General features: G+C 41.5%; 7 protein-coding genes and 1 pseudogene across 13 annotated transcripts; 5 read left to right on the top strand and 3 right to left on the bottom strand.

Moving 5' to 3' along the window:
* The first annotated feature begins 8,936 nt into the window (after positions 1–8,936).
* On the top strand, positions 8,937–20,561 carry LOC131188121 (zinc finger protein 24-like). 3 transcript variants are annotated; one of them, XM_058163137.1, is made up of 4 exons: positions 8,937–13,034; positions 13,907–14,813; positions 16,524–16,644; positions 18,183–20,561. In XM_058163137.1, the coding sequence occupies exons 2-4, from the start codon at positions 14,016–14,018 to the stop codon at positions 18,899–18,901; spliced, it is 1,638 nt and encodes a 545-aa protein (XP_058019120.1). In that variant the 5' UTR covers positions 8,937–13,034; positions 13,907–14,015; the 3' UTR covers positions 18,902–20,561. The 3 variants fall into 3 exon arrangements, with proteins under 3 accessions (XP_058019120.1, XP_058019122.1, XP_058019119.1); XM_058163139.1 differs by lacking the exon at positions 8,937–13,034 and having other exon boundaries at positions 13,093–14,813; positions 18,186–20,561; XM_058163136.1 differs by lacking the exon at positions 8,937–13,034 and having other exon boundaries at positions 13,093–14,813.
* Positions 20,562–21,023: 462 nt separating this feature from the next.
* On the bottom strand, positions 21,024–22,589 carry LOC131188122 (small ribosomal subunit protein uS14). Its single transcript, XM_058163140.1, has 3 exons — positions 22,430–22,589; positions 22,048–22,147; positions 21,024–21,301 (listed from the first exon to the last, which is right to left on the bottom strand). The coding sequence occupies exons 1-3, from the start codon at positions 22,489–22,491 to the stop codon at positions 21,293–21,295; spliced, it is 171 nt and encodes a 56-aa protein (XP_058019123.1). The 5' UTR covers positions 22,492–22,589; the 3' UTR covers positions 21,024–21,292.
* A 15,666-nt stretch (positions 22,590–38,255) lies between these two features.
* LOC131187958 (leucine-rich repeat protein 1-like) lies at positions 38,256–42,944 on the top strand (annotated as a pseudogene).
* Positions 42,945–43,434: 490 nt separating this feature from the next.
* On the top strand, positions 43,435–52,790 carry LRR1 (leucine rich repeat protein 1). Its single transcript, XM_058162807.1, is given in 5 exon segments — positions 43,435–43,446; positions 43,559–43,657; positions 44,467–44,590; positions 44,593–45,193; positions 48,907–52,790. Coding segments are annotated over 5 exon segments (1,089 nt in total). The 3' UTR covers positions 49,160–52,790.
* Positions 52,791–52,983: 193 nt separating this feature from the next.
* Positions 52,984–54,770, top strand: MGAT2 (alpha-1,6-mannosyl-glycoprotein 2-beta-N-acetylglucosaminyltransferase). Its single transcript, XM_058163135.1, has one exon. The coding sequence runs from the start codon at positions 53,176–53,178 to the stop codon at positions 54,574–54,576; it is 1,401 nt and encodes a 466-aa protein (XP_058019118.1). The 5' UTR covers positions 52,984–53,175; the 3' UTR covers positions 54,577–54,770.
* A 240-nt stretch (positions 54,771–55,010) lies between these two features.
* DNAAF2 (dynein axonemal assembly factor 2) lies at positions 55,011–83,635 on the bottom strand. Of its 2 annotated transcripts, none has more exons than XM_058163129.1 (3): positions 80,792–83,635; positions 62,604–62,747; positions 55,011–57,727 (listed from the first exon to the last, which is right to left on the bottom strand). In XM_058163129.1, exons 1-3 carry the CDS (start codon positions 83,042–83,044, stop codon positions 57,239–57,241), a joined length of 2,886 nt encoding a protein of 961 aa, XP_058019112.1. In that variant the 5' UTR covers positions 83,045–83,635; the 3' UTR covers positions 55,011–57,238. The 2 variants fall into 2 exon arrangements, with proteins under 2 accessions (XP_058019112.1, XP_058019113.1); XM_058163130.1 differs by having other exon boundaries at positions 55,011–57,724.
* A 137-nt stretch (positions 83,636–83,772) lies between these two features.
* Positions 83,773–113,304, bottom strand: POLE2 (DNA polymerase epsilon 2, accessory subunit). Of its 4 annotated transcripts, XM_058163134.1 has the most exons (19): positions 113,175–113,304; positions 110,500–110,600; positions 103,632–103,707; positions 102,958–103,035; positions 102,705–102,798; positions 102,060–102,134; positions 101,481–101,564; positions 101,110–101,166; positions 100,745–100,793; positions 92,822–92,894; positions 90,648–90,820; positions 89,408–89,497; positions 89,113–89,167; positions 88,464–88,523; positions 88,268–88,345; positions 87,461–87,569; positions 86,655–86,831; positions 86,119–86,186; positions 83,773–83,945 (listed from the first exon to the last, which is right to left on the bottom strand). In XM_058163134.1, exons 1-19 carry the CDS (start codon positions 113,240–113,242, stop codon positions 83,927–83,929), a joined length of 1,584 nt encoding a protein of 527 aa, XP_058019117.1. In that variant the 5' UTR covers positions 113,243–113,304; the 3' UTR covers positions 83,773–83,926. The 4 variants fall into 4 exon arrangements, with proteins under 4 accessions (XP_058019117.1, XP_058019115.1, XP_058019114.1 ...); XM_058163132.1 differs by lacking the exon at positions 110,500–110,600 and having other exon boundaries at positions 113,175–113,250; XM_058163131.1 differs by lacking the exons at positions 110,500–110,600; positions 113,175–113,304 and adding an exon at positions 109,299–109,395.
* A 1,551-nt stretch (positions 113,305–114,855) lies between these two features.
* KLHDC1 (kelch domain containing 1) lies at positions 114,856–138,571 on the top strand. Its single transcript, XM_058163113.1, has 13 exons — positions 114,856–115,213; positions 117,272–117,342; positions 118,078–118,195; positions 119,833–119,951; positions 120,369–120,447; positions 120,566–120,649; positions 120,735–120,818; positions 121,954–122,012; positions 123,133–123,245; positions 124,337–124,409; positions 128,525–128,609; positions 129,643–129,695; positions 137,945–138,571. The coding sequence occupies exons 1-13, from the start codon at positions 115,109–115,111 to the stop codon at positions 138,102–138,104; spliced, it is 1,203 nt and encodes a 400-aa protein (XP_058019096.1). The 5' UTR covers positions 114,856–115,108; the 3' UTR covers positions 138,105–138,571.
* Positions 138,572–143,504: the final 4,933 nt, after the last annotated feature.

The following is a 143,504-nucleotide window of genomic DNA, read 5'->3' as shown; positions in this document are numbered from 1 at the left end:
GTAACTGTTTTTCCTCTCCCAACCCTTCTCAAGATTAGAGCTAAATTCCTCTGCAGAAACGGAGGCAATGAAAAGGTAGACAACTCTGGGGTATGGATGTTCTACCAAAGACAAAATTCAATGGAGCAGATATGACCAATTTGTGCACATCACTGAGCACATTCTTTTCTTTCCTGACTCCCTTTTGGCTGCAGAATTTACTGCATCAATTTGATTTCCAGTTTGTTTAAAGACAATTTCAATCCCTGACAAATAAACATTTACATAAAGGGAGTGAAGCTTTTCTTTTTCAGTTTAATCAAGGAGCAGCATCCATTCAAAACTGCCATAAATATTCAGTTATGGTAATGATGAGATTTTAAGTAGAGTTTCGTACATGCCATAAATAAATGTTGGAGATGAACACATTCTTTCAAGCTACCAGCAAGCACTAAAGACCCAATAATGTCTGCTGATAATACGAAAAGCAAAATGCATTCTACATTGCCCACACAGAGAGACAAAAGACAGCTTGGCGTTTTCGAATCTTGCTCTCAGCTTCTTATCCAGGTTCTTCAAGGCAAGGTTTCTTTCCTGGGAAAAGACTGAAAGGGGCAGATTTGATTATAATTATGATCATTTTATTAGATTTGGAGGCTGTCCAACTCCCATTTGACTCCAGCAGGTTTACATCCAAGGACAAGAAACAATAACAAAACATAATGCATATCTGGAAAAAACACAACACATACATACACACAAAAACGCTCCAACACATGCATACACATAGAAACACCCCAAAAAGAATTGTCAGGGGTTCAGCAACTAGGCCTGGAAGAGATCTACAAAATCTCTTCCGAAGGGCAGAAGCCCTACGGCTCTCTCTTCAGGGGAACATTGTTCCAGTGCTCACCGCTCACGGAAATGGAGCGAGTGGTGCTGCTCACTCAAGTGGGGATGCATGTTCTCACACACACACACACACACACCACTTCCATGGCCTGGTTCCAAAAAGCTCAAGGCCTAGTAGTGGGCCATAGCCTGGAGGTTGGGGACTCCTGTTCCAGAGGACAGATGCCATGAGAAGCATGCTTCCTGGGTCCCAATAAATGACACTGTTTCATCAAAGGGGCATGGAGTAAACCCATTCCTGTCAATCTTAATGGACAGTGTGGTGGTACTTCGCACACAGGTGAGCTGCATCCTCTACCAACCCTAGGAATCGTATCCAAAAGCTACTACAACTGGCATGCTGACTTAGTAGGAAGGGAGAATAGAAGGTCACATCTGTCTCAAACATCCCAATGATGTTTAATTAACACTGTTTCTTTACTTTTCCTTCCCTTGTCTTTGTAATGTAATGGGCCAAAGGTATAACTTATGATTCTGCTTTTGTTCAGGACTGCTCAGCAAACAGTCCATGCTTTGCTGTGAACTGTGCACTTTTGTTATTTGCATGTTTAATACATTTCCTGTATGTTGTACCTTTAAATTATTTGCTGCTTCTGGTAAATCAGGTTTTGGCCACAATAGTAGACAGAACATAGGGAGTCCCTCAAATAACCAGGCTATGTCACAGCGAATAGAATAGAACAGAACAGAACAGAACAGAACAGAACAGAACAGAACAGAACAGAACAGAACAGAACAGAATAGAATTATTTATTAGCCAAGTGTGATTTGGAATTTGTCTTTGGTGCATATGCTCTCAGTGTACATAAAAAGACAAGATACATTTGTCATGAATCATAATGCATCTTGTCTTTTTATGTACACTGAGAGCCTATATTACCTTTGTAAGTAATAACTCTCACCTGGAATTGCACCCAGAGCCCATGTGGCAATCAGTTTATAAGAGAGGGATAAAGCTGATCTCCAAACATGTTTGCAGTATCAGAAAGCCAAGTCTTTATTTCATGGTGATCGAGGAATTTCAGGAGTTGAAGTCTACACATCTTAAAGTTGCTGAGGTTATTATTATTTTATTATTATTATTTATTTACATTTATATCCCGCCCTTCTCCGAAAACTCAGGGCGGCTTACAATGTATAAGGCAATAGTCTCATTCTATTTGTATATTTACAAAGTCAACTTATTGCCCCCCCAACAATCTGGGTCCTCATTTTACCTACCTTATAAAGGATGGAAGGCTGAGTCAACCTCGGGCCGGGCTTGAACCTGCAGTAATTGCAGGCTACTGTGTTCTAATAACAGGCTTCTTACCAGCCTGAGCTATTACGGCCCAGGTTGACAAACACTGCCCTGGAATATAGTATCAGCACCACTGTCCTGCTAAGCATATAAAGTATTTTGTTCAGTGGCATCTTTGGTGTGTAAAAAAACATTGATGGGAATAAGAAGTTGGGAGAGCACAGCAACAGATGACTGGGCTGTGGCTAAGAGTGGAAAGGTGAGAAGGACATGAAAAGGATAGAGGCCTTTCAGAGGCTGCTCAATTAACCAGAATCGCTGTCTGGTATGATAGCCAATGGCAAGGGAGACACTAGATCGGCCCTATAGAGGAAAGCATCCCTTTTTCATAGAAAAAGAGGAGCAAATCCAGAGATGAGAAGACCTACTTGCTACTCCTACAACATGACAGCAAGGAGTACACAGGTGTACCCAATGGCAAGCATGAATTTCCTTCAAGCAAAATTCAATTGCTGATAGCATCACATATATCACCATGTTGACAATATATATATATATATATATGTAGGTCTTTGGTATATATAAATAGAAATGGGTGGGTTAGGTTCTTCCAACATATATTTCTCAACTGCCCAGGCTAACTTCATATAGGTTATAATTTCCTTCCCAAAAGGATTATCATGCATTGTGCATTCAGTCGTCTTTGGCTCTAGTCTGGAAACTTCAGTTAATATCTAATTCAGCAGCCAGGTCGGTTCTGAAGATGATCAAGTTCTCTTCCTGTGGGACACCCCATCTCTCAAACCCCTAGCAAGATCAACAACTGGCATTTACCTGCAGGCACTCCAGATCTTTATAACGTAGTTTTATAACAACTTCTTAACCACACATTTACCATTGATGCAGTGGCGAAATCCAATTTTTTTAAACTACCGGTTCTGTGGGCATGGCTTGGTGGGAGTGGCAGGGAAAGGATACTGCAAAATCTCCATTCCCTCCCCAATCCTGGGGGAAGGATATTGCAAAATCTCCATTCCCACCCCGCTCTGGGGCCAGCCAGAGATGGTATTTGCTGGTTCTCCAAACTGCTCAAAATTTCCACTACCAGTTCTCCAGAACTTGTCAAAACCTGCTGGATTTCATGCCTGCATTGATAGTTTAATTCTGAATTGTTTGTCTTACTACTGGTTTTAGCTTCCCTTTTATTTCTTTATTGCAAACTACCAGAGGACAAGTGTACATGACAACATTATGTATGTAATAAATAAATGCATCCAGGGAACCTTTTAAGGGGGCCCGTCAGGTGGTAATTTCATGACTGCCTTTAGCAGTCATGGAAATGCCACAAAACATCAATCATGAACCTGGAGCATCCCCACCTAACATTCCCAGCCACCATCCAAATTCTCAGGCTGCAAATCCTCTTATCCCTAGGCTCCTTCTGCCACCTAGCTTCCAAAGAGAAATATCAAAGATTTAAGAAAATTCCGAATCTCATTTAATTTCAGCGCACACCATGGTTGCAGAATATTTATTGCCACGGATAAGAGACTTTTTTCCTCTGTTTTAAATTTAAAATAGCGATTTGAGCATCATCTCTGAATCTATTTGCACTGAATATCAGTTCCGCAGTTGAAAATAATTCACAAAGCACAGGAAGAGGTGAGGTTGCTAAGCCAAATGGTCCTTAAAATTGGGGGTGGGGGAAGGGTCTCTTATGTTCTGCATCTCCCGAAGTGTCCCTTGGCTCCAATGCTTGAGTGGCAAAAGGAAAAAGAACAATGGCGGAAAAATGGACAGAATGGAATCTTGCAGCTCTTTTACAATACTGCAAACAATTCCCGCTTCCAGTTTTCTTCTGCCTCTCCCCTTCACTCACTGGTCCCTTGCATTTGGCTGACCACAGCTGATGTTGAAAAATCAAGCAGAGATTGGCTGGGTTCCTTGGATGGGAGACTATTAGAAAATCCCAGAGTTGTGATCCTGAAGTTGAAAGAAAGCAGCAATAGAGACCCACACTTGTATTGTTGTGAAGAAAAACGACAGAGAGCTAGCTGCTTGGGAAGTCACCAGGAGGTCAGCTTGATTCCAAGGAGCTTGAACTTTCCTCCGCAGATCGTCTCCTGCTTTCTCAAAAGACACTCTTCTCCATCCCTCGCTTTTGGCCTCACAAGACCTCCCTTGCAGGAAGTCATCTCAATACCAATCCTTCCCAACTCACTTTTTCCCACAAGAAAACCACATATATCTTATCACGGTTGGAACTGAATAAATGAATTAATGGCCCCAAAACCTGGTGGGAATCATTCTCATTCAAGTGGGCCCTATCTCTTTAGGACAGGTCCAAAAAGGGTACCAAGCCTCTTATGGTCTAAACCCGTGATGGCAAACCTATGGCATGCGTGCCACAGGTGGCACACAGAGCCATATCTGTGGGCATGCTAGAGTTGCCCTAGCTTAGCTCCAGCGTGCATGCACATGCCGGCCAACTGATTTTTGGGCCTTCCCGGCCCACCAGAATTTGGCCTCCGGAGGGCCTCTGGGGGTGGTGGGGGAGGCTGTTTTTGCCCTCCCCAGGCTCCAAGAAAGCCTCTGGAGCCTGGGGAGGATAAAAAACGGGCCTACTGGGCCCACCCGTAACCTTTTTGCCATTGCATGCCAAAAGGGGGGGGGAGTGCAGGGGAATTGCGCGCGCATGTGCAGGAGGGAGGGGGTGGGGGCATTGAATTATGGGTGTGAGCATGCGCATGTGCGACTCCCCCACACTCCCACTTTTGGCACGCGACGGCAAAAAGGTTAGCCATCACTGGTCTAAACGCTCAGGCTTCCTGCACCACTATTTAGATTTTCTAACCACTACCCCCAATGACTGCACCAGAGTTCTGCCAGCAAGTGGGAAAAATGCTATTTTACCTGAACTTCTTTAGCTTCCGAGACACCAAAATTTGCCTTCCCAGCTAGGCTTGTGCTATTCATCCATCTCTTGGCTATCAGTGTGCCCCACAAGCTCCGTCTGGCTGACAACTTTCAGACCAGGAAGGCATGCCATCCCTATCTCTTTGCTTTCTAATGATAGAATAACTCTCCCTTCCCCCACCCAATCCCTCCTGGTAGGAGCAGCCTCTGCATTGCTGTGCCAGCCAGAATTGGGACAGAATCAGCAACAGGGATGTCACCCGAGTGCTACCTTTGCAGGGTACCACTGGCATCAAAAAGTAGAGATGGAAGCTGGATCTCCAATTAAATAGAAGACACCATCTCCACTCCATTGTATACCCCCTCCCCCGTTTAGCTAAGGTTATATTTATTGCCCTGCGGTTTAATAGTTTATAAATATGGGTTTATCAGATTGTAAGCAAGACAGTGAAATGGACTGTATATAAATTTAATAAATCAGTAAAATTAATAAATAAATTAAAGAAGCACCTCTTTTGAAGGATATTGTGTTTTGTGCTACTGGGAAAAAGAGTCCGCACATGGATTGGGGGGTCACCCCTGTCAATCTTTTTGATTCTGCTGCCTTCGAAGGAGATGCTCCCTCCATCCCACACAGAAGGTCACCTGGTTCCCACAAAGCACAAACCCGCAACTTGACACGCAAGGGGCATTTGGCCAATACCCAGAGCAGCGTTTTCTTGCCGCTGACCGTCCAACTGGTGTTTTTCTTTCAATGGGCACTGAAATGTGCGATTCCTTTCCTGATTCGAATTAAAAGGCTCGCTTTTTTCTCGCGCCTGGCGATTCAGTCCCAGGACGGAGAAAGAGCAGAGACGGTAAAAGCTTTCTGGGATTCTTCCGCTCGGGTTCATCGCTCTCGGCTACCGCAACAGCCTCGTGAGTCTGAACTGGGCGCAGAGACCAGCCCGGCTTGGTGCTGGGCGATCCTAAACCAAGGATTTGAAGGTGAAGGTAGGCAGAGGATGGCGAAAGCGCTGAGCGATGGTGAGTAGAGCGACTCCTGCTGGAGAAAGTGGGGAATCGGCGGCGGCGACAGTAGCTATTGGCATTCACTTTCGCTAGGAGGTGCTGCGGGCATCGCGAAGTGCAATGCGGGAAACAGAGCGAACTGAACGGGCAACCTGACTGGTGGGAGGGGGGGCAACCTTCGCGACCCCCATCGCCCCCCACCCCTAAAAAAAAAAAGGTCCTAAAAGGGACTTTTGTCGGCGGGGGGTGCAAAAGAGTCTGGGTCTCGCTGTCTTGCTCAGGCTACGCTGCAGCGGCTATTCACAGGCGCTATCCCACTACTGATCGGCACGGGAGTTTTGACCTGCTCCGTCTCCGACCTGGGCCGATTCACCCCTCCTTAGGCAACCTGGTGGCCCTCGGCTCCCCGGGGATCACCATATTGATGCCGAACTTAGTGCGGACACCCGATCGGCATAGCCCACTGCAGCCCAGAACTCCTGAGCTCAAGCGATCCGCCAGCCTCAGCCTCCGGAGTAGCTGGATTACAGGCTCGCGCCACCGCGCCCGGCTGCTGCTGCCGCCCGCCCGAGTTTACTTAGAGAGGAGTCGCTCCGTGACGTCACCCGAGAGGGGGCGGGCAGCGGCCGCCTCGCTTGTTCCCGCCCTCCAGCCCTTTCTCTGCGCCTGCGCCGTTCGCCCTTTCCTTTTTCTCTCTCTCGCTCGGCGTCCCAGACACGCGAGTGCCGCCATGGGACACCAGCAGCTCTACTGGAGCCACCCGAGGAAGTTCGGACAGGGATCGCGATCCTGGTAGGGACCCGGACCTCCCCGGTCGACACTTTCCCGCCTCTGACGGGCCCGGCGCCAATCCCGACTGACCCACACCGGCCTCTCTGCCCCAGCTGCAGCCGGCCTGGAAGTGGGCAAGGCCGGCAGCGGGGAGGGAGCGGAAGAGGGAGAAGGGAGAAGGGGGCGCCCGGTAGCAGAGAGGGGAGAGTGCGGGCGGGGGCGGGGAGGTTGGTGCTTCTGGCACGAGGGGAGCCGGGAAGCGTCTGGGCCCGCCTCACGCGGCCTCTCTCCTTCCTCCCGCAGCCGCGTGTGCTCCAACCGGCACGGACTGATCCGCAAGTACGGCCTCAACATGTGTCGCCAGTGCTTCCGCCAGTACGCCAAGGACATCGGCTTCATTAAGGTGAGTCAGCGGAGCAGCTTTGCTCCCTGAGTCGTCGCTACTCCCATCGCTGAAAGTTTTCAGAAACAGACTGCACGACCGCTTGACCGGCATGGTACCAGGTCTCTTGCTTTGAACGGGGCTGGACTAGATGACTTCCGAGGTCCCTTCAAGCGCTGTCATTTTATGTTCATGCACTTCTGGAAGGGTTGCCCCGCAATGCCCGACTCCCAAGTGCTTTTAAAAACATGGAAACAGTAATGTATGGGTCGTCCTCGCCTTAAAACAGGTCGTTTACTGACCGTTCAGTTACAAAGGCATAGAAAAATTCGACTTGTGATCATTTTTCAGTTAATGACCCAGTACCCCAAGGCCATACACTTCATTAAGGTGAGGGGGAGGGCGGCTGTGTAGCTCCCAGCCATGCCATGCGGTTTTGGTTGCCCAAGGCTGGCTGATGCCCCCTTCGTTGCCCAGGGTTCCCTGGCAATGCCCACAACATCTCCTGGCTCTAACGGTAATGTGCAGGCTAGAGAAGTAAATCTGATGGCATGTGCTGTTCTAATATACAGAAGTTATAGTTAAATGTGTGGCAGAAAGTGGACTCTGGGTGTTTTTTCCCAAGTAAGAGAGGTTGAATGTGTATAGTTTTAGAAGAGGTGTGAGTGTGTGTGTTTGTACACACATGTACGGTATATATAGTACATAATGTAACTTTGTGTGTGCCTACACACACACTATACTATGTAATATGTATGTACGCATATGGCATATATATTTATAGGATTAAATAGTGTATTTTGGATGCTTGGTAGTAACAAATAAATAGGGAAATAATCTGTGAGGGAGGAAAGGAAAAGACCACTTCATGTGTCTAAAATAGTAAAGAATGGAAATTACCACTTTTTTTAGTGTTTGTTCATATTATTTGGAGCCATGCTTCCTGTGTTTGCTAAACCACTGGTCTTAATAAATTAACTTAAAAGGACTTCCCCCACCCATCATGAATATTGATAATAGTCTGCCTAATGGTGAATTAAATTACTTTTGCTGCTGTGGCTTGCATTTTAAAAGTGACTGAGAAAGTTTGGAGTATATAAGCTGGGACTGCTGCATAGATCAGGACTTCAACTCCCAATACTCTGAGCAATGCCAGTGGTGCCTGTGGAATTCTAGGAAATGATGCCTGCATATGTGTGCTGAGGTGGGGAAAGAATAGCATACTGACAGGCTTTCACAGATGAGACTGCAGTGACAGCCATTGTAGCTTAAAAGGGGATGGAGCTGTTAAGAAAGTGGAATGAACAACTGAAAATGCTTATTTATGCAAAATAGCTGTGATATTAAAGTGGAGAAGATGTAAGTTCTGAGTGAGTAATGTTGGTAAACCTATCACATGTCATATTGACAGCTTTTTTCTCATTTCAGTTGGATTAAATACCTGTCTAAAGAAGTGGTTTGAGGCAACCTGCAAGTTGGAATATGTGGCTGGATGAACTGTTCTTCCTATCCTTACCATTGTGGAGAGTTGTGGAAAGTTTCCTTTGATTCTTTAATAAAAAGCAGTCGGCCTCAAATGTATTTGAGAAGAAACCAGTCTAGTCTTTGTATAGTATCATTTAATTAAAGCACATAAACAGAAGAGTAAAATATTTTCAGAGACCTATATTTTTACTGAACTATCATTAAATGTTCCTCTACATTTACATTGACACTCATTGTAAATATCTAGTGACCGTGGAGGAGTTAGTTCAAGTACGTTCTTATTTTTGAACAGCAAATACTGTACCCCAAGGCATGGCTGGGGGCTACACAGCCGCCCTCCCCCTCACCTTAATGAAGTGTATGGCCTTGGGGTACTGGGTCATTAACTGAAAAATGATCACAAGTCGAATTTTTCTATGCCTTTGTAACTGAACGGTCAGTAAACAGTAAATTCTATTTAAAAAGTATATTTGCTGTAAAACAGGCTAGTATTTTAAAAAGTTTTACAGAAATGATTGGAAATTTGGTTGCTTAGTGTTTTATGATCAGTGATTATGGGAACTTAGTCACATAAACACTTTTTAGCATCCATTTACAAATAATTTAACTATCAGATCTTAAAATAGATGGGACAGATTCTAGTTCCTTTCTTATAGTACATATTGGTTGTCTGCTTTGACAATTGGCTGCCTCTTTTGGAACTTAGTTCTGAGGGGTTAATAAAAGAAGCTGACACACTAGTATAAGCTATTAAGTTTATTTGGTAGCTATGGATGAAAATGCATACATGGATAGGTTACCTACAATAAATGTATTTTTTCAAGAAATATTAGGGCAATGTTTTCTATACCCATTTGCACCCCTTGGTTATATCTTTTGAATATAGCCATTTATAAACACATTAAATACTTGCAAAAGAGTTTTGAGAAATGTTTTATCCGAGACCTTTTTGAACCTTGGATCAACAAGGGTCTGGGATAAAACATTTCTCAAAACTCTTAGGCGATTAGTTGTGTTTAATCATAACTCTACCCACATTATAGCCTCGCATGCTGTGTGAACCTACCCTGGTGGATTAGTTTATAGCCAGATACATTGTGGAGACTCAGGAAACTAGGTGGACCAAGAACACAGTGATCCAGTTCCCTTTGCTCAATTGGATATTCTTGGTGTTAATGCTGTAGTGAATGAAACTTGCATTCAGCTTAGGACGATGGCGAACAAATAAGTTTTCACCCTTTCTATGGGGTTCTGAAATGTAGACAAAGCAGAACTAAAATAGCCTGAAGGAAGGAAGGGGCTAAATACAGAAACCAGATAGCTGCCCTTCCCCAGATATGAAAGGAGAGAATACATGGGTACAATAAAGAAAAGTCTTAGAAGTTGCTAATATCAGAAGTGAATGATTTGGAGCTCTTGCATTGATGTAGCATTTAAAGGTAATACTTCAGACCATAGTAAGGTCACCCTATGTTTTTATCAGATGCTGCATTCCCACTGTAAAGCTTACAATGTGATTTACAAAGCCTTTTTTTAATTTCTTATGTAACAACTCAGATATAGCCCATAATCTGTTTATATCAGGTATCTTGTATTTTTGTGGCCAGAAGCTCAATGTTCAAGTGCAGGCCAATTAAAAACATTGCATTTCATTTATCTCTAAACATTTCAGTTCCTTGTTTAAGTGAGCATTTTCTCCACAACATGGTGGTCAAAACCCTTTCCCCATAATCACTTTCTGTATCCCAGTTTAACAATTAAATTAGCTTCATAAAGAATTTTCCTTTTATTTAAAGTAAGGGATCTTTTTAAGTTTTTTCTCTTTGAAAAATTATTCCTCTTACGTTGACTTTCAGTCTTTTGTTCATATTATGTTACTGGAGCCACATGCCTTCTAAATGTTGATAAGTTTTCAAGAACAAAACAAGTTGCTATAGTCCACAATTTATGCCATTCTCGACTTTTAGACATAGAGTGAACAAGAGCTAGTTTTAAATTCAGACTTCAGTGAGTTTATAAAAACCTATCTCCCTTAATGTGATATCTTCCAGTAGTGTTGGTCTTAAGTTCTCATTATCACTCCCATCACCAAAAGATTTGAAGTTCAGCATTTCTGGGATGCACTATTTCAGAAAATTAGTCCAAACAGAAATTTTGAGTGTGTCCTGTTTAATATTATGAGTGATGTTCGTTTCAAAGTGTATGATTTATTTCAGTAGTGTTCAATATGTAAAGCAGGGTGAGGAACTTGCCCTCCAGATATGGCAGGGCTATAGATTCCCATAGACCCAGTTGGCATGACAAGTGTGCAAAAATTGGCAATTGAAATTACAGGTTCCGTATTTCTAAACTCACTAATCTGTATCATAGGCTTCTTAAGGTGAAATTGGAAATTGAATGTGGCTCTGTATCTAAACATCTGCGTTCAAAAAATATAAGGAAGTTAGATTATACATTAAAATTGTAATGTTAAAATTCTGTTTTTTATGAGACTGACAAACCTGATAATGCCAAAAGCTGTTTTCCAAAGCACTGAAGGCCAGACAAGGAATAATGGATAGAAACTGACCAAGGAGAGATTCAACCTAGAAATGAGGAACTTTCTGACAGAATAATCAACCAATGGAACAGCTTGCCTTCGGAAGTTGTGGGAGCTTCATCACTTGAGACTTTCAAGAAAAGATTGGACTACCATTTGTCAGAAATGGTGTAGGGTCTCCTGCATGAGGAGGGGGGAGGGTTGGACCAGATGACCTATAAGGTCCTTTCCAACTCTGTTTATCTGTTATCTCATCTTGCTCAATATTTGTTAAATAATAAATGACAAAATATTAGAAAGGCCAATAAAAGATGAAGGAACAGTTTATTGAACCCTTTGACTTATCCACAGAATAGTTTGAGTTTAATTTGAAAGCCTTTTCGTCCTTTCCTAATGAGAAGTGCATGCAAATTATGAATATTTAAATATGAAAATACTGCCACCATGCTTTTGCATGTATTCAGTTTGCTTTATTTAAATGAAAGAGGGCAAAATGAACATTATCATCTGTAATCTGTCTAGCTAATCTGGCTACCTGGTAGATAGCTAATTTAGAAAATGTCCAGGGGACAAAGGTCTGCTCCCCATAACTTGATAATTTTCTTAAGTAGTCTGCATTTAAAAGCTCAAAATGCACAAATGAGAGCTCACAAAGAATGATACTGGATTTGGGCTGAAGGGTGTGTCCAAAGTAGTCAGAAATTGAATGGGGAGCTATATCCAACTCAGCCACAGATTCATCTCTGATTCCTACATAAACAAAAGGCTACACTGTTAAATTATCTTCAGATTAGTATACACAATGCTTTACAAACTGCATTGTGTTAGTCTCAGGACCTGTACAGTGTATACATCTGGTTCAGCTAAGACCACTCTTATTTTTTTCTCCCAAAGTACATTAGCTGCTCAGTAGAATTCAGTGTGGCCATTCTAATAGTGTTAGTTTTACTTGATATTCTCTTCTCACTTCTTAATATGAAGCTTTTGATGAAAGCCTATTCTTTCTTGTGCCATGTTTTGATTCTTTGAGCTAAGCAAATAACATTAATATTAATCAATTATTAACCATTTGCTATCAATAAAATAGTTAATTATACTTTATAATAATGATCAACAGTTATTGATAAATTTCAGGTAAAGCTAATACGCAACGAGGCCTTGGTTACTAAAAGCATTAGCTGTTATTTTCCCCATACTTTTGACTTCCTGTATGAGGATGCTGTAGCCCAGCCAGTGATGCTGTACAATCCAAATCCCTGCAACATAAAAAATAAGTGTACTGTAATCATAGGTATTGATGCTGTTACCTAGTTGGGCAACGAAAACTCTGCAAGCAAACAACCAGTCTCAGAGAGCACCAAGGACTTCACCGGTTAAAAATGCCGATTATTACATTATTGGAAAATCAAACTCTAGAATATCAGGTGACAAAATCAAAGGCAACAATGAAGGTCGATTAACGCGATAACAATACAGGAGAACCTGTTTTAATTTTAACCCACCACCAACGGAAAAACACCGTTGAATCCATTCCCCCCCCCCCCGGAATTGAATATGCAATATCTACTTCCGTCCTTGATGAAGTTAAGGAAAAGACGTCTGTAGCAAACCGGAAATTTAATGGCAAGCTCTGCATTCGGTGACGCTATATTTTTCCTATCTCTATGTTCACCAATGAATGGACTTTCATTGAAAAAAAAAGCTTCAAAGAGCTGTCAGGGTCTTGTCTGAAAATGAGCAATAGACGAGGAAGATCTGAATGAGACGGTAGCGCGGAGAGATGAGCTGGAAGCCTTCCGGTGAGTCTTCCGAGAGAAGGTGAAAAAGAGAGCATGACGGAGGCGGTTTCCAGTGAGGGTTGGGGGGAGGAGGACCGATGATGTCTGTCTATCTAGCGCAGTATTTTTCAACAAGTTTAAGATGGATAGACTGACTGGGGAATCCTGGGAGTTGAAGTCCACCCACCTTAAACTTACTGAGATTGAGAAAAGCTGCTATATAGCGTGTAAATGTACAGTAATGCTTTTTTTGGGGGGGGGCGGTATTCTTTTCATGCATTCCTGGCTACTGAATTTATTCAGCTTTTAAAGTGGTTTCGTGGGTTTAAATGGTTTTACTGTGAGTTTCTGTTGATTTTAAGGTTTTTAATTATTTAAATTATAATGTAAACAACACTAGGGCTGCTAAGGACAGTCTGGAAGGTGATGGTAATATTTTATCAACTACTAATCTGTCATGTAGTAGCCTGGAACTGGATTGGTATACCGAAGATAACATTTCTTAAACTTTTTACCCATTCTTTTATTTTATTTAGCATATGGCATCTGTAGAGGTCATGCAATCACTGTTATACAAATTTAATTTAAATAAAGCATCAGCAGAGTATAGTATAGAGTAAGAGTAGAATCACACATACACACACACACAAACACACACATATAGAGATAGATAGATAGATAGATAGATAGATAGATAGATAGATAGATAGATAGATAGATAGATAGATACTGTCCATAATCCTTTAAAAATTCCTCACTTAAAGCATGAAATAAAGAACTTATGAGCTCTAAAAATAAAATTTTATATAATTTTAAAATGTATTTATTCTATGGTCAGCATAGTATCAACAATAGTAGCACCTGGGCCATTCATTTTTTCTTACTGTTTCCAGCTTTATTTCTGGGCAAAAGCTTAGCATAACTGCCTAGATTGTTTCCAAACAGAAGGCTTATTTCCCACCATCCCACAGCTCAGTGTTATTTTCGTAAGCGTGCTTAGGGATGAAAATGGAGCAGCAACCCAGAGGCAATCCACAAAGGCTGGAATCCACAGGAACAGAAAAAGCCTTTAATATCCTCCACGATGCTCTAGATTGCAAACCAAGCATGGAGAGAGGAAATCAGTGCCCAGAAGGCATTCAGTTTGTAAGTAATGGAGGATGTGCCACCAGGACAATTCCTCATCAAGTAAAAGAAGAACCAGAAGACTATTTGGCCTATCACTGGGAAGCCCAGTGGCAAGAGTTTCTGCAAACAGTGGAATTTCCTTCCTCTGGGTTGAAAATCCTTCAATTGTCCGAAGCATCCACACCTTGGAATGATACCAAAGCTTTTTTAGTCTCCTTTGAGCAAGTGGCCACAGCCTGTAAGTGGCCCAAAGAAGAATGGGTGACTCAACTCCTGCCAGCTCTCAGTGGAAAAGCTGAGATGGCCTTCAATATATTGGAAGGCAAAGACAGAGGAGATTATGGAAAGGTCAAGGCAGCCCTATTGAGAGGAGATGCTGTCAACAGAGAGAAAAGTCGCCAGCACTTCAGACGTTTCTGCTACTTGGGGGCCAAGGGGCCAAGGGCAGTTTATGGCCAACTCCAAGAACTTTGCCGTCAATGGCTGAAGGTTGAGAGGCACACAAAGGAGCAGATCTTAGAACTGCTGGTCCTGGAACAGTTCCTGATGATCTTGCCTCCAGAGATCCAGAGCTGGGTGAGGCAGCAGGGCCCTGAAACTTGTGCTCGGGCTGTAAGTCTTGCTGAAGATTTTCTGTGTAAACAGCAGGAGTCTGAAAGACAAGCAAACCAGGTGAGGCCTTTTCTTTATAAATCTCTTTATGTGGCACAAATCCTGTTTGAGATCTTGATTTTTTTTTTCCATCTCAGGGGTTCATCTCAGAGGAAAGGAAGCTCCAGGAAAAAGGCATTAATTGATGAATTTTACTACATTTATAGCAGTGGTGAAATCCAATTTTTTTTTACTACCGGTTCTACGGGCGTGGCATGGTGTGGCTTGGTGGTCATGGCTTGGTAGGCATGGCAGGGGAAGGATTCTGCAAAATCTCCATTCCGACCCCACTCCAGGGGAAGGATACTGCAAAATCTCCATTCCCACCCCACTCCAGGGGAAGGATACTATAAAATCTCCATTCCACCCCACTCCAGGGGAAGGATATTGCAAAATCTCCATTCCCACCGCACTCTGGGGCCAGCCAGAGGTGGTATTTTTCCGGTTCTCCAAACTGCTCAAAATTTCCGCTACCGGTTTTCCAGAACCTGTCAGAATCTGCTGGATTTCACCCCTGCTTTATAACTGTGTCAATTCTTCAAAGGAGGACAGGTCAGAAAACAGAGCAAGGATTTCAGGAATCCTACTTCACAGAATCTTATAAAGTCTTCCCCCTCATATAGCAGTCAAGATCAAGAGTTGAGGTTATGTTCAGTTTTTTCACTTTCTTCTCTAGAATTGAGTTGTATTTTTTTTCATGATTCTTACATAATTTTGTTAAAGTTGTCTCTATTCCTCTATAGCAGAGTGTCAAACTCAACGCTGGATCTGGCCCGGAGGGTGCTTAGATCTGGCCTGCGGAGCCGCTCTGGAAATAGCAATGGTCTGGCCTGCGGAGCTCCGTTTTCGCTGGCAGAGGATGCAGGAAGCCATTGTGGCTGAAAACAGAGACTGGGAGGGCTGCACATGGCCCATTCACCCCGCCCCCCAAGATCAAACCCTGATCCGGCCCTCAATGAAATAGAGTTTGACACCCTTGCTCTATAGGCTCCAGTGTGGATTTGTAATAGTCCCTGATGCTACACAAAATGTTTTGAACGCAAAACACTCTGTTTTAAGTTTAAAACTATTGTTCTGATTTTATTGGAAGTGTCCTGAACTTCCAATGAGCCTAGAGAATATAGATGAAAATGACTGTTGATATTGTGAACCTTGATTTTCAAAAACCCTTTGAAAAAGTTCTGTATCATGGCTTTTATGCATTAAGAGGACTATCTTTTTTTAAAAAAATCTGTTAAATAAAAATTATTTTTTAAAAAAAAAGAGGACTGTCCTTTTGTTGATTGTTGACAAGAAAACAAAGAGCAGGAATAAAATGGCAGTTTTCTCAGTGGGGACGAGTAAGAGTAGAATTTCTTTAAAACCTGTGTTGGAACTGGGGTTTTTTAACTTAGTTGTAGAAGCCATGCTTGACTTACAACCATTAAATAATTGTTCAGTTACAATCTCACTGAAAAAAGTGACTTATGTCTGGTTGCAGCATCCCCATAGTTATTGTGATCAAAATTTGGGTGCTTAGCAATCAGAATGTAGATAGGATGGTGGCAGTGTCCCAGAGTCATGTGATCGCCATTTGCAACTTTCTCAGCTGGCTTCCGATAAGCAAAACCAAAGGGGGAAGTTGGATTCACTTAACAACTGCATGATTCACTTAGAAACTGCAGTGGTTTGCTTAACAGTGGCAAAAACGGTTGAAAAATATTGGTCCCCCACAAATTATTTTTGTTGCAGGACGCTTTTGAGAAAGTGGCTGTGAATTTGTCTGAGGCAGAATGTGCTGCAGCTGATACTGAACAGAAGGAGCTCTACAAAGCATCCAGACAGGAAAATGAGTGTGATGCTGGCCCATTTGGTAAGGAAGAATGTCTTGAATCTGAATTCCTGCTGGACTACTTTCTGATAATGTTTCTTTTCGGCAGGCTTGATGCAAGAGGGGATTCCCACATTGATAATATAGCTAGGAACTAAGTAAATTGAACTAAAGTATAGCCTGGCCTATCTTCTCAGTAGAGAGTGGTGCCTTCCTTGTTACATTGGAAGAATCCAACATCTCTGAATTGCCTATATTTACCCTCCATATCTGACAGCAAGGTTACTTGCCAGAATTATTGTGCTCCTACTTCAACCTCTTCCTAATAAACCATATTAATTTGAGATTACAGAGATAGTTCCTTAGCTGTTCTTCTCCAGTCCTAATTGTTACTATAAAGATTTGACATTTAGTAACTTGTCTGTCACTTTCTAAGAAAAAGGATGATGTAGGAGAAAAACTTGAGGAATGGTCTTGAGGTTTGCCAGATGATCCTACAACTTTTTTTCTCTTGGAATTGTTTCCTTCTCCCCAATGAGGTTGGAAACACATTTCAAAGCATTCTGTATGGCCTTAAGAGCACCAGATTAATCTGAATACTTCCCACTCTGCATTAAATAGATACCTACCCAACTTGGCTGTTAGCCTTCAGTGGTACCATCTTCTTCCATCAGTACTGAACTGAGAGGCAATAGGCCGATATGGAATAGAGGGAGGTTTGACCACTGTGAAAAAGAATTGGGGAAATAGTCAGAGTTGTCTGTCAGAGGAAGTGGGTCTCAGCATTTGGAGGTAGAAACCTTGAAGTCCTGGAAAGCCTTGTTTCTTAATCCAGTTCTTTAGTTACAAAATGTCAAGAACTGAATTTTATTTTTCTGGCGGATATACTCTTGAGCAGGATAGTGATGTACCATGCACATAAACAGAGATTTTCTGTCTTGGATTTTTTTTTCTTATTGAAAGGATTCTTTGTTTTGTTTTTAAGTGTTCAGCTTTTTTCAGGTGATTGGCTACTGCACGAGTCCTTCATGCCTCAGAAAGTAGGAAGCCACAGTGATTTATTTATTCAATGGTGTGATCCAAGGAGCCTCTGGGGTCATTAAAAAAAGAATTCAGAGGCTGCATGTGACCCAACACTTAGGCTCAGTAAAGGTAAACATGTCAATTGTGAGATTCTTCCTCAGATGGGATGCCAGCAAGTTCCTCTCAATAGTCACCACCCAGATCATGGTTTGTCTTGGATTTGAACATGAGAAGTTGAAACACGACAAAGAATCAGGGAAACATGGTTCTATGGGAGAAGCACTGCGAGATATTAAATTTGGCTCATAAATATATACGTTAAATTAAATTAGGATCCTAGCACTGTCTGTTCAATTTTGCTCAATAGGTTGATAGAAATAAGCAAACGCCAGGTTTCTTCAGTGTCCTGTGATGTCTTTCCAGTTTTCCTTCTGAAAGAGATCTTAAGAGAGAAGCTAGTTTTTCTTAACTATAATTTTCCCCGTTTTTAAGTTATGTTTTTCTCAAGTTCAATGAGTGACTCACTGGAGTTTTCTTAATTTCTTTCTTAAATCCAGCAGGTAAGGACTGGATAACTATACACAAGACAGAGTCAGATGTGGCTGAAGATCCAACAAAAGCAAAGCCTTGTGAGGTGTCCCTCTGGAAAGCAGAAGAGATTGTTCCTCCAAACTGTTGTGTGCAGGAAAAGGCTTCAATTAAGCAGGAGAGACTGGAATGTCAACAGAGCACCTTGGCAGGAGGTGAAGTTGATGCATCTGCCCCGTATGTGGGAGACTATAAAGCTATCATTGTAGCCACAATCCAGACAGGAAATAACACTGGTAAGAAACAAAATACCTCCCGAGCTTATGGCAGAAATTTGAATTGGGGTTCCATAGTTGTGAAGAACCGTCATACAGGAGGAAAAGCACATAAGTGCCTGGTCTGTGGGAAATTCTTTCTTTCTAGCTCCAAGCTTATCATTCACCAGAGGACCCACACCGGGGAGAAGCCATATGAATGTGCTGCTTGTGGCAAAACCTTCCAGTCCAGTTCATTACTTTACCGTCATCAAAGAGTCCACACGGGAGAGAAACCGCACAAATGTCCTGTCTGCGGGAGAAGATTCAGTAGCAGTTCAAATCTTAACCGACATCAGAAGATCCACACTGGGGAGAAACCATTTGAATGTTCAGATTGTGGAAAAAGCTTTATTCAGAAGAGTGCCCTTAATAAGCATCGTAAAATTCATTCTGTAAAAGGGGCAAATGGGGAACATTTTAGTACGAGCTGAAGCCTCACTACAATGTCATGTGAGAAAACCAGGTAAAAAAACTGGATCATGAAAAAACACTTGGGGGAAATTGGAGTACTCGGTTGATGTGCCAGCCATAAGAATTTCTTTGAGCTTCTGATGGCTTTGATGAAGCGAAGGATTGCAGAAAGAGATGGAGGCTTCTAAAGCCACAACTCTGGTCTGGTACTGACATATTTTCAATGACAGTTTGGACTGGGAAGGTATAGAATTCTCGTTATCTTTGTCATGACTTTCTGTACAAAGACATTCGCAATTAGCTGCGTCACTCCCTTATGGAACAAGACCTTGTTCCAGATGCGAAATGACCTCTAGAACCGGGGTCTCCAAACTTGGCAACTTTAAGACTTGTGGACTTCAATAAAGCAAAGCTGGCTGAGAAACTCTGGGAGTTGAAGTCTACAAATCTTAAAAGTTGCCAAGTTTGGAGACCCCCCGCTCTAGGATGTTCATTATTTGAGGAACATGATTTTTAAATGGGTTGATGGTGCTATGAAGGCCCATAGGTATAAAAAATAAAATAATTCTAAATAGAAGTTATATTGAATTAGAGGCATCATTCCTGCTTACACAAATTTTAAGGTATTTACTGTATGCAGTTTCTTTTTCTCCACTCCAGAAATATGTTCAAGTTCATTTGCATTTTTTGAGATAAAAGGGATACAATATATACTAAAAGTCTGAACAGTGACAAGAGTGGCAAAAGTAGATGCAGTTGTGGTTTGATAAATAATGCCCAACAGGTTTCTTTATTATCATGAATGATTCATCAAGAGATAATATAAATAGGAAGTCAAGAATCTCCTGCACATTTTTCAGTTGTTTTATATTGTGTGGGCAGCTGGTATGACACAGGAACAAACGTTTTAAGGGAGCATGAAATTGAAAGAAAACGGTCATTTTGCCCAGCAAAATCATCTTCCTGTTCATTGTGGGGCTCCACCTTAAAGTATCACTACTTGAATGTATTATGTGAAAACATAAAAAATTATCAATTTTAAAAACCAAAAGCTAAGAGAAATACTTCACAATAACAGGTGCAATTTGATAATAACCATTAGATTGGTGGGGAGGGGGGTATACATAGCCCTAAAATCTTAAATTCATCAACTTTGCACTAAATCATACTGTGCTTTGCTTACTATAGTGTTTAAATCCAAATCATAAATCAGACTAAGCTGAAAACTTAAATCAATGGTTCACAAGACGTATCAACCCCCCAACAAGAAACCACATTTTAATCTGACATGTTCTGCAACCCTATGCAAGAGGGTTAGTTTATATTTAACTCAATTTGCAGGGTTTGTAAACACAGTTAAGTGATATTTAAGTTAATCCTGAGTTAGCATGTCATGCCACCATATAACCATGGTTTAATTTTTGTTAGTTGAACTACATTCCAATATCTCATTTGAAATCAGATTATTGCAAGCTAGTGAACCTTTATGATTTGTTCCTTTTTTTAAGCATTAGAGTATGGCTTTCTTTCTTTCATCCTGGCTGAACAATACTCTATTTCCAACACAGCATCCAATTACCTGAACTCAAGTAACATCCTCAGGAGAAATAAAGAGGTCTACCAGGTTGTATAAAAAACATGAAATAGGCTGACAATGAGTATGACAAACTTCTATTCACAGGTTAGCAATAGGATGCAGATGACACAAAAGTCCCCAAAGTTTATAAGTACTGGTGCAATACACTAAACCATACATGTTAGATACTCATACTACACTAAATCGAAACATGGTAGACAAGTATACAGTTCACCATTACTAAGACGGTTTAAATTGATAATGGCCATGCAATAAGGTTGAAGAAAAACAAAGCCACAGGAAAAAAATGGTGCATTATCTCTGGAAGAATTATTAGTTATGAGACAAGTAAAAGTTATAAATATTTGTACATAAGGAATTCAACCCAATGCAGTGGCACTTCATTCACACTGAAGCAAACTTTTAAGGATAAACAAATGGGGATAGTGGGTTTCCATTTGATTTTCAGATTTTGATTTAAAAAACTTCTAATACTACTACATCCAATTATAGTGTTACCTTTATTTTATGCCCTTTAGGTCATAGATTCATTCAGCAAACACAACTTTGGATTTTAACTCTTTATTTAAGAACCCCCAAAAATAGATTCGATACATATGCTACAGATGACATGTCAACATGGCTAGAATTATGGTGATTGTAACATATTTAAAGGAAACATTGCCATAATTGGTATAAAACAAAGCCCAGTACTTCTATTCTATACAGCTGCACAGTAGAAGTCTTGATGAGAGTCTCTTATCCAGCCCAGTCCTTCAGGTGTGCCAACCTCTTCCCTTGTCTTTTCAAGCCATCTTCAACTATTACTGTAGAATTAATCCAACTAAAAGGAGATAAAAGAAACAATCACATTTAATATTCCTTCTTTGGAGGTTACAATTCTACATCTTTCCTTCTTATCTGTGCTCACTTGAACTTTTACAATACAGGCAGTCCTCGACTGGCGACCACAATTGAGTCCAAAATTTCTGTTCACTGAGACATTTGTTAAGTGAGTTTTGTCCCATTTTATGACTCTTCTCGCCACAGTTGTTAACTGAATCACTGCAGTTGGTAAATTAGTAACCCATTGTTAAGGGAATCTGGCTTCCCCATTGACATTGCTTGTCAGAAGGTTGCAAAGGGGGATCACATGACCTTGGGACACAGCAATGGTAAATAGTATGCAGCTGCGAAGCATCTGACTTTCGATCACATGATCACGGGGATGCTGCAAAGGTCATTAACTGAAAAATGTTAAGTCACATTTTTCTATGCCTTTGCAATTGAACGGTCAGTAAACAAACTGTTGTAAGTCGAGGACGACCCGTACATTACTGTTTCCTTCATATTTTTAACAGCACTTGGGACTCAGGATAGTGATGAGGAGTCAGGGGTATTGCGGGGCAACCCTTCCAGAAGTGAATGAACATAAAATGACAGCGCTTGAAGGGACCTCGGAAGTCATCTAGTCCAGCCCCGTTCAAAGCAAGAGACCTGATACCATGCCGGTCGTGCAATCTGTTTCTGAAAACCTTCAGCGATGGGAGTAGCGACGACTCAGGGAGCAAAGCTGCTCCGCTGACTCACCTTAATGAAGCCGATGTCCTTGGCGTACTGGCGGAAGCACTGACGACACATGTTGAGGCCGTACTTGCGGATCAGTCCGTGCCGGTTGGAGCACACGCGGCTGCGGGAGGAAGGAGAGAGGCCGCGTGAGGCGGGCCCAGACGCTTCCCGGCTCCCCTCGTGCCAGAAGCACCAACCTCCCCGCCCCCGCCCGCACTCTCCCCTCTCTGCTACCGGGCGCCCCCTTCTCCCTTCTCCCTCTCCCGCTCCCTCCCCGCTGCCGGCCTTGCCCACTTCCAGGCCGGCTGCAGCTGGGGCAGAGAGGCCGGTGTGGGCGAGTCGGGATTGGCGCCGGGCCCGTCAGAGGCGGGAAAGTGTCGACCGGGGAGGTCCGGGTCCCTACCAGGATCGCGATCCCTGTCCGAACTTCCTCGGGTGGCTCCAGTAGAGCTGCTGGTGTCCCATGGCGGCACTCGCGTGTCTGGGACGCCGAGCGAGAGAGAAAAAAAGGAGAGAGCGAACGGCGCAGGCGCAGGCGCAGAGAGAGGGCTGGAGGGCGGGAACGAGCGAGGCGGCCGCTGCCCTCCCTCCCTCGGGTGACGTCACGGAGCGACTCCTCTCTAAGTAAACTCGGGCGGGCGGCAGCAGCAGCCGGGCGCGGTGGCGCGAGCCTGTAATCCAGCTACTCCGGAGGCTGAGGCTGGCGGATCGCTTGAGCTCAGGAGTTCTGGGCTGCAGTGGGCTATGCCGATCGGGTGTCCGCACTAAGTTCGGCATCAATATGGTGATCCCCGGGGAGCCGAGGGCCACCAGGTTGCCTAAGGAGGGGTGAATCGGCCCAGGTCGGAGACGGAGCAGGTCAAAACTCCCGTGCCGATCAGTAGTGGGATAGCGCCTGTGAATAGCCGCTGCAGCGTAGCCTGAGCAAGACAGCGAGACCCAGACTCTTTTGCACCCGCCGCCGACAAAAGTCCCTTTTAGGACCTTTTTTTTTTTAGGGGTGGGGGGCGATGGGGGTCAGGAAGGTTGCCCCCCCCCTCCCACCAGTCAGGTTGCCCGTTCAGTTCGGTCTGTTTCCCGCATTACACTTCGCGATGCCCGCAGCACCTCCTAGCGAAAGTGAATGCCAATAGCTACTGTCGCCGCCGCCGATTCCCCACTTTCTCCAGCAGGAATCGCTCTACTCACCATCGCTCAGCGCTTTCGCCATCCTCTGCCTACCTTCACCTTCAAATCCTTGGCTTAGGATCGCCCAGCACCAAGCCGGGCTCGTCTCTGCGCCCAGTTCAGACTCACGAGGCCGTTGCGGTAGCCGAGAGCGATGAATCCGAGCGGGAGAATCCCAGAAAGCTTTTACCGTCTCTGCTCTTTTTCCCTCCTGGGACTGAATTGCCAGGCGCGAGAAAAAAGCGAGCCTTTTAATTCGAATCAGGAAAGGAATCGCACATTTCAGTGCCCATTGAAAGAAAAACACCAGTTGGACGGTCAGCGGCAAGAAAACGCTGCTCTGGGTATTGGCCAAATGCCCCTTGCGTGTCAAGTTGCCGGTTTGTTCTTTGTGGGAACCAGGTGACCCTCCGCGGGGGATGGAGGGAGTGTCTCCCTCTCAGTGGAAGGGCAGCAGAATCGCCGGTAGGTGCATAGAAGATGGGGGGGGTGAGACCCCGCAATCCAGGTTTGGCCCCTCCCCCCCAGCACAGTACACAATGTCCTTCAAAAGTAGTTTTTATTGATTTCTTACATTTATATGCCACCCATTTTGCCATCATGTGTCCCTAGGCGGCTTAAAATCCGATCAAACAATATCATAAAAGATTAAAACACTAGGCTAGGGCAATAAATATCACATTAAGATTAGCAGAACAATACTAAAATGGGCAGAGGTATACAATGGAGTGGGGGTGTTATTTAACCAGAAGATCAGGGCCTCCATCCTGACTTTTTGACACCCATGTGAGTCCCTGCAAAGATAGCTGATCGACTAGGTCTTTTGCATTCAGATGACATCTGTGTGGCTGTTCCTGTCCAATTCTGGGTGACACAGCCATGCTGAAGTTGCTTCTCCTTGGAGGGGTCATGAGCATTACAAAGCCTGTACCTGGATGGTGTGAAGATTGGGTGCCAGGCAGAGGTTGTGGTGTACTGATAACCAAAAGATGGATGAATGTCACCAGCTTAGCCTGGGAGGCAAATTTTGTGTCTGGGAACCTAGAGAAGTTCAGCTAGGACAAATGCGGAAGTACTGGTGGCACATGGTGGCAGACTTGCTGGCAGAACTCAGGTGCAGTCATGGAGGGCTGGACAGTGGTCTAAATGGTGGTGCAGCTGGGGGAATTAGACCATGAGGGGCTTGGAACCCTTTATGGACAAGATGGACTTATCCTAAAGAGACAGGCACCACTTGGATGAGAACGATGCCCACCAGTTCTTTGGATTATTAATTCCCATCAAGTCCAACCAGGAGAAGATATGTGGTTTGAGATTACTTCCTGCAAGCGTTCCAGGTCTTCGGAGCCAAAAACAAGGGAAGGAGGAGAGTGTCTTTTGAGAAAGGAGGAAACAACCTGCAGAGGAAGGTTCAAGGTCAAGTCTCCTTGGAATCAAGCTGACCTCCTGGTGACTTCTCAAGAAACTCCCTGTAGGAGTTTTTTCCTCACACACACAGGGTGTGTGCTTGTGCTTTTATTGCTGCATTTTTTTCAACTTCGATCACAACCTGAAGATTTTCTAGAGGTCACCCATCCAAGGTGGAACCCATCTCTGCTTGCCTTTTCAACATCAACTGAAGTCAGCCAAACACAAGGGACCCGTGAATGAAGGGGAGAAGCCAAGACTTGCTGGAGGAGAAAAGGAGAAACGGCAATCGTTTGAAGGACTATAAAAGAGCTGCAAGGTTGCATTCTGTCCAATCTCTGCTATGGCTATTTTTTCTTTTGCCTCTGGAGCATCTGGGACTAGGGGCATTCTGGAAGATGAGAACGCCCCCATTTTAAGGACCACTTAGCCCAGCAACCTCACTTCCCGTAGTTTGATAATTATTTTCAGCAACATAATTGGTATTCAGTACAAATGCATTAAGATGCTCAAATCTCTGTTGTAATTTAAAACCAGGGAAAGGGAGACATCTCTTATCCATGGCAGTAAATATACTGCATCCAAGGGATGCTGCGTTCATAATCCTAGGAATGCCAGTGCTACACTGATATTAAATGCGATACGGAGATTTCTTAAACATTTAGTGTTTCCCTTTGGAAGCTAGGTGGCAGAAGGAACTCAAGAATAAAGGACTTTGCAGCCTGAGAATTTCTGTGGTGGCTAAGAGTGTGATATTAGGATGCTTATTAGTTGGTAATTCATTGCTATAGCTTTTTAAAAGGTTCTATTTTTTAAAAAATCTGAAGTTGGTATGTTGCAAAGTAAAATCCAAGCTTCTAGTACATTTATTTGCAGTGATGCTTATTTGTGTCCCATCTCCCTTAGTTGTATGCAAATACGTTTATCACATGACTGAGGGAATCACTGTTTTGTCATCACTCAGCCAGTATTGGTGAATATAAGAAATCTGGATTCAGTTTTTCTGTTCTTCACCCTTCAACTGGATTCATACGACAGACTACATCAGAACTGTGCTTGGTAAATTTAGTCTCTGGCAGCTCCCAAACAGAAAATATAAAAACCATCAAAACAACACAACATAACAACACAACTCCATGCTTGAAAGGAGTTCTGCCATCTTTTTGCTATAAAGAGAGAATAGAGGAGAGTATCTGGACCAAAGGAAAGAGGTGTGGACGTACACACTTGCGAGTACACGTATGTACACACACACCACAGACATACCAGAGCTGCCTAAGGAGCTGAGCTCCTCCTGCTTCCTGATTTGCGCCCCTATCACTATGAGTGTTGAAATTTAGCAAATCAAGGGTCCCTAGAGCTGGATATTGCTTTGTCCAATGTTTCTCAAACTTTTTGTTTCTCTTGCAACCTCTTCCCACTTGTAAAAATTATTGAAAATCCTCAAAGAGCTTTCGCTTGTATGGATTATATTTATCGATATTTACCATATTAAGAAGTAAAACAGAGGCACTGCTTCTCATGATTGTTTGATAGAATTTTAACATTGTGCTGTTTTTCAACGTAAACTGGCAAATCATTTTGATTACGGAGACCCCTGGGAGGGGCTTGGAGGATTCCAGCTCCCCTACCCCCACCCCCTTGGAGGCGTGGACCACATTTTAAGAAATATTCCTTTAGACTAACTCAGTAACACAGTAACTAGTTTGTGGCATAGGGGTGGCCACATTTGAATACAGCTCACTGGCATCAATACACAGGGAAATATATTTAAACTTGAACTTAACTCCTGGTGACTTTATGAATACATCTGTGAAAGCCAGTTCTTTTGTTGATAAAAAGGAACCATCCCAAAATAATCAATAGTTGCGGTTTGCCTGTCCTTCATGAAAAAGACAGAATTCCTTCCTTATATACCAAACAAAGCATGAAAAACAGAATGTTAGTACCTTAAAACAGCTGTAAATTTCTCATTTGAATAGAATAGAATAGAATTTTATTGGCCAAGTGTGATTGGACACACAAGGAATTTGTCTTGGTGCATATGCTCTCAGTGTACATAAAAGAAAAGATACATTCATCAAGGTACAACATTTACAACACAATTGATGATCAATATATCAATATAAATCATAAGGATTGCCAGCAACAAGTTATAGTCATACAGTCATAAGTGGAAAGAGATTGGCGATGGGAACTATGAAACGATTAATAGTAGTGCAGATTCAGTAAATAGTCTGACAGTGTTGAGGGAATTATTTGTTTAGCAGAGTGATGGCCTTTGGGGGGAAACTGTTCTTGTGTCTAGTTGTTCTGATGTGCAGTGCTCTATAGCGTCGTTTTGAGGGTAGGAGTTGAAACAGTTTATGTCCTGGATGTGAGGGATCTGTAAATATTTTCACGGCCCTCTTCTTGATTCGTGTAGTATACAGGTCCTCAATGGAAGGCAAGTTGGTAGCAATTATTTTTTCTGCAGTTCTAATTATCCTCTGAAGTCTGTGTTTTTCTTGTTGGGTTGCAGAACCGAACCAGACAGTTATAGAGGTGCAAATGACAGACTCAATAATTCCTCTGTAGAATTGGATCAGCAGCTCCTTGGGCAGTTTGAGCTTACTGAGTTGGCGCAGAAAGAACATTCTTTGTTGTCCTTTTTTGAATATGAAATACTTGCAGGAATTCCTGGGCTGCATGCTTAACCCTTAAGCATAATTAGTCAGAGGGCAGATAGACCTTTTTCTTATAACAGGAAACAAGAAAAGATGATTTTTCATGGCAACAGTAAGTTAATTTTGTGACATCACCTTTTCCAGAACTGCTCAGTCTTGTCCTTAAATCAGAAGTTTCCTAGTAACTTGAATACTAATTTGCTCAGCTTTTTCAAGATCAGCCAGCTCTTGGCAGAGGAAATACAGTAATTTCTAAAAGTGTCATTGTTGAAACCCTCTGAAAAACAAACTAAGCAGAAATAAAGATGGGTTTCCTTAATACTCTTAGATAGAAAACGTAGGATAGGGAAAGATTAAAAAATGGCCTGGTAGAAACATTCTTGCAAGAAAAAAATATCAATACTCTACTTTTTTAAAATAAATATATCGCAACTCTCCAGCTTTTATATTGGAAAACTGAGCTATTTTTCAGTTCAGGGTTTGTCATAATCTTTTAATGAACACTTATTATTTGTAATTATCAGCCAGTCTAGGTACTAGTAGTCTTTCCAACATTTTCTCAACCTGACAAGTTAAGTTTACTTTAAGATCATTGTACAATGAAATTAAATGCCATCTTCAATGTACATTATAACTATAAAATAAAAAAAACAAAGACACATCCTTCACATTCTATACAATTGACCTGAAAACCCAATATTGCATTAGTATTGCACTATACAGTAGAATTTAATATAGTTACTGCCCTGGGATAGAAGCTGTTTTTCAGCCTATTTGTTCTTGTTTTTATTATCCTGTACTGTCTGCCAGATGGTAATAGTTCAAAAAAAGAGTGCCCAGGATGAGATGGATCTTTAAGAATGTTTTGAACTTAATATTTAGTTACTAAGTATAATCAATAGATAAAATAAGAACACAAATATGTATAATTTAATGTTTGTCATTATTGCACAGATTATTGTTAGATGAAAAACACCACAAATAGCTGTTAAATGATAATAAAAAAAGAATGCTTTGAACTTAATTAAGGCAGTGGGAGCTACAGTATAAAGCTCTTCCAAAGAGGAGACAGGGCAAGCAATGATCATTTGGGCAATGATGTTAACCCTCTGGAGTGCTGTCCTATCTGCCACTGTGCAATTGGCAAACAATACACAGATGCAGTAAGTTAAAATATTCTCTATGGTGCAGCGGTAGAAAGTCACCATTTTCAGTTGTTGTTTCCAGGAAGTCTCAGGTAGTATATCATCTGCTGGGCCCTTTTGATCAGTGCTGCAATGTGAGTGCCTCAGGTCAGGTCCTCTTTTATGATAACGCCCAGAAACTTAAAACTGGCCACTTGCTCCACTCGGTCTCCATTGATAAGCAAGTGCTGGATGTCTGATCTATTCCTTCTATAGTCGACTATAAGTTCCTTGGTCTTATTGGTGTTAAGGACCAAGTTATTTTTATTTTATTTTATTTATTTTTATTTGTCACAACAATACATATAAGCATCACACAAAAAGATTACAAACATATATATGAGGAAATACAAGGAGGTATAAGCATATATATATATATATAAGAAGAAAAAAGAAAAACAATAGGACAGGAGCGGTAGGCACATTTGTGCTCTTATGCACGCCCCTTATGGTCCTCTTAGGAATGGGGTGAGGTCAGAAAGTTTTTGGTTAAAGCTTTTGGGATTATGAGAAGAGACCACAGAGTCAGGTAAAGTGTTCCAAGCACTGATGATTCTGTTACAGAAGTCATATTTTCTGCAATCTAGATTAAAGCGGTTAACATTAAGTTTAAATCTATTGGCTGCTCTTGTATTATTACAATTAAAGCTGAAGTAGTCTTTAACAGGAAGGACATTACAATAGATGATTCTATGAGTTAAACTTAGGTCTTGTCGAAGGGTTGTTGTCTCCACATCACAAAATTATTATTGTTATTGTCTCCACACCACAAAAGCAACCAGTCAACCTCATCTCGATAGGCAGACTCATCACCCCACACGCTGGAGATAAGTCCCGCTACTGTTGTATCATCTGCAAATTTAGTAATGGTATTACTAGTGTGAGTGAGAATGCAGTCATGCGCATAAAGAGTATAGAGTAAGGGATTCAACATGCAACCCTGTGGTGTATGTTGTTAAGTGTTGTTAAGTGTTGTTAAGTGTTAAGAATAAGGGCTGAAGAGATATGATTACCTAATCTGACCCTCTGAGGTTGGCCAGACAGGAAATCTATAATCCAAAGGCAGATTGAATAAGAAAGTCCAAGATCCATAAATTTAGACACTACCCTATGTGGAAATATTTGTGTTAAATGCAGAGCTAAAATCTACAAAAAACATCCTCACATAGCCCACCCACCCCCTGCTGTTCCAAATGAGTCAGAACAGTGTGAAGAGTGATGGCTATGGCATCCTCTGTAGATCTATTTCTTCTGTATACAAACTGGTGTTTATCAAATGTATGCGGAAGACCAGAAATGATGTGCTGGCAGACCAACAAGCATTTGTGGGAACCCTTGTTAAACGTTTTGCTAATAAATTGCGTTTATTGTGTTTTTATGTCTTTCTGATCTAGTAACCATTTGAAAATGGACGTAACTAATCGAGAACAGGGGGCCTTAAACTCAAATCAGCATAAGTGTTAGACAAGCACTTGGGCTTTGACACAGTAGCCTTGTTGACCATTATTTCCACAATCTCCAATGAATCAAAATCAAAGGAAATGAAGTGCATCAGAGTACTTTATTAAACATAAAATTTACTGTGAAATAAAATGACAGATAGTCCTCAACTTACAATCACAACTGAGCCCAAAATTTATATTGCTAAGTAAGAAATTTATTAAGTGAGATTTACCCCATTTTATGACTTTTCTTGCTATGCTTGTTAAGTGAATCACTTCAGTTGTTAAATTAATAATTTTTTTTAATTTGCATTTATATCCCGCCCTTCTCCGAAGACTCAGGGCGGCTTACACTGTGTTAAGCAATAGTCTACATCCATTTGTATATTATATACAAAATCAACTTATTGCCCCCAACAATCTGGGTCCTCATTTTACCTACCTTATAAAGGATGGAAGGCTGAGTCAACCTTGGGCCTGGTGGGACTAGAACCTGCAGTAATTGCAGGCAGCTGTGTTAATAACAGACTGTCTTACCAGTCTGAGCCACAGAGGCCCCAATACCATTAATACCATTGTTAATACTTACCGTTGTTAAGTGAACCTGGCTTCCCCATTGACTTATCTTGTCAGAAGGTCGCAAAAAGGGATCATATGATCCTAGGTTACTGCAACCATCATAAATATGAACCACTTGTCAAGCATCAGAATGCAAATCATGTGACCATGGAGATGCTGCAGTGGTCATAAGTGTGAAAAATGGTCATAAGTCTTAACTTGTTTCAGTGCTGTTGCAATTTCAAATGAAATGAACTGTTGTAAATCGAGGATTACCTGTACTTGCAAAACACAGCTGTGGAACAGAGCCATTTCATATTGACTGTTTAGTTGGCACTATTTTTCATTAACCAAAACACCCAATCTAGTATTTGGTTTTATTAATGGGTTGATAAGTAATCTTTTGCTCAAGTCAGATCTCAGATAATATAATCAAGAAGCCATTCCATTAAGAGCTGCCAAATCCTGCTTTTCTTTTTCTCCCTTTGCTAAGCTGAAATAGTTTTCCCATCTTCAGTCTTTTTCACTTTCTTTTCTCTTATTTCTCCTTGCCTGGAAGAGTCTTCCTTCCCTCCCATAGCAGAGAGGTCTTGCTTGTTTACTTGCCCTCTATTTTTCTCATTCCTTGCCCCACTGAAACCCTTGCAATAGGAGGGCTCAATCCAGACCTCCTCCTTTGCTCCTTTCTCTCTGCTTCCCTTCCTGCATACCTGCTGTCCTTTTCCAAAAAGGCCAGCCACCATGTCACTTCAGAAGCAACACCTATTACAGACCATCAGAGTGGGTGGAGAGTTCTTGATAAGCAGTGCTGTTCAGCACAGGTGATCTCAAGGCACCTTTTTGCAATCCATTTTATCAGAAGATACAGCAGATGAAAGATCTGATGAGCAGTATCCTGGACTGCTTGTTGCGGTCCAGTTTGTGCACCTTGATCTTATTTGGGGGTTCAACTTTCTGTCCTTTCTGATCAGCATCCTTGCCATTGATAAAGCCTTGCTGCAGGCCGCAGAAAATTACTTGGAAGATTTTATGCAACTTGTTATGTTTGGGTATTGACGAGGCAGGAGACCAGGTTAGTGACAACAGCTCTTTAATATAGTGTGACCCAGCAAAACTTTGGAGAAAAACCTCTCCTTATATACACTTCAGCCAGAGGCTGTATCCAATCAGAAGCGAGATACTTCCCGCCTAAAACTCCCGCCAAAACTTACAGTAATACATTACACTCCTCCCCTCCCAGAAAGCACTTTGCCAATATTTGCATATTACTTACGTAGTCCTGCAGGTCGTGGGCGTCTCCTGACTCCCCCGGACCTGCCCAGTTCACTTTCTGGAGTTGAGTCGAGCTTGCCGGAGGGACTTTTCGTTCCTCTGAGCTCCTCCTCCCGGCCATCCGGCCCTGGATTATTCGCCGGCTCGGACCTGCTGTCCTCTAGAGGGGCCGGAGGGTGTCGCCGGGCCTCGCCTGACTCAGATTAGTCTCTGTTTGGTTCTCGCTTTCTGTTTGTTCTCGGCTCCAGTCAGCTGTGGGGTTAATTAAATCATAGTCAGGGCTGGTCTCGCCTAATTCTGCCTTATCGCTCAATCTGTTTCTTAATTGATCTATGTGGCGCCTCAAACTCTGCCATCGTCTATTTCCACTAGGTAAGATTTGGGGCCCGTTTTGTCTATGACTATCCCCCTCTTCCAGCTTGGGCCGTCGCTGTAATTATGTGCCCACACTGAGTCTCCTATGTTTAATTCCCGGATTCTATCTGGTTTTGTTTTGAACCCGTCCTGCACGTAGTTCGGTGTAGCCGGTCTAGCGGGCACCGTAGCTTCCGCCCCATTAATAGCTCGGCTGGGCTGCGGCGGTGGCCACACAGGGGTCCTGTGTTGGACGGTTAGGAATGCGTCGATTTGTGCCTGCCAATCGCCGGGCCGCTTCGTGATAGCGCTTCTTCGCACTCCGAACAAAGCGTTCAGCAAGGCCGTTCGACGCAGGGTGGAGCGGCGCTGAGAGGGCATGTCGGATGCCCTCTTCAGCCAGGTACCCTTCAAATAATGCTGCGGTGAACTGTGGGCGTTATCGGACACGAGGGTGTCCGGTAGCCCGTGCGTGGCGAAAAGGTGTTTTAGTGCTGCAATGACAGCTCCAGCGGTTGTGGATTTCATTAGGATGATCTCCAGCCATTTGGAGAATGCATCCACCACAATTAGAAATGTTTGGCCGTGGAAGGGCCGGCAAAATCAATGTGTATGCGGGACCAAGGGCCTTGGGGTTTCTCCCACTCCAACACTGGGGCCGTGGTGGTAGTGGTCTGGATTCCTGACATACCTGGCATCGCCAACCCTGTCACCGATTTCCCTGTCCATTAGGGGCCACCAAACATAGCTCCTGGCTAGCCCTTCATCCTTACAATTCCTGGGTGACCCTCATGCAGTAGTTCCAGGACTTTTTCTCAGCTTCTCTGGAACTACCACCCTATCCCCCAGAGCAGGCACCCCTTGCACAGACAATTCCCTCTTTTCTTTACAAACTCTCTAAAACGGTCGCCCGCAGCGGCCATCCCTTTGAACCCAACTGATTACAGTTCTTAAAACAACGTCGGTAGGAGGCCCGAGCCACTTCCTGCGATGTGACTGGGCCAGAGTCCCAAGAGTCAATTAGTAGAACGGGGTGCCCGGAGTAGGGTCCTCGATTTCCCGGCAATGGGCATCTGCTCAATGCGTCCGCATGCCCCAGCTCTTTCCAGGTCGATGCTGCAGTTTGTAGAGTAGGCGGCCAGAAAAATAGTCCATCTGGTCAGCCGGTGAGAGTGCCACTGGCGTTGTCGCCAGCCAGTAATCCCAATAGCGGTCTGTGGTCAGTGATAATTTCAAAGTCTCTCCCAAAACGTATTCGTGAAATTTTTCACCCTGACACTATTAAGTAGAGCCTCCTATCTAGCTGGCTGTAATTCCTTTCAGCCGGGACATCGTTCGTGAATAGAACGCTATAGGGCTTCAGTGCCGCTTTGGGAGTCTGTGGCTAAGTACCGCTCCTACTCCATAGGGGACGATCACAAACCAATACTAACGGCAGTCTGTTGTTGTATTGTATTAACAGGCTATCGCTTGATAGCAAACTTTTACTGCCTCAAATGCCCTATTCTCTGACTTCCCCACGACCAAGCAGTGTTTTTCCAAGCAATTTATGCAGCGGTTCAGCAACGGTTGCCTTGTCTTTTAAAAACACGGCGTAAAGTTTACCAGACCCAGGAAAGCCTGGAGTTCTGTCTTGTTTTTGGGTGCTGGGGCTCTCTTTATCGCCTTGACTTTGCTCTCAGTGGGGTGAATCCTTTTTGTCTATTCTATAGCCCAAAATTCAACAGATTCGACCCTATCTGACACTTGCTTGCTTTGACTTTTAATCCTGCCGACCTAAAAATGGCCAAAACTTTCCTTAATCGCTTCCCCAGTTCTCTTAAATCTTCCCCTGATACCAACACATCATCGAAATAGGGTACGACTCCCGGTAACCCTTGTAGGAGCCGCTCCATCCAATTTTGGAATAGCCGGGCCACACTCACCCGAACTGTAACCGGGTGCACTTAAAGGCACCCTGCGTTACAATGGTCTGGGCCTCAGCTGTGCTAGCATCTACGGGTAGCTGTTGGTACGCTTGTGCCAAGTCTAATTTGGCGAAAACTTGTCCGTGCCCTAGTGAGTGCAATAAGTGTTGCACTACTGGAACTGGGTAGGCGCTCTTTTGCAATGCTTTGTTCAAGGTAGCCTTGTAATCAGCGCAAATCCTTATGGACCCGTCTGGTTTTATAGGGTGACGATTGGCGTCTCCCATTTGGCATGGTCAACTGGCACTAGTATCCCTGGCTGACTAATTTATCTAACTCTTTGTCGATTTTAGGTTTGAGTGCAAAGGAACCCTCCTTGCCTTTAACCTAATGGGAGCTATTTGGGGTCTAAATTGAAGGAGATAGGGGTCCCCTTGTACTTGCCTAAACGGTCCTCGAATCGTCTGCGAATTCCTCCAGTAGGGCGTTTTGCAGGTTGCATCCGCTCGTGGACGCCAGTCACCCCATTCCCAACGCCCGGAACCAGTCTAGCCCCAGCAAGCTTGGCAAGGTTCCTCGACTAACGTGATGGGCAGGGTCTTTCAGATGTCCCGACTTGACCTCGACGGTCGTTGTCCCTCGAACAGGGATGCGGTTGCCCTGGTAATCCTGCACCCGGAGCCGTTGTTTCTGTAGCTTGCGCTTTGCGATGTCGGCAAGGCTTTCACAAAAGTGTCCCAGGACATGATTGTGATAGCTGATCCTGTGTCTACTTCCAGTCGGCACGGTACGCCTTCAATTGTCGGGTTTGTGAAGATCTTTTCTTCGATGCGGTAGCTGCGTGGTCTATGGTAACAGTCATTCGGTTTGACTTCGCTCTTTCTTTCCTGGCCAATCGCGGGTCGCCTCGCGATCTCGCGCTCTGATTGGCTGGTTTGAAATTTCGGGAATGTGGGGTTTGCATCTCTGACTCAGAGCCGCTCTGATTGGCCGATTTGAATTTTCGGCGGAAGGTTGGGGTGCTCGGCAGACTTGAGCCAGGTGCCCTTCCTTTCACACCGCCGCAAATGGCGCCCCTGAACTTACATCTTTGGCGCTGATGTCGCCCGCAACTTCCGCATTCCTCCGGGTCTTCCTTGTCGATTTTCCGGTGTAGTGGACTTCTTCCTCCTCTTCGCTGGTTGACTCACGATAGGTTTCTTCGTGGTGGACTGTGCTCGGCTTTGCGCCCGCCATCGGCGTGAGTCGCTTTGTAAGGTGTCTGCTGCATGGTTGGACATCTCATGGGCTCTGGCTTCGTCCAGGCGTTTAATGTCAGGTTGCTCTTGGCTAGCAACCGTCTCCTCAAACGGATGTCTCTGACCCCCGTATAAGTTGTTCCAGCAGCTCTTCGTCCAGATCGCGGTACTGCAATGCTTGGAGGCTTGTCTCAGGGCTGCCATGTAGTCGCTGATAGACTCGCCTTCTTGTTGCCTGCGCTCCCCAAACTCGCATCACGAACGATTTGGACGGGGCTGGTGCGTAGTGATTCTTCAGGAGGGTCTGAAGGGTCTGCCACGACACGGAGTGTAGCGGTGTTGGCTCCGCTAGGGCTTCTGCGACGGCGATGACTGCGGACCCACAGTGGCTTATGAAGTAAGCCCGTTTGCGGTTGTCGGAGACTCCTGTAGCTCGTTGCCTCCAGGAAACTTTCGAAACGGGTCATATATATTCCCCATGTCTCCTGGGCAGGGTCAAACGGAGTGGGTGGCGTGTAGCCGGTCATCGCTGCATTCGCCGTCACCTTGCTGGGTTTGATTCTCGTAGTGAGTTCAGCTCTGTTCTGGTGCTCTGCCTCAAGATCCCACCTTCGTCGCCAATGTTATGTTTGGGTATTGACGAGGCAGGAGACCAGGTTAGTGACAACAGCTCTTTAATATAGTGTGACCCAGCAAAACTCTGGAGAAAAACCTCTCCTTATATACACTTCAGCCAGAGGCTGTATCCAATCAGAAGCGAGATACTTCCCGCCTAAAACTCCCGCCAAAACTTACAGTAATACATTACACAACTCACAGCTATGAATGAGACTCCTGATCTAAATGTCTGATTCATGATAACCTAGTAATGGTCCTTAACTAATTAATAACCTGTTTTGTATTTATGCTGGTCTAGATTTGTAGATAGCAAAGTTTCTAAAGGAATATGTTTTGTGTCTATTCATTCCATCAGTGTCCACTTTTGGTAAACGGCAAATTTTCAAAGCAGAAGCTTACCTTTATCTTCTCAAATATAAAATCTGTGGCTTTCCATTCTTCTTAAACTTCTTTGGGATCATTGTTGTTTTGTTCCTGATGTGAAAACCCAGGGATGGATCTTTGGAATATTGTTATTGTGATACAAATAGAATGGTAAGAAAGAAAAGGCAGTAGTGATGGGGAAACTGTATTACTGAAACTTAAAAAAAGATTAGTAAATTGAGCTCAGGTCAGTTTGCTAACTAGCTAGCCTATCTTCACTACTGATGTTTTTTATTTTCAAGACGAGCAGAAGTTATGATTTGTTCCTTTGTTCTCTGCATCTATGTATCAGTTTGAAAATATAGTACACTGAATGTATATGTTCTTTATTCATTTTTATTTCAACATATTCTCTTTTTGTTCCTGTATAAAATGGTTGAGAGAGAATATAGAAGTTTTTAGTGACGCAGAGGAAGGAAAAACCACCATAAGGTTGAAAAACCAGAAATGGATATTTGTCTCAGCAAGGTAATGGATCAATCTTAGGAAATGGCTGGTTTTATAAATGCCCATTATTTTAATTCTGTAAGGATCAGAGGGGGTGAGATGTTCAAACATTCCCAGATAAAACAATCAATCTGCTGTTAATTGATATTTGAAAGCAGTGAGGAATGAATCTCGACACTGTGTTTTCTAACATTTATGTGTGTACATACAGAGACACAGCTTATATGGAAGTGTATCAACTGAAGTCCATATTCAATCCATTTCTCACAAGTTTTCCACTCTTGAAAGTTAGTCACATTGAAATGCTCTAGTCTAATGGCTGAAAAATACTGAGAACCTAAACTGTATTCCTAATTCTATTAAGATGTTGCTAAGCTCTATTAGGGATCATGTGTGCCTTTACATGCCAAATGTCAGCCCCATGCAAAATGTGAAGCTCACTGCAAATGAGGCTTCCAGAAAGACTCCAAGCAGCTCCTCTACAAAAGCATTGTTGCAGGTTCTTTTTTGAATCCAAATAATCAGATTGATCCAGACTCAATAGACACAAAGCACCAGAAACCTGGACAGTTGGTTATTGTTGTTGTTTTCTATCTCCCTTAAATGGATGGGGGAACATTTGTATTTTACAGAACAAGGACAATTGTTTGCCCTTTAAAAAAAGAATTTGAAAATTATAAATGCCTTCAACTTTTTCAGAAATTAATACCCGTATCTTATTAAAGTAAGCACTAAAATTGCTGCCTGGGGAATTCTGGGAATTGGAGTCCACATCTTTTAGTTTTACAATTTTCACTTATAATGAACTGGATGACATAGTTCTCACTGTAAATCCATATGCAACTCTGCATGAATTAGGGAAATAACTCTCTCAGAACAATCCAATTCTGAATCCCAGTAACGATAATTAGTTTGTGCTATATACCTATTAAAATATTAGCTGCTTGGGCAGTTCTTTCTCTCCTGTCAGAATTAGAAACAATTAGGAGTAATCCAATAGGGCTTGATTTCACAATATTTTATTTTTTGGTAGAATATTGATTTTGAAATGCAATATACTGTAGGAAAATAATTCATTAACAGCTGTATGCTTAAGAAAACAAATTAAGGAAGAGTCTGAAAGGCGAGTCTTTACTCTTCCTTAGTTGGAACAATACAATTTGTAGACCCTTCAGAATATAATGCAATGCTAAATCAGAAATCAAAGATCATTTAAGTAAGGACACAATAAATCACAGCGTATCAAAAAGACCAACGTTTATTAGCAACATAATTCCACCAAATATTGTATTGAACCAAATACTGTATTGATAGACAGCATCATAGGCAAGAAAAGAAGGTCCTGGCTCTGCTATGGCGTTTATTTTTTCTTATTTAATTCTAGTGAGATCAATCCATGTTACACTTCCCGAATTTAACAGATGGGAATTACGCAATAAGTCCCTGAACGAAAGACCGAACTCAGTTCAGGACAATTCTTCGCAAGGCCGCCGTGAGTTGACCTCGACTTGACGGTAAAGAACCACAATAGTCCCAGGAAGGAAAAATGGGGAGGGGGAGAGAATTAGCATTCCGAATCCGTCAGCGCAAACTCTGAAAGAAATCGGGCACGCTATCAAGTAAGCGGATCTGCTCAAGTTCCGCGCAAGCGTGGAAGAGATGGAAGAAAGGCTCCGCTTCCGCCGCCTCCTCCTGTTTCTCATCCTCCGAGGGTTGCGCGCGCAGGTGGCGGGAAGCGCCTTCCTCTCAGCCGGTCTGTTTTGAAAGAGTTGGTGGGGCGCTTGTGGCGGAGCTCGTCGGAAATGCGACTCCCGTGCGACGTGGTGGTGGTGAGTCGCCTGCTGCCCTCAGCGGGGATGCGGGCCCCGGGACGCGCTGCCAGGGCTCTGCTTGCCCTGGGCAAGCCAACCGGAGGGGATGGAGGCATCTGCCTTCTGGTCAGCACTGCGCGCCACCGCCCTGGAGCCAAATACCAAGTGAGGAACCGCGGAGAGGGAAGGGGGTGGGGTGGGGTGAGGGGTCGGTGTCCCTTGCTCCTTTCCTCGGTCTTGGGTCCTCCATGCCTAATTGGAAGTGTGCACGGTCCCTTTAACGCCGGAAGGTGTTTTGTTTGAGTTTGATCCCTCTTAAGAAATGATAGCCATAAATCACAATCTTTTTTTGCTGATAGCTTATTCAGCTTCTACTTGCATCTATCTACCTACCTATCTACCTACCTACTTACCTGCCTATTTATCATTTTGACCCATTTATATATATGTGTGTGTGTGTGTACATAAATACATACATACATACATACACACACACACAAACATATATATATATATATGTTTTTTTAAAAAAATTTATTTATTTACATTTATATCCTGCCCTTCTCCGAAGACTCAGGGCGGCTTACAGTGTGTAAGGCAATATATATGTATATATATATATATATATGCATACATACACAGTTCAAGACAGCAAACTTACCAACACTCCCTCTTCCGTTTTCTACCATAACAGCAACCCTGCGAGATGATTTGGGCTGTGAGAGAGTGACTGGCCCAAAGTTACCCAGCCTATTTTTCATGCTTAAAGTGGGACCAGAACTCACGTTTACTGGTTTCTAAGCCAGTATCTTCATTCATTCATTTATTTGATTTTATATAGCCACCCGTCTCACAACATGACCCTGTTTTTATAATAAACAGTTGTAAAAACAAGGTAAAAGAAATATCTAGAATGGAACAGCGTTTTATTACAGTCACAGGCTGGAAATAAATATAAAATAAAAACACGTAGCAGCTAGGCATCAACCATCAGCAAAGCCAGAGGTCTTCAGTGGGCTTTATTAATCTTCCAGGGCCCCAGGCTCAGAAATAAAGCCAAGGTTTTAAAGGTCTTGCGAAAGGCAAAGATAAGTAACCTAATCTCAGTTGGAATAATGTTTGACAAAGCAGATACCACAGCAGAAAAAGCCCTCTTCCTGGGCTCCAGGAGCCAACACTCCTTAGCAAAAATACCTAGACTCTCCTATTGGAGAGTATACTTCCTACAAAAGCATATAGTCCTTAAAAGTTTATACACTAAGCAACAATGAAAGCAAGAGCTTGGACATGATCATGATCTAAACAGAACAAAAATGAACTGTTAGCAGCAGGTATTGTCAGGAGATCTGAGGTGAGATCGCAGATGGATGAGGATTTGAGAAGAGAGTTAAAACAGAAAAGTATCCTAATGAGATAAATGCATTCTGTGAATTAGATATAGGTTTATTATATGTAGAATTGATGCACTGTGTGTTTGTATGAAAGATGGTAAACTGTACTCAATCCAAAAAAGAGTAAAGTTGCAAAAACTATGAGAAATCAAGACCAGATTGCATTTATCAATTTATAAGATCATTGTCAAACAGGAATTCTTGTATAGACTTCAACCACAAAGTATCAATAATAAAACAAGTTTTGATTTAGTCACGTATAATAAATAAGGTAGAGTTTTGAAAGTGTAATAATATTGGGATTAAAAAGCTTGCATCAGTGGCATTCAGTATTTTTCAGATGAAACTGGTTGGATTAAAAAAAAAACCCTGAAAAAACCTATTCAAGGCTCTAGTCTAGTGATAGAAAATCAGCAACAAAATATACTTGTAATTTATTTAAAGTTCTTTAAATTTTACAAAATAGATACAAGTATTAAAACAATCACTTGGGATGTTAACAAGGTGGATTTGATTTAAATCAAGTCGATTGAAATCACTAGAAAACGGGCTTGATGTAAATTAACTATTTTAATCATAATTTTTAAAGAGCATCTGTCATCTCTATCCCGCAGTGGTTCCTCTTTTGACCTGCTGTTGACTCAGCAACACTCCCAATATTGCAGAATATAAAGCCTCATGCTATCTAAGCTCCATTTCATTCTGAATAAACTAAATTATTAATGTATTTTAAATAGAAAACTATTTTTAGGTAGATTTTTATTCCAAAAGCGTTTTATGGAAATAAATTTGATTTTAAAAAAATCTAATTTAAATTAACTTTTTTTTTAATTTTTTTAAAAATCATCCATTTTTATCCACTCTGGATGTTAATATTTTAAACAAATAAATTAATGATTGGCATGTGATTACTTCTCCATAGAAAAATTGCTATAGGCTTCTGTGGGTATTTAGGTGAACTTTTAAAAGATATTTTTGCCCTTAATCTCTCACAGAAACATTAAGCTTCTTCTCTGAAATCTAGGGTTCTGCCAAACACAGCTTGAAAACTCTAGGTTATTATACAAATAAGATGTAAGATTACTAACATCTTTAATATTTGATATTATAGAATTTAGCACATTTAAAAATATTTAAGATGGATTCTGCATTGTATTAGACTCCCACCGATATTCTTTTCTTTAGTCTTACTGAATCAGGCTGGTGATTTATTTGGCTATATGGCTATACATTTGAAAAATCATTTGAATAATGAAGAGGATTGTGAAACTGTTCTCTTTTCTTGGTCTCAACATCTGGTTCTATGAAGACAGAGTCTTAAAATTTATCATAGATTGCTTGTTCATGGTTCTACAATTTGTTTCTTTAAAAACAGTTGAAAGAAAACATAGACCAGCTTTTTACCAAGTTTGTGGATGAAGGAAAAGCCACTGTACGGCTAAAAGAACCAGCTGTGGATATTTGTCTTAGCAAGGTATGAGATCTACTAGAGGCAAGTAGACTAAGTCACATAATTTTTGCCTTTAAAATTAAAGAAAACTTAAAGGGAGGTAGGGGGATGTGGTGGCTCAGTGGCTAAGACGCTGAGCTTGTCAGTCGAAAGGTTGGCAGTTCAGTGGTTCGAATCCCTAGTGCCATGTAACGGGGTGAGTTCCCATTACTTGTCCCAGCTTCTGCCAACCTAGCAGTTCGAAAGCATGTAAAAAATGCAAGTAGAAAAATAGGGACCACCGTTGATGGGAAGCTAATAGCGTTCCATGCGCCATTGGCATTTAGTCATGCCAGCCACATGACCATGGAGACGTCTTAGGACAGCGCTGGCTCTTCAGCTTTGAAACAGAGATGAACAACGCCCCCTAGAGTCTGGAACGACTAACACATATGTGGGAGGGGAACCTTTACTTTTACCTTTAAAGGGAGATATCTTGGCAATTCCATTTTAATTGGAGGGGCGGGTGGAGAATGAGGAGGAGGGATGTTCAAACATTTTAAAGTAGAATAATCACAGTTTATATACAGTAGTTTGGAGGCAACAAGAAAAAAAACTTCACTAATGAATTTTCTGACATTACAAATTTAAGAAATTTACAGTTGGCAGTTTTTGAACTTCTAATCTGTAGTACATATCTATATATCTGTTTGAAAGTAATGACCAGGCTATAACTTTTTGCTGCCTCAGTGCATTTATTTCATAATTTAGAAAATTATGTACTTCTCCCAAAGAAACCCAAACCCAAATGAATTATACATGTTGTTTATCAAAGTGCATCATTTTGTTTGCAGGCAAATGTCAGTGAGCTGAGGACTTTCCTTTATGCAGTGAAATTGGCTCATCAAGGCACCAAAGAGGAAACTTTACCACTTTCTAAGCTGGTGTCACCAAAGGCCTCTGAAGTTGAAAAACCAAAAACCAAGATGACCATAACATCAAAGAAGGATTATCCTTTAACTCGGAATTTCCCATACTCTCTGGAGTATCTCCAAGCCTCCTATTGCAAATTAGCTCGTATAGATATGCGTATGCTTTGCCTGAGAAGCCTTCGGAAACTGGACTTGAGCCACAATAGTATTAAAAAGCTCCCAGCAACTATTGGGGACCTTGTTTGCCTTCAGGAGCTCAATCTACAGGACAATCACTTGGAGTCATTCAATGTGGCTCTGTGTAACTCCACTCTCAGAAAATCACTTCAGTCTCTGGATCTCAGCCAGAATAAAATCAAAGCGCTGCCTGCACAGTTTTGCTACTTGCAGAAACTCATACATTTGAAGTTAGATGATAATAATCTGATTAGATTGCCATTCAAGATTGGTCAACTGTCGCATCTCCGCTTCTTATCTGTGGCTCGTAATAAACTCCCATTTTTGCCCAGTGAATTTGCTAAACTCTCACTTGAGAGCCTGGATTTATTTGGCTATATGGCTATACATTTGAAAATCATTTGAGCAGCCGAAACCACTTGTTCCGGATATACACTAAAAATACCACTGACTTTACTAGAATATTCTGCAAGAGCAACCATCAATAACAGGTAAAGGGACAGACTCTAGTTTAAATTCTTTAAAATTCTTTTAAAAATCTAATTTAAATTAACTTTTTTTTTAATTTTTTTAAAAATCATCCATTTTTATCCACTCTGGATGTTAATATTTTAAACAAATAAATTAATGATTGGCATGTGATTACTTCTCCATAGAAAAATTGCTATAGGCTTCTGTGGGTATTTAGGTGAACTTTTAAAAGATATTTTTGCCCTTAATCTCTCACAGAAACATTAAGCTTCTTCTCTGAAATCTAGGGTTCTGCCAAACACAGCTTGAAAACTCTAGGTTATTATACAAATAAGATGTAAGATTACTAACATCTTTAATATTTGATATTATAGAATTTAGCACATTTAAAAATATTTAAGATGGATTCTGCATTGTATTAGACTCCCACCGATATTCTTTTCTTTAGTCTTACTGAATCAGGCTGGTGATTTATTTGGCTATATGGCTATACATTTGAAAAATCATTTGAATAATGAAGAGGATTGTGAAACTGTTCTCTTTTCTTGGTCTCAACATCTGGTTCTATGAAGACAGAGTCTTAAAATTTATCATAGATTGCTTGTTCATGGTTCTACAATTTGTTTCTTTAAAAACAGTTGAAAGAAAACATAGACCAGCTTTTTACCAAGTTTGTGGATGAAGGAAAAGCCACTGTACGGCTAAAAGAACCAGCTGTGGATATTTGTCTTAGCAAGGTATGAGATCTACTAGAGGCAAGTAGACTAAGTCACATAATTTTTGCCTTTAAAATTAAAGAAAACTTAAAGGGAGGTAGGGGGATGTGGTGGCTCAGTGGCTAAGACGCTGAGCTTGTCAGTCGAAAGGTTGGCAGTTCAGTGGTTCGAATCCCTAGTGCCATGTAACGGGGTGAGTTCCCATTACTTGTCCCAGCTTCTGCCAACCTAGCAGTTCGAAAGCATGTAAAAAATGCAAGTAGAAAAATAGGGACCACCGTTGATGGGAAGCTAATAGCGTTCCATGCGCCATTGGCATTTAGTCATGCCAGCCACATGACCATGGAGACGTCTTAGGACAGCGCTGGCTCTTCAGCTTTGAAACAGAGATGAACAACGCCCCCTAGAGTCTGGAACGACTAACACATATGTGGGAGGGGAACCTTTACTTTTACCTTTAAAGGGAGATATCTTGGCAATTCCATTTTAATTGGAGGGGCGGGTGGAGAATGAGGAGGAGGGATGTTCAAACATTTTAAAGTAGAATAATCACAGTTTATATACAGTAGTTTGGAGGCAACAAGAAAAAAAACTTCACTAATGAATTTTCTGACATTACAAATTTAAGAAATTTACAGTTGGCAGTTTTTGAACTTCTAATCTGTAGTACATATCTATATATCTGTTTGAAAGTAATGACCAGGCTATAACTTTTTGCTGCCTCAGTGCATTTATTTCATAATTTAGAAAATTATGTACTTCTCCCAAAGAAACCCAAACCCAAATGAATTATACATGTTGTTTATCAAAGTGCATCATTTTGTTTGCAGGCAAATGTCAGTGAGCTGAGGACTTTCCTTTATGCAGTGAAATTGGCTCATCAAGGCACCAAAGAGGAAACTTTACCACTTTCTAAGCTGGTGTCACCAAAGGCCTCTGAAGTTGAAAAACCAAAACCAAGATGACCATAACATCAAAGAAGGATTATCCTTTAACTCGGAATTTCCCATACTCTCTGGAGTATCTCCAAGCCTCCTATTGCAAATTAGCTCGTATAGATATGCGTATGCTTTGCCTGAGAAGCCTTCGGAAACTGGACTTGAGCCACAATAGTATTAAAAAGCTCCCAGCAACTATTGGGGACCTTGTTTGCCTTCAGGAGCTCAATCTACAGGACAATCACTTGGAGTCATTCAATGTGGCTCTGTGTAACTCCACTCTCAGAAAATCACTTCAGTCTCTGGATCTCAGCCAGAATAAAATCAAAGCGCTGCCTGCACAGTTTTGCTACTTGCAGAAACTCATACATTTGAAGTTAGATGATAATAATCTGATTAGATTGCCATTCAAGATTGGTCAACTGTCGCATCTCCGCTTCTTATCTGTGGCTCGTAATAAACTCCCATTTTTGCCCAGTGAATTTGCTAAACTCTCACTTGAGAGCCTGGATTTATTTGGAAATCATTTTGAGCAGCCGAAACCACTTGTTCCGGATATACACTTAAAAATACCACTGACTTTACTAGAATATTCTGCAAGAGCAACCATCAATAACAGGTAAAAGGGACAGACTCTAGTTTAAATTCTTTAAAATTCTTTTAAAAAATCGTTTTCTCAATTTCCTTATTTAACATTTTAATTGGCAAGAGGAATCTTGAGAAGGATGATGGGGAAGTTTTTTTTAAAATGGCAAAGCGTTCATTGGTTTGTATGTAAATCATCTGGTTTGCTTGCTATGGGCTACAAGGGCAAAAGAGTGGTTTCAGCTGCATACGAGGGAGGCAAATATATGCTTTACATATAGCGTTGTAGAGCAATATTTTGACTTATATCAGTGCTCTGGTACACACATTAGTCTAAGAATATTGGAAATAATATGTATTTATTTGATTGAAAAAGTAGATCATAACCTTCCCTGTTTATTAGTATATAGTATTGTTACACTAACCAGGAGACTACAATGCTAATTCAAATTAGTAGTAGGTTCAGAGCTGGCAGGAATCTGATCACCTGCACAAAGCACCAGCTTTTCTCCCCACTGATGTGGTCGTGTCACATAGAACATAATCATAATCACAGAGTAGGAAGAGACCTTGGAGGTCTTCTAGTTCAACCCCCTGCTTAGGCAGGAAACCCTAAACCATTTCAGATAAATGGTTATCCAATATCATCTTAAAAATTTCCGTGTTGCAGCATTCACAACTTCTGCAGGCAAGTTGTTCCACTTATTAATTGTACTGTCAGGAAATTTCTCCTTAGTTCTAAGTTGCATCTCTCCTTGATTAGTTTCCACCCATTGCTTCTTGTTCTACCCTCAGGTGCTTTGGAGAATAGTTTGACTCCCTCTTCTTTGTGGCAACCCCTGAGATATTGGAACACTGCTATCATGTCTCCCCTAGTCCTTCTTTTCATTAAGCTAGGCATACCGAGTTCCTGCAACTGTTCTTCATGTTTTAGCCTCCAGTCTCCTAATCATCTTTGTTGCTCTTCTCTGTACTCTTTCTAGAGTCTCAACATCTTTTTTACATCGTGGCGACCAAAATTGAATGTAATATTCCAAGTGTGGCCTTACCAAGGCATTATAAAGTGGTATTAACACTTCACATGATCTTGATTCTATCCCTCTGTTTATGTAGCCCAGAACTGTGTTGGCTTTTTTGGCAGATGCTGCACACTGCTGGCTCATATCTAAATGGTTGTCCACTAGGACTCCAAGATCCCTCTCACAGTTACTACTATTGAGCAAGGTACCACATATACGATACCTGTGCATTTTGGGGGTTTTGCCTAAATGTAGAACCTTACTTTTTTCACTGTTGAATTTCATTTTGTTAGATAGCGCCCAATGTTCAAGTCTGTCAAGATCCTTCTGTATCTTGAGCCTATCTTCTGGGAGTGTTGGCTATTCCTGCCAGCTTGGTGTCATCTGCAAATTTGATGAGTTCCCCATCTGTCCCCTTGTCCAAGTCATTGATGAAGATGTTGAAGAGTTCTGGGCCTAAAACAGAGCCTTGGGGTACTCCATTGCATACTTCCCTTCATGTAGATGTAGTTCCATTGAGGACTACACGTTGAGTGCAGTTGGTCAGCCAGTGACAAATCCATCTGGTGGTAGTGCTGTCTAACCCACATTTTTCTATTTTATCTAGTAGTAGGTTATAGCCTACTTTATCAAATGCTTTACTGAAGTCCAAGTAAATTATATTACAGTACAGACAGTATTTCTCTGGTCCACTAATTTTGTCACTTTGTCAAAGAATGCTGTAAGATTAGTCTGGCATGATCTGTTTTTGACAAACCCATGTTGGCTTTTGGTTATTACTTTGTTTGCTTCTAGGTGTTTGTGCTTTCTAACTGCTAGGTGTTCAGTGCTTTCTAACTGCTGCGGGGGAGCGGCAGAAGCTGAAATAAGTGACGGGAGCTCACCTGCCATGCAGTGCTATAGCTCGAACTGCTGATGAAAAGACCCCCTCTATTTCTCCAACATCATTAAGTCACTGAGCCACCACGCCTCCTATATTTAATAAAATGTATTCACAATAATCAAACAGTAAAAGTAATATTCCAAAATAATTTAGATGGAGCACAGTTGTTAGTCACGAAGTCATGTCTGACCCATCGCGATCTCATGGACAATGTTCCTCCAGGCCTTCCTGTCCTCTACCATCCCCCGGAGTCCATTTAAGCTCAATACCAACTGCTTCAGTGACTCCATCCAGCCACCTCATTCATCTTCTTTTGCCCTCAATCGTTTCCAGCATTAGACTCTTCTCCAGTGAATCCTTCCTTCTCATTAGGTGGCCAGAGTATTTGAGTGTCATCTTCATCATCATCTCATCTGGCCTTCTAAAGAACAATCAGTGTTGATCTCCTCTAGGACTGACCGGTTTGATCGCCTTGCAGTCCACAGGAGTCTTCTCCAACACCATAGCTTAAAGGCCTCAATTCTTTAGTGCTCAGCCTTCCTTATGGTCCAACTTTCACAGTCATACACTGCAACTGGGAAAACCATAGCCATGACTATACACATTTTTGTTGGCAGGGTGATGTCTCTGCTTTTTAGTATACTATCTCGATTTGCCATAGCTTTCCTCCCCAGGAGCAAGCATCTTTTAATTTCTTGGCTGCAGTCCCCATCTGCAGCGATCTTGGAGCCCAGGAAAATAAAATCTGTCACTACCTCCATTTCTTCCCCATCTATTTGCCAGGAATTGAGAGGGCTGGATCCCATCATCTTAGTTTTCTTAATGTTTCAACCCAACTTTTGCACTCTCCTCCTTCACCCTCATCAAGAAGCTCTTTAATTCCTCTTCACTTTCTGCCATTAGAGTAGTACCACCTGCATATCTGAGGTTGTTGATATTTCTCCTAGCAATCTTAATTCCAACTTGTGATTCATCTTGACCTGCCTTTCTCATGATGTGCTCTGCATATAAGTTAAATAGGCAGGGCAACAGTATACAGTACAAGTGCTCATATTGCAGTTCCTCACTGAAAATGCTCAAATTATGCTATCTGGTCTCTCATGCAGTGGCAAGATAGGCTTGTGTTCATTTCCATAAGTGAACCTGACTTCTCCATTGATGTTGTCAGAAGGTCACATGACTCTGGGGCACTGCAACCATCATAAATGTGAACCAGTTGCCAAGCGTCCAAATCTTGATTATATGATGTTGGGGATACTCCAATAGTCATAAGTGTGAAAAATGGCCATAAATCACTTTCTTATTTTGAATGGTCACTAAATGAATGGCTGTAAATCGAGGACTACCTGTGTTATCATAATTTCAATTGTTTGTTAGTCTTGGTCTGACCCTTCTTTCAGGACAACTTCATTATTTGCTTTCATTAGTCAACTCTAAGGAAAGTAACTACATGTATGTCTTTATTAGCAAATACTTCTAGAGCAATAAAATATGAAAGTGTTACATAGTATTAGATTTCCCAATTTTCAATTAAAATAGCATATATAGCCCTCCATTCTTGTATGTCTCCCATAATAATCACCCCATGAGGTAGACAGGATTGAGGAAGTTATTTGTTCAAGGTCATTAAGTAAATTGGCTAAAAGTGCCTCAATTTATAATCCTACATTAAATCATAGCTCAGTTCAAACTGTCAGAGAAATGGATTTTAGAAAAATTCTATCTAAAATATATTTCCAAGTTTTTTTAATTTAGTCTCTCATTCCAATAACTTCTTCACATCGCACCTTTTACCAATGTTTTAGGGAAGTAAATCTAATATGAATGCCATTTTCTTTTTTGTAGGGTCCCATATGATTGCCACATTCTTCCTTATCACCTTTGTGATGATCTTGAGATGACAAAAACTTGTCAATGTGGACGGGCTTGCGTGACCTGCTTCATTCAGACAACAGTGACTATGAATCTGCACAGTGTAGCACACACAGTTGTTCTTGTGGATAATATGGGAGGCACAGAGGCCCCCATTCTTTGCTATTTTTGCTCTCTCACCTGCTATTCTCAGTTTCTGGATAGACATCTGCAAAGTGTGAGGTGATCAGATTATAATCTGAGAAGTTTTATTCAGCAAATGCTAACTTCTGTTTTGTATTGGAAGAAAAGGAAACAATAATATGCTGAAACAAGGCTTCTCATCTGTAAACCATCTCCTTTTTTATTATCTGAAAATTGCATAAAACATTTAAAAACTTTAAAGTGTTAGATAACGGTATTATTCCTGATGCCAGGTGCCAGTTCCTTCCTAACTCCTGTATAATGCTGTGAATGGAATTGCTGGAGCTCACATCCTCTCAACTGGGAAAAAATTCCTTTTCTATTCTTTATTTTAGCACTATTTTTATAATAATGTTTAATGATTTTTTTGGGGTAAAAACATATTTTCAGATATGCTGTAAAACATGCAGTGTTTTGAATGCAGAATTTGCAATCATTTGAAAAATGCTTAAATTTATAAACCATTCTTTGAAAATGGAAGTGCTGAACTCATGACAGTATTTGATATTCATTTTTAAAAATAAATGTACATTTCGTGCAATCTGTACATGCCTATCAAAGGAAATTTGTTGCACCAATGTAACCAATCATATTTACAAACGTGAATCAGAATGGTAGTATTTTTAAAGTTGTTTACTGTAATTATACTGAATAATTATGTGGTTTTTATAACACTGTAAACAATAATTTCCAGACATCAGCTGAGATTTTAAAATCAGCATAACAAGATTTATTACCAGGTCAGATGGAAATTCTGCTTAGAATAAAACAGGGTGCTTTAACTACACCATGAATCTAGAAATTTTTTTCCAGTCTCAGAGAAAAATACAGAAATTCTCTTGTTACTACAGGAAATAAAACTTAATACTTTTGTGGGAAGCCCCTCCCCCAAGAATGAAATATTTTGGGAAATATTAAAAAGGCAGGATAAAATATTTCCCCTATAGAAGAAACAAAAAAATCTTAAGAGGGGCAGAAACCAGCCTCAAGTTTCCCTGCCCCAGGCAGAAATTGAGGCCAGCTTTTAGAAATACAGATTTGGTAATCCCTTCAAAAAAACTGGGTCAAGATGGAAACTCAAATAAGCAAAAACAAAAGGTTGACAAAATTAGCTCAAACAGGATTTGCATTTCCTCTTTTGCCTATAGAGCCAGCTATGATCCCCATAGAAATCCAGAAGGTATAAAAAAATCCACCCACTCTAAACTCCATTTTGTCAGCTGTATTAGAACCACAATCCTTGGTGGTTCTGTTCATCAATAAACGGAACCTTCCTTTCCAATCAGCCTCCAGGCTGCATTTTATTTCCAGCATCTTTCGCCCAGCTTGAAACTGAACCAGATGGATTTTCCTTCCAACAATTAAAAAATCTAGAAACCAGAAAACTGATTTCTAGTCCCCCCCTTAGGCAAAAAAAACCCCCTACTTTGAGCCAGGGTCTCAGCACATTTCACCTAACAAACATAATCTACACTAAAACCATGGATATAGCTTATGTAAAACATCATTGTTGGGGTACAGATGAGCTCACAAGGAAAGACATGAATTGGGAGAGAGTTGACTGCTTTTCAAGAAGGGAGCAGGTAGGAAATGAGAAAAAGTTCTCCAACTGAGATCTTTGGTGGCCCAGACCACATTTATGTACTGTACACACAATTAACTGATTATGGACTATCAAGTCACTGTCAACTTTTGGGGTGATCTGCTCCTAATTTGGGCTTTCAGGTCTTATACAAGTACTGTATGGCCAACAAGTTAGGATAGTTAGAAAACCTCACTGGAGAGAATAAGTTGCCCATTGTCTATCGAAACAACGAAAGTTTGGGGATCCCTGGTGTTCTTTGAGCTTGGAGTTTGGGAATCCTTGGGGGTCCCTGAGATTTGTTGTTTTGCAGCGGTTTCATTACCCAGCTAGGCCAGGGGTCTCCAACATTGGCAACTTTTTGGACTTCAATTCCCAGAATTCCACAAGTCTTAAAGTTGCCAAGTTTGGAGATCCCTGATCTAGGCAACAGTCCGCAAGAAAATAACCAAGCAGAGAGCAACGAAGGAACGCCACAGTTCAATCCAAATATTCTCTTCTATTGCTTCAACAGCTTTGGTCGCATTGGTGGATGACCTCTGGAGGGCCAAGGATAGGGGTTGCTCCTCTGCCCTGGTCCTGTTAGATCTCTCATCGGCTTTTGATACCATCGACCATAGTATCCTGCTGCACCGGTTGGAGAGTTTGGGAGTGGGAGGCACTGTTTATCGGTGGTTCTCCTCCTATCTCTCTGACCGGTCACAGACGGTGTTGACAGGAGGGCAGAGATCGACCGCGAAGCGCCTTACTTGTGGGGTGCCTCGGGTCGATTCTCTCGCCTCTCCTGTTCAACATCTATATAAAGCCGTTGGGCGAGGTCATCAGTGGCTTTGGGGTGAGTTACCAGCTTTACGCTGATGATACTCAGCTGTACTTTTCCACCCCGGGCCACCCCAACGAAGCTGTCGAAGTGCTGTCCCGGTGCCTGGAAGCCATACAGGTCTGGATGGGGAGAAACAGGCTCAAGCTCAATCCCTCCAAGACGGAGTGGCTGTGGATGCCGGCACCCCGGTACAGTCAGCTGCAACCGCGGCTGACTGTTGGGGGTGAGTCATTGGCCCCAACAGAAAGGGTGCGCAACTTGGGCGTTCTCCTGGATGGACGGCTGTCGTTTGAAGACCAGTTGGCGGCCGTCTCCAGGAGAGCCTTTTACCAGGTCCGCCTGGTTCACCAGTTGCGCCCCTTTCTTGACCGGGATGCCTTATGCACGGTCACTCATGCTCGTCACTTCTCGTCTGGATTATTGCAATGCTCTCTACATGGGGCTACCCCTGAAGTGCACTCGGAGGCTTCAGTTAGTCCAGAATGCAGCTGCGCGGGTGATTGAGGGAGCCACACGTTGCTCCGGGGTAACACCGCTCCTGCGCAGTCTGCACTGGCTACATGTGGTCTTTCGGGTGCGCTTCAAGGTGTTGGTTACTACCTTTAAAGCGCTCCATGGCTTAGGATCCGGGTACTTACGGGACTGCCGGCTGTTACCTCATGCCTCCCACCGACCCGTACGCTCACACAGAGAGGGTCTTCTCAGGGTGCCGTCCGCCAAGCAATGTCGGCTGGCGGCCCCCAGGGGAAGGGCCTTCTCTGTTGGAGGACCTACCCTCTGGAACGAATTTCCCCCCCGGTTTGCGCCAAATATCTGACCTTCGGACCTTTCGCCGTGAATTGAAAACGTATTTGTTTATCCAAGCGGTCCTGGCTTGATTTTTAAATGTTTAAATTTCTGAATTTTAATAATTTTAACTGGGGTATTTTATTATGGGTCTAATTCGACGGTTTTAATTTTCGGCCATTTATAGAATATGTATTTTAATTGTTGTTTTAATTTGTACATTGTATTGTTTTAATTTGGCTGTACACCGCCCTGAGTCCTTCGGGAGAAGGGCGGTATAAAAAATTAAATAATAAATAAATAAATAAAATAAGTTACTTAAAAGGCCGGAAAAATTTGGACGGCGGAATATTTGCTCTTTTTTGCCTCCTACCAATTAGTTTCATCTCGGGAACGTCGGTGCGAAGCGACTCCTTTTTCCAAGAGCGCCTCTAGCTAAACGAACAGCAATCGTTCAGCCCTGATTACGGCCCCTCCAGCGAACGAAGCGGGTAGTCCGGATCCGGAAGCCGCGCCTGGAGAGGGAGGTCCTGAGGTTGCTGCAGCCCCGACTGAGGCAGCGTGGCCGGCTGGTGCGTCCGGGGCGGAGTCGCTCGGGTCCCTCCTTCCTTCCTTCCTCCCTCCCTTCCTCCGCTCACTAGCTCTTCATCCGGCCGCGCCGCCTCTTTCGTCTTCGACCAAGGAAACGAGGGAGAGGATGCGCGCGCGGCGGCGGCGGCCCGAGCAGTCGGACACCCTAGAACCCTGGAGCGCTCGCTTGTTCCGCTGATGAGCGCCAAGGGCCAGGGGGCCGCGCGAGGCCCGGCTCGAAGCCACCGCAAGTGAGGACCGAGAGGAAGGCACAGGAGAAGCGGAAACCTCCCGGACCATGAGACTCCGCATCTACAAGCGGAAAGTGGTGGCGCTGCTGCTGGTCTTGGGCGCCGCCGCCTGTGCCTTAGTGCTTTGGGGAGGGACAAGCGAGGCCGGCGGCGGCGGCGGCGGCGTGACCGGCAGCAGCAGCAGCAGCAGCAAACGGGAAGAAGCTGCGTCTCCGCCGCCGCTGCTCCCGGGAGATCGACCGTTGCCACCGGCGGTTAGCAGCAGCAGCCTTCCGGTTAATAACGGCCGGGCCCCCAATTCTTCTTCCATATCGCGGGAAGAGGCGCCGACCGGATTGAATCGCACCCTCCATTACCGGTCTCTGGTCTACCGACTCAACTTCGACCAGCCGGTTCGCAACGAGGCGCGCTGGCGGCCTGGCGGAGGCAGCGCCGGCCCCGGAGAAGCGGCCGTGGCGCTGGTGGTGCAGGTGCATGAGCGCGCCGAGCACCTCCGGATCCTGTTGGACTCGCTGCGACGCGCGCCGGGCGTGGAGAAAGTGCTCCTCGTGCTTAGCCACGACGTGTGGTCCGCCGAGTTGAACGCGCTGGCCGCTTCCGTGGACTTTTGCGCGGTCCTGCAGATTTTCTTCCCCTTCAGCTTGCAGCTGTATCCGGGCGAGTTCCCAGGCACCGACCCACGCGATTGTCCCCGCGACGTGGGCCAAGCGGCAGCGCTGCGCACGGGCTGCCTCAACGCTCACTACCCCGATGCCTTTGGTCATTACCGTGAGTCTACTTTCACCCAAACCAAACACCACTGGTGGTGGAAGCTTCACTTTGTGTGGGAGAGGGTGCGTGTTCTGCGGGAACACCCAGGCTTGGTGGTTTTCTTGGAAGAGGACCACTACCTGGCACCTGACTTCTACCATGTCCTGCAACGCCTCTGGGCCCTGAAACAGCGGGAGTGCCCTGAGTGCCAGTTGCTGTCCTTGGGTACTTACGCCACTGTGCGTGGCAGCTTTGCTGGCCGGGCTGACAAGGTGGAATTGAAGACATGGAAATCCACAGAGCACAACATGGGCATGGTGTTTGCTAGGGACACATACCAACAACTGATTGCCTGCACTGATGCCTTCTGCACCTATGATGACTATAACTGGGACTGGACTCTGCAGCATTTGACTGTAGGATGCCTTCCTCATTTCTGGAAGGTGCTGGTTCCAGAGATCCCCCGAATCTTCCACACTGGTGACTGTGGCATGCACCACAAAAAATCTTGCCAACCCTCTGTTCAGAGTGCCAAAATTGACTCGCTGTTAAATATCAATCAACAATACTTATTTCCTGAAACCGTAACTATTAGCAAACGGTACTCAATGACCCCTTTGAGCCCCTATGTGAAAAACGGGGGTTGGGGTGATATTCGGGACCATGAACTCTGTAAAAGTTACCGAAGATTACAATGAAAGAAGGAACATTTGAGTCTTTGTCTCTTTTGGACTGACTAGTCTTTTAAATACGCAAACAAAATACTTGGAATTTTGCTTCTAGTTTAATATGGACAGCGATGGTTGCAGAAGTGTCATTCGGTAATTAATTTTGGACGCTGAATAATTATGTGGAGCAATGCTCAAAATAAAAACTATAAATGTCTACTTGTTTACTGGAAATAAGAGAGGTTTTTTTTACAACAGATCTAGTCCCTTTTATAAGATATTCCCAAAGTCTTCAAACTTGTTTTTAACAAAGATAAATATTGTAGATGCAATTGTATCTATGGGGGCCCTGTCAGTCCTTTGCTATTCAATGTCCATGAGTTTTCAAAAGTTAGCTTTTAAGTTTGTTTTGTAACTTACTCCCCCTCCCCTTTATCTTTACAATATACTGAGTATGATCCTCAGTATTCCATTTCTATAACCTTTTTACTTGGCTTGCTTGAAATTTGATACCTTAATACCTGCAAAAAGCATTATCTTTTTTTCTATGTGCTTATATGAGAAAAATGAAATTGGTTTCTTTTAATGTAGAATTATGCAGCTTTTTTAATTATGCCAAAATAAAAAAATCATGTTTTTGTAATACAAGTTTCAATGGTTTGATAGGATCCATTTTATTTGAATTTAAATATCACAAATTAAAATTTTCAATACAGAAATGTTAGCATAATGCAGTGCTAAAAATAAGACATGTAAACAGCTCTTTTTAAAAATATATTATTTACTTCCTATTGAAATAGTTTAACTTTTAGATTTGGCAGCCTAATATAATTATAGAACATTGAGTATAGAATTTGAATGTTAGAAAAATAACATTCTAAAATATCTCAATATGTGTTAGGCTTAATACCCTAAAAAACCTTGCTTGGAAACAGTCACAATTTAATTAAACTATATGCTCAGCTCTACGACAGAATTTGTCTTAAATTTCTTCTAGATAACCCACATAAAAGTTCATTATGCCAACAAATATCCTAAAATACATCCGTAGTTTTTAACAAAAGAAAATCCAAAATTTATTACAGGTCCAAATAGATAACAGAAATAATTGGAACAAACTAGCTTAGTCTTAAATATATATTTTTGATAAATTATATTTTAAAAATGATATCCAGATCATATTAAACTAGGAGGAATTAACAGAAAAACTACTACAGCTTTCCGCATCTTGTTTTTTTTGCCTTTCTGAAATAAAGATATTTTTTAGGATTACAAAAGGAAGGATTTATTAGATTTTATACAATCTCTTATTACAGTTTCATTTGAATATGCAGACAGAACTTTAAGATAAATAGATGAAAGACTGCAAACTCTTTTAAATCATTCTTATTTAGAAGTGAGTTTTGTTAAAATTTCTGGTTTGTAATATCTGCAAAATGAAACAATCCAGTTAAAACTAAGCATAGCTAGGAACCACATAAGTCACTGATGAAAGTTCATTTACTTCATGGAAACTTTAATCTTGACTTTGTAATGTTTGCTCTGTGCGATGTTGCTTGCTAATTTCCAGCAAATTGTCAACAGCACCAAAGGCCATTTTCCACCTAATGGATAATTCTAGGGCATAATTATAAGTTGGTTTAAGCAAGGAAATTTAATTAAGTTGACATTTAGAATAGTTCTGTTATTGTGTACTGTGTAGTTTTGGATATAATGATAGTTTAACTGGATAAGACAGTTTTAATGTGATCTGCATATTCAAAAGGGTAACAATTTCAAATATGGTATTATCTAATATATTTTTATGGAGGTACCTACCTTATCGTTTGCATAGGAAAGTCTTTCCATGATTATTTAATGACATTACTTACACTTATATGACTTACACTTAACAAAAACAGCCTCAACCTGCCACTGGTTGTTGTGACAAAATAGGACAATGCTTATAAAATGTCTTTAAATTAAGCTTTTAAATTCTTTGAAAATTTAAGTAAATGAAATTGACAATCCAGCAGCATTAGAATCCTAGCCATGTTACAAATAAATCCATTTGGTTTCAATGGTTTCATTTTACACTTACCACTTGAAGAATTTCCCCAATGTGGCTAAGACATTACAAGGGCTCCCAAAAGACTGAAAATTTTTGCAATTAATTAGCAATTAATTGTTAATAATCTTTATTCTTTTCCGTACCCATAGGATGCTAGATAGCATGAGAACACTCAAGCTGTGTAAATACACGGTTGAAAGCACTCTAACAGCAAAGGCTGTGTGTAAAATGTCATCTAGTTTTGGAGAATGTTTACTGGGTTATTATTTGCCATTTGGCTGAAAACTGGAGAAAACAGAATGGGATATTTAAAAAAACATATTTACAGTTCACTTATAAGTCAAGGTGTTTGCAGATTTTTTGCACATTCTACATGCTTTCCTAACTTGTGCCATCTAATTCGGATCAGGATTTCCCTGAGAAATCTGTATAGCTTTAATTGCCTATTTCTTTTTAAAGTTCAGTAACAAATTGGTCACCTCTGAAACTTTGAACTAAATGAAGGAACAAGCAGTTTCTGTTCCTTTTTTCTTCCATCAATTGAATGTCAATTTCTACGTAGCTTTGACTCTTTGTATACTTCACAGTAAGTGCAGAATTTGAGGTAGCTGAAGACTCAGGTAAGAGTCTTATGAAACTGATTTAATCCAGTTCATACAGCAAAGCATTTTCAAAGGTGGCTGCACACTGTGTTCTGTGACAGCTTGTATATTCCACATTACCATCTTGCATGTTAGTTTCCTTTAAAACAGTGGGAGCTAACCTATAAAACTCTTCGTTCTGTGAGGACTTCTTGTGTTCATTCATTTCCTCTCCTTCCTGAAGCTCAGCTTGGACCAAGGACGTGGCTCTTTTGCTTGTTGCCACAGCAAGTCCTGACTCATGTAATTTATTTATCTGCAACTTCCCTAGAATCCTCTCACTGGGATCACCAGGGTCAAACTCTATACAATAGCTTGATCCCTTGCCAACTTGCCCCACTGTCTGCATAGCTACAAATGAACCTGAAACACTCTTGGTTTGTTCAGAGCAATTTTCTTCGTCTGTTAAAAGTTCACCCGGTTCCTGTTGTTCTTCACTGCCGTCTCTTTTTTCTCTTCTGCCAAGTTCCAGGCTATCATTCTCTATCTGCTGAGAGGAAGAGACAAAACATTTCACTGTTTCAATCTAAGAAAAAAAGCTCCATTAACCAAACCAGAAGAACTTGCATTTCCTCCTTGCCTGGTCTTACCTAGTAACACACATCTGTGTTACTATCTTCTTGCTATACTTCCTGTAAACATCGTTGGAGTGTTTCCTAACACTGACAGCAGAATATAACTACCAAAGCAATGGGGCTTTGCTTGAAGGCAATGTTGCATTATATCAGACAGGTAGTTGGTATGTATTTAGCAAAAAAAGAATCATGATTAATGTATATACAAAATGTCTTCTGCCTATTCAATGCCTCAGTACCATATGGACTTTGTTCCTGGAGAAATGTTATGATCCTAGATGAAGTAGTAGTTGATCTGCTTGGGCTTTCAGTCTCTAATGTGCCATTTGGATCTACTTTGTTAATTATTTAAGTATTAAATGGCTATATTGATAGCCTAGCTCGATGAGAAATTTGATATGCTTCAGATGCTTGTGAAGATGCTTGGGAAGGGAAGAATCCCTCCTTGTGAAGTGGGGCCATAGGAATCAGATGGGTCTGTTGATCGCGTACCTGGCTCCTTGCTGCGTGACTACAGCCCTGCCTGAGCTGCTGGAGGTGCTTGCCGGGGTGGCAGTTGAGACTCCCAGACTTTTGGTCATGGGGGATTTCAACTTGCCATCGGCTGGCTTGTCATCAACGGTAGCTCAGGAGTTCCAGGCTTCCATGACGGCCATGGACCTGATTCAAGTAATTGATGGCCCTACACACATGGGGGGAGGCACACTAGATTTGATTTTTATCTCTGGACAGTGGATTAATGATCTGGTATTAGGAGATTTAGTGACGGAACCAGTGTCATGGTCGGATCATTTTCTCCTTCGCCTGGACTTTTGGACCGCCACTCACCACCGCAGGGAGACGGAGCCAATGCGTTGGTTCCGTCCCAGGCGCCTGAGAGGTTCCGGACGGAGCTTGGGCCGTTTCCTGAGGATCTGGCCCACGGCACGACTGAAGAACTAGTTGCGGCCTGGGAGCGGGCCGCGGCTGGGGCTTTGGACCGTGTCGTGCCTTTGCGGCCTCTGACCCGGCGTAGATCTCACTTGGCTCCCTGGTTCTCTGAGGAGCTGAGGGAGATGAAACGCCGGAGAAGACGCCTAGAGAGTACCTGGAGGTCTAGCCGTTCCGAGGCTGATCGGACACTAGTGAGTTCTTTTACTAAGACCTACCTAGTGGCAATGAGGGAGGCGAAACGTTCCTACGTTTCCACCCTCATTGCATCGGCAGATAACCGCCCGGCCGCCCTGTTTCGGGTGACTCGCTCCCTCCTTCAACAGGGGGGGCGGGATGACCCCCTACAGGGACGTGCCGAGGAGTTTAACGGTTATCTATACGATAAAATCGTTCAGCTTCGGGATAGTTTAGACCAAAATTGCGATGATCCAAGTGGGATGGCAGAGGCACGTCTTGTTGAGGTTATTTGGGATGAGTTTGAGACTGTGGCTCCCGAGGACGTGGACAGGTTACTGGGGAGGCTACATGCGACCACGTGTTTACTGGACCCGTGTCCTTCCTGGCTGGTGCTGGCTACTCAGGATGTGACACGAGGCTGGCTCCAGGGAATTATAAATGCTTCATTGTTGGAAGGGGTTTTCCCCGCTGCCTTGAAAGAGGCGGTGGTGAGACCCCTCCTCAAGAAGCCTTCCCTGGACCCAGCTGTTTTGGGTAATTATCGTCCAGTCTCCAACCTTCGCTTTGTGGCGAAGGTTGTAGAGAGTGTGGTTGCATGGCAGCTTCCCCGGTACCTGGATGAAGCTGTCTATCTAGACCCGTTCCAGTCCGGCTTCCGGACCGGTCACAGTACGGAGACAGCTTTGGTCGCGTTGGTGGATGACCTCTGGAGGGCCAGGGATAGGGGTTGTTCCTCTGCCCTGGTCCTATTAGATCTCTCAGCGGCTTTTGATACCATCGACCATGGTATCTTGCTGCACCGGTTGGAGGGGTTGGGAGTGGGAGGCACCGTTTATCGGTGGTTCTTCTATCTCTCCGACCGGTCGCAGACGGTGTTGACAGGGGGGCAGAGGTCGACCGCGAGGCACCTTACTTGTGGGGTGCCTCAGGGGTCGATTCTCTCGCCTACCCTGTTCAACATCTACATGAAGCCGCTGGGTGAGGTCATCAGTGGTTTCGGCGTGAGTTATCATCTGTACGCTGATGATACTCAGCTGTACTTTTCCACCCCGGACCACCCCAATGAAGCTGTCGAAGTGCTGTCCCGGTGTCTGGAAGCCGTACGGGTCTGGATGGGGAGAAACAGACTCAAGCTCAATCCCTCCAAGACGGAGTGGCTGTGGATGCTGGCACCCCGGTACAGTCAGCTGCAGCCGCAGCTGGCTGTGGGGGGCGAGTTATTGGCCCCAACGGAGAGGGTGCGCAACTTGGGTGTCCTCTTGGATGGGCGGCTGTCGTTTGACGATCATTTGGCGGCCGTCTCCAGGAGGGCCTTCCACCAAGTACGCTTGGTGCGCCAGTTGCGCCCCTTTCTTGACCGGGATGCCTTATGCACGGTCACTCATGCCCTTGTCACTTCCCGCTTGGACTATTGCAATGCTCTCTACATGGGGCTGCCCTTGAAGTGCACCCGGAGGCTGCAGCTAGTTCAGAATGCAGCTGCGTGGGTAATAGTAGGAGCGACTCGTTGCTCCCATGTAACACCAATCCTCGCAGCTTGCACTGGCTTCCTGTGGTCTTCGGTGCGCTTCAAGTTTTTGGTTACCACCTTTAAAGCGCTCCATGGCTTAGGACCCGGTACTTACGGGACCGCCTGCTGTTACCTTTGCCTCCCACCGACCCGTGCGCTCACACAGAGGGCCTTCTCAGGGTGCCGTCCGCCAAGCAATGCCGGCTGGCGGCCCCAGGGAAGGGCCTTCTGTTGGAGCTCCTACGCTCTGGAATGAACTTCCCCCTGGTTTACGTCAAGTGCCTGATCTTTGGACCTTTCGCCGTGAGCTGAAAACGCACCTATTTATTCAAGCGGGACTGGATTGATATTTTATTGGGGTATTTATGTCTTATGATTTTAAATGGTTTTAAAAATTTTGGCCACGTTATAATATTTCTTTTTAATTTCTTTTTAATGTTTATACATTGTATTTTTACTAGGCTGTACACCGCCCTGAGTCCTTCGGGAGAAGGGCGGTATAAAAATTGAAATAAATAAATAAATAAATAAATAAATAAAAATAGACAAATATGCTTCTAAATTCTCAAAATCCAATTTACCAAGAAGTAAACCAAATGTTTTCACCCAACAATGTTCATAAGCCTCCAATTATTATTTGCTAGCATCCTTCAAGGCTACATTCAAATTCATATCAGTCAAATCAAGTTGCTGTACTGCTTGAAATATTTCAGATTTAGATAAAGGTAAAGGTTTGCCCTGTCCAGTCATGTCCAACTCTAGGGGGTTAATGCTCAGGGTTGTCCAAAGACATTTTCCATATAGACAGCATGGCTATATGCCAAAGGTGCACAGAATGCTGTTATTTTCCCACCAAAGTGGTACCTATTTATCTACTGTAGAGCCGTGGGGGCACTTTGGATAGAATGCAGTACTGCAGAGCTAATTCCCTGCTCACTCCAGGAGTTCAATTCTGAGTGGCTCAAGGTTGACACAGCCTTCCATCTTTCCGAGATCGGTAAAATGAGGCCCAGATTGTTGGGGGCAATATGCTGACTATAAGCCGCTTAGAAAGGGCTGTAAAGCACTGTGAAGCGGTATATTAAGTACTATTGCTATTGCTACTCACATTTGCATGTTTTCGAACTGCTAGGTAGACAGGAGCTGGGGCAAGTAACAAGAACTCACCGCATTGACCTAGCCAGGGGTATCAAAGACAAGGCTTGTGGGCCGATCTGGCACGCAATGTGGTTGGATCCAGCCCATGGGGCCATCCTGGAAAATGTAAGGGGCTGGTCTGTATCACTTCGGCCCAGTGTACCCAATGCGAAGAGGGAAACATCGGGCCGGCCTGGTCTACCCAATGTGAAGAGGGAAATATTGAGCCAGCGTGGCTTCAGCCCGGTCTACCAAGTGGAAAGAGAAAACATGCCAGCAATTTGGAGAGTGGCATCAAGCTGGCAACGCCTGCCTGCCCCCCCACCAAGATCAATCACAGCTCTGATGCGGCCCTCAGTTAAATTGAGTTTGACACCCCTGACCTAGGCTGTCAGCTACCCAGCTGACAAGCTTGGCGTCTTAGCAACTGAACCATCAGAAACCCCCAACATTTCAGATTTCATTTCACTTTTATGGCCAAATAAAGTAGTGCATCTTAAACAATATGGCACCAACCACAATAATAAGCGATGAAACTAAAATATATACAGTACATAGCATATTCATTCTTGTTTGGGGAGATGTAATAAGTTTAATTTAGCAGAGAAAAGGAAGATGGTCAATCAATTCTTATTAGGCCTGTGTAACATTCTGGTTTGCGCAAGATATGTACGTAGCATCAATTGACTCTTCCATAAACCAAACTCACCTTTTCTTAAGTGTGCGCAACAACTGTATAGATAGCTATATAATGCCAAGAAAAGACAGAATTGCTTTAAGAAGTTGCTGATAGCTGGTATGTGTTCTAATACATATTTAACCCATTTGAACCCAAGGTGCTGCTGCACAACCCAACCCGAGGTGCTTTATTTCTGAACAATGCGTACTGTACAGTATTCTACTTTTCAAATCACTGTTTATCATCCAAAGAATAAGCCCTCAAGAACATTAATGAGGCTGGTAAGAGTAACCATAGTGATTGATCCCCTCAGTTTCAGAAACAGATAACAGACATATGCTGAATAACCATTTACCTTTAATCTGATCTGGCTTTTGCCCTCAGAGACATCCAATACTTCAATTAATGGCTTGTGTTCCTTCTCCAATTGACTGGAGCAGCACATCCCTGGGTGACCGACAAACTTATCAACATTGTTTTCAGTGATAAACCACCTTTCCTAAAGGTAAAACAGATATAGAAGGATTTAAATTTCATTTCAAATTAAAAACATTCATTCTGAAGACACCACAACCACTACAATCGCAAGAGTTTCTTTTTTTATTTTTCTTCAAGGAAATGTTCATGATGCAAGGAACCTTAGAGAGAAAAAAAGGACCCAATAATTTTTTCTCCTACAATTGCCATACATTCTGAAGCAGCTTCTTTCATCTGCTGCTCTCCAGATGTGAAGGACTATATACTCTTAACATGATATTCGAATGCATTCGAATGCATGCTCTGAAAGCAATCAATTGAAAGCAATCAATTTTTACCAAAAGTCTTTGATAAAAATCGGAACATGCTGGCCACAGCCATGCCCAGTTTAGCGAAAGGGGAAAAAGTCACGATACATCACGTGACAACGCAGTGACACGAATTTGACACCCCTGGCATAGGGCAAGCATGGTGCAGTAGTCAAAGAGCTGGACTGTCACCAGGGAGCCAACCCTCATCTACAGAAGTTCACTGGGGGACTTTGGGAAAGTGTCATCCCACCATCTCTCAGTCCAGCCTAACTCACAAGATTTGGAGGGGGGATAGAAAGCGGGAGCCCAACATAGGGTTCTTTTAGCTCCTAAGCCGTATAAATAAAATCAGATAATAAAGTAGCACTCTGAGGAAAAAAAACTGTGGACATCATGTACTTATGAATGGAACATGTACCAGAATATTATACTGAAATTATGGCTATATGGCTTTTTAAATAAGATATTTTTTAAAAAGTAACTTCCAAAAATAAAATAAGGTTGCCAGCTCTGTAACAGTGGCTTTTACAGCAGTATCAGAAGCCATTTCTTTTCAAAGAACTTCCTTGCCATGTAGGCGAGATTTTAGCCAGTTTTCCAATAAAAAATATTAAATCACCACATAAAAGTATAACACTAGTTCAGTTCTAGCTTCAATTCTCAACAATATTTTTGTACTAAAATATACTTTTTAGTACTTTTGTACTAACAATACCAAGATGTATGGGGGTAGACTCTATAGATTCTACTTCTATACTTTTTAGTATTTTTAAGCACTATTATATGTCAATTTATGGAGAATTTTTTTATATTTTAAAGTGGCTACAAAAATATTCTTGAGAATTGAAGCTAGTAAAAAAAAGCAGTAAGGGATATGTGCATCTTTAGAGTCTTATGTTATTCAAAAAAGAGGCAGTGTTCTATTATTATTATTATTATTATTATTATTATTATTATTATTATTATTATTATTATTATTATTATTATTATTATTATTATTATTTATTAGATTTTTATACCGCCCTTCTCCGGAAGGACTCAGGGAGGTTCACAGCCAAATAAAACAATAGAAAGTGTACAATAAAACAATAATTAAAAAACTTATTAAATATAAGGCCAGATTAAAATCCATTTAAAACTATAAAACCCCATAAAATTTAAGAACAAATACTAAAAACTACTAAAAATACCTATGCCAGTCCTGCGCGAATAAATAGATAAGTCTTCAACTCGTGGTGAAAGGTCCAAAGGTCAGGCAGCTGACGAAGTCCTGGGGGAAGTTCATTCCAGAGGGTGGGAGCCCCCACAGAGAAGGCCCTTCCCCTGGGGGCCACCAGCCGACATTGTTTGGCGGACGGCACCCTGAGGAGTCCCTCTCTGTGAGAGTGCACGGGTCGGTGGGAGGCAATCGGTTGCAGTAGGCGGTCCCGTAAGTAACCCGGCCCTAAGCCATGGAGCGCTTTAAAGGTAGTAACCAACACCTTGAAGTGCACCCGAAAGACCACAGGTAGCCAGTGCAGCCTGCGCAGGAGTGGTGTTACATGGGAGCCACGAGCGGCTCCCTCTATTACCCGCGCAGCTGCATTCTGAACCAACTGGAGCCTCCAGGTGCTCTTCAAGGGGAGCCCCATGTAGAGAGCATTGCAGTAATCCAAGCGAGAGGTAACAAGAGCATGAGTGACCGTGCATAGGGCATCCCGGTCAAGGAAGGGGCGCAACTGGCGAATCAGGCGGACCTGATAAAAAGCTCTCCTGGAGATGGTCGTCAAGTGATCTTCAAAAGACAACCGCCCATCCAGGAGAATGCCTAAGTTGCGCACCCTCTCCATTGGGGCCAATGACTCGCCCCCAACAGTCAGCCGCGGCTACAGCTGACTGTACCGGGGTGCCAGCATCCACAGCCAGTCCGTCTTGGAGGGATTGAGTTTGAGCCTGTTTCTCCCCATCCAGACCTGTATGGCTTCCAGACACCGGGACAGTACTTCGACAGCTTCACTGGGGTGGCCTGGAAAGTACAGCTGTGTATCATCAGCGTACAGTTGGTAACTCACTCCAAAACCACTGATGATCTCACCCAGTGGCTTCATATAGATGTTGAACAGGAGAGGCAAGAGAATCGACCCCTGCGGCACCCCACATGTGAGGCGCCTCGTGGTCGATCTCTGCCCCCCTGCCAACACCGTCTGCGACCGGTCAGAGAGATAGGAGGAGAACCACCGATAAACGGTGCCTCCCACTCCCAAACTCCCCAACTGGTGCAGCAGGATACCATGGTCGATGGTATCAAAAGCCGCTGAGAGGTCTAATAGGACCAGGGCAGAGGAATAACCCCTGTCCCGGGCCCTCCAGAGATCATCAACCAACGCGACCAAAGCCGTCTCTGTACTGTATCCGGGCCGAAAGCCGGACTGGAACGGGTCTAGATAGACGGTTTCATCCAGGTATTGGGGTAATTGCCGTGCCACCACACTCTCTACAACCTTCGCCACAAAGCAAAGGTTGGAGACTGGACGATAATTTCCTAAAACAGCTGGGACCAGGGAAGGCTTCTTGAGGAGGGGTCTCACCACCGCCTCTTTCAAGGCAGCAGGAAAAACCCCTTCCAACAAAGAAGCATTAATAATCCCCCGGAGCCAGCCTCGTGTCACCTCCTGCGTGGCCAGCACCAGCCAGGAGGGGCACGGGTCCAGTAAACATGTGGTGGCACTCAACCTCCCCAACAACCTGTCCATGTCCTTGGGAGTCACAGGATCAAACCCATCCCAAACAGTCTCAACAAGACGCGTCTCCGTCATCTCACTTGGATCTACCCAATTTTGATCCAACCCATCCCGAAGCTGAACTATTTTATCGTATAGATAAACACTAAAATCCTCGGCACGCCCCTGTAAGGGGGCCTCCCGCACCTCCTGTTGAAGGAGAGAGCGGGTTACCCAAAACAGGGCGGCCGGGCAGTTATCTGCTGACGCAATGAGGGAGGAAACGTAAAAACGCTTCGCTTCCCTCAATGCCACTAGGTAGGTCCTACTATATGACCTAACTAGTGTCCGTTCAGCTTCTGAACGGCTGGATCTCCAGGCACTCTCTAGGCGTCTTCTCCGGCGTTTCATCTCCCTCAGCTCCTCAGAGAACCAAGGAGCTGGTTGAGACCTGCGCCGGGTCAGAGGCCGCAAAGGCACGACACGGTCTAGAGCCCCAGCTGCGGCCTGTTCCCAAGACGCGACTAGTTCTTCAGCCGTGCTGTGTGCCAGACCCTCAGGGAACGGCCCAAGCTCCGTCAGGAACCTCTCCGGGTCCATCAGGCGCCTGGGACGGAACCAGCATATTGGTCCCGTCTCCCTGCGGTGTTGAGTGGCAGTTCGAAAGTCCAGACGGAGGGAATGATCTGATCATGACAGAGGCTCGATGACTAAATCTCCTAAATCCAGATCATTCAACCACTGTCCAGAGATAAAAATCAGATCTAGTGTGCCTCCCCCAATGTGAGTAGGGCCATCAACTACTTGAGTCAGGTCCATGGCCGTCATGAAAGCCATGAACTCCCGAGCTGCTGTCGATGCCGCGCCGGATGATGGCAAGTTGAAATCCCCCATGACCATAAGTCTGGGGGGTCTCCACCACCACCGCAGCGAGCATCTCCAGCAGCTCATGCAGGGCCATTGTCACGCAGCAAGGAGCCAGGTACATGATCAACAAGCCCATCTGAGCTCTATGACCCCACTTCACAAAAAGTGATTCACAACCAGATATCTGAGGTATAGTGGTCTCCCTCGGTTCTACTCTCCTTAATAACAACCGCCACCTCCCCACCCCTACCTTGGGCCCTCGGCTGATGGAATGCTTGGAAACCTGGAGGGCACATTTCGACAAGGGGAACCCCCCCTTCCGTGCCCAACCAGGTCTCCGTAATGCCCATGAGGTCCGCAGCACCCCCCTGTATAAGATCATGAATCAGGGGGACTTTATTGACGACGGACTGTGCATTGCACAACATCAGCCGAAGGCCCAAGCCCAGAGGGTTCTGGCCACTCGGGGAACGGGAAAAGTCTGAGGGGCCGGGGCGAGCGATCGCTTTTAAACAGCGAATCCCCCCCAGAAAACGATACGGCCCCTCACTTCCGCCATATCTGCCCCTCCCACTTACCGTGCCGATGGAACCACCCTCACTAACAGGAACATAACCCTCCCCCGTTACCTTCCAACCTATTGTAGAAATGCCGCGAGCACACGCAGGAACTGGCCCCCTCCCTGACGGGTTACCCCCAATACCCATCCTTTCCCTCCTCCCCTTTAAAAATTCCCTATCTAAAAAACCCCAAAGGTTCTTTCTGGACGCATGCCACCTCTCTGGGTCCCAAGACCCCTCATTAAGGCCAGCCTTCGGTAATGTGACAGGCCGTTCCTGCGAGGCAGGGGCACCTCGCAGGCGCAAAAGAATAAAGAATAGCGCATGAAATAAAAATAAAAGTCAGCAGAAGGTGGATCATCCCAGACTGACAAAGATGTTATCAAAGATGTTATCCTGATGTAGCTCTCTAATTAGGATCCAGGTATAAGATGACATAAGATGAAAAATGGACAGTCAATCTCCATGGTGCAATATGGGATACGAGATGTAAAATATGATGTATAAGATGTAAAATATACAATATCAACCAGACCCATGCGTAGATGTTTTATTTATTTGCGTAGATGTTATAATATTTGGAATACTATAATTTTTAAAAATGCATTGATTGATTTACTGTACATGCATCAGATGTAAATTATTACAAACACTTCAAGCAGAAATTGGTTCAAGCATATGCAAAATATTGTAGATGCTGGTAGCACAGAGCTGCAAACAAAACAAGTTCTAGACTGACTATGCAACCTTTGTCAGAAATGTATATCATTGCTTTGCTTTTCCCCATCATTACAACTTGATGCTAAAAAAGGCTGGATTTATTTATTTACATCCTGCCTTTATTATTTTTACAAATAACTCAAGGTGGTAAACGTATCCAACACACCTTCCTATTCTGAACCCAGATGTGACATTATCACATTTCCACTTCTTCCTCAGACTGAATATTCCATATTCCTTCCATTTGTTTTCAAAGAACATATGCTCAAGTACATCACCTTTATCACCCCCTTCTGACCTATCAATACCCTTCTGAAAAGGTGATGTCCAGAACTATACACACAGCTTTGACCACAAGCATCTTTGATATAGTAAGTTTCTAATGCAACCAAGAATTGCATTAGTCTTTATCTAGTACCAAATTAAATATTTCTCCTGAGGAGGCTGCAGGCATTTAAAATTAGGACATATAGAGGGATTTAATTTAAGTGAAAATCACTTCACTGACAAATTAAGACAGCAGGTTGAAAAAGAATGAAGATCTGGAGATCTCAAGGGCTTTTGTCAATCGTGACACATAGAAATTCAACTCTTTCAAGCTATTGGAGAAGTGTTTGTAGAAGTTTCCCTGAGGCAATAGCACTGGTTAAAATGATAATAGCCCCAAGAAGACCCCCAGAAAAAGCTTTTAACAGCTTGCCCAAGAGGTCAGCAATACACATTTTCTAAACAAAGAAAGAGGGGTGTGTCCCTTAAATATTAGTAGCTCTAAGGAGGCTCTGTTTTGTTAGTAGTTAAGGTAGCAACATTTTAAAGAAAATAGATTTTTCCAAAAATTATCTGCTATTCTTGTGCTATATCAAAAGAAACACATGCTTGGTAATCTTAGCAAAAAATTGTTCAGGATTCAATCTTAACATTTCTATTTTCAAATATTATGTACGTAACAGTATGCATCAGGGGTAAAAATGTACTTCTAATGGTCAAAACCCGGCGTGATGATGTCCCGTTGGGCAGAGCCTCCCGCCACCAGCACTACTGCCTTTAAAAACCACCTGCCCCTGCTGCTATCAACTTCCACAAGCTGGATAGAGCCAGCTCGATTTCACCCCTGGTATGCATCTATAATGCTGTTCCTTTTGAAGTAATCAATGTTTACTTAAAAAAACAAAAAACACTAGGTAAGAGAATAAAAAGCATTCACTTTTTCTCCATATCTTTCTATCCTAGCAAATTCTTGTTGATTCTGTGGGAAGCCACCCTCCTCCCAGAAAAATGAAATATTTTGAGGAATATTTTTAAAGAAGCAGGATAAAATATTTCTCCTAAAAGAGAAATAAAAAATCTTAAGGGAGACAAAAACTCAGAGCCCCAAGCAGATACTGAGCTGGAGTAGCTTTTAGAAATGCCCATTTGGTAATCCATTACTCCCTGCAGTCTGAACAAAGTCTGAACAAAGGCAGAGTGATAGGTTTAGCCCTCACTCAAGAGCCAAACCAGGACAAAGCCATTAAGCCGTAATAGGAATTGCCCAACACCCTTTCAAAACACAAGCTCCTTCATTCCATCATCTCAGAGCAGACCATACTTCAACCAAACGTAGCTCCGACAAACACCTAGGATTTGCACTTTGCCTATAGAGCCAGCTATGACCCCTAATAACCCGTACATGGTCCATGGGTCTGACAACAGCCAACAGAACGCATGTTATTGCACAGGAACAGGAAGCTCAAGTGCAAAGCCCAAGAGAAGATATAAAAACCACACTCTCTCAACTCCATGTGGTCAGCTGCACCAGAACCCATGTGGTTCTGCTTCATCATTAAACCATCTTTCCAATCAGCCTCCATGTTTCCAGTGTCTTTCTCCCAGCTTGGAATTGAACCAGATGGATATTTCTTCCAACAATTCTATGACATTCATATATTGCCTTGTTGGAAGAAATGTCCATCTGGATTCAGTTCCAAGAGGGGAAAAAGACACTGGAAACATGGAGACTGCTTGGAAAGATGGTTTAATGGTGGACAGGATCACATGGTTTGAGTTCCTGAGCGGAAAGGGGCTGAGATGCTGAGAGTCCCTGGGTTTTATACCCTCTCTGACTTTGAACTTCCTGGGGCACAGGGAGAGAGTATCCTGATTGGTTGCTGCCAGAGGTCATAGCTAGCCTTGCTGGCTGATGTAATCTCCCCAGGTGCCATGTGGGGAGTTTCTGTTGATAGATGGGTCCTATTGTGTTGCAGATGATGGTCCATTGACAATGGTGGGAGGAGAGGCATTTCTCTTCCAGGGAAATATATTCTGCCTTTTTAATATTTCCCAACATATTTCATTCTTCTAGGAGAGGGGTGGGTGTTAACCTCCTACAGCCTCAAAGAGTTGTTTTTGTTCTTTAAACTCTTCACTTCTGTCTTGTTGAGTGTAACCATCAGCTTGACAATTGACCTATTCAATTTCCATTCATATATTTGTTTTGCTGCAGATTCATTAACTTAATGGGCACTAAAACTGCAGACCATATAGAAAACTGCAATCTTCAGTTCCTGGTCTGATTATAACTGTAATGCCTACTTAAATAATAAATATTCAAAGAAAAATCAATAATTTGAGACATACTCACCAGCAATTGAAAAATAATTAGTAACAACTGCATGTTTTTCTGATTTCTGCCTTTCACCTATACATGCCTCCACTTATTCTTTTTTGTTATAATGATCCGGGGGGTGGGGGTGGGTTTGCTATTATTTTGATTGGGATTTTTAAAAAGCAACTAATATCACAGTCTTATTTATTCAAAAGTAAGTTTCTCTATGTTTGACTTATAGTACTCAATATAGCCAGCTACTGTGATTTTTAAACTATAATTTATTACTAACCATCTGGTGTGAATCTGTTCAATAATCAATAGCTGAACAACTGTGGTTTAGCATTGATATAAAACAGGCTAAACAAGAGCAGAGGAACAAATTACACAAATTCAAGGGTCATTCCCATAATAAATCTGTTCTTATTTTTTATTAGATGTAACATGTTTTTACTACTATTTCATCTAAGCAAGTATGGCTGTTCCACAATATAATACAGTATGTTCTGTCAAAAAAGCAGGCAAAATAATTTTGCTGTAATGTGAATAAATGGAGCAAGAATGGGAAAAGTGATTTAGAGGATATAGAGAAAATTAGTTTTTCAGGCCTGTGTGCAATTATTTCAAGCCCAAATACAAACTTTCGTTAATTTTCTTTCTTATGGGTCACCATTAAATCGGTACAGTTTACCTTTGATTTCTTGGTGTTCAATGCAGAATTGCGCTGTACTGCACATTGTAATTTTTCAGTCTTTATCAGTGTTAAAGATTTTATGTTTTTTTTTAAGTCTTCAGAAGTTTAAGTGAAATATCTAAGAAATACTGAGAACATTCCTTCAAATTTGCTTGATTGGAACTTAGCTGGTTGCTATACTGGTGATACTCCTTGTCTTATGACCAAAACTGAGCTCAACATTTCTGTTGCTAAGCAAGACAGTTTTTGTCCCATTTTATAATATTTCTTACCACAGTTTTTAAGTGAATCACTACAGCTTTAAGTTAGTAACATGGTTCTTAAGTGAATCTGGCTTTCCCATTGACTTTGCTTGTCAGAAGGTTGTAAAAGAGAATCACAGAACTCTGGGGCATTGCAACTGTCATAAATATGAGTCAATTGCCAAGTATCTGAATTTTGATCACATGATGATTGGGATGCTGCAAAGGTCATAAGTGTAAAAAACAGTCGTAAGTCACCTTTTTGGTGTCATTGTAACTTCAAATGGCCACTAAATGGACTGCTGTAAGTTGAGGACAACCTGTACTATCATTTCTGCATGAAGGAATAAACTTGTTTTCCCATGCAGGCTGAAAATACACAAATGTCAACATAATGCCAGCTATAATGAAGCAAGATATAACCATCTGGATTAATTTTCTCAAATGAGAGCTAGAAATATTTGCAGTGTTCAAAAACTATTTCAGATGCTACCATTAAATCTCAATTTATTGTATCAATCAAATAAGCTTTTTAAAAAACTATAACAAATACATGTTCAATAAAATCAGCAATGTCAATCATAAGTAGAATTATCTATTGCAATATGTCAAACTGACTATGTAAAATAGTTATTTTCAGAAAATTTGTTGATTTATACAATTCATTTTGTCAATTTAGACAGAGCACTCATTGAAGCTTATATGTATGTATATATGCAATAAACTGGAAAAAAAAGTGCCCCATCTGAATTACTTATACTAGAAGAACAAATCCTCTGGGAAGAGATGCAAGTATTTGCTTCATCAGATAGCAAATCCAACTTTCTTTTTTCCTTTATAAGAATTCTATTGTATGCACCTTTACTTGAAGCTTATCTGGACTCTGCTTGTCTTTGCTTCTACCTGTCTGCTTCTAAAATATATAAATCCAAAGTTACGATTGGAAAGGCCTATATAAAAAAAGGGCAGAATCGATATAATACCAGCCAATAGTACAACACATTTTTCCTAAATTATTAAATGTTCCAATAATGTAGGTAATATTGATGGGACAGGATACATTTCTAAATTCAATCCTTTTTCCTTATACATGGAACGTTTGAATAGGCAAAAAAAAAAACCAGCCATAGGCAACAAAGTTAATAATAGTAGAAGATGTATAGGTCAACCATAACTTCATGTCTCAGGAAACAATTATCCAGCTCACACAAGCAATCGAATTTTGTGTGTTTCAATGCTAGCAATAAAAGGCATGGACATATGAGCCTACCCCAATCTCTATATGGTTCCACATGCTGAAAATTTTACCTGACTTCAGTGAAGTAAAGACAGTTATTTGTAATTTTATCTTCATTGTGGAATCTTCATACCAATGGCAATGTTTGTAATAAATTCACAGGTTCAGTAAACCATTAAATTAATGACTTTGCAGCAGCCTCTGATAAAAACACCAGTGTTATTTGTGTACCTTCCTGTCGCCACTGATCCGTACTGAAGAAGATAATAAAATGGACAGATCTTTTTACTCAAAAGAACACTTGACTTTTGAAACTCCATTTAACGAATTAGTAACCTTTTGAGTAGATGAAAAATTACATTGCCTCTCCAATGAATTAATCAATTTTCTCAACAAATGGGTACATACTGAATGACAAGATAAATGTTCAACAAGTCATGGAACTAATTACTATTACAAGAAAAAAAAACGCAGTGGTTTTTTTCCACAGTGGTTGGCAAAATCCAGCATGTGGAAGGAATGGGAGAGAAATAAGGCCAGTGTTCAGTAATACCAGAATAAAAATAAGGATGATTGTCAGAAAAGGTAAACAGAAATCCTAATAACAAAGAAGCATGCCAAATGTGGCAGAATAACAACATATGTCGCAACATATGGGTAAAAAATCCTGCAAACAGCCCTAGAAAATTGGCTCTTATTTATAAACCTATCTTTTTTTGTGCCTTTTATAGGAATCTTCTCTTAGGGTAATTACCCCTTCTGAAATTTTCAGTCCATAGGTTCTCCTTATCATGCAACGAACATGAGTATTCAAATATTGGTTAAAATTGATAATCTTTCCCAAGTTTGATTGGTGAGCCAGTAGCATCTGTTTGTATAGATTAGGCAACCGTAACGTATATGAACATCTCTATGCAACTGTTACAGTAATGACTTTTATGTCTCAACTAGTCTGCAAACCTGCAGCTGGACTGATGGAAAAAATACAGGTAGTTCTCAACTTACAAAAATTCATTTAGTGACCCTTCAAAGTTATAACATTACTGAAAAAAGTAACTTACAACAATTTTTCACACTTATGACCTTTATAGCATCCCCAGGGTCATGTGATCAAAATTCAGACACTTGGCAACGGAGTCATATTTATAATGGTGGCAGTGTTTTGGGGGTCATATGATCACCTTTTGCAATATTCTGACAAGCAAAGTCAATGAGGAAGCCAGGTTTACTTAACAACCATGTTACTAATTTAAAAACTGTAATGATTCATTAAACAACTATGGCAAGAAAGGTTATGAAAAGAAGCAAAATTCACTTAACAATTATCTCAATTATCAACAGAAATCTTGGGCTCAATTGTGGTTGTAAACTGAGGACTACTTGTAGTTATCAGAAGTGTGTATTTCATTAATTGAAATAATTTCACTGGTGGCTGCTCCGTTTTTTTTAACTTAATATAAAGGGCTGGTTAGTAACCTTGAAATCCTAAATGACTTGAAACAACTCAATATGACTATAGTATATCTTACATACTAGCCGTTCATATACTTGGATTCCTTAGATCAGGGGTCCCCAACCTCCAATCCATGGACAAGTACTATTCCGCAACCTGTGGGGGACTGGTCTGCACAAGTGGCAGATGAGTTCATGAAGTTCCAATTGTGGAAGTGGCGGGTGTGCATGTGAAACCATCCCTTCCAACCCTGCCAGAACCATCAGGCCACAGAGCCAGAAAGGTTGAGGACCACTGCCTTATTTATTTATTTATTTATTTATTTATTCATTCATTCATACTTTTATACCGCCCTATCTCCCTAGGGACTCAGGGCGGTGTACAGCCATATAAAAAACACATAAATATACAAAGTAAAACATTAATCTAAAAAACTTATTAAATAGGCCAAATATTTAAAATAGACATATAAATAATAAAACCCGGTTAAAATTTAGTTTAAATTTTTTTAAAAATATTAATAAAGTCCCAAATTAAAATTTGACACTATTATGCCAGTCCCGCTTGAATAAATAGGTGTGTTTTGAGCTCACGACGGAAGGTCTGAAGATCGGGCACTTGACGTAAGCCAGGGGGAAGTTCGTTCCAGAGCGTCGGTGCCCCCACAGAGAAGGCCCTGCTCCTGGGGGCCGCCAGCCGACACTGTTTGGCGGATGGCACCCTGAGGAGACCCTCTCTGTGAGAGCGTACGGGTCGGTGGGAGGCATAAGGTAACAGCAGGCGGTCTCGTAAGTACCCGGGTCCTAAGCCATGGAGCACTTTAAAGGTGGTAACCAAAATCTTGAAGCGCACCCGGAAAATCACAGGAAGCCAGTGCAGGCTACGGAGTAGTGATGTTACGTGGGAGCCACGAGCGGCTCCCGTTACCACTCGCGCAGCCGCATTCTGGACTAACTGTAGCCTCCGGGTGCACCTCAAGGGCAGCCCCATGTAGAGAGCATTGCAGTAATCCAACCTAGATGTAACCAGAGCGTGAGTGACCGTGCATAAGGCATCCCGGTCAAGGAAGGGATGCAACTGGCGGACCAAGCGAACTTGGTAAAAGGCCCTCCTGGAGACGGCCGCCAGATGTTCATCAAAGGACAGCCGTCCATCCAGGAGGATGCCCAAGTTGCGAACCACCTCCTTTGGGGCCACTAACTCGCCCCCAACAGTCAGCCGCGGATGCAGCTGACTGTACCGGGGTGCCGGCATCCACAGCCACTCCGTCTTGGAGGGATTGAGCTTGAGTCTGTTTCTCCCCATCCAGACCCGTACAGCTTCCAGACACCGGGACAGCACTTCGACCGCTTTGTTGGGGTGGTCCGGGGTGGAAAGGTACAGCTGAGTGTCATCAGCGTACAGCTGGTACCTCACACCGAAGCCACTGATGACCTCACCCAACGGCTTCATATAGATGTTGAACAGGGTAGGCGAGAGAATCAACCCCTGAGGCACCCCACAAGTGAGGCGCCTCGAGGACGACCTCTGCCCCCCCCGTCAACATCGTCTGCGACCAGTCAGAGAGATAGGAGGAGAACCATTGATAAACGGTGCCCCCCACTCCCAATCCCTCCAACCGGCGCAGCAGGATACCATGGTCGATGGTATCAAAAGCTGCTGAGAGGTCTAATAGGACCAAGGCAGAGGAGCAACCCCTGTCCCTGTCCCTCCAGAGGTCATCCACCAATGCGACCAAAGCCGTCTCCGTGCTATAACCGGGTCGGAAGCCGGACTGGAACGGGTCTAGATAGACAGTTTCCTCCAGGTGCTGGGGGAGCTGCCATGCAACCACACTCTCTACAACCTTCGCCACAAAGCGAAGGTTGGAGACTGGACGAAAATTTCCCAAAATAGCTGGGTCCAGGGAAGGCTTCTTGAGGAGGGGTCTCACCACCGCCTCTTTCAAGGCGGCGGGGAAAACCCCTTCCATCAAAGAAGCATTTATAATCCCCTGGAGCCAGCCTCGTGTCACTTCCTGAGCAGCCAGCACTAACCAGGAAGGACACGGGTCCAGTAAACATGTAGTTGCATGTAACCTCCCCAGCAACCTGTCCACGTCCTCGAGAGCCACAGAATCAAACTCATCCCAAATAACATCGGCAAGACGTGTCTCTGTCATCCCGGTTGGATTGCCGCAATCTTGGTCCAAACTATCCCGAAGCTGAACGATTTTATCGTATAGATAACCGTTAAACTCCTCAGCTCGTCCCTGTAAGGGGTCATCCTGTCCCTCTTGATGAAGGAGGGAACGGGTCACCCGAAACAAGGCGGCCGCGCGGTTATCTGCCGATGCAATGAGGGTGGAAACGTAAGAACGTTTCGCCTCCTTCATTGCCACTAGGTAGGTCTTAGTAAAAGACCTCACTAGTGTCCGATCAGTCTCGGAACGGCTGGACCTCCAAGAACTCTCTAGGCGTCTTCTCCGGCGTTTCATCTCTCTCAGCTCCTCGGAGAACCAGGGAGCCAATTGAGATCTACGCCGGGTCAGAGGCCGCAAAGGCACGACACGGTCCAAAGCCTCAGCCACGGCCCGTTCCCAGGCCGCAACCAGTTCTTCAGTCGTGCCGTGGGTAAGATCCTCAGGAAACGGCCCAAGCTCCGTCAGGAACCTCTCCGGGTCCATCAGGCGCCTGGGACGGAACCAACGCATCGGTTCCGTCTCCCTGCGGTGGTGGGCGGCGGTCTGAAAGTCTAGGCGAAGAAGAAAATGATCTGACCATGACACCGGTTCCTTCACTATATCTCCTAAAACCAGATCATTAACCCACTGACCAGAGATAAAAATCAGGTCTAGCGTGTCTCCCCCGCTGTGTGTAGGGCCATCAGTTACTTGAATCAGGTCCAAGACCATCATGGAGGCCTGGAACTCCTGAACCACCGTTGATGACAAGCCGGCCGATGGCAAGTTGAAATCCCCCAAGACCATTATTTATTTATTTATTTATTTATTTAATCGTATTTATATACCGCCCTATCTCCCGAAGGACTCAGGGCGGTTTACAGGCACTTAAAAAACACATAAATACAACACATAAATACAATATAAAAACAGTTAAAAAACTTATTCAAAAAGCCCCATTAAAAAATATAGAAATAAAACCCTATTTAAAACCCATAAATTTAAAATCTAGCTCAGTCCTGCGCAATTAAATAAGTGTGTTTTAAGCCTGCGGCGGAAGGTCCGAAGGTCCGCAAGCTGACGAAGTCCGGGGGGTAGTTCGTTCCAGAGGGTGGGAGCCCCCACAGAGAAGGCCCTTCCCCTGGGCGTCGCCAGACGACATTGCCTCGCTGACGGCACCCTGAGGAGTCCCTCTCTATGAGAGCGCACAGGTCGGTGAGAGGTATTCGGTAGCAGAAGGCGGTCCCGTAAATAACCCGGCCCTATGCCATGGAGCGCTTTAAAGGTGGTCACCAAAACCTTGAAGCGCACCCGGAAGGCCACAGGTAGCCAGTGCAGTCTGCGCAGGATAGGTGTTATGCGGGAGCCACGGGGCTCCATCTATCACCCGCAGCTGCATTCTGACTAACTGTAGCCTCGGATGCCCTTCAAGGAGCCCCATGTAGAGAGCATTGCAGTAATCCAGGCGAGACGTCACGAGTGCGTGAGTGACCGTGCATAGGGCATCCCGGTCCAGAAAGGCGCAACTGGCGTACCAGGCGAACCTGGTGAACGCTCTCCTGGAGACGGCCGTCAAATGATCTTCTAGAGACAGCCGCTCATCCAGGAGGACGCCTAAGTTGCGGACCCTCTCCATCGGGCCAATGACTCGCCACCGATGGTCAGCCGCGGATTTAGCTGACTGTACCGGGATGCCGGCATCCACAGCCACTCTGTCTTGGAAGGATTGAGCTTGAGCCTGTTTCTCCCCATCCAGACCCGTACGGCCTCCAGACACCGGGACAGCACTTGGATAGCTTCGTTGGGGTGGTCCGGTGTGGAAAAGTACAGCTGGGTGTCATCCGCATACAACTGGTACCTCACACCGAAACCACTGATGATCTCACCCAGCCGCTTCATGTAGATGTTAAACAGAAGGCGAGAGGATCGACCCCGCGGCACCCACAAGTGAGGCGCCTCGGGGCCGACCTCTGCCCCCGACAACACCGACTGCGCACGGTCGGAGAGATAGGAGGAGAACCACGGATAAACGGTGCCTCCCACTCCCTATCCCTCCAACCGGCGCAGCAGGATACCATGGTCGATGGTATCGAAAGCCGCTGAGAGGTCTAATAGGACCAGGGCAGAGGAACAACCTCATCCCTGGCCCTCCAGAGATCATCCACCAACGCGACCAAAGCCGTCTCCGTGCTGTACCCGGGCCGGAAACCGGACTGGAACGGGTCTAGATAGACAGTTTCATCCAGGTGCAAGGGAAACTGATATGCCACCATACTCTCTACAACCTTCGCCATGAAGCGAAGGTTGGAGACCGGACAATAATTACCTAAAACAGCCGGGTCCAGGGAAGGCTTCTTAAGGAGGGGCCTCACCACCGCCTCCTTCAAGGCGGCCGGGAAGACACCCTCCACCAAAGAAGCGGTCGTAATCGCCTGGAGCCAGCCTCGTGTCACCTCCTGAGTGGCCAGCACCAGCCAGGAGGGGCACGGGTCCAGTAAACACGTGGTGGCATTCAACCTACCCAACAACCTGTCCATGTCCTCGGGAGCCACAGGGTCAAACTCATCCCAAACAATGTCACCAAGACCACACTCGAGCGTCTCACCTGAGTCACCGCAATTTTGGTCCAACCCGTCCCGAAGCTGAACGATTTTATCATATAGATAACCGTTAAACTCCTCAGCACGTCCCTGCAGCGGGTCATCCCGCTCCCCCTGATGGAGGGAACGGGTCACCCGAAACAGGGCGGCTGGGCGGTTATCTGCCGACGCAATGAGGGAGGAGGCATAGCAACGACTCGCTTCCCTCAATGCCACTAGGTAAGTCCTAGTATAGGACTTCACTAGTGTCCGATCAGCCTCTGAACGGCTAGACCTCCAAGAACTCTCTAGGCGTCTTCTCCGGCGTTTCATCCCCCTCAGCTCCTCGGAGAACCAAGGAGCCGGTTGGGACCTGCGCCGGGTCAGAGGCCGCAGAGGCACGACACGATCTAAGGCCCCCGCCACGGCCCGTTCCCAGGCCGCAACAAGTTCCTCAGACGTGCCGTGAGCCAGACCCTCAGGAAATGGCCCAAGCTCCGTCCGGAACCTCTCCGGGTCCATCAGGCGCCTGGGACGGAACCAACGCATCGGCTCCGTCTGCCTGCGGTGTTGGATGGCGGTCAGAAAGTCCAGGCGAAGGAGAGAGTGATCTGACCATGACAAAGGTTCAATGACTATTTCCTTTAAGTCCAGATCTCTCAACCACTGACCAGAGACAAAAATCAGATCGAGTGTACCTGGTCTGGGAATCTCAACCGCCACGCCAGCAAGCACCTCTAGTAGCTCAGGTAGGGTCGTAGTCACGCAGCAAGGAGCCAGGTACATGATCAACAGTCCCATCTGATTCTGATGGCCCCACTTCACAAGGAGGGATTCACAACCAGCTATCTTAGGAACAGTGGACTCCCTCGGCTCCAGACTTTCTTTAATCACAACCGCCACCTCCCTTAGATGTTCTACTAATGTATCTACTGATATTGTTTCCTGATTGCTTATTTGTAGCCTATGACTATCATTAAGTATTGTACCTTGATGATTTCTTTAATGTACACTGAGATCATATGCACCAAGACAAATTCCTTGTGTGTCCAATCACACTTGGCCAATAAAAAATTCTATTCTGTTCTATTCTAACTGCATGACAATTGGCTGGAATTGCAGTTGCTATTAAAATTCTGTTTCTACAGAGCTACATAACATATTCGTAGTGAATTTTCCAACAAAATGAAAAATCAAGTTTGTTTTATATCTAGTTTATATTTTCAAAATGAACAAAATCTCCTATTAGGTTTTATTTTGTGAGCATATAACTATATTATATATTTTAAAATAGATATTGCTGAACCAAAAGTTCAAGCCCTGAATTGTTTTCAATTGTCATTTAGCAAAAGCAGAATTTATTTTAAACTGTAATTCCTATTAATTCCTCCATCAAGTAATAGCCTTTATATCCAACTACAATATCAGCATAGCTGAGCAGTTAAAGAAAAACAGCAAGGGGAAACCACTGTTCACTCAGACAGTGGCATAACTGTCTCTCTTCCAATAGTCCAGTATTCTGATACATCTTATTTCTAAAGAGTCCTAACTATTATTTCCATTCACAGGACATCAAGCCACTATCAAAAATATCAGAAATACACAGTAATTAAGCAATTACATATTTACTGCATCAAATAAAGCTACAACCTAAAATACAGCTATGACAACTTGCTATGCTGACCTTTACACTGTGATAACAAAATAGTAAACAAGTATAAATTTGGTTCAATCACTAATTTATTATCTCAAACAATTGCTGAAAGAATTAAATTACTGGGCAAATTAGATAAAATCTACTACCCCACATTCTGTATAGAGAGAATGAAATATATGTACAATTTTGAACTATCATGTGTATTTCCAAATTGTAAAGAAATACAATTATTTAAATACAAATATTTATATTAAAAATAGCAATCTATAGGAAGTAACATAAAAATCTAAAAAGTAATTTACCTGTAAATTGGCATAATTTGAACCAAAATAAAACTTTGTCCAAATTCCAGTGGTTTCAGGTGATTTAGTGAGGATAATGACAGCATTATTAGGTGATACATTAACTTCACTTTCTGGAGAAGATAATTTATTTTCAGGAAGAAACTGCAAGAGGAGAATGTAGGAAATAGAGTCTCTGTTTGCAAAATTCATTGAGTAGTAATTTGTGCCCACTTCCCCTTGGAAACTCAGGGGAACAATATCTGGAACCTGTAAGAGGATCACCAAAGACTTTTCATCTTGAGTACAGTTAAAAGGAGGACACAGAGTGCTCGCAGGAGATATTGAAGGATCAGGACTGCAAGTAGAAGTTATATGAGTATCCACAGCAACTTCAAGCTTTTGTGAAAGCTGAACTGAAGAAACAGCGGCTCTCTTTCCAGGATACAAAACAGAATGTTCCACGTGGTTAATAGTAGTGGGGTTTGCTGAATCTGAGTTTCCTGAAATGTCTGGACTCTGATCTCGATTGTCAGTTGATAAAATTGTCTCCGAACGATCCAAGCTATCAGAGGGCCATTTACACGGGATTGTGCTGTTATCTGGACACAATGGGAGTTCAACATTAGTGATGTTTGGACTTTTATTACGTTCCATGTCGGTACAGAGATGTTCCCGATTTAAAGAAACAGCAGGATCTGTAGGGAGCTTCCAAGCGTGGTCAATATGCAGAGAGGTGGAAGGGGAATCTAAGCCGGTACCTTCAGGCTGTGCACCCAAGATCACGTTGTTCCTGCTTCTGGTTAAATCCGGATCCCCTTCACTATTGTTCTCGTTGCACGTGGGAAGTGCAGCACTGAATTCAGAAGCACAAAAAACGCTGGGGTTCTCTTCTCCCGCATACACCGAAAATTGCAGTGTGTTACGTGTACTGCTTCCGTGGGCACTGAGCGGAACTGGGCCATTCAAGTCAGAAACTAAAGCAGCATCCACAGCATCATTGGTTGTCGCAACAGCCAAAGAGGGGGACGTCGGAGTTATTTCTTCGTCGGACGCAAGAACGGGAAGCGGCTGCTCAGAATAGCTGGTCTTTTGACACACTTCCGCACCGTCCTTATCCGGGCTGGTGCAGCGGTCTTCTGGAAGCTGCTGCTCCTCGTTTTCTGGCGAGGCCTCGATTTGCTCTTGAGAGGCTTGAACGCTGAAAGGAAGGGCCGGGTCAGGCTTCCGTAAAACCGGCAAGACGACCACCAGTTGTTTCTTGGCTTTGTTGAACGTGGCCCGGCCGCGGCTCTCATCCACTGCGTAGGGCAACGGGACGCGCAAGTGGTAGGCGGCAGGGCGCTGCGAGTCCAGCTGGAGTTCCTGGCCACAGATCTCCAGCTGGGCCTGGGCGGCGGAGCTGAGCAACGGCAGTTCAATGGTCATTACCAACTCGCGGGGGATCGGGCTAGGCGCCGAGTCCCGGCTGTTGCGATAATCCTGAAGGTCCACATAGGAGCGGTGCCGGAGACTCCACTGCGGAGTGGTGGCAGGCGGGGCTGGCTTGGGCGGAGGGGGTCTCGGAGCTTCGTACTGCGGGCTGGGCGGCGGATAGACGTAGGGCGAAGGGAAAGGCGGCAAGGGGGAATCGTCTGGCTCTCCAGCCTCTTCTGGGGACTGTCGAGCTCCCGCCGCCAGCGGCGTCCGGAGCAACGTGGCCTGCGGGACGCCCTTATACTTGATGCGGTTGAGGGGGACGGCGTTGGTGCGGTCCAGTTGCGGGGAGAAATTTTTCTCCATTGCCTCCAAGGCCGTGTCGTTCACCAGGCGGCAGAATTGGGTCATGCGGCTGGCCAAGCTCACGGTGTGCGGGTGGAAGACAACGTGATAGACCAGGTGGCGTGGCCCACGCGGCTGTTTGTGGCTCAGTTCCTCGCGGCCCGGCGCTAAGGAGTGTGGCAGTAACCAGCAGGAACCTCCAGGATCTGACCGAAGCTCCGGCCTCCCGATTAGCCGGTTGCTGCAGATGTTAATGTAACAGCGCCGGCTACCAGCCTGGCTCGTGCGCAGGACCCAGCCCGGGGTGGGGTGGAGGAAGCGGGCTTCGACGCCCCGCTGCCTCTCCATAGCTATCACTTCGGCCTCATAAATGGCTCTTTGTTCGGGATCGTTCAGTTCGGCCACATATTCCGCGAAGAGAGTGCGGAATCCCTCCTCCTTGAAAGCGTTTGTCAGGCGCTCGGCTTCTTCTCCTGTCAGATTCAAGTCCTCCAGGCCTAAATGGTCCGTCATGCCTGCAAAGCGGGCTTCGTTTCCTTTGCTCGGCCGCCTCGACGGACAGTTGCACGAAGGGAGACGTCCTGGTCCCTGTAGATACTAAATCAAACGATGTGGCGGTTATCTCGCCCGCGGTTTTGTTGCCATGGAAACGTTCCTAACAATATGGCGGGTCTGACCTATTGCCATAGCGACCACAGTAAACGAAATGGCGGTTCATTCTCTTTTGGGACGAAAAATAGGCCAAGGGATCTTTGCTAGAAAATATAACGAACAGGATCAGAGCCAAGTTGACAGACAACTTGACAACATAATAGGAGCCTTCCAAATAACTGCCAAGCTAAAGTAGAAAAAAACTCAGCAGCAGGTGTAAAGTTGCCTATCTATGAAGTTTAAGACTTTTTAGAATCCAAACATCAAGTTTTGCTACCCCTGAACGTTTTTGGGGTAGTGTGCGCAGCAGAGTAGACCCAGCCCTCAGTTCTCTTATATGATTAGAAGGGAAGGAATAAGATGCTGGTATTAGGAACAACTATTATATCTGCTTCAAATACCTTATTTCCTTGGCTGAATATTCTAAAGACGATTTTAAAGAATATCCAGGTTATCTGCTTAATACAACCAGAAGAAAGTTAAATAGATTTTTTGCTTTGAATATTTTGAAAGTGAGGAGCAGTAGAAATTATTCCATTTTGTAAGAATAAAGTCAAATTATTTGAAGTATAAGATGTGACACATGGATATCCTTGTATAAAAATGTATTTACAAGATATATAACAATACATAAGTTATATTAGCTATAACATGAGGTTACAATCATGATCCTAAATTTTAACAGTTGTAGTACTTCAGTCATTTTAAGGCCAGAAACTTTGGCTTATTCTTCTTGCTTGAGATTTAGAGACCGTGCAGTTTGCTGAAAATTTAAAACAAAAAACAATGTTAATGTTACTTGTAACTACATTGGCAGTCTTGAAATCAACATAGTATTCTTTTCTTAAAGTATTTAAATAGTATTTACTTCTTTATCCTCTGAACTGACTACATCAAAGATTAAGACTTGATAATGCAAAACATTATCGCTAACATTATCAATTTATTTATATATCTGACTGAATTATTCATACATATATTTTGTCCTGGAACATAACTTTCACAAGTCAGATAACAATATTTAAAAATCCCTACAGAAGCAATCTACTATATTAAATTCAATTACTCAAACCAGATGGAAGGAAAGGCAACCTGGAAAGCACATTTTTAAACAAACCTTCAACATTTATACACCAAGGCCACTTGTTTTTTTAAGGTATAAGGTTCATTACCTAAGAGATCTGTGAGGAAAATCATAATATCAAATTGGGTCTGTGTAATAGTACTCTATTAAAATGCACCAAACTATTAAGATTGTAAAACTCAAGCCCAGCATTTCTTAACTGCTACAGAATTGGTGTTCCATGTTTTGATTGATTGCTTTCAACACAATCTGTCAAGCAAATTCTGTATCTTTCTAAAGCAGCCCCATAGTATACCTAATCTGAGTATAGTTAGCAATCATTAATCATGCCAAAATGCAGTTTCTCTCGGACATCTAGGGAAAGGACACCATTAACCTTGTTATCAGCTGACATTCTGTGGATGTAAAATACTCTACCATTATCAAATTCAGAAACAGGCTGAACATATTTACATATTTGTGCTCACAATGAGAATTCTGTTTTTTAAGTTTCAATCCAAATATTTCTCTATTGAGATAGTTTTGTAATATGATTTAGGACGTTTAGGATTGACATCAACAGATCATTTCCTCCCTATTCTATTACATTAGGGTACAGATAGCTCAAAATGCTTACGTTGCAGAAGCCAACTCAAAGGCCTAAAAATGGCCGTCCAGTTCTTCAGGGGTTATAGTGAGCTTGAAAATCGATCAGTCAATAATTTACACCAATACAATTATGAATACATGAATCATTTTGCCCTAGTGGAATTCCAGATCCACTGGGAACCCTCCCAAATATGTTCAGCTTGGTATTATTACGGAACAGTTTGTTGTTAAGAAATTACTGTATTTTTCAGACTTTAAGATGTACTTTTTTGTCTCCCAAAAGGGGGTGAAAATGTCTGTGCGTCTTCGAATATTGTTGAAGCCCTGCCAACCCGCTGGCTGTTTTTTTTTTCCTCCGCACAGCTCATTTTTGGGCCTCTTTTCAGGCCTTTTTTTTTTGCCTATTTTCGGGGCTTTTTTCAACCTGTTTTTTGAGCCTTTTTTCGGCTCATTTTTGAGCCTTTTTTTTTTTGGCCATTTTTTGAAAAAATGGCCTGAAAAGAGCCTCAAAAATGAGCCAAAAAAGCCTCAAAAATGGGCCAAAAAAGCCTTGAAAATGGGCCAAAAAAGGCTTGAAAAGGCCCCAAAATGGAGCATGGAGGCCAAAAACTTTGTTTGTTGATTTCCTCTTCTAAATTTAGGTGCGTCTTATAGTCAGGTGCATCTTATAGTATGAAAAATATGGTAAATTCCAGTATGGTGTACATTAGCTCTTCAGTCATGTCAAATATAGTTAATAGCCTGCAAGGTATATTTGAGAAAGATTTCTACATTTTACCCACTTGGGTAACATGAGCCACTGTTACCATATGCTTCAGTATCCGTTCATTAACAGTAACCGTTTCTATATTATCAAATCTGCATTTATTTATAGCATTTTCAAATATCAATTGAAGACAGGCTACCTTTACTACTGAGCACAGACACCATGCGGTCTGAAAGGAGAGCCAGCAAAAGATGTCTCATTACCTTATCCTTGTCAGAGCTGTGCCCTTCAGCACAATAACAACTCCTTCACGTTACTGTTCTAATTATCTCTTACCTCTACATTCTTATTAATTCCATATATGTAAAAAGCACATTTATTTTATGTAATAGTGATATAGCTGGAGATACAAAATAAAAATGGTGATTATTTTGTCTAGCTATATTTATTCAATAACTCTACAACCATCAAGTTATATGTTTTTAGCAGACAGCATGAAGAACAGTAAATTAGATGTTCTTGTATACTTAGTAATTTTTCTTTAAAAAGTGATCTTACCTGTCTTCAACAGTTTTGCTAGAGGGGTAGAATACTTTGAAAGAAAAGCCACTTCTTGGAAAAGATCCCTGGCATTTAAGAAAAACAGCATAGGAAAAATTTTCATCCATGTCATCTTCTTGAATATATGTCTTTTCTTTAGGCATAATTTTAAAATACATACTTAACATCTCTAAATAAAATTTCAAATACATCATGCAGTAAGTCTTTATTACTGAATATTAGTATGACAGAAGTAGTCATTACAAATATATTTTTTCTTTTATTTTCTGTCTACATGAAATATTTTTAGCCTATCTTAAAACATTTGAAAGTAAGATGGATGGATTATTTTTAATGACAGAAGGTGCTACTATGCTTCATAATGCTGCAGGTAATATCTTATGAGCAACAACAACAAAAGTCCAAAACAAATACTATCTGGAGGATTTGTTAGGCTGGGATTTGAGCAGCTTTGTTATTTCTAATATATTTTGCTTGTTAGAAACATGTTTTCATCATTGTTTGAGAATGGAAAAATATAAGCAAAATCTTACCGGATTTATACAAAGGCAATCGGTGTTGGTTACAGTGAATGGGTCATATTTGTCAGCAAAAACAATTAGATCTGGCAAAGGATAGGTTCTCAAGGTGTAGTCATAGGCCCAATAGACAGGGCTGACATTAAGAGGCAATGGAGTCAGGTGTCCTTGTGATAAAATAGTCTTTACAAACTGAAAGATGAAAAACAGTTCTGTTAAATTACATATGAAGGTAAACTGATGTTGTAATTCTTTCCAAACATAGAACCTTTCAGCTCAGTACGAATTATTGCAAATAAATAACTACAATTTCAAAATTGATTTTGTCCTGTTTGTTGGTCAGAAAATTATGTTTGTTAACAGGCCTGGTTGGTTTACCAGATTGTGGAACCAGATCTACGATTTGTTTCAATTCCCTCAGTTTTGAAGGAACTCGAGAACACTATTCTGAGCAATATTGTGAGATTCCCTTAAAATTGCAGCACCTAAATCAGAGTGATCACTATGCAGAGCTGAATAGCTGCAGAATATTTCAATGAACCATTCTTTGCTGGGAAAATTATTCTCCATTTTAGTTACCTTAATCCATATTAACTTTTAATATAATTATTCCACCAAGTTAACACATTTCATTTTGTCTCTCATTTTCTTTTCATTGTTTCCTGCACAAAATCTTTGTAAACTTGTTTGATGTTATCTGCCTAAACCATAAACAATCAATAAGAACTTCAAACAAAGAAAATACCTTTCAATTTCTTAGCCAATTAAAATCCCTCAACCCAAACTTTAATTCAAAATATTGATTGCGTTTTTGATCTTACATGATTAGGAATATCCAAACTACTGTTAGGGAAACGGACACAGTTACGGCACATCTTGTTTACCAAGTCTTCCCGAAAGATTATTATTTCCTGTGTGCAGTACTGGACTCTGAAAGTAACAAACACAACTTTTATTTCTTCTGAGGGATCACCAATAACCAAAGAGAATTTACTATTAAGCCAAATATGCCAGCAGCTCTGTCCCAAATTTTTGTATAGATTAATTGCTATGTAATAGAGATAAGTGGCCTTTATGTACCTGCAACCTCACAAATCAAGATTACATTGTTGAACTCCTAAATTACCTCAAATGTAAAGGTAAAGGTTCCCCTCGCACATACATGCTAGTTGTTTCATCTCATTTTTTGTGGTTTGGGAGGGGAGATATGGAAGTGGAAGGGGGATTTCTGGAAATCAATATTTGGCAACAAACAGCTCAAATTCCCACTAAGAAGTGTTTGGGAGCTCTTATTAATAGGTTAGGGATAGCATAAGGCTGAGGATCAAAAACATTTGGCTTTCAAAGGCCTCTTACCCTCTAAATGGGATAAAATAATTGTAACCTGATCTTTCTGGTGATGGATCACCAGATTGCTTCCAGTGGTCCTTTGGAGGGTCAGAAGATAATTTTATTCCATAGCAAAGTTCGCTATAGAGTAAAATTTCAGCTATCATGGAATGCCAGTGTTTTTATAACATCACCAAAATAAATAAATAAAATAGGAACACCTTGGTGACCATTTATTCCAATCCTGTGCCCAGTGCAGAAATCCACTATTATTAAAAGGCCATATGAGGCACACATACCTGCAAGGATTTGTTGTGAAAACTGAAAATGGCACCTGTTGTCTGAATTCTTCAGTAATGTTTTCAATAAGTGGTGGCCTAAAAAAAGTATATGTATATGTGTATATATATACATACATACATACATAAGATTCTAGATGCTCAAAGCATCCTTCAATTACATAAGCTTTTTATAGATATTAGGTCAAAAATATACCTTGGTAAAATGGAGCCTGGACCAGGGTCTTCAGAACCAGGAACAAATACAAACCGACTTCTACAAATAATGAATACATTTGATTTAGTATTACTGGTGGGTATAAAATGAAATGTTCATTAAAATTTAGTGCAATCTTATTAATTAGGGTTTAAGAAGCTGGGGCAAGTAATATATGGCTTGAAGAAGGCAATTCTCCTGGGAGTTCTCATCTGTAGAACCAGCCCTTCCAAAATAAAGTAAGGAGTTAAACTGAATGAAGTTCTAGCACCATCTACAACAAATCATGACACCAAAATGTTGACATGCATCTAGATGTCATGAATCCATTCCAAGTATGTAGGTTAGGACCTTTGTATGATCACACATTTTTTTATCATTTGCTACCCACAATGTGCTCTTGTGGCCTCCAAGTCTGACACATAAAAAGTCACAATACCTCTGGGTTTTGTAGCTTCAGCTCCCAGCTAACGCAATACTCAGTAGAATTATTTGAGCAGAATTTTTAGCTAATTTACAAAATATATTAGGCTCAGTTTAAGTGTCCTTTTTTTTTTACAGCTGAAATAAATTTCTACATGGGGATGTTTTCTATATGATTAATGTGATGAACACCTGTTCTATAAAGATATTATAATATGGAACATACCTTTCATGGATACTGGGATATTCACATATTGTATCTGCTAGGGCTTTCAAAGAATCTAAAAACATAAAGAAATACTGTAGTAATTTTCTTTCCCTCTTGTCAATCTTCATTTCAGAATTAGAAAACAAAACCAGAAAAATAAAGAGGCCGATGGGGTTCAGAAGGCAAATTCAAACAATATTTTGATAGAGAATAAGCATTATTGTCTTGAAAATCAATATTTAACTGACATATAAAATAAAAAATAATATTTTATTTATTTTAAAAAACCAGGAAGGTGATGGATTCTGAGTACCTTTTAGTGACTGAATTTGATTTTTTCCATATGGAGTAGAAGAAAAATTTCCACAGAAAAAAAAACAAGTTGGAGGCATGGCCGAATAACCTGGATGGAGAAACAAAGACTATTATTTCTATTTGGTTTGTAGGAAAGCTCTTCTCCATTGAGAATATAATAAATACATCACTAAGGACAAATCAAAACTGGCATTAATCTCACAAATCGAAACAATATTTAGTATTATTCTGATGGTAAATATATTTATGCCCATCATTTCATCTCATTCACCCTTGCATCTGAGATCAGTTTGTTCTATAAGTCTTGAACTGAGAAAACCAGGAAACTGTTATATTAACCTGGACAAATTAAGACTTCCTAACGAAAGGCAACAAAATGCATAATTCTTGAGACGGAAATATGTTTTTTTTAACTTATGCAAGACGTTTATTAAAAGTTTCAGGCTGACTACCTTAGGTAATAAGAGTTCTGTTGTATCACAAGTCCCTAACCCTAACCAGCATTTTTAGAAAATATTAAAGCATATTGACAATAATTCTTTACTGCTTTTGCCTCCAGGCAATTGTTTTTTTACTATTTTACTACCTCTGTACAGTAGGGTTCTACTTAACCACCATATTTAATAGCTGTTAATATGGCTCCTTGCTTTGTGAACTAATTTTCTTTGAGAACTGTAAAAAAGGATGTCAGTTCACAAATGGAAAATGAACTGTGATTCACAGGTATTCTTTTAATTGTGGGGCTGAGGGTAACCCATAATCTGTGTGCATTCCTAAGTATTGCCTAATTACGGAAGGAATGTCTCCTTTCTTGGCAACCTCAAATGTCAAAAAGGCAGCCATCCTCGCCCACTTCCAAACCTGAAGCTAGAGATAGGAGCAAAGCATTTTCCATAGCTTTAGAGTCGCAGCACAAGGTTGAAAAAGAAAAAACAACTGGGCAGTTTGTGATAATTAAATATTCTGAGATAATTGTCAGTTACAATCAAAATGTGTGGCATGCTAACCATATCGTGGAGCAAGTTCTATAAATGCATTATGCAATGATCTGCTCTGCAAGGTAAAAATCCTTGCCCGATTCTACTACCAATGGATATCATTGAAACATCAACATTCTATACTATAAACTTGAGTAACACTTTTTCTTAATTTGCTTCATTGCATAAACTGAACAGCTTGAAATACTTTGGCCTTTCCTTGCATAAATCCAGCACAAATATGTGGAGCAACAAGATTACCTGAAAACATAATGCGGAGATTTTCTAAAACTTCTGCTTGGTCCAGCCAAACATCTGAAAGGAACACGAACATGGCATCCTCGTTTTCTTCCTCCATTTGTTTCAGTTTTGCAGAAGATTTTACAGAAGTTGAAGAAGGCCCTCCAAAAAAGTTAATGTTGCCATAATATCCCCTGCAGCATAAACAAATACTTACAGGCTTATTAAAGCTCATACCTCTCTAAAATCATGAAGCAGAGGTAATCCTCGAATTATGGCCACAATTGAGCCCAGTGTTTTTATTGCTAAGCAAGATAGTTAACTGAATCTTGCCCCATTTTACAATCTTTCTTGCCACAGTTATTAAATGGATCACTGTAGTGTTAAGTTAATAACAGGGTTGTTAAGTGAATCTGGCTTCCCCTTTGACGTTGCTTGTCAGGTCATAAGAGATGATCCCGTAACCCTGGGACATTTAATATGAGTCAGTAGCCAAATGTTTGGATTTTGATCACGTGATCATGATTGTTGTGTGAAAAACGGTATTAAGTCACTTTTTTCAATGCCATTGTAACTTTGGTCACTAAATGAACTGTTGTAAGTTGAAGACTACCTATATATTACACATTAAAAATAAACCTCAACTCTCACAATACACCTTCACTTAATTGTACAAAGTTTCTAAAATTTTAATATTCTTTTTAATCACCCGTATTCCCACATCATGGAAGCCACCGTTAATAATAAATATACCAAATGAAAAATTATCTTTGCCAAAGTTTGGCTCTTATTTCATATAGAAAACTTTACATTTTCACTTTCACTGAAAAGGAAAAGCTTGCAATAAAATGAAACTTCTACATGCAGTTTCTGAATACTGCCATGGCTGTATTTTCATGCGGAAAATGGAATGGAAATTATCAATAAAGTGTAATGAGTTTACCCATTATATCAAACAAATACTTGGTTTTTGTTTAGTATATGGATGATCTAAACCATTATGCTTTGTAAATAATTCTTAGTGTTTTATTTCAATCAATTTACTATGTCTTGTTAATGAACCATGGCTCTGCATTATATAAACAAAGCCAGATGATTTGACTTAACCTAAAAGGAGATTTTAAAAGATTGCCCTTTGATGTAAACTATTTAGTGGGAAAGCTATTTAGAAATCTACACCAGATTTAGTCCTATCTTGATTTCTAGCGTTAATAACCGAGGTCTGTTTTACACTATTTTGAGGTAGTTCTATGAATTACATTAGGGTTTATAGTAATAAAGACTGGACAGAGTTGTCTTACTTGCCTCTCTATCCTACTGCTTAAAAATTGTTTTAAACTTTGTCAAATCTGAAGTAATAAATTTGCCAGGCTCTTTCAAACTTGTGGTATTCAATATGAACCACATTACAATCTGTCTTAAGACAACTGCTGCCACAAGAGTCGCCTTGTGGCGAAATGGGTGGCAAATAAATTTAATAAATAAAATAAAAAATAAATAAAATTTCCAACATGAAAAAAGGGCAATCTACTCTATTTGCATTATAATCTGCTCTAATAAGAGTTATTGCAAAACGTTTCACTCCAAAATTAAAAGGCAGGAACATTCCTTTTCACTGCAAGCTTATTTGTAGGGGAAATAATAGGGTACAGTTATTCATATCCAATTTAAATGATATTACAATCTCAGGTTTCCCAAATGGTGACTATGGGCAACTCTCAATTTTGAATCTGGAAACATTTTAAAAGTAATCCCAAAGGTGCTTTTTCAAAAAGCAAATGGACTTTGTTTTTCCTTGAAAACGTTTCATTTCTCATCTTCAGTTCTTCAGTTCTGATCAAGAAACTTCTACTCAATATAAACAGATAGCATGCCAATCCAATAAACTTCTTTCTACTGTATACTTTATCTGTTTCTATTTCTCTCTTTTTCTATATAGCGTATTGTAATCCATTCCCCCTTTAACTCATATGGGTTTTTTTTTAAATTCTCAATCAGTACTCTGTCCTGCTGAATAATGATGGGACTTTCTTTTCTTAAGATCACTTCCTTCTTAAAGTTTCTTTTGTAAGTATTTGTAAACCTTGGGATTTTTTACTTCACAATGATTCCATTTTCATGTCCATAGCTGCTGACTTTTTTCTTCCATAAGCACAGATCATCCTTCCTGAGGTTATTGAAAATAAGAAAAATACCTAGTAGTAGCAGAAGGTTCTGTAGGTGGAAATCCAAAAGCAGTGACATGAAATACTTCATCCTCGTACCAACCTGTGAAATAAAGTAAGCAAAATCCCTCGAATGTTTTGTCATTATTTCAAAAGAAGAAATATCAATCTAAACCTCACACTTTTTTTTTTGAGTCTCAAATGTAATCAGAATATTTTGAAAGCAGTTGCTCAAAACCAGTTAGTCAAATGTTCCTTCAGTTGAAAACTCATCAAAAATACATTGTTTTTGTTTCTAAGATTTAATGGCAGAAATAGGAACATTCACATACCATACTTATCCATTAAATATTAAGTAGTGAATATATTCTTCTAAAGCCTTGCAAACTGGTAAAGCAATATTACATGTAACCCATAGTTTGCAAAATGATTTTCATATTCTAAGATGGCGCCGACGAAGGCTGCCTCGGTGAAATGCTCTCTAATTGTTTCTTTATTTCTAATTGTTCTCTGTGACTCACTACGGATTTCCTACTCACGAGACCATCTGCTAAAAATTAAGGAACATTTCTTTAAGGAGCAGCTTTCTTTAATCTCACCCCGCCTGTCTTTACAAACACGGAGGAGATTCTAACACAGGAGGAGGCAATTCCCACGGAGCCATGGATTACTAAAAAAACCAAACGACGGAAACGAAGGAAACGAGGTAAACGATCTGGGATCTTAATCAAGCTAAGAACTCGCACTAAAACTCCTCTGCCTTCAATTTTCCTAACAAATATACGCTCACTTGCAAATAAGATGGATGAAATACTCCTCTTAAACAAATACTATTCTGATTTTCGCAATTCAGCAGTCCTATGCTTCTCTGAAACCTGGTTAAATGAATCAATTGAAAATAGCAGCCTGAACATTCCAGGATTTCAAATTGAACGATCAGACAGGATTCCAGAAACATCTGGTAAAAGAAAGGAGGAGGCTTATGCCTATATATTAATTCAACCTGGTGTCAAGATTTTAACATAATTTACAAATTCTGTGACAACAATTTAGAGACTCTAATTATCAACTGCAAACCTTACTATTCGCCTCGTGAATTTTCCTCATTTCTTCTAATTGCTGTTTATGTCCCACCACAAGCCTGTGTAAACAAGGCATTACGAACTCTAGCTGACCAAATCATGGAGGCTGAAGCCAAACACCCTGATTCACTGGCCATTGTTTTGGGAGATCTAAACAAGGCAAACTTAAGGAAAGAACTACCAAAATACTTTCAGCATGTCAATTGTCCCACCAGAGGCAAGAATACTCTAGACCACTGCTACACAACACTAAAAGATGCCTATCGGTCTTTACCACGTGCAGCTGTAGGACACTCTGATCATTGCATGATTCACCTTGTACCTGCTTACAGGCAAAGACTTAAAGCCATAAAACCAATAATTAAATCAGTGAAAACCTGGACGGAGGAATCAGAATTAAAGCTACAGGCATGTTTTGACTGCACTGATTGGAATATTTTAAAGATACCTCTGCAGACCTGGATGAACTCACAGATACTGTAACATCATATGTCAGCTTCTGTGAAGACCTATGTGTACCTACAAGGAACTTGCGAATACACAGTAATAACAAACCTTGGTTTACACCTAAACTTAAGCAGCTACGACATTCCAAAGAGGAAGCCTACAGAAAAGGTGATAAAATGCTGTACAATCAGGCCAGAAATGCACTAACAAGGGAGATAAGAGCAGCAAAAAGAAGCTACTCTGAAAAGCTAAAGAATCAATTTTCAGCAAATGAACCAGCAAACATGTGGAAAACTCTTAAAAATATCACCGGCTATGGCAAACCTCCTTCCCAGGCTGAAGGTAATCAACAACTGGCAGATGACCTGAATGAGTTTTACTGCAGGTTTGAAAGGAAACTACAGCCACCTATCTCCACAACCCCCATCTCAGACACACCAACAACAGCCAAGCCTCCTACAACTGACCCCATTTCATTGGGTTCACAACCCCTAGTGATCACAGAAAAGGAAGTGCAGGACCTATTTCACAGACAAAAGCCAGGAAAAGCTCCAGGCCCAGACAAGATAACTCCTTCTTGCTTAAAAGTCTGTGCTGACCAATTGGCCCCATCTTCACCCATATTTTCAATAAATCACTAGAGATGTGCTATGTTCCTTCTTGCTTCAAACGCTCTACCATCATCCCAGTGCCGAAGAAGCCCACCATCAAGGAACTGAATGACTACAGACCAGTTGCTCTAACATCTGTAGTCATGAAAACCTTTGAAAGGCTAGTGCTTTCCTACCTGAAAACCATCACGAATCCGCTCTTAGACCCCTTGCAATTTGCATACCGAGCAAATAGATCAACAGATGATGCTGTTAATATGGCTCTGCACTACATCCTACAACATCTTGAGTCTCCAAAGACCTATGCAAGGGTCCTTTTTGTAGACTTTAGTTCAGCATTCAATACCATCATTCCAGACATTCTTCTAACTAAGCTAAACCAGCTACAGGTACCGGAACAGACTTGTAAGTGGATCACAAGCTTCCTAACAAACAGGAAGCAGCAGGTGAAGCTAAGCAAGATCACATCAAATACCTGTACAATTAGCACAGGGGCCCCCAAGGCTGTGTGCTCTCCCCACTTCTCTTCTCTCTGTATACCAATGACTGCATCTCCAATGATCCATTTGTTAAGCTACTGAAGTTCGCAGATGACACAACAGTGATTGGTCTCATTCGGGACAATGACGAATCCGCATATAGACGAGAGGTCGAACGACTAGCCTTGTGGTGCAACCAAAACAATCTGGAACTGAACACACTCAAAACCGTAGAAATGGTGGTAGACTTTAGGAAAAACCCTTCCATACTTCCACCTCTCACAATACTTGACAACACAGTATCAACAGTAGAAACCTTCAAATTTCTGGGTTCTATCATATCGCAAGCTCTCAAATGGACAGCTAACATCAAAACATCATTAAAAAGGACAACAAAGAATGTTCTTTCTGCGCCAACTCAGTAAGCTCAAACTGCCCAAGGAGCTGCTGATCCAATTCTACAGAGGAATTATTGAGTCTGTCATTTGCACCTCTATAACTGTCTGGTTCGGTTCTGCAACCCAACAAGAAAAACACAGACTTCAGAGGATAATTAGAACTGCAGAAAAAATAATTGCTACCAACTTGCCTTCCATTGAGGACCTGTATACTGCACGAATCAAGAAGAGGGCCGTGAAAATATTTGCAGATCCCTCGCATCCTGGACATAAACTGTTTCAACTCCTACCCTCAAAACGACGCTATAGAGCACTGCACACCAGAACAACTAGACACAAGAACAGTTTTTTCCCGAAGGCCATCACTCTGCTAAACAAATAATTCCCTCAACACTGTCAGACTATTTACTGAATCTGCACTACTATTAATCGTTTCATAGTTCCCATCACCAATCTCTTTCCACTTATGACTGTATGACTATAACTTGTTGCTGGCAATCCTTATGATTTATATTGATATATTGATCATCAATTGTGTTGTAAATGTTGTACCTTGATGAACGTATCTTTTCCTTTATGTACACTGAGAGCATATGCACCAAGACAAATTCCTTGTGTGTCCAATCACACTTGGCCAATAAAAAAAAATTCTATTCTATTCTATTCTATTCTAATCAAATGCACGATATTCTTTCTAGCTTACTAGAATCCAGTGTACAGTCATGACTGGCAGTAACTCAGTCTCAAGCAGCGGTTCTCAAATGTTTTCGTTTCAGGACCCCTTTACATTCTTAGAAACAATTAGAGGACCCCAAAGAGCATTGGTTTAGGTAGGCTATATTTAATTAAAAATTAAAATTGATACATTTTAAAATACTCATTTGAATTTGCATAACCCAGAAAAGGGTTTCAGGGACCCTGAATTTTGCAAGCCACAGAAAATAGTTTGTGAGCAGTATCCTAAGCATAACTAAGCATAATGAGTGAACTGGTCAGTGGGGAAAACGACCAACATCAGAAAACAAAGTAAGATCAGTATGACTAATCTGCTTTCAGTGAGTCATCTTCCACTGGATTTATTTTACTTTTACAAAATTAACCTTACCATTAAGTATCAGGGCATTTTTCCCCCAAAAATTATACAGCCAGAATATATAACTATTATTAAAAAAGAAATGGAATAGCAGCATGGTAGCCTAGTGGTGAAGACACTCGCCTTCCACTCGAAAAGTTGAACAATTAAATCACTCCAATTCTATGCTGAATTAAGAGATTACAGGGTCATAAAAAAATGAAAAGAAATTTAAAAATGGATCACAAAACATTTATATTCTTGGAACATTTTAATGTTGCTATCTAGGTAGATTTGCCATTTTCCTCACAAAGGAAATGTAATACAATACAGCAAGTGTCTTCTTGAACCAGTTACATAAAACTCCACTGAGCAAAAAAACAACTATTTTCAGCCTTTTCTATTCAAGCTTCTTTTCCAGTAAAAAAAAACCACAGTAAATTTAAAGCATGAAAAAAAAACTTCAAATATAGAATTAGCACAGAATCTTCTTACTGTCAGATTTATACTCTACAGTACCACTTAGAATATACTGACTGGTTAAGTTAAGCTATGGCTTGTTTAATTATCATTAACTAAGTAAGCCATGATTCATTGCACTAAATCATAAACAATGATTTATAAAATAAATGGCTAGAATTACTACCGTATATACTCGAGTATAAGCCGACCCGAATATAAGCCGAGGTACCTAATTTTACCACAAAAAACTGGGAAAAACTATTGACTCGAGTATAAGCCTAGGGTGGGAAATGAGGCAGCTACTGGTCAATGTAAAAAATCCATTTCTAACAGGAAAAAAAAAATTATTACGACGTCAACTGCCATCAGGAAACCATCACCCCCAGAAAGCTGTCCAAAGAGACCCGTGGACCGGCAAGCTATCTTTTCCAAAGGCGAAAAGAGGGCGAGTGAGAGGAGGGCGAGAGTGACAAACGCCCCCTTTTTAATAAGGGAGACGATCAAGAAAAGGTCTTATTTTAAAAAGTTGCTTCCCAACACACTTCACAAAAGGTTGATGATATGGATGACACAGTCATCCATTTTCATTCCCTACCGTTCCCTTTTCTTTTCTTTTCCAGTCTGTGTTTTCTGGAAATGCTGTAACTATCACACAGCAATTTAAGGCAACCCTGCAATACATCATCACAAGAGACAAATACATTTGTTACTATACAAATATGTTTTCAGGTCTCTTTATATAAATGTGTTTCGGCTTAGAACGCGGTAGTATTGATTTTCCTTGCTGTAACCCTTCCTGCTAATATTACTTTTTTTTAAACGCACCTTGTTCTATTTCTTAAAGGAGAGGAAGGTGTAGGAACCCCACCACGGTCTGATTAATTAAGATGACGACATAATGAGTGCAACGTCGAGGCATTCTGATGATTTGCACGCCTTGGGTCTCCTCTCCTATTTAATCTTTAATCTTTCAGGAAGGCAAAGATTCGCCGCCGTTCGGCGAGGATGCTGCTCTGCCTTTTTTGGCTGTGAGTGTGGCCGGGGTGGAGGGTGCGGTGAAGTAAGATTCAACAGCGGCAGGAGGAGCTGGCTCTGTGTTTGTGTGTGTGTTGTATGCTGCGTTGGCGCCCTGTTTCCTGGTGCTCTGCTCCTGACCCCAGTGGCAGTCCTTACTCATTGCACTGTTCTCTTCCTTCTTCGCTTTTCTCTCTCCTCTCTGTCTCTCTCTCTCCCTCTTTCTTTCCTTCTCGTTCCCCAGTTCAGAGCTCGGACTGCTCTTATTTTCACTCCCCTTTTCTTTTCTTTCCTTCCTTCCTCCCTCCCTCCCTCCTTCTCTGCCTCTCTTCGTCCCCCTCCCGGGATCCTTGGTCGAAGGTTCTGCCCTGCCTTACACCAGCCGCCCACCTATGCCAAGGTCTCCTGGCTTTTCGCTCTCTGTAAGCAGCGGCTTCTCGGCAGCGTCGCCCCCGCCTCAATTGGTTTGGAGAAGGAAAGCTAATTTGCTGATCTGCGAGGTCGGTTTCTTTTGCCTCCCTTCTTCTTCCTCACTCGGGGGAGTGAAACGCAAAGTATAGTTAGCCTGAAAAAAAACTGAACCGTGTGACTGGCGGGAGAGAAGGACGGCGCCGGGAGGGGCGGGGGGAGAAATCGTTTGTTCTTGCCGTATTTCTCCGCTTTCCAAGAGGCTTTTTCTTTTTCACCTCTTTCTCCCCACCTCCCCAATTTCCATAGGGGGAAAAAAAAAACCTGGGGAAAACTTGGCAAAAAATAAAATAAAATAAAAAGTACTGAGTGCAAATGTTTTTTTTTTATACTGTAGTTGGAGTTTTCCACATTTCTTTCACATTCAAGGCAGCATTCTCCCCCCATCCCTCGCTGCTTTTCCAAAACATGCTTTGAAATCAGTGGTCCCCTGAGGCCTAAGCGCCCTTGGAAACCTTTGCATTTTATTGGGATGTATTCGTGACAAACGCCCCCTCCGAGGGCGAGAGGAGGACGAGTAAGAGGAGGGCGAGAGTGACAAACGCCCCCTCCGCCCCCACCGCGAGAGGAGGGCGAGAGTGACAAACGCCCCCTCCGCCCCCACCGCGGGCAAGAGGAGGACGAGTGAGAGGGGGGCGAAAATGTCGAACGCCCCCTCCGCCCCCACCCTCCATGACCACCGCCGCCATCAAAAGCGGCGGAAGAAAGGCCGAGGGCCAGCCGCGGCCCCAAAACGAGCCGGCCGAGCTGGCAAAGCATGCCGGCAGCATTTGGGCTCGTCCTGCCGGCCCAGCTGTTCCCGAGGGCAAAAAACCCTCTCCCTGGGTCGGCAGGAGATCCGTTCAACCAGGAAGGGGGGGCATATTACTTAGGTAGTCAGTACTCTGCAAGGGTAGACTCGAGTATAAGCTGAGGGGGCCGCTTTTCAGCACAAAAAACGTGCTGAAAAACTCGGCTTATACTCGAGTATATACGGTAAGTCAAACCATATACTTCACATTATGGTTTAATGCAGCATCTGAAACCTATCATTATGGGTATCGTGTACTGGAGGTGATTGATATGTGACAGGAATAAGGATAATTGTACGAGTTGAACAAAATTATAGATCAGATTCCCAGTAACATGCTGGATCACAAATCAGACCTTACTGAAGTAATGTAATTAAAATAGCAAAATTGATTATATACAATCTGTTTTATTTCATTTTTTTTAAACTAGAAATTTAAAAATGGATCACAAAACATTTATATTCTTGGAACATTTTAATGTTGCTATCTAGGTAGATTTGCCATTTTCCTCACAAAGGAAATGTAATACAATACAGCAAGTGTCTTCTTGAACCAGTTACATAAAACTCCACTGAGCAAAAAAACAACTATTTTCAGCCTTTTCTATTCTTCTTTTCCAGTAAAAAAAAACCACAGTAAATTTAAAGCATGAAAAAAAAAACTTCAAATATAGAATTAGCACAGAATCTTCTTAGTCAGATTTATACTCTACAGTACCACTTAGAATATACTGACTGGTTAAGTTAAGCTATGGCTTGTTTAATTATTATTAACTAAGTAAGCCATGATTCATTGCACTAAATCATAAACAATGATTTATAAAATAAATGGCTAGAATTACTAAGCCAAACCATATACTTCACATTATGGTTTAATGCAGCATCTGAAACCTATCATTATGGGTATCGTGTACTGGAGGTGATTGATATATGACAGGAATAAGGATAATTGTACATGAGTTGAACAAAATTATAGATCAGATTCCCAGAAACATGCTGGATCACAAATCAGACCTTACTGAAGTAATGTAATTAAAATAGCAAAACTGATTATATACAATCTGTTTTATTTTATTTTTTTAAAACTAGAACATGATTTTATTATATATAATCCATTACAGAACTCTTACCTTCTGTTAGAACAAAACATGACTCCGTATATAAACCACTGTGGAACTGGTATCGATAGTTAAGGATAATATTTATTAGATAAATAAATATTTAGGTAAATCAAGTCTGAAATAACCATTTGTAATACATTAATTGTGCAACAGCACAAATTGATAGGCAAAAATTAAGGTTGCACAAAAATAAGTTATCTATCCCAATGTAATATTAAAAATAGAACCCTTATTAGCATGAATCGTAACTTATCATTTAATGTCTACCGTAATTAGATGAAAATCTTAAACTGCCACATTGCAAAATATGCTAATTTAATTTAAATAAAAGATAAAGCTCCTGTCCATATTGTATATATACAGATAAAGGATATTGCTTTACTAAGGTCTAATAGCACAACTCCAGTAGGATCTTCCAAAAAAAACTTTCCCTTGAAAGAATTGGGGGAAAAAACCCATTAAAACTCCATTTTAGTAATTGCTCACTAACTAAGACCATATTCCTACATTTCCCAAACATCTATTTAATAATTATTATTTTTGTCAGTTTGGTCTAATGGATAAGGCACCAGACCTGATATGTTTGCTGTCTTGAATTATTTGTAAAAATCATAAAGATGGAAAACAAAAAAACAAATAATGTTAATATTTAGAAATAATGGTCTTCTCTTTCATAGTCAACTGAACATTCTATCTGTTACCATCAGAATATAGCACAGCAGATCACTGCTACCACAGAGTTTACCTCCTTAAGCTGGGTGATCATGCCAAGAACAATCACTTCTCCCATTTTGGCAGAGCTGCCCAAAAGTGTTTCTACTGTTTTGAGCTGGAATCAAAAGACACCAGGTTAGTAAGAACTACGTTAGAGATAGCTCACATGTGACCTCTAAGATACTTTTTTGTGGCCCTTGGAAACCAACCCCCTTCCCCACGATTCCCAAAACCTGGAAGCAAAACCTGCCATTTTTAGGTGAGATACTTCACCTAAATGCTATTCACTTCAAGAATAGCCCCAACCACTTGTGGTCCCAACTTCTATGTAGTCCTCAGCTACTCCCCATAAGCATCAAAAGATTGTCCATCTATTTCAAAGTCTTCGGTAGACCTTTGCAGGTAAAATGAAACATCCCCCAAAATTCAAAAGCAGCTTTCTCCAACCCTAACCCTCCAATCAAAAGCCTTCCTAAAGGGTTGAATTCACTCACCAATCACTTCCACACTGGCTTAAATTTATGGGAAATACAGTTCAAGACATCTTGCAGGGAAGATTACTCGAAGGATTGAGGTCAATTTAATTGTGTCATTAGCATTTTGATTTTACCTGAAATTTACTTTTGCTTTCATCTGTTTGTGTGCCAACAGCAGACGGTGTGAACAATTCATGCCTATGGGTTCTCTGCACAATAATAAATATGAGTCAATTAAAAAGAAAAGCAACATGAAATTATGATTCCAGCAATTTTTTTCAGACAGAACTACTCTCAAATTCTTATTCAACAATAATATTCAGAAAAAGTAATTTCATGGCTTTTAGACTTCATTGAACTTCAAACATAAAGGACAGCAGAGAAAGACTAAGCTCTACTGAATAAGCCCTACTGTGACTATCCCACCCCTATAGAAGAAACCCGAATGATTGTAGAATAGTACAGCTACTCTCTAGAAATCAGTAACAGACTAACCAATAAACTTCTATCCAGAAATTGATCTATATTCATAAGAAGCATCTTATAAGCTTCATAAGAAGCTTCTACATTCATAAGAATCATCTAAGACTTAGCTCCTAGCAAGGATATTTAGGACCATAATAATAATTTATAAATACCAGAATAAAAGTCTCCCTTGAAGTACGCTAGATTATCAGTGACTCGTTCTCTCCAACTGAACAGTTTTATAATATACATGTTTTTCTTTGTGTTATGATTAAGCACTAAGTGAACTTAAAACTTCTTCCCATTTTTCCTACCTGTTGCAAAATGATATAACGTTCACGAAACAATTCTGCTTTATCCCTGGCACAGCCAAATAAATTAGGTGCAGAGTGATCGGTCATAGAAAGGCTGAAATAAATTTAGACTTGGGTAAAACAATGTATTTTTGAAAGGAAATAAAACACTGTTTAAAATAAAACTGTTTCTTATAAAAGAATAGGAAATACATTTAAAATGTGAAAGTAGCTGAAATTTAAACTATTTAACAATTATATAATAAAAACTTACGGGAGAAACTTCTTTCGTTCAGAATTGTAAATATATCGTGGAATATCAAAAGCTCCAATAATGTTGAAAATATGTTCTCTGCAATAAAAATATGCATCCTGTGAAAAATTCTACCCGAGCATAATGTTTTTACAAATCTTTATTTTATAAATAAATTATTTTGCATTCTGTTTTAACTAGATACTATTTCAACTATTTTAAAGTATTTATATAGCTCTCTTTGTAAATTAAAGAATAATTTGTTTGATCCTTTTGCCAGTGCAGGAAATGACCTCAGACTCTTTGTAGCATCTTAAAAGTATTTAAAACAATATGTAACATAGCACCATATCACTATTGTAAACTCCCTGAGCAAACAAAATCATTTGTAGTACAAAAAAGTACATTTACATTCACCAAGTTATACAGATTCCTCTAAAACAATTTCCTTTTAAAATACTATTATCTATACTCCCTGATTTAAGCCATAATGCTTCTTAGACATAGCTTATTAATATTAGAAACATTTTAATGTTAAAACTCTCTAGGATGTCTATTCACTAGAGAAAAAACTGAATGTTAATCAGTTTTAAATCCAAATATCAATGGGGAAGACAGACACAGGACAATTAACAATGTGACTGCAAAAAAAACTCCTGGTGGTATTTATTTTAAAATAAAGGAGGCTAACATACATTGTTTCATCTATTGATCTGCTGCATTCCAAGACTGCTGCTTCCACCATGGACTTTTCAATCATGTTGCATGACACTGAAAAGAACATTCCAAAATATTGAACTAGTAGTCTATGCAATTAGAGACAGAAAAAAATAATTTTAAATGGTATTAAATCTCTTCAAAGTAAATGATAGGTAGCATTGCATACATTTAGAACGCATGACCACCAATGCTCAAAATAAAGTTAGCAATAGCACTTACATACCACTTCACAGTGCTTTATAGCCCTCTCTTTTTTAAAAAAGTAATTTTTATTAAACACTTTTTTAAAAACAAAAAGGAATCTTTAACAATTGTTTCTTTCTAACAAGTTCGCATCGGTAAAACATTTCTTATTTATCCATTTTTTCTCCCTTATTTCAAACCACCTCCAACACCGAAACGGCGGGGGGGGGGGGGAGGCCACCTCCCCATGCACAAGTCCTCTCTAAGTGGTTTACAGTGTCAGCATATTGCCTCCAGCAATCTGGGTCCCCATTTTACCGACCATTTTACCGAGGATGGAAGGCTAAGTCAACCTTGAGCCGATGAGACTCGAACTGCCAAACTGCTGGCAGCTAGCAGTCAGCAGAAGTAGCCTGCAGTACTGCATTCTAACCATTGCACCTCCACGGCTGTAAGTTATGCATATAGAATACCCTAATCAAGGAAATTCCAACAAGAAAACCACACCCCCACCAATCTGGCAGGACAAATTACTACAGTATATATATCTGGCGGATGCGGATGTTGGCCTCGCTAACCGACTTGGGGGTGACTGCCAGCGCTTGGCCGTTTTTCTGGCAGAGGCAACGGCAGCACCTAAAGAGGGGGTGGTTTACTCACGAAAGAACGAGGTTAGCTGGGACGAGATGTTGGTTTGAATTCTGGTCCCCATGGACTTGTGCATGGGGAGGTGGCCTCCCCCCCCCCCCGCCGTTTCGGTGTTGGAGGTGGTTTGATGTTGACGGCGGTGTTAACAAATGGCGACTTTCTCCCTTATGGCCCCTAGGGGCCCATTACATATCATCTTTTTATGTCATCTTTTATGTGGTCATGCACTTTTATTCTCCACTTCTTGGATTATCCTCATCCTTTGAACATTTTAGGACCACTTTTCCCCCATTTCCGGATCATCACACTTCTGCCCGGCTCGTGACCTACCATGTATGATTATATCTATGCTTTACCATCTGAAAGACTGGTTTGGAACTGGATTTTGCCATCTTATGTTCCTGAGATGTATCTGAAGACCCAACTTCTCAGTTTGCGAGATTCCCCCCTCTTGCGAACATGGCCCTCTACGCTATCGAAGGCCTACCTTGATGACGGATTTTGGAATCCTGAGAGGTGGCATGTGGCAAAAAAGAGGCTTAGGGGTTTTTTAAATATGTGTTTTATTAAATTTTTAAATAAGCCATTTATGGGGAGGGAGGGTGGGTTGGGTGGGGGGGGACACCCACGGGGGGTTAGGCTTGTCCCTGCTAGGGTTCCTGATTTGGAGGTCTTTGATACGGAGGTAGCGGAGGAGGTTAAAACTCAACCATTTAAGGGCTTATCTATTGGCACGGTATGAGGGAGGGGCAGATATGGCGGAAGCGCGGGCTCGTATCATGTAGGGGGAGTACGCTCTCGCTGTTTGTGAGCGATTGCGTGCTCCGGGCCCCCAAGCTTGTCTCGTTTCCCGAGTGGCTATATCCCCAGGAACCTGGACCTTCGGTTGCTGCTATGCAATGCCAGGTCCGTCGTAAATAAAGCCCCCCTCATAGCCGATCTTATTCAAGAGGGGGGCGCGGACCTGATGGGCATTTTGAAGACCTGGTTGGGCGCAGAAGGGGGGGTTCCCCTGGTCGAGATGTGCCCCCCAGGTTTTCAGTCATTCCATCAACCGAGGGCCCAGGGTAGGGGTGGGGGGGTAGCGGTTGTTATTCACGAGGGTCTACAACCGAGGGAGGTCACTGTCCCGCAGATAGCCGGTTGTGAAACCCTTCTGGTTAAGTGGGGCCGTGGGGTGCAGGTGGGCATGCTGGTCACATACCTGGCTCCTTGCTGCGTGGCAGCAGCCCTGCCCGAGCTGTCGGAGATGATAGCCGGGACGGCGGTTGAGACCCCCAGACTTATGGTTATGGGGGACTTCAACTTGCCGTCGGTGGGCGAATCGTCAACGGCAGTTCGGGAGTTCATGGCTTCCATGGAGGCCTTGGACCTGACCCAAGTAGTTAATGGTCCCACCCACGCTGGGGGTAACACGCTGGACTTGATTTTCGTCTTGGGACAGTGGCTAAATGATCTGGATTTAGGTGAATTAATTGTTAAACCCTTGTCATGGTCAGATCATTTACTCCTTCAGCTAGACTTTCGAACCACTGCACCCCGCCACAGGGAGCCGGAGCCGGTTCGATGGTTCTGTCCCAGGTGCCTGATGGACCCAGAGAGGTTCCTGATGGAGCTTGGGCCATTTCCTGGGGAATTAGCCCATGACTCGGTCGAAGAACTGATGGCTGCCTGGGAAGGGGCGGCCGCCGGGGCCTTGGACCGCGTCGTGCCTTTGCGGCCTCTGACCCGGCACTGAACTCGCCCAGCTCCTTGGTATAATGAGGAGTTGAGGGAGATGAAGCGCCGGAAAAGACTCCTAGAGAGTGCCTGGAGGTCCAGCCATACCGAATCCGACCGAACACTAGTTAGGTCTTATATTCAGACCTATCTAGTGGCGATAAAAGCGGCAAAACATACCTATTTCTCCGCTCTTATCGCATCGGCAGATAACCGCCCAGCCACCCTGTTTAGGGTGACCCGCTCCCTGCTCTCACAGGAGGCTCGGGAGGACCCCTTGCAGGGGCGTGCTGAGGATTTTGTACAGTATCTGTCCGATAAAATCGCTCGGATTCGGGACGGGCTGGACACTGATTGGATAGATCCGGGCAAGGTGACGGGGACAAGTCTTGTGGATATTATTTGGGCTGAGTTCGATCCTGTGACTCCTGACATGGACAGGTTGTTGGCTAGGCTGAATCCCACCACATGTTTATTGGACCCGTGTCCCTCCTGGTTGGTACTGGCCACACGGGAGGTGACACGAGGCTGGCTCCTGGGAATTATCAATGCCTCCTTGTTGGAGGGCACTTTTCCCGCCGCCCTGAAAGAGGCGGTGGTGAGGCCCCTCCTCAAGAAGCCTTCCTTGGACCCAGCTGTATTGGCGAACTATCGTCCAGTCTCCAACCTTCGCTTTTTGGCGAAGGTTGTTGAGAGTGTGGTGGCATATCAGCTTCCCCAATACCTGGAGGAAACTGTCTTTCTAGACCCATTCCAGTCTGGCTTCAGACCTGGTTACAGCACTGAGACGGGTTTGGTCGCGTTGGTGGATGACCTCTGGAGGACTCGGGACAGGTGATGTTCCTCTGTCCTGGTCCTGTTAGATCTCTCAGCAGCTTTTGATACCATAGACCATGGTATCCTGCTGCGGCGGTTGGAGGGATTGGGAGTGGGAGGCACCATTTATCGGTGGTTCTCGTCCTATCTCTCTGACCGTTCGCAGACGGTGTTGGCAGGGGGGCAGAGATCGACCTCTAGGTCCCTCACTTGTGGGGTGCCTCAGGGGTCGGTTCTCTCGCCTCTCCTGTTCAACATCTATATGAAGCCGCTGGGTGAGGTTATCCACGGTTTCGGGGTGGATTATCATCTGTACGCTGATGATACTCAGCTGTACATTTCCACCCCAAACCACCCCAACGAAGCTGTCGAGGTGATGGACCGGTGTCTTGAGGCCGTGTGGGTCTGGATGGGGAGGAACAGGCTCCAACTCAACCCCACCAAGACAGAGTGGCTGTGGGTTCTGGCGTCCCGGTACAGTCAGCTTACGCCTTCGCTGACTGTGTGGGGTGAAGTTCTGACCCCCAGGGGAAGGGTGCGCAACTTGGGCGTTCTCCTGGACGATCGGCTGTCTTTAGAAGAACATTTGACAGCCATCGCCAGGGGAGCATTGTATCAGGTTCACCTGATGCGCCAGTTGCGCCCCTTTCTTGACCGGGACTCCTTATGCACGGTCACTCATGCCCTCGTTACCTCTTGCCTGTACTATTGCAATGCTCTCTACATGGGGCTCCCCTTGAAGAGCACCGGGAGGCTCCAGCTAGTCCAGAATGTGGCTGCGCGGGTAATTGTGGGAGCATCACGTTGCTCCCATATAACACCTATCCTGTGCGGCCTGCACTGGCTGCCGGTAGCCTTCCAGGTGCAATTCAAGGTGCTAGTGCTCACCTTTAAAGCGCTCCATGGCTTAGGACCGGGCTATTTACGAGACCGCTTTCTGCCACTGATAGCCTCCCAATGACCTGTGCGCTCCCACAGAGCGGGCCTGCTCTGGGTGCCATCAGCCAATCAGTGCCGGCTGGTGACCCCCAGGGGGAGAGCCTTCTCTGTGGCAGCACCGACCCTATGGAATGAGTTACCTCCAGGGTTACACCAACTTCCCGACCTCCGTACCTTCAAGCGGGAACTGAAGACTCTGCTATTCAATCGGGACTAGCCTAAATATTTATTTTAATTTAATATTTTAGTTTAACTTAATTTTAATTGAATTTTAATTGTATTAATCTATTTATAATTTTATATTCTAAGGGTTTTATATCGGTCTCTTGACCTTTTTAGTTTAAATTGGCCAGTTAAATATTTCATTTTAAATGTATTTTAAATTTGGGATTTGTATTGTGTACCTATGTGTTTTAAATAAGGCTGTACACTGCCCTGAGTCCTTCGGGAGAAGGGCGGTCTAGAAATCTAATAAATAAATAAATAAAGTAAACCCCTATCACTATGACCCTTCTGAACGGGCCTGAAGACCTGGCTCTGCCAAATGGTTTGGGGCCCCAATGGGGGCATGTCTTTCTGGAGGTGACTAATGTACTAAGACCCCATCTTCTTCCTGAGTGATCTTGCTCCCTTCCTTCCTGTCTTGTCAATTTTAAAACAATTTTAGTACTAATACTTGTTTTAAGGTTTTGTGTTTTTATAATTATAAGTCGCCTAGAGTCGCCGCTAAGCAATGGGCGGCATACAAGTTTAATAAGTAAATAAAATAAAATTGTATTCTGCTTCATTGTTTGCCTGGTTGCCTTGTCCTTGATTTATCTGGCTGCTGGAGAGGATGTCTTTTTGTTTCCTTCTTAAGAGTTTTTATTGTCTCTTTTGAATGTTGTGTAAATATAGCTTGTTTCTGTGTGCCTATTGATGACTGAATTGTTTTCATGCCAAGCTTCCAGGAAATCTTTAACATTTCTGGATTTGGCTTGGTCTAGACTCTAGAATGTTCAGTTTTTCAGTTGACATGGTGATTGAATTGTGAGATTAAGGAGTTTCCATCATATTTTCTGACTGCTTGTTGCTGCTCATGAATGAACACAAACCATATAAAATCTTCCAGAACATCTTAAATGAACCAAAAGATGCAATAGCCCAAAAGGGGCGGGAAAACCAGGTGTCATCTGCAATATACAGTATAAAGACTGTAACAGCCCCTATGTAGGACAGCAGCTTTCAATGTGATATATCACACATTACAATGAACACCAGTTCTACAGTGCTGCTCTCAATAATTAAGAGAAATTTTATTATTTTCCAAACATTAAGAAAACTAAAAATTTACTTACAAGACTGTTTTTCAACAGCATCAATTATATTTTCTATCATGTCTTCTAGTTCCACTTCATTAGTTGCTTGAAGAGCTTCTGTGAGATACTTTGTAGCCTCCCTGATTAGTAATAAATATTCAGATTACCGTATATACTATATAATCCTTTTATATGATGTTGTGACAAAATAAATAAATAGTTACTATATTCAAAAATATACTATCAATAACAGCATATTTGTGTTTTGCACTTTTTTTGTTACAATTCCCATCGCAGCTCCAATCAACATAGTCAGCCACTAACTTTACTGCCAATGTCAATAAAGATTGCAGTTTAACACAGTGGCTCCCAACTTTTTTGGCACCAGGGACCAATCCCATGATGAGAGGTTTTTCCGCAGACTGGAGGGGGCATGGTTTTGTGTGCTACCTGCATCCTGCGGATGGAGCTTCACTTGTTTGCACAGCTGTCTCTGGCATGTTGTGCCTGGTAGTGGTCCAGACAAGGGTTGGGGACCCATGGTTTAACATACAGATGTTGTACAGATAGTCAACTTACCACAATTGAGCCCCAAAATTATGTTGCTAAGAAAAACAGTTGTTAAGTGAGTTTTGTCCCATTTTACAAGTTTTAGTGCCACAGTTAAGTGAATCATTACAGCTGTTAAGTTAGTAACATGGTTGTTAAATGAATCTGGCTACCCCATTGACTTTGCTTTTCAGAAAGTCACAAAAGGTGAACACATGACCCTGGGATATAAAACCATCATAAATATGAAACCAGTTGCCAAGCATCTGGATTTTGATCATGTGACCACAGGAATGCTGCAATGGTCTTGTTAAAAATAAGTCACTTGTCACTTTTTTCAGTGCTGTTGTAACTTTGGTCACTAGCCACAGTCATCCCTATCTTCAAGAAAGGAGATCCCAGCCTAGTTGAAAATTACAGACCGATCTCTCTGTGCTCGTCACCTGCAAAGTCATGGAATCAATCATCAACCAATCCATTACCTCACACTTAGAAACTAACAACCTACTCTCCAATAAACAATTTGGTTTCAGGAAAAATTATCATGCAACTTACAACTTCTTCACTGTAAAACATATGGACTACAAATCTTGATCAAGGCAAAACAATAGATGCAATCTACATAGACTTCTGCAAAGCTTTTGACTCAGTAGTACACGATAAACTTCTCCTAAAACTAAAATTTACTTACAAGACTGTTTTTCAACAGCATCAATTATATTTTCTATCATGTCTTCTAGTTCCACTTCATTAGTTGCTTGAAGAGCTTCTGTGAGATACTTTGTAGCCTCCCTGATTAGTAATAAATATTCAGATTACTTCTCCCAAAACATCGGATATACACTTATAAAAAAGCAAAATATGAATATGATGACTTAACCCATATAGATTTCACAGAAGATAACGTTGAAAAAGCTCTTTATAACTTGAAACCATCGCTATCTTTTGGACCTGATGGACTATGCGCATACTTCTTAAAAAAACTTTCCACTAATATAGCAGAACCCCTAAGCATAATCTTTGACAAAGCTTTCACTACCAGTTCCCTTCCCAAACTTTGGTCATTAGCCACAGTCATCCCTATCTTCAAGGAAGGAAACCCCAGCTTAGTTGAAAATTACAGACCGATCTCTCTGTGCTGTGTCACCTGCAAAGTCATGGAATCAATCATCAACCAATCCATTACTTCACACTTAGAAACTAACAACCTACTCTCCAATAAACAATTTGGTTTCAGGAAAAAATTATCATGTAATTTAAACTTCTCCACTGTAAAAAACATATGGACTACAAGTCTTGATCAAGGCAAAACAATAGATGCAATCTACATAGACTTCTGCAAAGCTTTTGACTCAGTAGTACACGATAAACTTCTCCTAAAACTAAAATCCTATGGCATTTCAGGACCCCTTCACAAATGGATATCTGCTTTTCTGTCTAACAGACAACAATTGGTCAAAATTGGCAATGCTCTATCAAATCCTGTTCCTGTCCTATTGTTTTCTTTTCTTCTTCCTATATATATATATATATATATATATATATATATATATATATATATATAGATGCTTATACCTCCTAATATTTACTCATATATATGTTTATATATTATAAAATCCTTTTATATGATGTTGTGACAAAATAAATAAATAAATAAAAATAAATAAATAAATAAATAGTTACTATATTCAAAAATATACTATCAATAACAGCATATTTGTGTTTTGTTTTTCTCTATTTGTGTTTTGCACTTTTTCTGTTACAATTCCCATCACAGCTCCAATCAACATAGTCAGCCACTAACTTTACTGCCAATGTCAATAAAGATTGCAGTTTAACCCAGTGGCTCCCAACTTTTTTGGCACCAGGGACCAATCCCATGATGAGAGGTTTTTCCGCAGACTGGAGGGGGCATGGTTTTGTGTGCTACCTGCATCCTACGGATGGAACTTCACTTGTTTGCACAGCTGTCTCTGGCATGTTGTGCCTGGTAGTGGTCCACAGACAAGGGTTGGGAACCCATGGTTTAACATACAGATGTTGTACAGATAGTCCTCAACTTACCACAATTGAGCCCCAAAATTATGTTGCTAAGAAAAACAGTTGTTAAGTGAGTTTTGTCCCATTTTACAAGTTTTAGTGCCACAGTTAAGTGAATCATTACAGCTGTTAAGTTAGTAACATGGTTGTTAAATGAATCTGGCTACCCCATTGACTTTGCTTTTCAGAAAGTCACAAAAGGTGAACACATGACCCTGGGATATAAAACCACCATAAATATGAAACCAGTTGCCAAGCATCTGGATTTTGATCATGTGACCACAGGAATGCTGCAATGGTCTTGTTAAAAATAAGTCACTCGTCACTTTTTTCAGTGCTGTTGTAACTTTGAACGGTAACTAAATGAACTGTTGTAAGTCAAGGACTACCTTATTTGTATAACATGCTAAACACTAGTTGCCATCATAATTTAACTTGACATGAGATATTAGGTAAAATAGGTTACTTTATAGTCAATGTGTCATGTGAGTCTGGGCAATGGGTCTTTGTGAACCAGAACTCTGGATAAATATGTTATGTGCATATAACCAAACTTTACTATGGCAAACAAGGTAAGATATATTTGGAAAATTAAATCTTGAACTTCTAAATATCTTCTAAATTATTATGGTTGTGTTTAAAAACATGCTTACCAATTTTTACTTAACTATGATTAATTCAGTGGACCCAATTTTCAAAGATCACACAACAAACGTATTATTTGTGCTGGGTTCAATCCACTATGCTATGCTATATTGTATTTAAGTGATTCGTGTCCACTATTCCTTGTGTATCTAATCACACTTGGCCAATAAAAAATTCTATTCTATCTATTCTATTCTATTAAATGGCTTATTTTTTAAGCATCCAACTGAGGTATGTAAAAAGGAACTTACACTCAGCAACATCTTGAGAGATGCAATCAAATGCATTACATAGAATAAGTCTATTAAGTGCAAATAAATGTAATGTATCTGTCAGTGTTTCTCAAAACATGACTTTAAGTGGATAGGGAATTCTGGGAGTTGAAGTCCATACATCTGAAAGTTCTCCAGTTTGGGAAACACTACGTACTTATATATAATGTGAAGTTATAGCTTACATTAGCACACGTTATACTGTAAACCAAAATTAACAAACCAAAGAAGCAGCAAAGCAAAAGATGGTTTAACAGATTAGCCTGGTTCAGTCAACACATTAATCTGGCGGTTTGCTTTTTGTTTGGCCATCGGGTTTTGTTTATAGTTTCCTTACGCAGAAATAGCCAGAGTGTTCACCGGTATCCAGATAAAAGATTTTTGGGGATTATTTTTTTTTACTACTCACGCGCGGAGGACCAAGCCGTGCATTTTAAAAGCAGCGCCCACTTTACTTCTCAGCTTCTCCGCAGCCATCTTGAACGGTTCGCGCCACAACGCGACTCCTCCCCCCGAGCTCCATCCCGAAGCTCTCCCGCCAAACCGGTGATTAAAGCAGCTCTACCGCCGCGGTTCCTCGGCGTTCAGTAAACGCAGCCTTGCTACCATTGGCGGGTTTTATCCCGTAGAATTACCCCCCCCTCCGGTGAATTGTAATCAGTTTATTGGTATCTTGAGGGCATCAACCCTAGAGTTTTAGGACTATGGGGCAATGCAGAATCCTCTTTTTTTCAAAGGTACTTTTTTCAGGAAGCAACTGGACTTTCTTGATTTTTTTTCTTTTTCTTTCAAGACGTTTCTTTTCTCATTCAAGAAGCTTCTTCCTTCCATTCCCCACTATTGTGTCAGAGCTGAAGCTTTGAAGGAAAGAGTTTCATCTGCTTTAAAGTGACATAAAGGAGAGCATGCACAAGACAAAGGAAGGGAGACTCCTCCACCAGGCAATTCCTCCCTTCCCCCTCCCTTTTTTTTGTTAATTAAAATAAGTTTATCCCTCTTTCAGAAGAACCCCCTTTTTAAAAATAGCCTGACAACAGCTGACAGGTGGTAGTGTTGAGGGACTACTTTTAAATGCAGGGTTTCTTCTGTTTCTCGCTGCAACTTACCCATTACCTGTCAGCTGTTTTTTAAGCTTCACCGACAGGTGGTGGAGGGGGGGTGGGAGAGCTGAGCTGCGAAGTTTTTGGAAGAAGAGGCAAAGTGAAATAAGAGAGGCTGATTACAGTATGCAACAGTCTCTGATCAAATGGATCAATTCAATCAGGCCTGGAAATCAGATACTGTTGACTTTTTGCAAAACATAGACTGACCTTTTGACAAATAACAACCTATTGGCCTAGGCTTGCAAATCAGTAATAGTGGATTTTTCTCTACCAATTTGTGATGATGTCAAACAGGCTTCTAAATAAGGGCATCAGCATTTGGCATCTGTAAAATTTATGGAACGGTAATTTTTGGCTGACAGATTTGTAAATAAAGACTTAAGGCAGCATGTTTGCAAGAACAAGTTCATCTGCAACATATCCTCAAGACACAAGTTGTCAAAATGTTTATTAGCTATTTTTTATCTATTAGGTCTTATATAAATTGGTATTTTGATACATAGCTTAGGAATTGATGTTTCTTTGCTATTATAATTTTTATTAAATATGTAATGCAGTTTTGGTGTATTTATGCATCAAGGTACTGATATTCAGGACTATGTTAAGCATATTTTTAATTCAAAAGTACTGTATGGATGAGCAGAAATGAGTATGTACCAGGGAGAGTTCTATTTAGGATCAATTCAATTCCTTCTAATGCTTAAATTCTCCCATCGTAATCATACAATAATCCATGAGGGTTGAAGATTGCCAGGGGAAAATTAGTTCACACCCGTTTTAGGAGTGACTACAATTGAAAATGTGCATTTTGCATTCACCAGCCACCTGACGTTTATTATCCAAAACAATGCAAATGCATTTTGCACAGTGCTCACAGCTTGGCTGGGAATATCTTCGATTTACTTTCTTATACGGACTAATGCATCGGGCAGATGTACAATGTATTCGTTCTTGTTCAGCCTATTGTTCAAATCCAAAAAACGAAGTACGTAAGTTGAATAGCTGCGCACTTCGAAGGATAGGAAAACGTCTCTCTGCTCCAATCTCCTGAGCCAGCCGAGGCCTCCGCTCTGCTTGCGCGCTTCTCTGCCAACGGCAGGAGGCGTTGTCAGCAACGCACCGCGCTTGTTCGGCGTTCTAAACGAGGGGGCGGCTGCGGACGCGGTTGCTGAGGGGACTGGCACGGCGACGGTGACTGGTTTTATAAACTTCATTCCCTCCTAATCCATCCCGCGCTAAGATGGCGGCGGATTCTCCTCCTGAAGAGTTCGGCGTGGCCGAGGAACGGAGCGGGCATTGCGCCGTGGTCGATGGGAATTGTCTTTATGTGTGGGGGGGATATGTGGTAAGGAAATTAGGATCGACGGGGGAGCCGAATGGTTGGACAATTACGTGTGGGAAAGAAAAAAAAAGTCTCGTATTAGCGCAATGGAAGAAACCACGGGGGGGAGGGACGAGAGAAGCTGTTCGTTTTATCTCGCCTTCCCTCCCCTCCCCCTCCGTCGTGTTATTTTAAAGAAAAAGCTCGCTCTCGCTCCTTCAAGAGCGAAATGGGCGGAAAAGAAAAAGGCACGCGCCGCTTTTGGACGTGATGGGGGAGGAGAAGGTTGGGTGTTTATCTCAGCTGTTTACCTGATTGGACGGTGGCGCCTCGTGAGCCAGCAGCGGGCCCGCCTCTCTTCCCGCCTCCAGGAGGCTGAATTGTATGCTGTATTTGAGTGCCAGAATCTCGTGGCGCCTTAGAAGCTTGACAATCTGTTGCTATAATAAACTTCTTTGTCTTAAAAGTGTGGCACTATTATTTTCCTTGTCTGCAGAGGCAGATTTGTAAGCCTAGGAGCTATTAATAAGTCCCTTGTGGGGTGTCTTGAGTTCCCACGTTGCAGATAGTCCTCGACTTCAGACCACAATTGGGACCAGAATGTAAGGACTCCCACCCAGCTTTACAATCTTTTACTAAGATTGTTAAATGAATCACAGGGTCATTAAGTAAATCTGGCTTCCCACATTGATTTTGTTTGTGGAAAGCCTGATGGGAAGAATGCATCCCAGGATACTGCAACCCAAATTTTGCCCCCCTCACAGACACCCCAGGGGGTGTGCTGCAATGGTTGAGGACCAGTTATCACTTTTTTTTAGGGCCATTGTAACTGAACAGTTGCTAAAGGGATGGTTGTAAAACGAGGACTGCTTGTATACTGAAAGTTTGTGTTTGGGCTAACCATGTTTAAAATCTCATTACTCATGTTTTATGGCTTGGCTTGGCTTAGTGTTGGATTGGAACCCACCCATTCTGATGTAATCAGTATCAAGAGTGAAGCAAATGAGTACTGTGCTTCCATTGACTTGATTGGTTTTATGCCAAATGGCTGGCTGGTCAAGACGATACAAATTTGTTCATCTCCAAGCAAATGAGAGTATCAAATTATCTCAATCCCATTTGTAGATGAACACTATGATCATTGATGACATACCACATTTTTCTTTGTGACTGTCAGTCAGAGCTGTTTGACTTGGTTTCCTGTTTTAGGATAGCAGACGATGTAAGCTAACCCCTTGTCCAGTTAATTTCAATTATTTTTAGTCTTGAGATATTGAGAATATAGCATGATGGGAGGAGATCTATCATTAGTTATTTAGGTGTTAACAGCCAGGATGTGACTGGCTTATAGATAAGGGAGATGATCAATGTGGCTAGGATGTGTTTCTCCCCATTTGTACAAGCTACTCATGACCAAACTATCAAGCCACCAGACTTTTCCTGCCCTTCAAGAAAAGGAAAATACAATCTCTATTTATTCCCCTAAATATATTGCCTTTATTATTATAATAATTCATTGCAAAGTAAAGGATTTCCTTTGCTGCTTTCATGAGCATTATTTCATTAGAATTAATTTGGAATAAGGACATCTATTACCATCACTATTGGTTTTTGGTATTCTGGAAATGGCAAAATATACAGGACCATTTATGGGATGAATGCCCTAATTCTGCTGGAATATTGGCAATATTTGCATGAGATTATGATAATTTTCAACAAATTATATACTACTTTTCTGTCAACATATTTTTTAATTCTTGCAAGCAAAAATTATATATAAATATACTACTAAGTACCTTTAAAATGTGCTAAGATCTGCAATGTAACTTTCTATGCTTTCACTGATTTGCCACTTGAAATTTCCTTTCCAACAAAAGACTAAAGAATGGTACACTGAGTTATGCATGTAATTGATAGTAAATGAAAGGAAAATAATGTGTTTACTTTATGATTACTAAAACAAGGCTTCAGCAGGCCAAGTTATCTATTATAGAGGTAGAATTTGAAATGGAAAGTATTCAGAAATATATGTGGCTTTTTGAAAATAAGAATTATGTCAGAACTGGTTTTTTTTCTGCATAGTCTATTGAAGAAAATGAAGTTTATTTACCAAATGATGAACTTTGGATTTATGAAATTGACAGTGGATTATGGTAAGTTTATGATTATTTACTGTACTGTTAATTTATCACAAGATACTTTATATGAGAAACTATTTGTTGAAATTATTATTTTAGCTAAATAAGCTTTTTACTTCCTTGTTCTTTTAATTAATTTAGCATTGAAAAAGAAATATGGCCTTAAGGCTAGGTTTCCATATGTTGAAATATGACTGGCTAGGTCTAGGTCAGAGCAAGTATAATTTATGGTTCAGTATTTTGTGAAAATTCAGGTAACTTGATTAACTGGACAAACCAATCTTAGATTTCCTACATTGTATAAAAGAGCCCCTATTAATTTTTATGTGATTTTAGTGCATTTGGAAATCGATATCAGAGATAATTCTTTTCCTTCTCAGAGGCTATTGCAACTAGAAGATTCTATTCTCATTTAGGAATGAGTCAGAAAGTATTGGATTACTAGCCAGTAAGAATGTTGCTATTGTTTCCAGTGTATTTACCTGATTGTGATGAAATAATTTCCCCCAATTTACTTATACCTTATGTTGCCTGAAAATAATGACATGTAATGATCATATGTGGTGGGCATCAAGTTGGGGAGTACTAATGTATAGTGACTGGAAGAGAATGACATAGATTGAGGTAGATAACATTTTTCGGCAAAATTATTCAGTGTTGTTTCAAAGTATTTAAAGTATTATTTCTTTTATCTGTTTCTCATACTCTCTGAGCAAAGTTAAAATATATTCTGTATTGCCTGAATTGCAGGTCAATGCATCTAATGAAAGGAGAGTTACCTCCATCTATGTCTGGAAGCTGTGGAGCTTTCATTAATGGGAAGCTCTATATCTTTGGAGGATTTGATGACAAAGGATACAGCAATCGGGTACTGGATTCCTTTCATTGTTAAAAACTTTCCCTACAAAATAAGAAATTTCTTAAATGGTGAAAAATATGGTTCAATTTGTTTAAAACTGAACTGTATGTTTTTATATACTTACAATTATTCCAAGTTTTTATATATTAACTTTCTTGTGTTTCACATTTGTTTTTATGATTCATTGTTGTAGCTATATTAAAATTTAAAAATATATAGTGGTAAGAATTTATAATGATCAAGAAATGTCAAGAATAAGATCTGAATTTGAGATTTTTCACAGAGCTTATGAGACTAATCAGTACTCAAATAATAATTTTGGGATGTCTAGGTGTTTGACTACCTCATATGGCATAGTTTATTTTTCATTAGACAGTAGAATCTTTCTCGTATATGACATAAATGCTGTATAGGAAATAAAAATATCATATTTCACAGAATGAATATATTTAGCATTGTTTATTCTTGTATGCTATATGTAAGTACTACCAATTTTAATTACATCTTGATATTACTTCCAGGTGAATGATGATCAACAGAACTACCGTTTGATAGCAGTGGGACTTTATTGACAAATATGTATAGGAGAGAGCCAGTGTGGTGTAGTAGTTAAGGCATCAGACGCAACACCAGCTGGGTGAACTTGGGCCGGTCACTCTTTCAGCCCTAGGAAAGAGGCAATGGCAAACCACTTTCGAAAAACTTTGTGAAGAAAACTGCAGAGACTTGATAGGTGTCAAACTCACAGCATTGTTTTTCCCTTCGTGAAGCTGGGGTGGGCATTGCCTGCACATAATGCATCCGGCCCTCAGGCCGCCAGTTTGACACCAGTGAAATCCAGCAGGTTCTGACAGGTTCTGGAGAACCGGTAGTGGAAATTTTGAGCAGTTCAGAGAACCAGTAGCGGAAATTTTGAATAGTTCAGAGCACTGGCAAATGCCACCTTTGGCTGGCCCCAGAGTGGGGTGGGAATGGAGATTTTGCAGTATCCATCCCCTGGAATGGGGTGGGAATGGAGACTTTGCAGTATCCTTCTGCCATGCCCACCAAGCCATGCCCACAGAACCATTAGTAAAAAAATTTAGCTTTGACCACTGGTTTGACACCCCTGGTCTAAGGATCGTACATGATTGAACAGAAGAAAAAAATATTTAGAAGCATCATAAAAAATTTCTAAGGCTTTAACCTAAGGCCTTTTAAGGCCATCAGGTCTTCATACTTTAAATTAGAATGTATTAGTTTGGGATATCTTGGTTTCACTAACATTACTTGGAAGACCAGTAACTTGTTTCTGTAGGTCCATGCAGTGAGGAAAATTTAGTTTCCAATATCTCTTTTTTTCTGAAAACCATAGACATTAAATTTGCAGCTAGCTTCACTTCACTGGAACTACTAAGCATTTTTGTTACTAGAATTTGGCTTGAAAGGGATCATCAGTTCAAAAACAGATCATAATTTCACAATTACAAAATGTCTGAATGTGGTTAGCCCAAAAGTTTATTTAAATATTGGAAATAAGGGAATTTAATCCTTTTCATTAAAATAGTAATGGAATATTGATTTTTCTATTCACTATCTTTTTTCCATTAGCACTTATGTTTATAGAATAATATTGTATATTTAAAGTATTTTAATTTTCTTTAAAGCTCTATCATGTTAATTTGCGAACAAAAAATGGAATTTATGTTTGGAAGCAAATCACAGACTTTAAAGGTCAGCCTCCTACACCACGTGACAAGCTTGCTTGCTGGGTGTATAAAGACAGGTAATTCCATAAATGATTTCATAAATGAGGAGGAAAGTGATAGTTAATGAAAAAATATCTGGTAACTTAATGGTTTGATAATATTTATCAGTGGGATATACTACTACAAACAAGACTTACATTATAAGTAAATAACAATAGGCTGTAATATTTAGGATTTTTTAAAAGATAAAATGTTTATAATATTGAATTTGTTTTTCTCTTGATATTGCCAGTGCATTGCTGACAGAAAAATAGTATACTTTGGATGTCTTTCTTATTTATGTAGAATAGGGAATACATATAAGACAAATAAACAGATTACTACTATACAGGTGACATTTGAGAAGTCTTGTGGAAAATGAAAGGGCAGAATTATAGTATTCTTAGGATTATGGCAGAGAAATTAATTAGTAATTTTAATTCCAATTATTTCAGGTTAATCTACTTTGGTGGTTATGGCTGTAGGAAACAAAATGAGCTAAGTGACTGTTTTGATGTTCATGATGCATTTTGGGTAAGATAAAATTTAATTCCAAGCAAAATATAAAAGCTGATTTATTATTAGTGCTTTTATTGTGGGTTTTTTTTCAATTACTACTACTACTACTTCTAATGACTTTTACTTTTTTTAGGAAGGTCAAATATTCTGGGGATGGCACAATGATGTTCATGTTTTTGATACAAGTACTCAAACTTGGTATCAGCCAAAAATTAAAGTAAGCATTGTAACTCTGTGTATAGATATAGCAGGTGCATTGGTGACATAACATATTCTGATTACTGTTATTCTCTTGCTTGCAGCGTGGAATTGCACCTCAGCCTCGAGCAGCTCACTCATGTGCAGTCATAGGAAATACAGGCTATGTATTTGGAGGACGGGTTTTGGTTTGTACTCAGTGCCCATTTATTTTATTATGATGCTTTAGTGCAGGAAAGGAAACATACCGTATATACTCGAGTATAAGCCGAGTTTTTCAGCACGTTTTTTGTGCTGAAAAACGTCCCCTCGGCTTATACTCGAGTATATACGGCTTATACTCGAGGTTTTTTTTTTGTTTTGTTTTTCACATTATACCGGATGGTGCAAACTTGGCGGGCTTTTGCATTAGCGCGGGGAAGCCCTGCCGGTGCAGTGAGAGGACGGGGCGGAGGAGCCGCCAGCCTTCTCGGCTGAGGGAGGGAGGCTTTCCCTGACCGGTAGCTGCCTCATTTCCCTCCCTCGGCTTATACTCGAGTCCCCAGTTTACCCCAGTTTTTTGGGGTAAAATTGGGGACCTCGGCTTATACTCGGATCGGCTTATATTCGAGTATATACGGTATATATTTTTGAAGTAAAAAGAGACTGTTAAAATATTGCTATGAAGAATTTCCCCCCCCCTCACTTTTCCTCTGGCTGTAGCTTGATTCCAAAATTTAGTCATCAAAGACTTAAAACGGCTTATTAAAGAATAGGAAAGTAGAATGTTGACTATATTAAATAAGACTGTTGTCTATCTAGCCTAATATTTTTATGTGTAGAGCTGTCCAGCAGCTGCTAAGTGTGTTTAAGGTGTTCCTGCTGCTCATTCTGGATAATGGCAGCAAGTAATCATGCACCAGAAAAGGAAGGAGAATTTATTTGAAAGGCTTCAACAGAGAACGATGAAGCCCTTCAGTCCAAAGCCAGAAATTCTAAAATACTTTACCTGTGTGTTCTGAAAAATACTGTAAATGGAATTTGACTGCACATATACTCTAATCTAGTAGGAATTAGTTGAGTTGGTGCATAGTCACTTAGTACTTTGTGCTGAATAGGTTAGTTTGATTTGGTTGAAAATCAAATCATATAATTTAGATGAACATAACAGAATCGAAATAGTATGAGGACAGTTACATAACAATACTATTTTTTCATGTTCTTGTTAACCATAATAATCTCAATTGATACAATTAGATAATTTTTCTTATATGAGAAATTTGTAAACTGAAATTGATACTAGTTTTATTTTAAAATAAAATGGATGTTGTATTTTTTAAATAGCAAACAAGGATGAATGATTTACATTCTCTGAATTTAGACACCTGGATTTGGTCAGGAAAGTAAGTTTTTTTCTTTGATGTCAGTTTTTCTGTTGTATATAAATACCCTAGTAAATGCAATTTAGTTTTGAACATTTTCTTGAGGTTTGCTTTTTGATAATAAATTGCTACTATTTATATTAATGTCACATAATAATGTTTTATGGTAATATGCAAATTTATAATTTATAGATAGATTGCTGCATATTATGTGGATGAAATTTTCAGAGGGTAAAAGACCAACTTAAATATTAATGCAAAAGCACTTAAAATTAAGGTTCCTCCCTCACAGTATCAAGGATTGATTTTTCTGTGATCCATCCATTTGCTGTTGTAGACTGCTTTAAGATAAAAAAAAATTAATTTTAAATTGTAACATTTAAAAATAAAGAAAATAGGTCAAAAAGCATATTATGATTTTATTAAACTGCAAGGATTTCTTAGATGAATATGAATATGAATATGAATATTTTAATTTGTATACCGCCCTTCTCCCAAAGGACTCAGGGCGGTGAACAGGCAGATAAAATACAGATACACACAATAGTTAAAAACATCCCTTAAAAAACTAATTTAAATTTGCCCAAATGTTAAAATAACATACTCCCCCATAAAATTACAAAACTTTAAAAACCCATCAAATTCAATTAAAATTTAATTTAGATGAAGCTTCTAAGAATTTTTACAGAGAAATCAAGAGATTTATTTTTAGTTATACATTAGATTGTCAAACTGACAATTCATATTAGCCATCATATATAGATTTAGTTGGATACAAGATAGATGGCAAATAAATTTCCTAAAGAAATATATAAATAAATGAAGAGAAACCTCTGTGTGTGTGTGTGTGTTACTTGTAAATTGCAGATTAGAAACTGGTGATTATAACATGGCCCCTTGCTTCCTGGTTTAGTTGAGTTGTCAACCGAAGAAGGCTCAGAGAAGTGTTTGAATCTTAGTTATTTTGAATCTATACAAGTCAGTTTCAGCAATTAATGAAATAAATAATTTATATGACATAAGCTGCCTTAGGAAATACTTCCTCATACCCATCCCCCATGCTGTAATATTCAATAAATATTTGGGATTTCTTTGTTTGAATTATATAAGCAGTTGTACTTTTGGTTGCTCTTCTACTTAGAATTGCTACAAATGGAGAAAAACCAAGAGACAGATCATGGCACACGTTGACTCCTGTGGCAGATGGGAAACTTTTCCTATTTGGTGGGCTGAGTTCAGACAATGTACCCTTAAGTAAGTAGAATTTGTCTTGAAATGTTGAGATTGTGATGAAGATATAGCTAGTATTTGAGTTACGGAGGCAATTGGGACTAGGATTGCCACCACTAAGTGATGCTCTTATAAAGTGCAATGTCATGTGGCTGCAATCAGGCCTGGCTGGACCCTAGGTTTCGTAGGCAGGAGAGGCGGGAACAACAGAAGCAGGGGTGGGGCAGGCCTAGGAAGTGCTGAGTCGTGGAGCCGCACCCCACAGGATATAAAAGCAGCAAGGGCTGCTATACCACTTCGTGGCAAGCAAATCAACTGCTTAGAGGGAGAATTAGAGCTGAAGTCCTGTTTGTTTCTGGTTTCCTGGTTGACTCATTGGCATCAAGAGAGATAACAGAGACACTTGGCATACGCTTGCTAGTTTGCTGCCAGAGCTGATAGTTGCCGGCTAATTAAGTCATCGCTCGTGTCTCCCGGACTGCGGAGGGGGACAGAACAGGCAGCTTCTCCATTGAGTTTTCTTATGGGAAGTTGCCAGGGAAGGTTGCAAATGGCGATCATATTACTGCAGCTCCCTGCAATATTACATGGTAATGGTGAAGCAGACACAAAAGTGCCTGGATCACAATTAGTGTCCATTAGCAGTGTGACTTTGAACAGTACCATTCATGTTCTCCTCAAACTGGTTTTCAGCAAACGAGGACAAACTGGTGATAAACCGAGCTGCTTAATTAATCTAAACAGAATGACTTATAGTCCATGCAGAAAAGTCAAATGTTCATAAAATATTTGCCATGTTCTAAAATGAAGATTCAGGTCACTTAAAGGGGAGTAGATTGCTTTCTTTTAGAAAAATAAGCAATGCTACCCTTCCAGGCTAATTCTGAAGCTGAGGTGAGCTAGGTGATGGGAAATGGAAGAAAGGTACTGTAGTCAAAGAACAATGTAGAAACCTACTAAACTAGTACCTGCTTCTCTTTTAAGTCCTGGTCAAGATAGCACTTGTTTTTTATGCTGAAAACCATTCACCTACAACACAAAACAATTTGTTACCTAATTTCTTGTCATTTTTAAATAAAAGCAAGAGCACTAATCTTTTTATCTCTTATTTTCAGGTGATGGATGGATTTATGATGTTGCAACAAATGAATGGCAGCAACTTACATATTTACCACAGACTAGACCTAGGTATAATATGCTAGTCATCTCCTGAAATTGAAGAATATAAGACTTTGTAATTGTGTAATTTTGAGAATTCAAATATAGATTTTGATCTAATGTTGAGGCATCCTTGGTGCTCTCTGAGCTTGGTTGTTTTCTTGTAGACATTTCATTACCCAAATGAGGTAATATTAATAGTGCACTGATGATGTTACCTAGTTTGGCTAATGAAATGTCTGCAAGAAAGCAATCAAGTTCAGAGAGCACCAAGGACTCCTCATTTCAATCCTGAACTACAAATATTCTTTATTGATCTAGTTTTGCCTTATAAAAGTAGAAAGGGATATCTATTCATGTAGTCATGACTCACAGTTTCTCCAGGCTCCCATTTTCCGAGTCACAAGCTGCTTGTCATGTCTATTACTGTTCCAAAGAGTCCTATAGCCCTCAGAAGTCATTTTGCATGGTATTGTAATTGAAATAAAAAAACAAGAAAGCTGTGTAACAATTGAAATTTATTTATAATTCACATGCTTCAACTCATTAACTTAAAAACATGGCTTAAATGACATAGTACAATTTCTATTTTTATCATTTTACCAGATTTGTCTGCTTAAATATTTCCTATAGATGTCACTAAAGTTGTTAAAAATAATTTTAGTTTTGATAATTGTTCTGTTCAGACCTTATGCCTAAAAAAAGTGTAAAAATGTCTCATATTGTAGTTCCACCCTCAGTATCTTCACTCAAATGTATCCCATGCCATAGCTTCTATTTTCTCCAGGCTTAATAGTGACCCCAAAATAGCTTCAAGCTGGGGTCCGTTGAAGCCAGTGCACGCCTCCATAAAATTGTATAAGTTTTTTTAACTGGATTGATGCTTCTCTGAAAGCAGGAAAAAACTTCTTTACTCAACCTGTGGAGGTCAGGAACTAATGGTCCTTTACATGCACTTTTCTATCCTACTGGGCAAAAGCCTGAATAAGGCTGCTATTATCAGGGGGGGGAAACCATAAATCATAAGGATACTTATTTAGCTTTTCAGGTTTCCGTCCTAGTGCATTTATTTGAGGAAAAAGGAACAGGAATTTCAACAAATATTGCTTCATAGTACCTGAAGTTAGGAAAACAAATATTGCCCCCTTATCCTACCTTTTCAAAAATATGTGTATGAGAAGGAAACACATAAGTACAGGAATAAGATCGTACGCCCATGTTATATCTGTATGTCCATAGTCACTATCTAGTCACTCATAAGAGTAAAAATAACTACAGGTAGTCCTAAAGTACTAGTGCTAATTGGGACGGAATACTCCATTTTTAAGCAATGTGGTCATATGTCAAAAAGCTCACACTGCTTAGCAGCAGTTCTGGCAGTTTCATTTGTTGTCATTAAGCAAGAACTATGCTGGTCACTAAGTGAGGGCTTCAAGTGACCCAGACTTGTAACTTCCTGACAGCTTGTCCATTGGCCTTTGTTGGTACTGGTAGCTGGCAGGAAAGGTCATAAATTGTAATCATGTGACTGAGGTTATGCTGTAATGGCCGTAGGGGGTAGGACTGCTTGTAACTACCACTCATTCAGCACTAATTGTTGAACATGTGTCATTAAACAAAGACTACTTGTAATTATAAATTTTGAACACAAAATAAGACAGAATGAAACATTACAATATCTGTAGAATAAAGCAAAATAGATCAAACATTTATGAATCTTGCATATTGAATTTCATATAGGTGGGTTTCATGTAGATGAAAGGGAAAAGGGGTGCTTGAGTCTGAGTACTCTTAAGTTCAAATACATGATCATTGTGGCTGCAATATCTCAGATGAGTGAGATGGTTACCAGAGAGACACTTTACCAAAGACAGAAAATGAATAAGAGACCTTGTCCTTTTGACCTCTGAAAAATTTTCAATTTAAAGTAAGATTGTTAGATATAAATTCTGTTACTTTACAATGCTTTTATATTTTGTGGATTTTAAATAATTATATTGATTATACTGACTTTTGTATTTTTTGCTCTGATAATATTAAGATATGCAAGCTCTCTTCAGAACTTCATAATTTAATATTGAATGTAATGGTACAATTCACCAAAATATTATTTTTATTGGGGAAAGAGAAACCAGTATACAAAAACTTTATAGTATTAATCTATAATTTATCCGCTGACATTACAACAAACAAGCTGATAAATATTGCCGCCTCATCCCGCTATTCAAATAAGTATGCTGAAGATCAGATTTACAACATCTGACTTTTGAGGGGTGATTCTTTATCTTATTACACTAATTATGTACATTATGTACTACAAATCTCCATTTTCTGGTTTAAATGCCAGCCTTGTTAGATATGTGTACAATTCAGTTATAATGTGGTATATTTGAATTACAACAGATATTGTAGTTTTTGACAAGGATTTGTTTAAACAGATGATGTTAATTTAGTTGATTAATAATGCAAATAACATGCTTTATTAGAATGTCTAGGTGCTAAGTTAGAGCAGCTGTGAGAGGACATAAACTCAGTCAATAGAAAAAGCCTCAGGTTTCAAGCTAGGAGTCAAGGCCCAGAGTGAAGGCAGGAAAGGCATTCCAGTGTTCTGCGATGATCCAGTCCAGGCCAGAGTTTTCCTAATGCAGATAAGACAGAGGCAGAGCTATCAACAGGTATGAGGAAGAGAACAGGTGGGATACAGTTTAGTGTAAGGAGAATGGTATATAATTGCTGAAATAAATAAAGTAAGGTGTTTTACAGTAATCTTGCACATTCTTTGTACATAAATAAAAGGAAACTAATATCACAATCCTATTACCCAGTGAGTTTCATCTGTTAATTTAATTTCCAGAAAATGACTTCATACACAGTGCAGCTGTCCTAACACAGTTATTGCTGTGATCCTATACAAATGAGTTGCATTCTCAACAGTCTATATCTGTGTCTATTTATTTATAGTGCAAATTTTATGCCATAAAATCCCAATAATTCTGGCAGTTTAGCATATCCAAACGAGGGGGGGGGACAACCCAAAGGCAATGCCCTGCATTAGTTTGTTTACTTTGCACTAGTGTGCAAAATAACACCCAACTTTTGTAGGATGCAAAGGAGGAATGGGAGAACAGAATGCCCTATTTACTTTGGTTCCCAATCATGTTCATGGTTCATAGTAAAGCAAAAAGATGGAACTGTTACAGCTCAGGTAGTATTTGTAGAAAACTGCATTCTATGTAGAGTTGCCATGATTTTGGTACATTTTCGCCCCTAAATGTCTTTTTAGTGAAATAGATCTCATCTCTGTTTTTGCCTGTTTCCTTGATTTTTTTAAAAGAAAGATGCATCACACTTCCAACGTGTTATTAACACACATATTGCCTTTCTACTCAACCCACTCCCAGCCTATATAGTGATAGAAAACAATGTTGGTCCATAAGATTTCTTTCTCCAGTTAATGCAGGCAGACAATTAATGTTAAAGAAGATTATAATAAAAAAAGAAGATATGATTCTAGTCCAGCATTTTCGCAGCTTTCATTTCCTGTAAAAAGAAATAATTATTTATTATTCTAATGAATAATGACTAGGGGTTGCCTTAAATTAACGCCATGACTGGAAAAATAAAATCTTTCAGATAGCTGAGTTTCTAAGTGAAGCCATCTTGAATACTCATACTTTGATATTCATGCCAATGTATTTCATGATATTATTATGGCTTATGAATATCAAAAGAATTTTTCACATATTTTCATGAATAGTATAAAACAAGTTTAAATTGTATTTATTATATAATCTATTTTATAGAAACAGAATAAACTGTTTCGATATTTAAACCGGTCTCTCATCAGTTTTTTTAAGATTGGATCAAATACATTTATTTTTTTAATTCTTCCTGTTCTTAAGAAAGTAAGTCTGCTAATAGTAAACAGGAAAATATCAGTAAGATTTAAATTTCTTTGTTCATTACTAACATTCAAAATATTCTAAAGAATTGAATAATCACTCTAAGACAATATAGGTATTACATGCTAGAGATTAAGTGAAAGGTCCTATAATGTAGATATAATATGCACCTTTAAACATGTAAGTAAATGCTTCTGCAAAATCAGTTATTTGAGCATTCATTCCAAGTATAATACATTCTAGGTTATGGCATACAGCCTGTGCTGGCAAAGAAGGTGAAGTATTAGTCTTTGGAGGAAGTAAAGATGATTTGCATTTCCTAGATAGGGTAAGTACCTTAAAGGATCTAATTGTTTTTTATAGATTTATACATAAAATGTACATTTTATACGTTCCGCATTTTTATGGCAGAATATTTAAGGAGAGAAGATAATTTGGGATCAGTTTTGATTCTTCCTAATGACAGTGGCATCGGGAAACCCAGAAAATACTTTGCTTTAGTTTTTCACAGCATTGTCTAATTTTCATGCTATATTCAGTGTGCACAGAGTTTAAAAGTTCTAATTTCATCCAGTTTGCTTTCTCTATAGGCATATCGTACATATAGTATATAAATAACAACATTTTAGTGGAGGCCAGATGTTAATATTCCACCTTTATTTTGTATAATTCAAGGCACCATATATCATTATTCCTTTTCTAACAACAACAGTGTGAGATGACTCTAAGGGATGATCTAGCACTAAACCACTTTTTCTGCCCTGAACAAGCCAGAGCAAGATTCCAGTTTGTTTTAATATCCCCTCTGTAGCTTCAAAGATTGGGAGTAAAACTTGACACTTGTTACTTTTTAATACTGGAGCTATGGGAACAACATATTCTGGGCTGAATGAAAGTGAAAAAACACATGAATTTTCTGGGAGAAAAACCAGGATTTGGGACTCGGCATGTATTTGTTTCCATCAGTAGGATAACTCTCCAAAAAGTGAACAAAACAGGATATGAGTTGATGTGGCAGGAGAAGCCAGTAACAACAAAAAATGATTAGTTCCAGCTGGATGCTGTGGTGGGGAAATAACAATCAGAAAAACATTCCCCAGCACATCTCTGAGAGAATCAGTTGGGCAACAGTTTGAAATGTGTCAGGCTATTCCATCTTAAATCCTACTTACACTTGGTCACATGACACAGGATAGATCTACTGTTAAGAATTTCGAAAGAATTCCAGAATCCTCACCACCATTTTTTGGTTTAACAACTGGCAGCTTTGACAATTTTTTAATTGTGTATATTGTTTTCATAATTTTTGTAGGGAAGAGAACTTTATATATTTGAAATCATTGTTTTTTTCTCTTCCTTAGGGACATTGTAGTGATTTATTGATTTTTCAAACACAACCATATTCACTTCTCAGGTGAGTTGGAAAAAAACCCCAGAACTAATAATATTGTAAAGCCTCCAGAATAGTAAAGATAAAGGTTCCCCTCTCACATATGTGCTAGTTGTTCCTGACTCTAGGGGGCGCTGCTCATCTCCATTTCAAAGCCGAAGAGCCAGCATTGTCAGAAGATGTCTCCATGGTCATATGGCTAAACGCCAAAGGCGCACGAAACATTGTTACCTTCCCACCAAAGGTGGTCCCTATTTTTCTACTTGCATATTTTACATGTTTTCAAACTGCTAGGTAGTGGTGTGGTCCACCAGCAGCCTGCGGAGCTGGCAGTGGAGTTGGACAGTGAGGAGGCTGGGGAGGACAATGGGTCAGTCCTGGAGTCAGGGGAAGGCCTGGACGGGGGCTGTGCTTTGGAGGCAGAGATGGGGCCAGGGCCATCTGGGAGCGTTGCGCGAAGCCTCCAGAGGTGAACAGCAGAGAGGCAGAGGAACAGGAGAAGCCCGTTCCTAGTGCATGCATGCGAAGAGCTGCCAGAAGGCAAGAGCAGCTAAAGCAAAAAGGACAACTCGGGAGTAAGACCACGAGATGATTGGCCCCTCTCATAAGGCTTAAAAGAGCAGCAATGGCTCTTGGGTTCCTTGTAGGAAAACAACATTGTACAATTGTTTCTCGTCTCCCGTTTCTGAACTTTGTGGGGTTCTTGCCAAGAAAAGCCTTTGGCAGGGTGCCAAAGAAGACAAAGGTTTGTGATAAGGCCAAAGGACTTTTTCTGAAGGACTTTGTTTTGGACTTAATTTGGACTAAGCTGAGAATAAAGCAATTCTCAGATATTCTAATAAAATATGTTTGTTTAGGACCAATTGTGTCTGATAATAACTACTTGGGCCTAGGTCACAACAGGTTGGCAGAAGCTGGGACAAGTAATGGGAGCTCACCCCGTTACGTGGCACTAGGGATTCGAACAGCTGAACTGCCGACCTATTGATCAACAAGCTCACATCTTAGCCATCGAGCCACCATGTCCCTAAGTATCCAGAATAGTATACTTCAGCAAATACTAATAGCAACTATTACAGGAATAACTATCCTGATATATAACTCCAGTGTGCAGTTATTTAAAGGACCTCTTTATATAACACCCAAAGATGCTTTTTCAAGAAGCAACTGGATTTTTCTTTTCTTGGTTTCACTTCTCATCAAAGAAGCTCCTTCAGCTCTAACTGGATGGTGGAGAATGGAAGGATTTATATACCAGCTGTCTGCAAGGAATATAAATCCTTCCATTCCCCACCATCCAGTCAGAGCTGAAGAAGCTTCTTGGATGAAATATATATGTGTGTGTGTGTGTGTGTGTAATATATATATTATGTGTGTGTGTGTGTGTGTGTGTGTATATGTATATATATATATATATATATATATATATATATATATATATAGGTCTTTGGTTGTTCGGGTTTTCTCCGTGTAAAATTGGAAGTGTCTTGGCGGCGTTTGAAGTCTCATTCGTCATCTTCAGGCTTCAACCGTGCTTCTGGGAGCAATGTGTGATCGCAGCTGTTTCTTCCTTTTAACTGCTAGTGGGGTTTGAACTGATTGGGTGGGAGCTTGGCTGTGCTCTGATTGGATGGGGTTTTCTGTGCTCTGATTGGCTGGGGTGTGTCCTGTGTTGGTGGGGGCTTGGTTGTGCTCAGTCTAATCTGTGCTGCAGGGGGATTTGAGCTGGTGAGCTGCACTGCTGCTGTTTGGCTTCGTGTTCGTGGTCGTGCTACATCTTCGTAGTGGGTGTCAGTCTGCTGCATGTATGGATTGGAGGGTTTGAAATGGCTAATGTTGCAGCTGCGGTCTGGCTTCTGGTCCTTGGTCGTGCTTCCTGATCAGTGTGGGTTTGGGTGTGCTTTCTGGGTGGATGTGTGGTGGTGACATCCTGTGTGGACCTCGTGAGTGTGGGTCTGGTGTCATTCCTCGTGTTAGGGACACGTTTGTCAATAAGGGCAGGTTTCCAAATGGCTGGTAGGCGGGAGGTATCATCTCGTTTGTTCATGCTGTGTGGGCGTTTTTCTATCTCGATGGCTTCTCTGATTATTCTGTTGTTAAAGTGTTCAGTTTTGGCGATAGTTCTGGTCTTTTTAAAGTCAATATCGTGTCCTGTGACTTTAAAGTGTTGGACCAGGGAAGAAGTTAGTTCCTCTTTTTGAATGAGTTCTTGTGTTCTTCAATCGTGCACTTATTCTTCTGTTGGTTTGTCCAATGTATGTGGTGGGGCAGGCGGTGCATGGGATTTCATATACTCCTTGATTTTCTAACTCAATTTTGTCTTTGGGGTTTCTTAGGATGGTGGATATTTTTGGTTTGTGCAGAATGCTGTCTTGATGTTATGTTTGTGGAGGATCTTGCTGATTCTGTCTGTGGTGCCTTTTATATATGGGAGGAGGGCTGTGCCATTTCTTGCTCTCTGTCTTGGGTTTTAGTGGGGGTTCTTTTGGATTAGTTTGGTAATCTTATTTCTCTGGAATCCATTGGATGTTAGTACGTTTGTGAGTGTGTAGTTCGGTTTTAGGTGTTGTTCGTCAGCTAAGCATTTTGTTCTAGAGATGAGTGTCTTGGCTACGGAGTTGATCTGTGCTGGGTGGTGGTGTGAGAGTGCATGCAGATAGCGGTTTGTGTGTGTTTTCTTCTGGTAGATGGTGTGTCCTAGGGAGCCATTGGGTTTCTTGTAGACTAAGACATCTAGGAAGGAAGTTGGTTGTTAACTTCTGTTTCCATGGTGAACTGTATTTTGGGGTGTAGGCTATTGAGGTGTGTGAGGAAGTTTTCAAGTTTTCTTTCCCGTGTGGCCAGATTATGAAGGTGTCGTCTACGTATCTGAGCCAGAGTTTGGGTTTGTGATCAGATTTTTCTAGTGCTTGGGTTTCAAAGTGTTCCATGTAGAGGTTGGCAATGACAGGTGAGAGGGTGATCCCATGGGTGCGCCTTCTATTTGTTTGTATTTTTGTCCGTTATAGATGAAGTATGTGTTGGATAGGCAGTGGTTGGTCAGATCTAGTATGTGCTTGGGGGTTATATTTGTTTTGGATAGCTGTCAAGGCTTCTTTGATTGGCACTTGGGTGAAGAGGATATGACATCAAAGCTCACGAGTAGGTCGCTGGGCTGTAAGTTTTGTTTCTTTATGATCTCTATGAACTGGAATGAGTTTTTACGTGTGGTGATGGATTCTGCATAGGGCTGTAGTTGTTTGGCGAGAAATTTGGCTAGGTTTTGTAGAGGTGAGCCTATGGAGCTGACTATGGGTCTGAGTGGGGTTCCTTCTTTGTGTATCTTGGGAGGCCGTAGAGCTTAGGGCATCTGGATGATTTCTCTCTGGGAATGATTCTTTGTTGGATTTCTTCGCTGATGGGGAGGCTTTTATTTTGGATCTAGTGGTTTTCTAGGTAGGTGGTGGGGTCTGTTTTAGGGGCTTGTATGCAGGGTCTTGGAGTAGGTTGGTTAATTTGGTTTGGTAGTCAGATGTGTTCATAACCACCGTGGCGTTGCCCTTGTCTGCTGGTAGGATTATTATGCTGGTATCTTTTTCAGGTTGCAGCGTTCGGTAAGTTGCTGTTGCCGCAGAGGGATTGATAGTCTGATTTTGTTGGCGATTTGGGTCAGGCTGGTTTCAACTCCATATAATTTGGGGGATGACCGCAGTGTGACTGAGTTGATCTGTGCTGGGTGGTGGTGTGAGAGTGCATGCAGATAGCGGTTTGTGTGTGTTTTCTTCTGGTAGATGGTGTGTCCTAGGGAGCCATTGGGTTTCTTGTAGACTAAGACATCTAGGAAGGAAGTTGGTTGTTAACTTCTGTTTCCATGGTGAACTGTATTTTGGGGTGTAGGCTATTGAGGTGTGTGAGGAAGTTTTCAAGTTTTCTTTCCCGTGTGGCCAGATTATGAAGGTGTCGTCTACGTATCTGAGCCAGAGTTTGGGTTTGTGATCAGATTTTTCTAGTGCTTGGGTTTCAAAGTGTTCCATGTAGAGGTTGGCAATGACAGGTGAGAGGGTGATCCCATGGGTGCGCCTTCTATTTGTTTGTATTTTTGTCCGTTATAGATGAAGTATGTGTTGGATAGGCAGTGGTTGGTCAGATCTAGTATGTGCTTGGGGGTTATATTTGTTTTCTGGGGCTATTAACAAAGGTGGGGCCGCTTTCCAAGAGCATGTTTCTCCTTTTCTCATCCAGGAAGGTATAATATTCTGCCTTTTAATATTCCTCAAAATATTTCAGTCTTCTAGGAGGATGGGCGGCTTCCCACAGAACCCTGCAAAAAAAGCATGTTGAAAAGAAAAAATGGAATCCCAAGGACAGTGATTTAAGAAAATTTGAGGGGAGAATTGAAAAGTGCCTAAAAAAGAGCAAGCCTCTGAACAGAAGCACTCAATTGCAGCATTTTATTTCATGTTTCATTTTCCCTGTTGGAAGAAATATCCATCTGGGTTCAGTTCCAAACTGGAAGAAAGACACTGGAAACATGGAGGCTGCTTGGAAAGATGGTTTAATGGTGGCCAGGATCACATGGCTTGAGATCCTGAACAGAAAAGGGGGCCGAGATCCTGTGTGCTCCCTGGCTTTATGCTTTTTCTGAGCTTTGACCTTTCTGGGGCTATTAACAAAGGTGGGGCCGCTTTCCAAGAGCATGTTTCTCCTTTTCTCATCCAGGAAGGTATAATATTCTGCCTTTTAATATTCCTCAAAATATTTCAGTCTTCTAGGAGGGGTGGGTGCTAAATTCCTACATAAAGTTTCCTTCTAGGTTAGCTGGGTAGCTTACCAAATTGTAATACCTGGCTAAATGACAATTACTAAAAATGTTCATCTTGTAATAAAGGGGTTTCTTTAAACACAAGAATAGGTCTAAAAGCTATACTAAAATTATTTAGGTGATTTTTTTTTCCTGGGATAAAAATATACAGCTCCAGTATTCACTAGTTTCAGGTTTGTTTTGATGATTTGGATTTTGAACAGATACAATAGATAAATAGGTATTCAACTCCATATAATTTGGGGGATGACCGCAGTGTGACTGAGTTGATCGGCCAGCGAGATCCGATCTCATCTAGGCACTGTTCAGAGTGGATTTGCTGTTTTCTAGGAGCTTGGGTCTTTGTGCTGCTCCAGGCATCTGGAGAGCCAAACACAGACCACCCTCAAGACAGACACGCACACCAACAAACTCCAAGACTACAAGAACGCCAGAAACAAACCCTCCACCCTCACAGCAACACATGAAACAAACAGTGCATAACATCTCAGATAGGATCCTCACCAAAGCTGAAACCGATGTCCTTTCCAAAGGATTCAACTTTGCAGTCACTCCCAAATACATCCCCACTGAGACCATTATATGCGGAGTTGAAACCAGCCTGACCAAAATCAACCCCGATGACGCTTAACAAAATCAGACTCGAAATCACCAACATCCCCTGCAGCAGCAAGCCACCCAAAAGCAACTTACCCAAAGAGGAACAGACAGCACTACTTAACCTGAAAAAAGATACCAGCATAATAATCCTACCAGCAGACAAGGGCAACGCCACGGTGGTTATGAACACATCTGACTACCAAACCAAATTAACCAACCTACTCCAAGACCCTGCATACAAGCCCCTAAAACAGACCCCACCACCTACCTAGAAAACCACTAGATCCAAAATAAAAGCCTCCCCATCAGCGAAGAAATCCAACAAAGAATCATTCCCAGAGAGAAATCATCCAGATGCCCTAAGCTCTACGGCCTCCCAAGATACACAAAGAAGGAACCCCACTCAGACCCATAGTCAGCTCCATAGGCTCACCTCTACAAAACCTAGCCAAATTTCTCGCCAAACAACTACAGCCCTATGCAGAATCCATCACTCACATGTAAAAACTCATTCCAGTTCATAGAGATCATAAAGAAACAAAACTTACAGCCCAGCGACCTACTCGTGAGCTTTGATGTCATATCCTCTTCACCCAAGTGCCAATCAAAGAAGCCTTGACAGCTATCCAAAACAAATATAACCCCCAAGCACATACTAGATCTGACCAACCACTGCCTATCCAACACATACTTCATCTATAACGGACAAAATACAAACAAATAGAAGGCGCACCCATGGGATCACCCTCTCACCTGTCATTGCCAACCTCTACATGGAACACTTTGAAACCCAAGCACTAGAAAAATCTGATCACAAACCCAAACTCTGGCTCAGATACGTAGACGACACCTTCATAATCTGGCCACACGGGAAAGAAAAACTTGAAAACTTCCTCACACACCTCAATAGCCTACACCCCAAAATACAGTTCACCATGGAAACAGAAGTTAACAACCAACTTCCTTCCTAGATGTCTTAGTCTACAAGAAACCCAATGGCTCCCTAGGACACACCATCTACCAGAAGAAAACACACACAAACCGCTATCTGCATGCACTCACACCACCACCCAGCACAGATCAACTCAGAGCCAAGACACTCATCTCTAGAACAAAATGCTTAGCTGACGAACAACACCTAAAACCGAACTACACACTCTCACAAACGTACTAACATCCAATGGATTCCAGAGAAATAAGATTACCAAACTAATCCAAAAGAACCCCCACTAAAACCCAAGACAGAGAGCAAGAAAATGGCACCGCCCTCCTCCCATATATAAAAGGCACCACAGACAGAATCAGCAAGATCCTCCACAAACATAACATCAAGACAGCATTCTGCACAAACCAAAAATATCCACCATCCTAAGAAACCCCAAAGACAAAATTGAGTTAGAAAATCAAGGAGTATATGAAATCCCATGCACCGCCTGCCCCACCACATACATTGGACAAACCAACAGAAGAATAAGTGCACGATTGAAGAACACAAGAACTCATTCAAAAAGAGGAACTAACTTCTTCCCTGGTCCAACACTTTAAAGTCACAGGACACGATATTGACTTTAAAAGACCAGAACTATCGCCAAAACTGAACACTTTAACAACAGAATAATCAGAGAAGCCATCGAGATAGAAAACGCCCACACAGCATGAACAAACGAGATGATACCTCCGCCTACCAGCCATTTGAACCTGCCCTTATTGACAAACGTGTCCCTAACACGAGGAATGACACCAGACCCACACTCACGAGGTCCACACAGGATGTCACCACCACACATCCACCCAGAAAGCACACCCAAACCCACACTGATCAGGAAGCACGACCAAGGACCAGAAGCCAGACCGCAGCTGCAACATTAGCCACTTCAAACCCCTCCAATCCATACATGCAGCAGACTGACACCCACTACGAAGATGTAGCACCACCACGAACACGAAGCTAAACAGCAGCAGTGCAGCTCACCAGCTCAAATCCCCTGCAGCACAGATTAGACTGAGCACAACCAAGCCCCCACCAACACAGGACACACCCCAGCCAATCAGAGCACAGAAAACCCCATCCAATCAGAGCACAGCCAAGCTCCCACCCAATCAGTTCAAACCCCACTAGCAGTTAAAAGGAAGAAACAGCTGCGATCACACATTGCTCCCAGAAGCACGGTTGAAGCCTGAAGATGACGAATGAGACTTAGTCAAACGTCGCCAAGACACTTCCAATTTTACACGGGAGAAAACCCGAACAACCAAAGACCTATATACAAACACCCGTGAAAACCTCAGAAAACATATATATATATATATATATATATATATATATATATATATATATATATAATTCTATATAAAGAATATAGAGAGAGTTGGAAGGGACCTTGGAGGTCTTCTAGTCCAACCTCCTGCTTAGGCAGGAAACCCTATTTCAGGCAAATGGTTATCCAATCTCTTCTTAAAAACTTCCATTGTTGAAGCATTTCTGGAGGCAAGTTGTTCCACTGATAAATTGGTCTAATTGTCAGAAAATTTCTCCTTAGTTCTAGGTTGCTTTGCTTCTCTCCTTGATTAGTTTCCACCCACTGCTTCTTGTCCTACCCTCAGGTGCTTTGGAGAATAAGAAGCAAAATGTCTTCAAAGAAAAACCAGGAAGTCCAGTTGTCTCTTGAAAAAGCACCTTTGGGACAACCATGACCTGGATAACTGAGAATCTCCATAGACATTTAAATATGTAACAGTAGTCCTATTGTTTTGGGAGTCAAGTAATGCTGTGTACACACAGTGGCTGTTTTCCATTAATGAAAGAATATTTTCTCTTATAGAATTTTTAATACATTTTAAAACTTTATAACCTTCATATTGTTTCTTTTAGATTGAGTCTTGATTGTATTGGTAAAAATGCTGCTCTGTTGGAGAAACAAATACCATGGTTGCCATCTAGACTTCTGGAAGAAGTTGTGGATAAGATAACTTTTTGGGTTGCTGTTAATCATCGTCAGAAAAAAAAAGCCAAAGCAGAAGAGCAAGAGTAGATTAATGTCCTTTAAACAACAGTTCCATTATCATTTTGAAACAAACAACACTGACTATTATTGGTAAATTGTTTGAACTAAATTTCTGGATGCACAAGGAACCGTTTCAAAGGTTATCAGTGTCATAACAGCTCCAATTCAAGGCGCTGAAGATTAAAAATATTCTTGGACTTAAGAGCAATTTGATTTGATTATTGTTATTAAAGATAATGGGGCTCCAAGCAGTGAAAATGATGTTTGGCCGTATTAGGTAGTTTACATTCTGCTGGTATTTGAAAAGGATATTTAAAAAAAAAAAAGTTGAATTGTGTTAAAAAAATGTACAAATTCAAAATCCTTTCACAACATTTTGACAAAGTTGCTTATTCTGTTGATTGTATAAACTTTGTATTTAACAGTTGAAAATATGTCCTTAATTTATTGTAAAAAGTGTTTATAAAATCCTGTTTTCTATTCTTTTTGAGTTTTGTGATTAACACTTAAGAGTCTGAATGTAATTTACTGAACATCCGTTAGTCTCCTGCCATTGTGCTGGTTTGAACAAAGCCTTGAAAAAGTAGTTCTACTCCTAAACCTTACTTTAATTATAGTAATAATTAAGCTCATATAAAGGTAAAACATTTTGGTATATTATGCCATATAAGATACTCTCTATATATCACAGATATCAAATATCCCTTTAAGGAGGTTTTTGATAATAGACTATCAATATAAATGATACTTGCTGCCTTATTCTTTGTGCAGGAATATTTTAGACATTAAAAGGGGAATGTAAGTGTTGGAAGAAATATCCATCTGGGTTCAGTTCCAAGTGGGGACAAAGACACTGGAAACATGGAGGCTGCTTGGAAAGATGGTTTAATGGTGACCAGGATCACATGGCTTGAGTTCCTGAACAGAAAAGGGGCCGAGATCCTGTGTGCTCCCTGGCTTTATGCTTTTTCTGAGCTTTGAACTTTCTGGGGCACAGGAAGAGTATCCTGATTGGTTGTCAGACTCCCAGGGGGTGGGAGTCTTAGCTAACATTGTAAGTTGTCCTTCAAGCTTGCCTGAGCCTTGCTGGCTGATGTAATCTTCCCAGGTGCCATGTGGTAAGATGGGTAGAGGCTAATCCTATCATGTACTGAGGACCATGTCTTAATCCCATCACCCTGGAGCTGAAGGTCTTCTGTGTTGTAGATAAGATGTCTTTTGTTTTTCTGGGGCTATTAACAAAGGTGGGGGCCGCTTTCCAAGAGCATGTTTCTCCTTTTCTCATCCAGGAAGGTATAATATTCTGCTTTTTAAAATATTTCCTAGAATATTTCATTCTTCTAGGAGGGGGGTGGGTGCTAAATTCCTACATAAAGTTTCCTTCTAGGTTAGCTGGGTAGCTTACCAAATTGTAATACCTGGCTAAATGACAATTACTAAAAATGTTCATCTTGTAATAAAGGGGTTTCTTTAAACACAAGAATAGGTCTAAAAGCTATACTAAAATTATTTAGGTGATTTTTTTTTCCTGGGATAAAAATATACAGCTCCAGTATTCACTAGTTTCAGGTTTGTTTTGATGATTTGGATTTTGAACAGATACAATAGATAAATAGGTATTCAAAGGAGTAGCAAAGTGGAAAATGCTAAGCAATGTTATTTCAAGCTAAAATCAATTTTAAAAGGGGACTGGCATTGCAGAATACTGTGCGGAAACATCTAGTTCCTCTATATAGTGTCCTTATTTCTTCCTGTAAATACTAGAAAAGGCTTGAAGTGTTGGAAGAAATATCCATCTGGTTCAGTTCCAAACTGGAAGAAAGACACTGGAAACATGGAAGCTGATTGGAAAGATGCTTTAATGGTGAACAGAACCACCAGCATTTATGGTTCTCATGCAGCTGACAAAATGAAGTTGGGGGGGGGGGCGAGGGGGTTATACCTTCTTTGGGCTTTGTATTTGAGCTTCCTGTTCCTGTGCAAGAACATGTCCTTTAATAATCTATTGGCTGTTGTCTGAAAGAGGAAATGCAAATCCTAGGTGTTTGAGCTAATCTGGTCAACCTCTGGCTTATTGTTTATCTGAGCTCCCAGGTTTGAAGTTTGGAGGGCTCTGAGATGGTGCAATGAAGGGGCTTGTGTTCTGAAAGAGTGTTGGGCAATTCCTATTGTGGCTTAATGGCCTTCATCCTGTCTTGGATCTTGGGTGAGGAGTTGCTTCTAATCCTACCATTCTGCCTTTGTTCAGACTTTGCTGCAGGGAGTTTCAAAATATCCTGTCTTGAATGGATTTCTGCCTGCAGTATTTGCTATGCTTATGAATAGAACTATCTAGATACTTGTCTTACTCTTTCAATAAGCTCTTTATCTGTTACATGCTAGCATCTACTGTGGGCTATTAAGAAGACTTGGGGGCTGCTTCCTGCCTCTAAAAAAACATGTTTCTTCATTTCTCATTTAGGGAAATATAATATTCTGCCTTTTTAATATTCCTCAAAATATTTCAGTCTTCTAGGAGGATGGGCGGCTTCCCACAGAACCCTGCAAAAAAAGCATGTTGAAAAGAAAAAATGGAATCCCAAGGACAGTGATTTAAGAAAATTTGAGGGGAGAATTGAAAAGTGCCTAAAAAAGAGCAAGCCTCTGAACAGAAGCACTCAATTGCAGCATTTTATTTCATGTTTCATTTTTCCCTGTTGGAAGAAATATCCATCTGGGTTCAGTTCCAAGTGGGGACAAAGACACTGGAAACATGGAGGCTGCTTGGAAAGATGGTTTAATGGTGGCCAGGATCACATGGCTTGAGATCCTGAACAGAAAAGGGGGCCGAGATCCTGTGTGCTCCCTGGCTTTATGCTTTTTCTGAGCTTTGACCTTTCTGGGGCACAGGAAGAATATCCTGATTGGTTGTCAGACTCCCAGGGGGTGGGAGTCTTAGCTAGCCTTGCTGGCTGTCTCTCAAGCTTGCTTGAGCCTTGCCATGTGGTGAGTTTCAGTTGTATTGTGTTGCAAATCATGGGGGGATTGAGTGAGCTTGGTTGAAGCCTTAATTGCCCATTGACAAAGGTGGGGAGAATGAGTGAGCTTAGCTGAGGCTTTTAATGGCCCATTGACAAAGGTGGGGGGGGAGTCAGGAAGTTGCAGGGAGCTCCTTTGTCTTTAAAATATGTTTCTCCATTTCTCATCCAGGAAGGTATAATATTCTGCTTTTTAAAATATTTCCTAGAATATTTCATTCTTCTAGGAGGGGGGTGGGTGCTAAATTCCTACATTCCCTTCAGTCAGCCTGACCCTATTGTTGGTGGGAATAAGGACCTCACGTCTAATGTCATTGAATACAGCAAAGTGAACAGAAGTGCATTCTCAGGTTCACACTTAATTGTTGCCTCTGAGCATCATTGATAAATTGTTGGCACAATTTCTCACCATTTTGAGGGAAGCGTATTAAAATTAATGCAACTTTTAATGCTGTTGGAAGAAATATCCATCTGGGTTCAGTTCCAAGTGGGGACAAAGACACTGGAAACATGGAGGCTGCTTGGAAAGATGGTTTAATGGTGGTCAGGATCACATGGCTTGAGTTCCTGAACAGAAAGGGGCCCGAGATCCTGTGTGCTCCCTGGTTTTATGATTTTTCTGAGCTTTGACCTTTCTGGGGCACAGGAAGAGTATCCTGATTGGTTGTCAGACTCCCAGGGGGTGGGGGTCTTAGCTAGCCTTGCTGGCTGTCTCTCAAGCTTGCTTGAGCCTTGCCATGTGGTGAGTTTCAGTTGTATTGTGTTGCAAATCATGGGGGGATTGAGTGAGCTTGGTTGAAGCCTTAATTGCCCATTGACAAAGGTGGGGAGAATGAGTGAGCTTAGCTGAGGCTTTTAATGGCCCATTGACAAAGGTGGGGGGGGAGTCAGGAAGTTGCAGGGAGCTCCTTTGTCTTTAAAATATGTTTCTCCATTTCTCATCCAGGAAGGTATAATATTCTGCTTTTTAAAATATTTCCTAGAATATTTCATTCTTCTAGGAGGGGGGTGGGTGCTAAATTCCTACATTCCCTTCAGTCAGCCTGACCCTATTGTTGGTGGGAATAAGGACCTCACGTCTAATGTCATTGAATACAGCAAAGTGAACAGAAGTGCATTCTCAGGTTCACACTTAATTGTTGCCTCTGAGCATCATTGATAAATTGTTGGCACAATTTCTCACCATTTTGAGGGAAGCGTATTAAAATTAATGCAACTTTTAATGCTGTTGGAAGAAATATCCATCTGGGTTCAGTTCAAGTGGGGACAAAGACACTGGAAACATGGAAGCTGATTGGAAAGATGGTTTAATGGTGGTCAGGATCACATGGCTTGAGTTCCTGAACAGAAAAGGGCCGAGATCCTGTGTGCTCCCTGGTTTTATGATTTTCTGAGCTCTGACCTTTCTGGGGCACAGGAAGAGTATCCTGATTGGTTGTCAGACTCCCAGGGGGTGGGGGTCTTAGCTAGCCTTGCTGGCTGTCTCTCAAGCTTGCTTGAGCCTTGCCATGTGGTGAGTTTCAGTTGTATTGTGTTGCAAATCATGGGGGGATTGAGTGAGCTTGGTTGAAGCCTTAATTGCCCATTGACAAAGGTGGGGAGAATGAGTGAGCTTAGCTGAGGCTTTTAATGGCCCATTGACAAAGGTGGGGGGGGAGTCAGGAAGTTGCAGGGAGCTCCTTTGTCTTTAAAATATGTTTCTCCATTTCTCATCCAGGAAGGTATAATATTCTGCTTTTTAAAATATTTCCTAGAATATTTCATTCTTCTAGGAGGGGGGTGGGTGCTAAATTCCTACATTCCCTTCAGTCAGCCTGACCCTATTGTTGGTGGGAATAAGGACCTCACGTCTAATGTCATTGAATACAGCAAAGTGAACAGAAGTGCATTCTCAGGTTCACACTTAATTGTTGCCTCTGAGCATCATTGATAAATTGTTGGCACAATTTCTCACCATTTTGAGGGAAGCGTATTAAAATTAATGCAACTTTTAATGCTGTTGGAAGAAATATCCATCTGGGTTCAGTTCCAAGTGGGGACAAAGACACTGGAAACATGGAGGCTGCTTGGAAAGATGGTTTAATGGTGGTCAGGATCACATGGCTTGAGTTCCTGAACAGAAAAGGGGCCGAGATCCTGTGTGCTCCCTGGTTTTATGATTTTTCTGAGCTTTGACCTTTCTGGGGCACAGGAAGAGTATCCTGATTGGTTGTCAGACTCCCAGGGGGTGGGGGTCTTAGCTAGCCTTGCTGGCTGTCTCTCAAGCTTGCTTGAGCCTTGCCATGTGGTGAGTTTCAGTTGTATTGTGTTGCAAATCATGGGGGGATTGAGTGAGCTTGGTTGAAGCCTTAATTGCCCATTGACAAAGGTGGGGAGAATGAGTGAGCTTAGCTGAGGCTTTTAATGGCCC

The sequence above is a fragment of the Ahaetulla prasina genome, chromosome 1 (assembly GCF_028640845.1).
Source record: "Ahaetulla prasina isolate Xishuangbanna chromosome 1, ASM2864084v1, whole genome shotgun sequence".
Lineage (NCBI taxonomy): Eukaryota > Metazoa > Chordata > Lepidosauria > Squamata > Colubridae > Ahaetulla > Ahaetulla prasina.
The sequence above is the reverse complement of the archived record's forward strand: the minus strand, read 5'-3'. Positions and strand labels throughout refer to the sequence as shown.

Excerpts from the sequence above, each read along its gene's own strand:
- POLE2 (XM_058163134.1), bottom strand. The coding sequence starts at position 113,242 with ATGGCTGCGGAGAAGCTGAGAAGTAAAGTGGGCGCTGCTTTTAAAATG. Across the intron at positions 101,167-101,480 it reads TGATCACCCAGCTTAAGGAG|GGAAAGTTTTTTTTGGAAGA; the intron begins GTAAACTCTGTG and ends AATTCTTTCAAG. Across the intron at positions 88,524-89,112 it reads TATCCCAGTATCCATGAAAG|AAGTCGGTTTGTATTTGTTC; the intron begins GTATGTTCCATA and ends CATTATTTGTAG.
- DNAAF2 (XM_058163129.1), bottom strand. The coding sequence starts at position 83,044 with ATGACGGACCATTTAGGCCTGGAGGACTTGAATCTGACAGGAGAAGAA. Across the intron at positions 62,748-80,791 it reads CAAATTATGCCAATTTACAG|GAAAGGTGGTTTATCACTGA; the intron begins GTAAATTACTTT and ends TTTTACCTTTAG. Across the intron at positions 57,728-62,603 it reads AAAGCCAGATCAGATTAAAG|CAGATAGAGAATGATAGCCT; the intron begins GTAAATGGTTAT and ends TCTTCCTCTCAG.
- LOC131188121 (XM_058163137.1), top strand. The coding sequence starts at position 14,016 with ATGAAAATGGAGCAGCAACCCAGAGGCAATCCACAAAGGCTGGAATCC. Across the intron at positions 14,814-16,523 it reads CTGAAAGACAAGCAAACCAG|GACGCTTTTGAGAAAGTGGC; the intron begins GTGAGGCCTTTT and ends TTTTTGTTGCAG. Across the intron at positions 16,645-18,182 it reads GTGTGATGCTGGCCCATTTG|CAGGTAAGGACTGGATAACT; the intron begins GTAAGGAAGAAT and ends TCTTAAATCCAG.
- MGAT2 (XM_058163135.1), top strand. The coding sequence starts at position 53,176 with ATGAGACTCCGCATCTACAAGCGGAAAGTGGTGGCGCTGCTGCTGGTC.
- LOC131188122 (XM_058163140.1), bottom strand. The coding sequence starts at position 22,491 with ATGGGACACCAGCAGCTCTACTGGAGCCACCCGAGGAAGTTCGGACAG. Across the intron at positions 22,148-22,429 it reads GGACAGGGATCGCGATCCTG|CCGCGTGTGCTCCAACCGGC; the intron begins GTAGGGACCCGG and ends TTCCTCCCGCAG.
- KLHDC1 (XM_058163113.1), top strand. The coding sequence starts at position 115,109 with ATGGCGGCGGATTCTCCTCCTGAAGAGTTCGGCGTGGCCGAGGAACGG. Across the intron at positions 118,196-119,832 it reads ACAAAGGATACAGCAATCGG|CTCTATCATGTTAATTTGCG; the intron begins GTACTGGATTCC and ends TTTTCTTTAAAG. Across the intron at positions 122,013-123,132 it reads ACCTGGATTTGGTCAGGAAA|AATTGCTACAAATGGAGAAA; the intron begins GTAAGTTTTTTT and ends TCTTCTACTTAG.